General features: G+C 42.1%; 30 protein-coding genes across 30 annotated transcripts in view; 17 read left to right on the forward strand and 13 right to left on the reverse strand.

The window, feature by feature from the left end:
- Window positions 1-2,677, forward strand: part of FOBCDRAFT_277547 (uncharacterized protein) — a gene marked incomplete at both ends in the record, with an annotated part of 2,739 nt that extends 62 nt beyond the window's left edge. Inside the window, one exon of the mRNA XM_054706372.1 lies at window positions 1-2,677. This exon is cut by the window's left edge and continues 62 nt beyond it. Within this exon, the coding sequence (XP_054562347.1) occupies window positions 1-2,677 (2,677 nt within the window).
- Window positions 2,678-11,324: 8,647 nt separating this feature from the next.
- Window positions 11,325-11,528, forward strand: FOBCDRAFT_117929 (ankyrin repeat-containing domain protein; the record flags this gene model as incomplete). The annotated part of the gene is made up of 1 exon (XM_059607734.1): window positions 11,325-11,528. A coding segment is annotated over one exon (204 nt), but the record flags the coding sequence as incomplete, so codon positions are not given.
- Window positions 11,529-14,944: 3,416 nt separating this feature from the next.
- FOBCDRAFT_118144 (uncharacterized protein) lies at window positions 14,945-15,235 on the reverse strand (the record flags this gene model as incomplete). The annotated part of the gene is made up of 1 exon (XM_059607736.1): window positions 14,945-15,235. A coding segment is annotated over one exon (291 nt), but the record flags the coding sequence as incomplete, so codon positions are not given.
- Window positions 15,236-38,549: 23,314 nt separating this feature from the next.
- FOBCDRAFT_141697 (ankyrin repeat-containing domain protein) lies at window positions 38,550-40,340 on the reverse strand (the record flags this gene model as incomplete). The annotated part of the gene is made up of 2 exons (XM_059608130.1): window positions 38,550-39,479; window positions 39,678-40,340. 2 exons carry the CDS (start codon window positions 40,338-40,340, stop codon window positions 38,550-38,552), a joined length of 1,593 nt encoding a protein of 530 aa, XP_059465527.1.
- A 3,299-nt stretch (window positions 40,341-43,639) lies between these two features.
- Window positions 43,640-45,207, reverse strand: FOBCDRAFT_165429 (FAD binding domain protein; the record flags this gene model as incomplete). The annotated part of the gene is made up of 4 exons (XM_031189285.2): window positions 43,640-44,281; window positions 44,341-44,694; window positions 44,748-44,990; window positions 45,040-45,207. 4 exons carry the CDS (start codon window positions 45,205-45,207, stop codon window positions 43,640-43,642), a joined length of 1,407 nt encoding a protein of 468 aa, XP_031036550.2.
- Window positions 45,208-45,567: 360 nt separating this feature from the next.
- Window positions 45,568-47,438, reverse strand: FOBCDRAFT_277553 (cytochrome P450 monooxygenase GliC2; the record flags this gene model as incomplete). Its single annotated transcript, XM_031189284.2, has 6 exons — window positions 45,568-45,804; window positions 45,860-46,032; window positions 46,091-46,310; window positions 46,368-46,992; window positions 47,054-47,238; window positions 47,310-47,438. 6 exons carry the CDS (start codon window positions 47,436-47,438, stop codon window positions 45,568-45,570), a joined length of 1,569 nt encoding a protein of 522 aa, XP_031036549.2.
- A 926-nt stretch (window positions 47,439-48,364) lies between these two features.
- On the reverse strand, window positions 48,365-49,918 carry FOBCDRAFT_251979 (C6 transcription factor GliZ2). Its single transcript, XM_054706374.2, has 2 exons — window positions 49,471-49,918; window positions 48,365-49,419 (listed from the first exon to the last, which is right to left on the reverse strand). Exons 1-2 carry the CDS (start codon window positions 49,825-49,827, stop codon window positions 48,556-48,558), a joined length of 1,221 nt encoding a protein of 406 aa, XP_054562349.2. The 5' UTR covers window positions 49,828-49,918; the 3' UTR covers window positions 48,365-48,555.
- A 1,742-nt stretch (window positions 49,919-51,660) lies between these two features.
- FOBCDRAFT_262881 (major facilitator superfamily domain-containing protein) lies at window positions 51,661-53,599 on the forward strand. Its single transcript, XM_031189281.3, has 3 exons — window positions 51,661-52,114; window positions 52,186-52,544; window positions 52,604-53,599. The coding sequence occupies exons 1-3, from the start codon at window positions 51,966-51,968 to the stop codon at window positions 53,395-53,397; spliced, it is 1,302 nt and encodes a 433-aa protein (XP_031036546.2). The 5' UTR covers window positions 51,661-51,965; the 3' UTR covers window positions 53,398-53,599.
- Window positions 53,600-53,859: 260 nt separating this feature from the next.
- FOBCDRAFT_186986 (putative O-methyltransferase glim-like protein) lies at window positions 53,860-55,285 on the reverse strand (the record flags this gene model as incomplete). Its single annotated transcript, XM_059608645.1, has 2 exons — window positions 53,860-54,997; window positions 55,063-55,285. The coding sequence occupies 2 exons, from the start codon at window positions 55,283-55,285 to the stop codon at window positions 53,913-53,915; spliced, it is 1,308 nt and encodes a 435-aa protein (XP_059465528.1). The 3' UTR covers window positions 53,860-53,912.
- Window positions 55,286-55,675: 390 nt separating this feature from the next.
- On the forward strand, window positions 55,676-62,350 carry FOBCDRAFT_277557 (nonribosomal peptide synthase GliP2; the record flags this gene model as incomplete). The annotated part of the gene is made up of 3 exons (XM_031189279.3): window positions 55,676-56,348; window positions 56,404-59,409; window positions 59,469-62,350. 3 exons carry the CDS (start codon window positions 55,676-55,678, stop codon window positions 62,348-62,350), a joined length of 6,561 nt encoding a protein of 2,186 aa, XP_031036544.3.
- A 618-nt stretch (window positions 62,351-62,968) lies between these two features.
- FOBCDRAFT_242253 (dimethylallyl tryptophan synthase GliD2) lies at window positions 62,969-64,464 on the forward strand (the record flags this gene model as incomplete). Its single annotated transcript, XM_059610464.1, has 2 exons — window positions 62,969-64,260; window positions 64,314-64,464. The coding sequence occupies 2 exons, from the start codon at window positions 62,969-62,971 to the stop codon at window positions 64,462-64,464; spliced, it is 1,443 nt and encodes a 480-aa protein (XP_059467704.1).
- Window positions 64,438-67,201, reverse strand: FOBCDRAFT_165441 (putative C6 transcription factor). Its single transcript, XM_031189277.3, has 5 exons — window positions 66,606-67,201; window positions 66,033-66,551; window positions 65,309-65,979; window positions 64,733-65,225; window positions 64,438-64,679 (listed from the first exon to the last, which is right to left on the reverse strand). Exons 1-5 carry the CDS (start codon window positions 67,140-67,142, stop codon window positions 64,638-64,640), a joined length of 2,262 nt encoding a protein of 753 aa, XP_031036542.2. The 5' UTR covers window positions 67,143-67,201; the 3' UTR covers window positions 64,438-64,637.
- Window positions 67,202-69,047: 1,846 nt separating this feature from the next.
- FOBCDRAFT_262884 (CHAT domain-containing protein) lies at window positions 69,048-72,625 on the reverse strand (the record flags this gene model as incomplete). The annotated part of the gene is made up of 2 exons (XM_031189276.3): window positions 69,048-72,131; window positions 72,191-72,625. 2 exons carry the CDS (start codon window positions 72,623-72,625, stop codon window positions 69,096-69,098), a joined length of 3,471 nt encoding a protein of 1,156 aa, XP_031036541.2. The 3' UTR covers window positions 69,048-69,095.
- Window positions 72,626-73,046: 421 nt separating this feature from the next.
- On the forward strand, window positions 73,047-73,930 carry FOBCDRAFT_228633 (uncharacterized protein). The gene has a single exon (XM_031189275.3). It carries the CDS (start codon window positions 73,056-73,058, stop codon window positions 73,902-73,904), a length of 849 nt encoding a protein of 282 aa, XP_031036540.1. The 5' UTR covers window positions 73,047-73,055; the 3' UTR covers window positions 73,905-73,930.
- Window positions 73,931-75,001: 1,071 nt separating this feature from the next.
- Window positions 75,002-76,023, forward strand: FOBCDRAFT_204743 (uncharacterized protein; the record flags this gene model as incomplete). Its single annotated transcript, XM_059609139.1, has 2 exons — window positions 75,002-75,175; window positions 75,205-76,023. 2 exons carry the CDS (start codon window positions 75,002-75,004, stop codon window positions 76,021-76,023), a joined length of 993 nt encoding a protein of 330 aa, XP_059465529.1.
- Window positions 76,024-76,502: 479 nt separating this feature from the next.
- FOBCDRAFT_242256 (NAD-binding of NADP-dependent 3-hydroxyisobutyrate dehydrogenase-domain-containing protein) lies at window positions 76,503-77,496 on the forward strand (the record flags this gene model as incomplete). Its single annotated transcript, XM_059610465.1, has 4 exons — window positions 76,503-76,667; window positions 76,715-77,035; window positions 77,111-77,460; window positions 77,493-77,496. 4 exons carry the CDS (start codon window positions 76,503-76,505, stop codon window positions 77,494-77,496), a joined length of 840 nt encoding a protein of 279 aa, XP_059465530.1.
- Window positions 77,497-77,589: 93 nt separating this feature from the next.
- On the reverse strand, window positions 77,590-78,300 carry FOBCDRAFT_141046 (mitochondrial carrier domain-containing protein; the record flags this gene model as incomplete). Its single annotated transcript, XM_059608116.1, has 2 exons — window positions 77,590-78,040; window positions 78,107-78,300. Coding segments are annotated over 2 exons (645 nt in total), but the record flags the coding sequence as incomplete, so codon positions are not given.
- Window positions 78,301-80,517: 2,217 nt separating this feature from the next.
- On the reverse strand, window positions 80,518-82,007 carry FOBCDRAFT_262885 (uncharacterized protein; the record flags this gene model as incomplete). Its single annotated transcript, XM_031189272.2, has 7 exons — window positions 80,518-80,842; window positions 80,895-80,921; window positions 80,978-81,046; window positions 81,101-81,218; window positions 81,276-81,416; window positions 81,478-81,715; window positions 81,813-82,007. 7 exons carry the CDS (start codon window positions 82,005-82,007, stop codon window positions 80,518-80,520), a joined length of 1,113 nt encoding a protein of 370 aa, XP_031036537.2.
- Window positions 82,008-82,627: 620 nt separating this feature from the next.
- FOBCDRAFT_186993 (uncharacterized protein) lies at window positions 82,628-84,162 on the forward strand. The gene is made up of 4 exons (XM_031189271.3): window positions 82,628-82,970; window positions 83,032-83,194; window positions 83,245-83,331; window positions 83,390-84,162. Exons 1-4 carry the CDS (start codon window positions 82,765-82,767, stop codon window positions 84,095-84,097), a joined length of 1,164 nt encoding a protein of 387 aa, XP_031036536.2. The 5' UTR covers window positions 82,628-82,764; the 3' UTR covers window positions 84,098-84,162.
- A 127-nt stretch (window positions 84,163-84,289) lies between these two features.
- Window positions 84,290-84,907, reverse strand: FOBCDRAFT_141107 (uncharacterized protein; the record flags this gene model as incomplete). Its single annotated transcript, XM_059608118.1, has 1 exon — window positions 84,290-84,907. One exon carries the CDS (start codon window positions 84,905-84,907, stop codon window positions 84,290-84,292), a length of 618 nt encoding a protein of 205 aa, XP_059467705.1.
- A 65-nt stretch (window positions 84,908-84,972) lies between these two features.
- On the reverse strand, window positions 84,973-86,311 carry FOBCDRAFT_228636 (glutathione-dependent formaldehyde-activating enzyme). The gene is made up of 2 exons (XM_031189270.3): window positions 85,517-86,311; window positions 84,973-85,452 (listed from the first exon to the last, which is right to left on the reverse strand). Exons 1-2 carry the CDS (start codon window positions 86,170-86,172, stop codon window positions 85,065-85,067), a joined length of 1,044 nt encoding a protein of 347 aa, XP_031036535.2. The 5' UTR covers window positions 86,173-86,311; the 3' UTR covers window positions 84,973-85,064.
- A 2,721-nt stretch (window positions 86,312-89,032) lies between these two features.
- On the forward strand, window positions 89,033-89,635 carry FOBCDRAFT_242260 (uncharacterized protein; the record flags this gene model as incomplete). Its single annotated transcript, XM_059610466.1, has 5 exons — window positions 89,033-89,092; window positions 89,145-89,162; window positions 89,243-89,298; window positions 89,329-89,542; window positions 89,591-89,635. 5 exons carry the CDS (start codon window positions 89,033-89,035, stop codon window positions 89,633-89,635), a joined length of 393 nt encoding a protein of 130 aa, XP_059465532.1.
- Window positions 89,636-94,418: 4,783 nt separating this feature from the next.
- Window positions 94,419-95,566, forward strand: FOBCDRAFT_141669 (uncharacterized protein; the record flags this gene model as incomplete). Its single annotated transcript, XM_031189268.2, has 3 exons — window positions 94,419-94,670; window positions 94,745-95,232; window positions 95,299-95,566. The coding sequence occupies 3 exons, from the start codon at window positions 94,419-94,421 to the stop codon at window positions 95,564-95,566; spliced, it is 1,008 nt and encodes a 335-aa protein (XP_031036533.2).
- Window positions 95,567-97,145: 1,579 nt separating this feature from the next.
- Window positions 97,146-98,461, forward strand: FOBCDRAFT_142919 (uncharacterized protein; the record flags this gene model as incomplete). The annotated part of the gene is made up of 4 exons (XM_059608151.1): window positions 97,146-97,238; window positions 97,668-98,119; window positions 98,189-98,351; window positions 98,414-98,461. Coding segments are annotated over 4 exons (756 nt in total), but the record flags the coding sequence as incomplete, so codon positions are not given.
- A 3,280-nt stretch (window positions 98,462-101,741) lies between these two features.
- Window positions 101,742-106,032, forward strand: FOBCDRAFT_228644 (uncharacterized protein). Its single transcript, XM_059609784.1, has 7 exons — window positions 101,742-101,873; window positions 101,983-103,714; window positions 103,767-104,021; window positions 104,087-104,913; window positions 104,963-105,350; window positions 105,404-105,518; window positions 105,572-106,032. Exons 1-7 carry the CDS (start codon window positions 101,818-101,820, stop codon window positions 105,814-105,816), a joined length of 3,618 nt encoding a protein of 1,205 aa, XP_059465534.1. The 5' UTR covers window positions 101,742-101,817; the 3' UTR covers window positions 105,817-106,032.
- A 2,712-nt stretch (window positions 106,033-108,744) lies between these two features.
- On the reverse strand, window positions 108,745-110,178 carry FOBCDRAFT_204754 (uncharacterized protein; the record flags this gene model as incomplete). Its single annotated transcript, XM_054706383.2, has 2 exons — window positions 108,745-109,026; window positions 109,189-110,178. 2 exons carry the CDS (start codon window positions 110,176-110,178, stop codon window positions 108,745-108,747), a joined length of 1,272 nt encoding a protein of 423 aa, XP_054562358.2.
- Window positions 110,179-111,954: 1,776 nt separating this feature from the next.
- Window positions 111,955-112,964, forward strand: FOBCDRAFT_204755 (uncharacterized protein; the record flags this gene model as incomplete). Its single annotated transcript, XM_059609140.1, has 4 exons — window positions 111,955-111,967; window positions 112,415-112,743; window positions 112,774-112,799; window positions 112,892-112,964. The coding sequence occupies 4 exons, from the start codon at window positions 111,955-111,957 to the stop codon at window positions 112,962-112,964; spliced, it is 441 nt and encodes a 146-aa protein (XP_059467706.1).
- Window positions 112,965-113,525: 561 nt separating this feature from the next.
- On the forward strand, window positions 113,526-114,569 carry FOBCDRAFT_242264 (uncharacterized protein; the record flags this gene model as incomplete). The annotated part of the gene is made up of 1 exon (XM_031189260.2): window positions 113,526-114,569. One exon carries the CDS (start codon window positions 113,526-113,528, stop codon window positions 114,567-114,569), a length of 1,044 nt encoding a protein of 347 aa, XP_031036525.2.
- Window positions 114,570-115,538: 969 nt separating this feature from the next.
- On the forward strand, window positions 115,539-116,938 carry FOBCDRAFT_242265 (uncharacterized protein; the record flags this gene model as incomplete). The annotated part of the gene is made up of 4 exons (XM_059610467.1): window positions 115,539-115,733; window positions 115,779-116,160; window positions 116,213-116,754; window positions 116,909-116,938. The coding sequence occupies 4 exons, from the start codon at window positions 115,539-115,541 to the stop codon at window positions 116,936-116,938; spliced, it is 1,149 nt and encodes a 382-aa protein (XP_059467707.1).
- Window positions 116,939-120,060: 3,122 nt separating this feature from the next.
- Window positions 120,061-121,416, forward strand: FOBCDRAFT_141561 (uncharacterized protein; the record flags this gene model as incomplete). Its single annotated transcript, XM_054706385.1, has 2 exons — window positions 120,061-120,653; window positions 120,711-121,416. 2 exons carry the CDS (start codon window positions 120,061-120,063, stop codon window positions 121,414-121,416), a joined length of 1,299 nt encoding a protein of 432 aa, XP_054562360.1.
- Between the last annotated feature and the right edge of the window lie 480 nt (window positions 121,417-121,896).

A 121,896-nucleotide genomic window follows, 5' to 3' on the forward strand; every position in this document is an offset into this window, starting at 1 on the left:
ACATGTCAAAATATCCATGCCAAAGGAATTATTTGTCGGCGCGTACGAGAAGGCGTATCTGAGCCTTGCCGGTGTCACCATGGATGACCTCACTTTCCGGATCCCCGAGGGTGGTAAAGCCGGCGTGGTTTCAGAGTGCAGAGACGCTGAATTTGATCCCAAAAACCCAGATATCATGGTTTGCGTCGGATATGAACCCGGAAAGTACCAGCTGGAGGTGGTTCACCGCGCTACGGACATCGTCCTGGGCGCGCATACATTCTTTGTCTCAACGACGTGGGGTGATCGCAGGCTCGGGCCTGGAATCTCGTTCGCAGGCATCACGGAAGAGTACATTTCTGGACAGACTTTCGGAGGCGGCTCAACTGGTCCTGAAAACTTCAATGTCATCCCGGCTCGCGGCACACGACAAATAGCAATCCTGTTTGTGGACTTCCCCGACGGGCTGTATCCTGCCGACGCAGCAGGCATGCAAGAGATTGAAGACCGCTGGATGAACGAGATCATCAACGGCGTCACCTTTCAGGGCAGGGCCGGCGTAAGCACTCGCGCTTACTACAGGGAAGTCTCGTACGGAGTATTCGACATCGCGGCTCAGGCTTTCGGCCCCTTTCACCTCGCGGATAATTGGGACCACTTCTACGACACGTCGAACGGGTGGCCGCAGACACAGGTTCTTGCACAAGCAGCCGTCACAGCCGCACAGAATGTGGTCGACTTCAGAAACTTCCAGTCGGTTCTTATCATTTCGCAAACAGCCAACGGCCAGTTTGCGTGGCCTGTTGGATACGGCGGCACGTATTCCACTCAGAATGGTAACGTGAACCTAGCCATTATGTCCATGTGCCACGAATGGGGTGCCGGCCAGAGGCCCGATCGCAATGTGCATGCCACCGTTGCTCACGAGCTTGGGCACAACCTCGGGCTTGGCGACCAATACACGCCAGATACCGGTAGAAACACGGGATCTTGGGAGCTGATGAACTGGGAGGACAACCTTCCGCACTTCACAGCCTTCCATCGACTGACCCTTGGCTGGGTCCCAAGCACGGATTGGGTAAAGTGCTATAACTTCCTCCTCGATGGTGGAGTCCCTGTCAACGAAACCGTGACCCTGGTTCCCTTTGAGCTTGGTGCTCCTGCTGCTGGTAGATTCGCGCTGATCGAGATTCGAATTGCCCCTGGCTGGAACTACTACATCGAATACAGAATCGGACAATCGACTCAGGTCGGCGACCGTGTCCTTGACACAAACAATGCCATCTTTGTGACAGACACTGATTCAACACCCGGCGATGCTCCAATCGCTCGACCGAATATCATCCGGGTTCCAAACGACCCAGATGGCGATGGCAGCGTCCTTATTAACGGCAGAGACTATCGGGAGACAGACCAAACGGATCCCACTTTTCCAACGGACTTCCGCATTAGCGTTTCAGGGATCGATGGCACGAAAGCGGACATCAAGATCGAGTACGGCGTCAGCAGCCGCCCTGACCCGCTCATCCGCCCCTGGCCGGCCGGGCCTGGGCGCCAGTGGCAGAGTCCAGACATCGAGGTTCGCAACGTGAGGAACCTGGCGGACCCAGCCTGGTTCAACGTGCCCTGGTCTGGACACGACAACACGGTGGTCGCCAAGATCACCAACAACGGCGACCTGGCGGCGATCGGCGTCGTGGCCAGATTCACCGTCAAGAACATGAATGTCGGTGGAGCGCAGGAAGTTCCCCTCGGCAGCGGCACCGATATGCATGATATTCCCCCTGGAGGCGTCGTCGAGTTTACTGCGCCGTGGACGCTTCCGGACGGCGGTCACTTCTGCGTCACCGTCAGGATCGATCCCTATATCGTCCCTGGGACAGCTCCGCCCGTGTTGGAGAGATCTGTGTACAATAACTGGGCTCAGTCAAACTATGACCGGTTCATTTCGGCATCGTCATCACCGGCGACCAGAGAAATCACATTCCTGGAGGTGCGAAATCCGTTCGAGGAGAGGACTCAAGTCATGGTCCAAGCCAGCCAGACGAACCCTCTATATCGGACCTATGTCGAGCACACAACGGCGTGGCTGGAGCCCTGGGAGTCTGTCAACATCAAGGTCATGCACGAGTTCGACCCGGCCAATCTCCTCAAGTGCCCCGTTTCCCTTGGAAAAGGAAATGGCTCCATCATTCCCGCACATGGAGACCCCTCGAAAAGTAATGAAGTCGGCCGGGTTACTGAGAAATACAGTCGAGTACCAAACCGTGCTTCATTTGTGGGCTACATTATCGATCCCAGAAATAAGAAAGAGAGACCAATCGGCATAAATCTCTTCAGCGGCGTGCAACATGAGGTCGTTACAGGGCGCAAGACCAAGTTCGAGAGTTTTTATGTCAATCAGGAAAGAGGACAGCCAAGTCGCTTTTACGGAAGAGTGGTTGAAGATACGGCTACCCAACCCCAATGTGTTGCGGGGGGTAATGTGATCGTAGAGTTCATGAAAGAAGAGGGAGCCGACATCCGGGCGAGATCATACGCAACCGTCAAAGTCGACTGGGAGGGTAGGTTTGTAGCACAGTACAAGGAGGACGAGTCGAGGATCAAGGCTGAGTCCGCAAGGGCTTACTATGTGCCAACATCCGGATATGGTGACTGCTGGAGTGAGAAGCTGACTTCCAAGGAGGGTTCTTGGTAGCTAGCGACGTTTCTGGCTTCCTGCACGTCCATGTTGCTACACGTGCTTCTGAATGGCTTGTACAGTGACGGTTTTATGGCAGCTGCTAACACAATCCTCGAAAGGAGTGTACCTTTCTTTTCCGACTCCGGGCAGCTGGAATTTAGGTAATCTTCGCTTCCCTGCACTGTTTCATTTCAGGTTACCTGCCTCTGATGGCTGGCGAACTTGGCGAGATTGACAGTGAGGCACAACTGGCGGCGTGTAGTACTTACCGTTTGCATTAGCTTCGCATATTGAGAGTTTGTTTATGTCTCTGTCCCTCAATATTGGTTTTCCCACTGGGTTTTTCCAGTATTATTTCGCAAATGCGGAGGGAACTTTTTCTTTTTAATCGTTTTTCAGGAAAAGAAGTAAAATATAAAAACCTAAATATTTAAGTAGTAATTGCGGACGCGCTGTTGCGATCAGAGCCCCACCATAGCCATCCCCAATGCCAAGAGCCATCAGGCTGCAAGGACGGCATGACGTTCCCTGCCGGACTCGAATGTCACAGAGGGTCAATTGGTCAATGATCAACGCTCGGGCCTCCTTCGAACGTACGGCAGTTGATGAGCTACCCCTGCAAGCTTGCAACTAGTTAACTCAGCTCGACAAAGGCAATGTGCATGACTGCAGGTTTCCGTTTCAGGCAGAAATGGTTTAATGCCCTTTGGACAACATGAGTCGAGAAAATACCGCATCTTGCCGGTTCTATCCACCTTATCTACCGCCGTACGCAAAGCAACCCATCAGTATTTATCATATAAGGCGAGGGAGGAAGCTCGGTTACAGCCAACACCTGTAATACAGCAGGAGGTTTTCTTCTTTAAGGGACATCGATAATACAGATCATCTGGTCAGTACTCAGCAATCTCCGCGGAGCAGGCCAGCCTGCCCAACGACGACTTAATGCTGACATGTTGTGCGGGATAAGCGTGCCACCTTATAACTAAGGAATATACGCAGCCAATAATTGCCCATTCGGTTCCCCTCATATCGAGATTGGTCGCCTGCATTAGTTAGTTCGTCACAAGTATTATTGCACACCTAATGGCCCTGTGCATCAGCTAAGTGGTCAGCTGCTCACCATTAAGGCTTTGTGGACGGACTAGTATGTGTCGAAGTCTGCCTTGCTTACCCTATGAAAAGGGCTGTTGTGGCTGCAGCCAATCAAGCTGGCCACTTTTAAGCCTTCGACAGGGTTTGCATCAAGGCCGAAAACGGCAATGGACCGAGGTTGTTTTCTCTTTCCCCCGGGAGACTTAGAAATTGTCCAAACCGGCCTGTAATGCAGAGAGTTTTAGGCCAGCTAGCTCTATCGCGCTATAGTTGTTTCTGATATCCCTCAGCAGTTTACCATTCAGCTGATGTTGATACCGAAAGTGGGATTCAATACCGGCGCTGGGTCGAATAACTGCCTTATAAAGCCGTCAGAGCGGCATCTGGGATTGCTCGTTAAATTGGATATAGCCCTCCATATTATGAACGATTGGTTTTGTCTCTGGTCATTCTGTGACTAGATATAACAAAGTAGTAGATGTTGTTCTGTTTATATTCCTACTCATAAACTACTCTATGCTGCATACCCCTTGCCCCAGGTTGGCGCTGGCTAATCCCGAGCGCCAATCAGCCACTACGCTTATGCCAACGCTGTGAAACATAAATCTGTTGATCTCGCGACCTAATTTCTTTGCCGATTTAACTTAAATCGCATGCAAGTAACATCTATATAGACTGACATTATTAGTAAAGATTATTATGATCTGCTAGTCAACGAGCTACCTGACTTCCTATGAATTTTGCAGGGGCATAGTCTTTAAAACAAAGCCTAGATCATATGCCGCAAAACATGCCCAGCAGGCATTATCACGTTATTAAAAGATCCAAACGTAGAACCATGAGCAGCAGATGACGAGAAATATGAGGACAACTAAGACACTAACATAGATATGCCAATTAGTATCTCCCTGAAAGTTGAAGAGATTCGTCATCTATAGTATCTGACTTCTTTTAGCATACGCAGTTTCGGGATAATATTTACAATAAAGTGTAGTAGATAGGAATAACCCCGAATTACTTATAGTAACGAGCGAGGAAGGTAAGAATAGCAATGTCAGTATTGTAATGCCTTTGATTGTTCTACTGTTATTTGCTTGTAGCTCTGTAATAGCTAGATTGACTTTGCTATCCTTCTGGGCTATTAAATTGGATGACTGAAGAAAATTAATAATGTCAGGTTAGTAGCCCTTGATTAAAACTAAAGTCTAAGATATAATGTATATCGCATTGATCTGACTGGAGAGTCTTTATTTAAGTTCAGAAACACGATCTGACAAAGGAGTGAATCGTTCCAGGATGTTGCTAAAGCTGCCCTCTAGCTCTGATCTTTGACAGGGGGACAGAGAAGTTAATCCAAGATCTCTTCGCCGTTCTCCTTCCTCATTGATAATCTTCAGGCAGCGATGCCCAAATCTGAATGCATATGATGTGACAGTGCTGCTGTGACATAACTCAAGGTTGGTTGCGTGAAGTTGATTAAGAAGAGTCTCGACAGTCGATAGGGACTGCAGTTGATGCAACTGTAGGTAACCTGCCCTCCACTCTGGATGCACCATATTCGTCGCCGTCTCTATTACTGCAACTTGGTTCCATGTTCTGGCAATCCAGTCGGTCCATCGCTCGTAGCGGTTCCCGTAGACAAGAGAGAGGAAATACACAGGATGGACCCTCAACAGGTCGACATTGGCTATGCATCGCGACCGGATATCTTTCATATCATCAGCTGGGTTGCGCTTATGTATACAAAACAGTTGAGAGACGAAAGTTGAATCCTGATGGAGCAAATAAGGGAGTTGCTATTCTTTGGGCAACGAAACACGATGTCTAGTTAGAGGTCAATGGGTTACTCAGGGGGGCGTGCAGCCTTTATCTTGCGAGCTCTAGTTGATATACTAACTGATATGGGTGGGGTTAATATCGTCTTCCTCATACTGAAGGTAGGTTGAGATGAATGGTAGCCATGTAGTGAACAGCTTTTGCGATTGGGATCGATTGAAGTTGGCTACGTCAACTATGCAATTGAGAGTATCGAGGCGAAGTTGTAAAGCTCGTCGGGCAGTGGTAGGGTCTCCAAGCGAGGTTCTACCTCGATATGAATAAGTTAAGCGGAACTAAAACTTTTAGTGCAAGGAAGTCTTACACAAAAACAAATTTGCGGCATTCACCACCTAATTTGATTTCCTTGCCATGATTACTCTAAAAGGTGTCCTATGTGAGATTTCAGATCTTTAAGCACGCTTTTTTTTTATAGAGCAGGTAGGTAAACGATAAACTAATTTAGCAAGTTCGGCTTTCAGAGTATTATCATCTAGTATTTCGTCCTAATAACCTAAAATGTTTATATCCCATATCTAGGCGATAGTGTTTTCGGTTGTAAAAATACTATTCTGTATCTTTACCTTATTATCAAGGTATGCATTGCTCTGATGCAGTTGGTCTAGTCGAAATAATATCTCAGATATTAATGAGAAGTAAGCTAGTGATTATAATAAGGATATTATTATATATACTAAAGGTGCGATTTCTAATAGTCCTTTACTAAGAGGGAAAAAATTATTTGCACTTAGAGCTGGTTAATCTGAACGTATTTCAGGCTTATAGAAAGCAGAGGCTAAGTTAATACAGTTAATACCTAACGCTTCTGCAGGCAATGCCAACACAGCCCTCTTCGTAAGGCAGCCAAACGCAGGGGTAACTAATCATTAGTCGATTAATTAGTAGCTTGCTACAGCGGCTAATACAGTTAATGCAGTGATTGCATATTAAGCCTAGGGGCTGGCAAGGCATAGTACAGGGCTTTACTTTCATATATAGAAAAAAATAAAAAAAAAATAATAATCGATGAAAGAGGGTTACTAAGTGGTTCCCTTTGAGATCAAGTACTACCGTATTAGCAATTCAGTATTAGGCAGCATATGCCAGCTTGGAAACCACGCGCATAGCAATATCACACCCCCTTCCAACTGAGCTAACCATTTCTCCCAAAGTCTTGGCCTTTTCACGTATAGGCTCATCGGTAATCGCTTTAAGGATAGCCCCACTAAGTCCAGTCGTAGCCCAGTCAGGAATCGTAGCTTTGTAGCCCCAGACTCCAAACCCTTTGGAGTCTTTAAGAGAAGGCAAATTTATACAAATTATGCCAGACCGGAAGGACGACTTGCGGAACACCAGCACTGAAAAGTCAGTTGTCTTGTGGGTATAAGAACGGTAAATATACTTACGCGACGGCCTCAAGGAAGCAATTGATCCTCCATAATGGACAGAGACTGCAATTAACCCAGTCTCGAGCAACGCGAATGGATCAGCAGTAAGCCAATTCGTGATTAGAATTGCGTGGCTGGCTGAAGAGATCCGAATGCTGCCGATTCTTGAATCAATAGTTGCGTGGTGTCACTGTTGGTTCAATAGTGCGATGTTCAGCTCGTAATGATATATGACAGGCTCCACAAGCTCACAGGGGCCTGTGGTCTAGCCTGGCGGCTAATAGGCGGACAGGTACCTGTCCTTCTAAAATTAGATAGGGCCCGTCCTAGATTCCATATGTGGTATAATTCTTTCTGCTATTAGATTACCTTATGCCTTCTTATTCCACTGCCTTAAGTAGTTTAATAAGTCCTATTTACTAGCTATTCTAATAAACCACTGGCTTAAGGTAAAATAGCTATAATATATCTAAGTTCTAAATTTACTCTAAATTCTATTAAAGCTAGAGCTATATTATAATATAGCTTTCTTCCTCTTCTATGGCTAAGTATAAGGCTTCTTATTTATTAATATCCTACTAGGCTATTTTATAAAGCTTACTAATGCCTCTTCTGCTTATAAATAGTTACCTATTCTTAGTCTCTTAAGCTACTTATACTTTAATATAATTAGGCTCTGCTTTATCTTAGTCTAAATAAGCTACTATCTCTTCTTTAGTTTATTCCCTTAGGCTTATTAAGGTTATATAGTACCTCCCTATCTGCTTATAATTAAGATACTAGCTATAAATTGCTTTTAGATATACTAAAGGCAGGCTTATTATTTTTTTATATTAGTAGTTACCTAGTGAGGTTCCTGGTAGCTAGGCCTTATACTAATTATCTCTTGATGTGATGTATCTCTGGTGGATTACTCGTAGATCATTATACCTCAGCCGCGTTGTTGAATCTGGAACTGGATCTTGCAAGTGCAAGGGTGACGATACTAACGGTCCGATAGCGGAGCAAACTATACCACATATGGAAACTGGGACGCCTTGAAAAAGAGGGGTGCACGGGCCGCAAAAACTGGTATTGGATATCAATACCAGTGGTAATTGGTACAGTAGGGTTAATGGCGAAGCCGCATTCGATGCAAATTATTGCTGGCTCTGGCGAATTGTAGTATAAGCCGAGACTCTCGAGCTTTTAGAGCTGACTCGGCCGCAATATGGCAATAGCATCAGTATACGTCGCGAGGCCTATTATATTGATAAAGTTGAGAAGGCAGCAAGAGGATCGGATACCCTCTATGGAGCAACGTTTAGCCAAGAATAAAGAGAGTGCTTGATTGCTGCTTCCCTCCTAATCGACGCAACCGAAATTACTAGACTCTGTAATGTTTAAGAGCGCGGTCGTCTACATGGTTGGCATGGGCCTTCGTGGAAGAAATGCGGCGCATTTCGCGTTCTCGGTTTACAGGCCCCAGATGGAAATGCGGCGCATTTCTGGTCTACATTCTTGAGTAGGCGCTGAGCCATGGATTGCCTCCAGCGTGATTCTGCAAGTACATCTTGTGAGAGTATTCTTTGTCTGACTAGCTCATATACCGCGAAATGCCAGGCTTAAAAGTGCATGAGTCTTGCGGCGTATTTAAGATGGCAGGAGTCGCGATAAATGGCGGTGGCTGATGCGGCTGTGTTGTGCTTTTATCTGCCAAACCTGGGCCAATCTGCCCCTCATGCGCGCAATCCGGCTTCCTGTCTGTTCCCTCTCCTCGCGTCCTCGTCTTTCTTGATTGCTTTGGCAGAATACTGTTAACGGTTGACTAACTCATCAGCGATCCCCGGTGACCAGGCCCCTCAAAGGACCGCTGAACCGCCTACCATGTCTACTCTACTGGGAAGGATTGTGCCGCTAAAGCCTGAGATCTGTCTCGCGAAAGCGATTAAACAGTTCGAAATGGATCTCTCTGATGAGCAAAAGGCCGCCTTCGACTCAAATAAGCGCCAATTATATCACTACCCCCCGAATATCCATGATATTACGCGGCTAACGGCCAAAATCAACCATCGTGTTACAGGAAATGTCGGTAGTGGTTGTTGTTTTGGAACCCGTCTTGTTAACGTCTTAGAGCCTGTCTAGTAATTTGCTGCCCTTAGGGATATCGTGGTAGGCAGATCCTAGAATATAATTATATGCAGCATCTGGTTGTTAGTGCGGATGATATTGCTTATTACTTTTCCACGCTATAGTAGCTATTTTCCTTGCTAATTGCTTACGTAGATACTTATAAACGTCTCTTCTTGGTTTGATAAACTATCAGAGCTCTTTATAACTATCGGCCGATTAGCACCTTACTACCAGGCCATAGCCTTACTCTATCCACGATCCAGGAAGCTGTAATTACACCTCTCTAAATACTTCCTAGTAGTTATCTGTATCTGCTATAATCTCCTAAATATAATACGAAAGTCGATATTTATATAGTTTATCGCTCTTATAATAGAATCCAATATAAGCAGTTATTAGTCGGATTTTAATCTATAGGCCAATGCGATCAAGGAGGAGGTGAACTTTCTAATGGCATAATAACTTCAGAAGTAAAGTTACTACCTTAAATTTATTTCTAAAACCTCTAAATTAGAATTATATTGCAAGAAATATAAGAATTGTTTTTGCATTCTTAATTCTTGCTTAATATATAACTATTAAATGATATGGAAAGAAATCTGCAGATATAGAAATACTAGCTAGTTTACACTCTAGTGCAAATATTAAGATTAGAAGGTTAGAAGTAAGTCTTATATACTCTTATATTCAGGGAAGCTCAGATCTAGAAAGTCTATCTTACTAGCTAACATAGTTAATAACCTAAACCTTAATCGGAAAGATAACTTGCCTATTACTTACTTTTTTTACTAGCATAACGTTTTTAAAAGTCTCTAAGTATATACTATCCTGGGTTCCCTAGCTCGGCAATTACTTTATATAATTAAAGAACTAATTATAATATCAGAAGATCTTGCTGTTATAGGTCTTTTAGTCCTTAATCTAATAGAATACTCTGCTTATTAAATTATACCCTTAACCCTATTTATAGAGCTTATTTTATCTTAGATAGATTAGATAAATATAATAAGAGCTAAAAGGAAGAAGTAATTCTCTGCTTATAGGAAATTTAGATTATATATTTACTACTAATTTATTTATTATTTAGATAAGAGGCTGGCAAGGCATTGGCATTATATATTAAAACTTCTATAAGACTAAATATAATTTCTATTCTGGAGAATAACCCTGATATTACGGAGTTTATATAAATAAAGCTAGAGAGGAGAGTTAAATTAGGGAGGCTAAAGGTAGGGAAACTAACCCTTATTCTAGAGATTTAAGATGCCTTATTAGAGAGGGCTTAAGGCATATTTCTCTAGGTAGTTCTTTAAATTAACTCTCTCTGCCTTATAAAGATAGATAAGTCTATTTGCTATACTTTAACTGACCTCCTAAGAGATCTCCTAGGCACCTTCTCTTATATCTTAGAATAATTAGCAGCATTAAGAGAGGAGGACTAGAGGCGGATTCTTAAACTTATTACTGCGGCTTATTATCCCCTGATAATAGATAAATTATAGGAAGCCTTAAGTGTGGTTCTAGGAGACCCTAATTAGAACCTGGCATAAGTACCTAATAATATCTATATAGTATTAGCTTATTGTAGAAGCCTGGTAATTATAGATAAAGAAACCCTATTGGTAAAACTAATATACTATAGTATTAAGTAATTCTTGCTTAGTAGGCAAGAGAGTATAGCTGGCTAAACGTTTACTATCTATGATGTAAATAAAACTATGGCAGGTATTATCGTAATATACTTAAGCTATGGTATTTTTAATACCTAACTTTCTAATAGGGTAATTCTATAGGTCTGGCATGGAGTAGTCCCGGTGAATATTATTAGCTCCGTTTTAGACTTATAAAGTATCCAGAAGCTTGCACTAAAACTTCTTAAGTCTTAGAAGCCGTTAAGTATTAATATTAATAAGGTAATAGTAAGGGAGGGCTAACATTCCAAGGTATAACCTACTAATTAATTTTACTTTCTCCTTTATGCCAAGTTATATTAGGCATAGCATATTCTGTATGATTCGGAGCAAGATAAGGCAACTTATAGATATCTGTATTAAGTCCTCGGTTAAAATCTTCTCGTCGTAGATGCAATAGACGACAGTGGTCAGATGCCGCTATTATAGGCTGCTAAGGGAGTATATAAGGCTGTGGTATGACTCCTACTCGAGAAGGGTGCTGATATTAAGTCAAAGAATAGTAATGGTTAGATGCCGCTATCTCGGGCTGCTAGGATAGGACATAAGGCTATAGTATAACTCCTACTTGAGAAGGGTGCTGCTGTTAAATCGAATGATAGTATTAGTCGGACGCCGCTATTGTGGGCTGCTGGGAGAGGACATGAGGCTGTGGTACGACTCTTAGTCGATAATGGTGCCGCTATAGAGTCAGAGGATAGTAATGGTCGGACGCCGCTATGGTGGGCTGAACTGGGAGGGCAAGAGGTCGTAGTGCGACTGTTGGAGTCGTATGATGCTCAGTCTACTTAATCATGCTGGCCTACTTACTGTACCAATTACCCACTGGTAATGGCACCCAATACCTAACAACAAGTCAGCTACGACTTGGCCACTTCCTCAAAATTTCTAATATTATACTGCAGCGCGATCTCCTTGGTTTATTTTGTTTTCTTTACTCTTATTCCATCCCTTCCAAAGCTCAATGGAGACAGCCTACTCTTCTATTCCTAATTGTCGTGTACCCTTAATTGTCGCGTACCCCCTGTTTATTTCTCACGTGTTTGTTTATCTCCTGTCTATTCCCATATGCCATACTATGATGACTTATATTTTCTTATTTCGATCGACAGTCTGCGGGCGCATTACTTACGCGTGTAAACACGCGTAAACGCGTACTCAGCTCTCTTACATCATCTGCCCTCTTTTCTGTAGTTTCAATTCGAGGTTTCCTCTAACGATCTTTAAAAGCTCGTACTATCGAAAGGCTAGTGGACTATAAACGACTTTCACTACGGAACTTGACCACGAAATTCATGATTGGCTGAGTGACGGTCCCACATATCCAAAAACGGCCACATCTTGACCACTAAATTCTGATTGGCTGCAAAGCTTGGGGCCGACGACGAGGTCAGCAACTTCCAATACGAATATACCAACAACAAGCTAGAAGGCCTTATAAAAATATAAATAAGTTGAGTCCAAAGCCTATAGTGTATGTATTTATATGATGGTAATAAGTTTTATGCTATATTTAGTGTCCAGTCCGAGTGGGTAAAAAATCGATGTTATAAAGGTCCATTTAAGTACGAGTAACAATATATATTATAACCTATATTTATTAACCACCTACTACTCTATGATCTAATACTAAATACTACTACCCTTTATAAATCTCTGGAGTAATATATATTTCCACCCTTTTTTACTACCCTTTCTATCTTAAGGTTTATATAAGCTATAATAGTGCTTAAGGTTTAACTTATCGATAAATAAGAAGTCATAGTAATTGCAGCTAAACCTACCTAGCTTTAGGAGTTATAGGATAGCCTTATTACTATTTTCTAGAAGTAATACCTTAGTTGAATCTTAAAATGCTTACTTATTATAAAATAATAGTATTCCCTTAAGTTTATTTCCTATATACTTATATATATTTTAAAAGTAGGTTTTAATGCCCCTGCTAGGTTAAATAGCACCTCTATAGAGGAGGCAAAGCAGAATTTAAGGCTTATTAAGCATATAAAGAACTTTATCTATAACTTTAGAGTATTTCCTTTTAGTATATATATCTTAGGGTAAGGCCTTATTATATATTATAGGTAAGATTAAGTTATACTTATCTTATTAACCTTCTACTAGTATAGACTATATATCTTCCTTACTTATAGTTATTAATAGTTTACTACCCTTTTATCTTTTTATTAAATAAGCTTTATTTATTAGAGGTATATAATCTATAGTAACTTCTATAATAATTTACTTCCTATTAGATAGAAATAATATTAGGCTAATAGGTATTCCTTTAGGTTTAAAAGGCAAGCTCTTACTTAATTAGCGCAGAAACTTATATTAATAGATTAAAGCCTACTTATAGCATTATAAAAGTAATAGTTAAAGTCTAGATAGGTATGCTTTATCTAGTCTATATGTAATCCTATGCTAGAGTAGCTAATGCCTACTCTGCTAAGTAAATATAGTATTAATATTAGTATTATTACTATAGTTATTATGCCTATTAAATAGGATATATACCTTGCAAATATGTTTCTCTGTGACTGCTATAGCTAGCTGGTAATATATCTGTATATTAATCCTTTATTGCTATACTTCTTAAGTCGCCTTTGTAATAATATCTATCAGGTGAGATATAGGCCAAGGCTTCCCGTTGTAATAGAATAGTAATTATATCTGCAAGCACTGTTGGGCGCTCCTATTAATACTGAGCTGCTTGCGGCGTAGTAGATCAGTAACCCATCGAATATAGACAAGGTACTTAAATAGAACGTGACCCAGTCTAACCGGAAGGAATTACACCACATAGAATTCGCGGTTTATCAGTCGCTTTGCTTTATAATGGCAGATAATATATGCCATATAGCCACCCTAAATATATATCCTACAGGCTATATTCGGACCGTTCTTATACTCGAGGCTAACGAGTTCCCTAACTCGTGGTGTCTGGCTATATGCAGTGTAAAGACCACCAGCAAGCTGCTCCTCCATCTTCCTGACTTGTTTTAAATACACTGTTACAGCATGCCACTTCTAGATGCCGTCTTTAGCTAGTCTGTCTTTGCCTATAGTATAGGTATAGACTAATAGCTCTAGGTATGCTGACTTAAGATTATTCCCAGGATAGTTAATAAAGCTATAATTACTTTTTAAATTAGATATATTGTCTTTAATCTTTGATAAGTTAATATATGGATATAGACTAAATATTAACTGATTATATAGTGCTTCTGCCTATGTAATAAAATAGTCTGTAAGTTTATAAAAGTTATTTATTATTATTTAAAATATGGTATAAAATACTATCTTACTATTATTACTCTAGTAGAAAAGCATAGATAGTGGTTTAGTGTATGTAATATTATGCCTAAAATCTCTAAGGCTTATTAGCTTTGCTAATAGGTATTATAACCTAGAACTATATACTTGGCTTGGAATTTATTAAAGTACTTAAATTACCTAGCATCCGGCCATTATAGGATACTAATAGACTAATATTTATATAGAGGTAATACTTACTCTAGGAATAATATATGCTTTATATAGATTATTGCTAACAGCTTAGAGTAATATTATTAAGCGAGTTAGAATCTCTGATAATCTGCAGAAAATCTAAGAATACTGCTAAAATATATAAGCAGTGTAGAGCTTGGTTGCTAATTGATATAACTTTCGGTGCTGAGCATAATATATAGCTGAAACAATAGTTCGAGGAATTATCCGCTTGCAGATGCAGCAGAGCCCCCTAATGCCCCTGCGAATAGATTCTGCTGGGTTCTAGCTGTGTTCCCCTCAATATTATCATAATATCCAGAATCGTCGTAGTTGCTCTTATTATCATCGTCATCCTCAAGTTCCCAAGCTTTAACGTTCTGATTATCTGTTTCGGCGTCCTTTATACCTTCTTTCCTATCTGATCCCTAATAAGCTTAAGTGTTAGGATAAATATCAGTAGATTAGCCTTCCATAGGGCCAGAGTGTATTCCTACCAGAAGACTTCCCTGTTTTTTTATGGCCGGCTATATTCCTTTCGATATATTAAGATAGTTCTAAATGTTATGCTCCTAGATCTGATTTAACTATATAGCGATCTCGGGCTTTATCTTTATATTTGTTATTCCTTGTCGAGAGTTATCTGGCATTTGGTATATTTATAGGATAAAAGCTAAGAATTGCTTCTAAGTCCTTTGATATCTAACCTCGCTACTTGTCTCTGCCATGAGATTAAAAGCAAGCTCTCGGCGACTCTGCAGCCTTAAGCTGAGCAGCCAGCAGAGAATATTGTGACTAGTACCGCGAACTGTATCCTTATAACGATCTATCACCGAGTCAAGTGCTCTCACGATGCATAAGATCTTCTGTTTATCCTCTTGTGGGCTAACCAGATTCGGCGCCCCTTCTGAATTACCCTGTCCTAAGGTGTAGTCTACGTGGAGGGAATGGCAATTAGGTAGTCTAATTAGCGCGCGCAGAATATCTTATTAGGACCCTCGGTAGATAGAAGGCTATTATGTTTAGTCTAGCTATAAGCTTATAGCGGCAAATATATCGGTCCCTATGTTATTAATAGTTATCTGCGGTTAACTTAAAGCTTCTTGATACCTGGCTTCCTGATTTATGACTTATTGTAGATAGGTGGATGCCTTAGATGTAAGGATATTAGGCATTCCTTGCGATTTCTTGGCACTTGTCTTTGCTTTTGGCCTATCTGTCTTTATTTTTATCTATATATTAACCTTAAACTATTTGCTGCCTTCTTGGGAAGGGAAGAATGGTTGGCCTGCAACACCTTCTATCTATGGCAGAAGTTCGGCTGCCTGATGTTCTATGGGTGGCCTTCCTTTGCTTCTGGGATTGACCTACTTATAAAGCTTGGTATAATGCTCCTGTATCGCCTGAACCTGGCGAATATTAAAACCATAGTGTTGGCATTTGAGGATATTAAGCTTAGGTGGGGCAAGGCAAGGAATGGGTTTATTTGTTGGTAGTGGATATTATAATTAAGGTAGTTTGGCCTGGGTTTAAAGCATATCTGGTAATACTTTAATAGATTCTACTAGTCTGCGCTGGGTATATAGGTTAATTCTAGGATGCTTTTTGGCAAGATAGGTGGTAACTTCTCTGGCCAAGTATGTATATTAATATTTCTGATAAATAAGAATCTGATATTGAGAAAGAAGTATAAACGGGTATATAGGGTTAGAAGGACCGAGCTCGGTTAAAGGCTTAAGTATTATAGTCTAACGAATTAGTGCTGTAGGCAACTAACATTAGTTGCTGGCTTGATATTATATTTATTGCGATGGATGCTGATGAATCGGAGCCAGAACTTGATGCGCTGCTGTTAAAGTGTTGTCTTGCCTAAACGTGTAACTAAGCACCAATCAGAAATCCAAGTTAACTCCCTGTTAAGGTCTACTCTATCCTAACGCTAGACCATTTTTTTTAAAATTCAAGTCTACCCCTTATTAAAATTCAAGTTAACCCCCTGTAAAGTGGGGTAAACTAAATTAATTATATAATAATTAATTTTGGACTGTAGCACTAGGATATAATTGATGCCCATTGCCGTTGCTTATGTTACTAAGTTATCTATAAATGTAATATATAGCATAACTATAATACTTATGCCTATTAGCTGTATTACTGCCGGCAGTATAAATAGTATGCTTTTTCTAGCCCTTATTGGTAGTATATTAATTGCTATTTAATTTATCTTAAGTAATATAATTACTTATATGCTCTTAGCCTGCTTTTTAGATTACTAAGTCGCTTTCGGTATTAGTAGCATTTATAACCCTTTAGTTATATTATCTTCTATCTTCTAAGCCACTTTCTAAGTAATCTTTCTTTACTTATAGCTCTGCTGCCTTATTACTTAATTATCCTACTTATATTTTAGTATATTCTTCTTACTTTTCTTCTCTTTATTTTTCTCCTTTATACTACTTCTCTTTAAAAACTAATACTAAAGCTTACTAATCTCCCTAAAAGTTATAATTATCTTATAATAGTTAGTTCCTAACTATAGATAAACTAAGTTATACTAGGTTTATTATTAGCAGATTACATAAGGCATAATACTAAGCTTATTAAAGTATTATATCTCTTAATAGTAGATTTAATATATATTAGGCTTAATTAATATAAAAAAGTTTTATTAATAGCTAGTAAGCTAAGTTATATTTAATACTAAATAAATATATATATATACTTAGGGTAGTTATAAAGTAACCTGCTTAGTTATTATATAATTCTAAGAATTACTAGTGTTTTTAAGGTAATTATTATAACTAGGCCTTAGTAGTTATAAATAGAATCTCTTAGTTTATAATAATTATATATAGTTAGTAAAAAATATAGGATATATATAATATAACTGCTAGGTTTATAATATAATTTCTCTCTTTTCTTAGTCTTACCCTTAAGACCTTACTTATTTGTAATATAATAATTCTTTTTTATATATATCTAACTTAATCTTATAAATATTCTTCTTAATATACTAATTATATTTTCTTTAGAAACTAAGTATTATCTTATTAGAGCTAAACTTATTATATTTATTAATTATAAAATTATATCTTACTCTTTTTATATTAAGAATTATATAAAGTATATAATAAAAGAAGGTTAAAAGAATTATTCTAAGTATACCTATTATAGTTATTCTTATAATAGTAAGGATATTACCTTAACTAAGGGTTGGTTTATATTTTTCTTTTATATAGTATTTTTTTATTAATTCTTTAAGTAGTAGATTATTTAGTTTAAGTAAGAAATTAGATTAAAGTAAATAAAGAGGCTATTAAAAAAGAGCTTATTTAGTTATAGTAGTAATTAAATAAGTATTTATTTAAGCTAATATGTTTTTATCTTTAGAAATATCTTATTTAAATTAAAGATTTATAAGTATTAAAAAAGAAATTAGCTATAATAAGTAATAATAAGAAGGTAGATAATTTAATTCCTAAGTCTAATAAGGTAGTTAAGTTAGTTAAGGCTAATATTACTAACCTTATTAACTAGTCTATTATTTTTAATTCTTCCTTTATAGTTAAAAATAAAATTTCTTTAGGAGTTATTAGGTATTAATAAGGTATTTTAATAGTTCTTATATATTTTTACTTTCTAGGTAATCCTTTTATTTTATTAAATATTCCCTTTAATTATTTATTTTATAAATATTTTTAATAGTTTTTACTTTATAAATTTCTAGTCCTAAGATTGCTTATAATTTATTACCTATTTTAACTTATATTATATTTACTATTAATTTAAATAGTAAAATATAAAAAATTAGGTATAGCCTAACTCTTAGTAATAGGTTTAATTTATAATTATTTTCTAAGATTTTTTATAATACTTTATAAGGTCTAATAAATTTATAATTTAACTTATAAGTTAATTAGTTTATTTTAATATTTTTTATAGCTAGGTAAATTATATTTCTTTTTAAAAAGGTTAATTCCTTTAATTATTTTAAGTTATAATAGTGTTTTATATATTTTCTAATAAACTTAAGTTTTATTTTTATTTCTTTATATATATTTTTAAGGTTATTACTTTTAACTATAATAGCTAGGTTAATTAATTTTTCTTATTATATATTATAGTATATATTTAATATAAATCTAAAGTTAGTATAAGCTAATATAGTTTTTATACTTTTATTATATATAATATTATAAGTAAGTTAGGCTATTAATAGCTTCTTAACCTAATTATTTTATTTATAGTTAATATAATACCTTAAGTATTATTTAAGTATTTAATTTATTTATTTAGTTTATTTATTAATTTATAATTAGAATACTATTATAAGTTAGTAATTTAATCCTAGTTATATTATAAGTAATTACTAAAATATTACTATAAATATAAATCTTTTATTAAAAAGTATTTCTATAGGTAACTTATCTATATTAATAATATATTAATAAAGAATATAAGAAAGTTATTTAGTATTTATTACCTCTTTATAAGGTAAATAATATAAGAATTTTATAAGTTAATTAATAAATAACTATAATATTATTATAGAAAATTCTAGTTAAGGGTTTTTCTAATAAGGGTAATTTAATTATAAAGTCTATTATAATTAAGTCTTAAAGTTATTATATTATTAGTAGTAGTTATAATTATTTATAAGATTTATATCTTTATATTTTTATTCTTATATATAAGTTATATTATTTAATAACTTCTTTAATATCTTACTTCTTATACTTATATCCTTATTCTTAGAGTTATTTTGATATCTTCTTAACTCCTTAGTATTTATATAAGGGGTATAAATAAAATTTATAAAAAAAGTTATATTCTTCTTTTAATAGGGTTTTTATCTTTCTTACTATCCTTATAATTATTTTAATAGAGTTATATTTCTTATAGTTTTCTACGAGGTTTTATACTTAATATTCTAGGGTAATACTATTATAAATATCTTTTATTTAATTTTATAGTTCTTTATAGTCTTTATTATAAAGAATTAAATTATAGTAATAATTAAAAATTATTATTATATATTTATTAAGGATTTTAATTCTTCCTTTAAAGTAAGATATATTACTGTTTTAATTATAATATAATCCTTTAAGCTAGTTAATAAAGTCTTATTTACTATTATAATATAGTAAGGCTTAATATTTTAATAGGGGTTTTAGTTCTTTTATTATTCTTATTATTATTTTAACTAATTACGTAAATTAATATTCTCCCTTAGAGTTAATATCTAAGAGTTATTTATTAGTTTTAATAGTTCTTATATTAAACTTAAGTTATTAGCTTATAATATTTATATATCTATTATTTATTCCCTTATAATATATTACATTAAAATTAAAATTATATAAGTATTTAATATAATATAATTATTATTAGTTTAGCTCTTATATTATTATAAAATAAGTTATATTTATATAATTAGTAAATACTTTTATTAGGTATTTACTTCCTCTAAGATAATATTTAAATTCCTTAAAGTAATTAATAATAGCTAGGAATTCTTTATTATAAATAAGATAATTAAGTTCTACTTTATATATCTTATAAAAATAAAAAATACTAAAATATAATATATTATTATTATCTTATTATCTTATTTATCCTCCTAAGGTAAAATTAAAAATATTAGTCTTAAGTTTAACTTATTAATTAGGGTTAAATATAATAAAAATAGGTTTACTTATAATAGCTAATTTAAGCTACTTCAAAGCTAATTATACTTTATTATTCTATTAGAATTATTTATCCTTCTTAATAATCTTAGTAAAAAAGATAATAATTTTATAAAAGTTTTTAATAGATTATTAGTAGTAACTAATAAATCCTAAGAAAGATTATATTTATTTTATTAATATAAATATCTTCTATTTAATAACTATTATAATCTTTTACTTATTTATTTTAATTTTATTATATAAGATTTTATATCTTAAGTATATTATTTAAGACTAATAAAATAACTTTTAGTTAATTTAATAAGTATATTAATATCTTATAATACTTTTAAAACCTTATAGATATATTTTATATATTTTTCTTTTATATTAGAGAAAATAAAAATATTATCTAGGTAGTAAATTATAAAGATATTAAGATACTCTTAAACTATATTTATAATTATATATTAAAATATTACAAGTATATTAATTAATCTAAAAGGCATAAGTAAATATTTAAATAATTTATGTTTTATATAAAAGGCTATTTTCTATTTATTACCTTTTTTAATTTAAATAAGATTATAAGTAAATTTAAAATTAAGGGCTATAAATTCTTTTTTTAAATAAGTAATCCTTAAGTTTAATAATAAGTAATAATAATATCTTATTTTTTTTTATAATCTTATTAAGTTATTAATAATTTACTATAAGTCTTAGCTTATGTAAGTTAAGTTTTAATATAAATATAACTAGGTATCTTACTAAGGATTTTAATAATTTAATATATCTTTTTTATAATATATTATTTATTTATTTTCTAAGTATTTTTAGCTTATTTTAAAATAAATTATAAATAAAAAAGAATTTTAAGTTCTTTCTATTTTTTAATATAATATTAATATTATAATTTATATATTAAAATAACTTTATATTTAATTCCTCTTAAAATAATTTCTTATAAATATAATACTTTAATAATATATTCTTAAGTTATTTATTAAATTCCTTTATAATAACATACTTTATTTATTTAATATCTTAATTTAGTTATTTAAACTATCCTTTAAGAGTTAGTATTATTTATCTAATATATTTAACCTTACTTTTATAATACTTATATTAAGTTCCTTTTAGAATAAATAATACTTTATTATACTTATTTTTATTATTCTCTTTAGTTAAAGTTTAAAATCTTATATTATTATTTAAATTACTTTTATTATCTAAAAAGTAATCTTTATAGTTTACCTAGCTAATTCTCTAGTTAAATTATAAGTTATTTTTTTTAAGTTTATAAGTTAGCCTTAAAAGGTATATTTAAGTATCTCTAAAGTCTAATATAATTTAAATATTTACTACCTCTTAGTAGGCAAAACTTTATTAAGTTAATATTATTATAATTAGCTGCCTTAATTATAGCCTAAACCTAGCTATATATAACCCAGCTAGAGAGCCTTACTTACTTTTTAGCTAGCCTTAATCTTCTTCCTATAACCTACTTTAAAGGCTACTCTTTTGCTGACCCCTGCAGCATGCTTAAATCATCTACTACGCAGTAAGTAATCTAATCCGACTTCCCCTATACCTTCTAATCGCAACTGCTAATAGCATTACAGCTGCCTTATTGCAATACTCTAAAGAAGCCTATGGCCACCTAGGCCTAATAAGCCCTACTTAATAAAAGATTATAATATAATTTAAATAATTAAAAGAGCTCTCTTAAGCGCTAAATAAAGTAATTATAATAAGCTTTATATAATAACTACTAAAATTAAAGTAGCCTAGATAGTTAAAGATAATATTAGCTGCATTAGGCTGGCCCTCTTTAGCTATAAGGTCCTCTGGCTTATATAGCTATATCTTTATATTCCTTAGATTAGTAAGGCCTTCCTTAATACTAAGATAGAAAGCCTTAAGACTCTTAGATAGGCATTAAATAAAGGCTACCTACAGAGGAGGTAAAATAAGTTCCTAAAGAAACTTTATAGCAGCTTATATAATAAGTGGCTTTATAATATTAGGAAGCAGGCAATAAAGGTACTACTTTTATTAAAGGAGATCAGCGACCTATAAAGACTAGGCTAATTATAGTCTTAAACCATAGTGTTATGACCCCTGCGGTTATATTATGTATACCCTATAATTTCATCTAATAACCTACTAATTATGTAGTAAGCTATGCAGGACGACTATTATAAGGATGCTATTATCCTATAGAATAATACATCCTAAGGATAACTATATCCCCCTAAGGCAGCGTCCTAATACCCTGAATAGCAGTATATAAAATATATTTATTAGTACTTTTATAGACTTAGCTTACTAGCTATTAATAAGACTTCTTTATATTAATAAGCCTAATATGTATTACTTAATTATTAAGAGATGTAATAATTAACTTACTTAGTATTAATGCCTTATGCTATCTATAAATATAAACCTAGTATAAATTAGTTTCCCTATTTAAAACCTTATTTATTATATATTAATAGCTCTTATTTAGAATATATTATATTAATAACTAAGTAATATTATATTATTAAAATGTCTAGTAATACTAATACCGGATTAGCACCCCCTTATATTAGAATACTACCTAGTATAGCTAAACTTATGGCTAAGATCTAGTAGATATAGGGCACTATTAATAATCTTTATGCTTATATTAATAAATAACCTGCTATAAATATATAGACTATAAATAGAGAAAGAGACCTTAGAGAAGCATTAAAGCTACCTAAGCTAGAACCCTTTATAGGAAAAGCAGCCGATATGGTCCTATTTATTATATAAATAAAGGTATACTTCTGTTTATTCCTGAATTGCCTAAATACTGCTACTAAGAAAGTACTATATACTTTACTATTAATCTAAGGAGATGCTAAGGAATAGTAGGAACCTATTATAAGGGATTTCCTGGAAAATAAAGAAAACCTCTAGGAATAAAATACCTAAAATATCTTTACTAACTAGGATAACTTTAAATAAGCCCTTAAGGATAATTTCAGAGTAATTAATAAAGAATAATATGCTATAGCTAAACTACTAGTACTTAAATAGTATAAGTCCTGCATAGCCTACTTTACTAAATTCTAATAACTTGCATTTAAGACTAAATAGGATAATAAAGCCTTAATAGAGATATATTATAGAGGACTAAAGGAAGAGGTTAAAGATGAATTATACCTAGCTAATAGGCCAGAAGGAGGTTTAACTAAGTATATTACTATGGCAATTAAGATTAATAAATAATAATATAAACGCAGAAGAGAGAGAGTAAACTATAAATAGGGAAATAATTTTAACCTATATTACCCTAACTAGTAATATAATAATAATAACCAGGGTAACTCTTAAAACCAGGGATAGTAATAAGGTAATTAGTTAAATAATACTATATATAGTATATAACTAGGACCTATAGTACTTAGAGCTATTTAACTAGGTATTAACTACTATTAGTAAGATATATTTAAATGCAAATGTTATAACTATAATTAATTTAGATATATAGTATATAGCTGCCTAGAACCTAGAAGAGCTAGGGACCTAAACTAAGGTAAGTAAACCCTAGGACTAATTAAGCAATAAAACCCCTAAATGGCTATGCATATATAAATACTAGGTATATATAGGTTAGGATATAATATAGAACTCTGCTACTACCTAGGAGAAAGCCTAAAGGAAGTAAAGGAAAGAGAGGCAAAGAAAGATATAGAAGAATAAGTAAAGGCCGAAAAATACTATAAAGACTTATAAAAGGCATAATAAAGATATAATACCAAAGAAGAAATAAAGGAGAAGAGAAAATAATAGAAAAAGGAAAAATAATAAGACCCTAAGTATTATAAGGAAGAAAATAGACGATAATAAGAGAATAAATAGAGAAAATACCTTAGAGAATCTTAGATTCTTAGAGTTATTAAGGAAAGAAAGATAAACCCTCCTAAGAATAAAAAATAAGCCTAGTTATCTAAGATAGTAGATAATATCCCTATAAAAATAATTACCTAGCAAGATAGATTAACTATTACGGTAAATACTAAAAAGGGATATATTAATAGGTATAAAGCACCTAGGTTTACTAGAATAGCACTTTAACAGAAGGAAGAAGCTATTAGATAAGAATAAGAAGCAGAAACTAAGACCTATACCTACTATTACTAATACTCCTAAAGCATAGGATATAGAGGAGGCGCGGTATAATTAACTATATAATACCTCTGCAAGGAAGATAAATAACTTAAGAATAAGTAGAAATAACCCTATGAATTATTATATAATAAAGTTAGAAAAAGAATATACTTATTGCCTAAAGATAGGTATATTTAGGGAGCCAAGGAATATAAAAGTACTAAGAAAATTAAAGAGATATATATTAAAGCCTATTACTAATATAATACTATAAACCTATTATACTAGGAATAAAAATTTAATAAGAATAATAATATTAGAATATTATTAACTAATCTAAGATATAAGGATATCTTATAGGTATTATATAAATACTATTAGTATAAGTACTACTAATAAAGTAAGGAAGATAATAACTACTTCCTAGTAATTATACCTAGTATACCTAATAATTACCTATACTACGAATAGGAAATATATAGATATTTAGTATATTACTGGCATAAAAACCTCAGAGTGGCTATACTATAATTTAACCTGGCATACTATAGATAAATCTATAAGATAAAGGAGCTGCTAGAAGGAATTAAGTACTCCTAATAGCTAATTAAAGAAACTAAAAAAGAGTTTAAAGGGGCAACTTAAGGAAGGTATGCCTATAAGAAAGAAGAAGTTATAGAATAACTCTAAGAATAGGAAAAGGAATACTAAGAACGGCTTGCTAGTAGACAGCATAACCACCTGATAAAGGAACTATTAGTCGATGATATAAGCTTGGATACCACCGAAGAACTATAAGGTTAATAGGAAGCCAATGGACTTTACCTATATAATAACCCTATAAAGCTATAACAAAGCAAGGAGCTTATTAACCTTATAGAAGGATTTAACTAAGCCCTAATTAACAAAGAATAACCTAAATAAGAAACTATGCCAGATAAATAAGACATAAAACTAAAAGAATACTTTTAGTAATAACTATTTAATAAAGAGTTTATTAATAACTGCCTTAACAGAGAAGGGTATAATAACAGTAAATGCAAATAGATATACCAAGATATATTAGGAAAAGTTATATGCTATCTGTAATAGAGCATTAAATAGGCAAAGAGCAGAGATAAGAATAACTTAAATTACTAAATACTCTAGGATTATATAAAGAACCTATATTAAAATATCTAATACTAAAGGTTTAAATTAAGGGGAAGTAGCTAGATGCTTAGATTAATTATAGAGCTAAATAAAATTTTATTAACCTAAAAGTAGTTATATAACTAAAATTACTATAGAGAAAAAAGAAAAATACTTATCTGCTAATTAATATAAAAGGATAACTATTTAATTATAATAATAGAATTATAGACTAAAAGCTTAATTACCTTAAGGTCTTTATCTAAGGAAAAAATTAAGAAATAGATTTTAATATCCTTCCTCTAGATAAGGAAGTAAATATCCTCCTTGGTATAGATTGGCTATAAAAGAAAAACCCTTATATTAACTAGAGGACTGGCCAAGTTACCTTTTCTAGTAATGCTAATAGTAATAATAAAATAATTATAATAAATAATAAGAGATTTTAAACCCTGACTAAAGAGGATAATAAGGGAAAGCATAAAGCAAAGAATTTACTACCTCTAATAAAAGCATAATATAAGTATATAAAAGGCAAGAAATAATAAAATTACTAAATCTTAGGTCTCCTTAGAACCTAACTATATAACCTAGATAAGTAATTTAAGCTATAAAAGAAAATTAAGGAAAAAGAATAATAAGACTAACTTAAGAATATTCCGGAGTAATATTATATCTATAAGAAACTATTTAAAGAAGAACTTAAAATAAAGGTACTATAGTATAGCCGCTAAGACTATAAAATATAGCTTAAAATAAATAACTTATTATTCTAGAAGATTTATAACCTTAATAAAAAAGAACTTACTACCTTAAAGAAATACCTAGAAATAGAATTAGCAAAAGGAAATATTAGGATATTTATATTATTAGTAGGATTCTTAGTAATATTTATTCCTAAGAAAAATAGGAAATTATAACTTATTATAGATTATAGGAAGCTAAATGCCCTTATAATTAAGGATAAGACCCTACTTTTACTTATTATAGAACTTAAGGACTATTTATAAGGCAAATAGATCTTTACTGCCCTAGACCTTAAAGAAGCTTATAACCTAATCTATATTAAACAAGGAGATAAATAAAAGATAGCATTTAAAACTAAGTTTAGACTCTTTAAATACTTAGTAATACTATTTAGACTTACTAATATACTTATAATATTTTAGCAGATAATTAATAATATACTTTAATAATACCTAGATGTTTTTATAGTATACTACCTAGATAATATCTTAATCTTCTTAGATAATAAAGAAGAATATAAAGAATATATTTATAAGGTCTTAAAAGCCTTATAAGATACTAACTTACTAGTTAAACCAGAGAAAAGTTACTTTTATATATAAGAAGTAGACTTCTTAGGATATATTATTACCTTAGGCGAAATTAAAATAAAATAAAAGAAAATCTTAGTAGTAACTAATTAGTTAAAACCTATTATAGTTAAAGAAGTATAAAGCTTCTTAGGTTTTACTAATTACTATTAATAATTTATTAAAGACTTTAGTAAGATTATAAACCCTCTTATAGAGTTAACTAAGAAGGAATATAAATTTATTTAGTTACTAGAAGCTTAAGAAGTATTTAAGTAATTATAATAAGCTATCCTTAGTAAACTTATATTAGTTATATTTAACCCTAATAAGGAAATAAAACTAGAAACTAATTTATTAGACTTTACACTAGGAGGGCAAATAGGTTAATATAATAACTAAGGCAAGCTATATCTTATTGTATTTTACTTACATAAGTTATATAGACTAGAACTTAATTACCTTATATATAATAAAGAATTCCTAGTAATTATTAACTACTTTAAGGAATTTAGATACTACCTTATAGGAAGTATATACTAAATTAAAGTCTATATTAACTATTAAAATATTTTATACTTTACTATAATATAAGAACTTAATTAATAATAATTATATTATGCTAAATACTTATGCGAATTCGACTTTATAATTATTTATAGAAAAAGTTTAAATAATAGAAGAGTAAATATAATTAGTAGATAATTAAACTATAATACTAGCATACCTAGGACTAAGGAATAACTCCTAGAGAAAAATCAGAAAGGATAATACTAATTTATATAATTAATATAAACATTAGGATAGATATAAACAGTACTAATAAGAGAAATCCTAGAAAATAAAATATATAACTTTCTCTGCAAATTCTACTTATATCTATTATATAAATACCAAGGAGTAACTAAAATACTTAAATAACTATTATAATAAGGGTATAAAGTCTAAAGAAAAGAAGTAAAAAAAATAATTAAATAATATAACCTATATATAAGAATAAAGGCATAATAATATAAACTATATAGAGAACTATAATTATTAGAAGTAGCAGAATAACTATAGAGTTTAATTATAATAAATTTTATAACTAAGTTATTATTATTAGAAGAACCCTTAACTAGAATCTTTTATAATAGTATTATAGTTATTATAGATAGACTTATAAAATTCTTTACTTACTTACCCTATAGAGAGGTAATAAATATAGAAACTATAGCCTATATTTTCTATAATAGGGTAGTAAGAGAAAAAGAACTGCCAAGGGAAATCCTATTAGATAGAGGACCTACCTTTATATTAAAATTTTGGCAAGTACTTATATTATACTTAGGACTAAATTACTGATTTTTAATAGTATTTAGACCCTAAATAGATAGGCAAATAGAATAGATAAATTAAGTACTAGAATAATACCTATAGTATTATATTAACTATAAATAGGATAATTAGGTTAAGAAGCTATTATATGCCTAACTAGCTTATAATACTACATATAATAAAAGTATAAAGCTTATACTATTAGATATAAACTTTAGATTTATATTAGATACTTACTATAAAGCATAGGAACCTAAATTAATTAACCTAGCTGCTATAATTAAAAGTAATAAGTTAAAAAACCTATATAAGGAAATAAAAACAGAACTTAAATATATTAGAAAATAGATATAATAATATTATAATACTAAGAGGTTAAAAGGACTAACCTTCTTAGAGGGGGATATAGTTTACCTATCTACTAAAAATATTAAAATAGACTAATTAAGCTATAAGTTAGACTATAAATATCTTAGACCGGTTAAAATTAAATAATAAAAAAAGAAGGATATCTATAAATTAGACTTACCCCTGATAATTTAATGCCACCTAGTATATTATATCTTAATGCTAGAGTTAGCAGTAGATATAATATATATTAAAACCGGTAATAAACCATAATAAATTACAGGACTAGAAGTCTATAAGGTAAAGGCTATTAGAGATATAAATAAAATTAATAAATAAACTATATACTTAATTAAATAGAAAAACTACCTAGAAAATAAAATAAAAACATATAGGAACCTCTAAAATACCTTATAAATACTTAGCAGCTCCTAAAGAACTTTTACTAAAATCTAATAAAGGGGAGGTATTTAAAAAATCATCTCTAAGACCTAAAGATAACTAGTCCACGTCGTTAAGAATATAATCTATCTAAAGCTTATATACTATAGTATCCTTATAAGTATCTAATATAGATAAGATACTATCTTCCTTCTTAACCTCCTAAAGACTATAATGCATGGCTTTAGAATGCTTTTTTTTTACCCTAATATAGATCTTTTAAATATAGGATAAATGCCTAGTAGTAGCTGTAAGATAAGACTATAAAGCTGCTATTTCTTTATAAAGCTTTAGAAGGTTATTACTAACTTTATCTTTATCTACTTCTAATTTCTTCTCTTATTTTATAAGGGTAAATACTAAGGAAGGTTAGAATAGTTAGGAAAAAAAAGATTAAAGAAATAGACTTATACAAAGATATAATTTGCATACTATTATAAGGTTTCTGCTTATAAATATATTTATTATACTAACTAGAGTTAGGAGATATTAAATATTTCTTCTTAATCCCTGCTTAAAAATAATAAGTATATAGCATATCTGCCTACTTATTAGACAAAGTAATAGATTTAGTAAACTTTATAATTTTATAATCCTTTTTAAGTCTTTCTAACTTGTATTCTGTATAAGCTTTATAGGGATACTACTTAGAGATACGGTTAGATATTATGTAATATAATAATAAAAGGTTTAAGTTAGAATGCACTAGATAAAATTCAGGTTAAATAGGGTATACAGGTCTTAAAGATAAGACCTAACAGAGGGGAGAGATTATATTATAACCCCTGCAGTTATATTATATATACCTTATAATTTTATCTAATAACCTACTAATTATATAGCAAGCTATATAGGATAACTATTATAAGGATGCTATTATCCTATAGAATAATATATCCTAAGGATAATTATATCCCCCTGAGGTAGTATCCTACTACCTCGAATAATAGTATATAAAATATATTTATTAGCACTTTTATAGACTTAGCTTACTAGCTATTACTAAGACTTCTTTATATTAATAAGCCTAATATATATTACTTAATTATTAAGAGATATAATAACTAACTTACTTAGTATTAACGCCCTATGCTATCTATAAATATAAACCTAGTATAGATTAGTTTCCCTGTTTAAAACCTTATTTGTTATATATAGCGTAACTGCTAATAACAGAAAGGTTAGTAGTAACTAGGAAGGTTACTAAAACATAAGGCAGGCAAGGGCTTATAGATAAGGGGGATAGTATATTATAATATATATAGAAGAGGGGTAATTATGGGGTTCTGCAGAGAAATAGGAAGAAAATATATTAAGTTTTATATAAGTTTAGTTACTTAGAGTTAAAGACCTAAAGTTATAATATTAGTATCAGCGGCATAAAGAGGGTTAAATAAGTTATAGGACATAGCATATAATAGACTTAACAGATTAGCTAAACATTAGTATACTATTAATATAAATAAGGGAAATTATAAGTTATAATATAATAGCTATAAGTATTTAAGTATTAAATTATATTTTTATATTAAGATAATATTAAAGTTAATACCTTAGTTCTTTCTATTAATAAATACCTTAAAGTAATTAATCTCTTTAATAACTTTTTTATTTTTATAAAGATAAGTTTCTTCTTATTTATTATATATTATATATAATTTATTCTTATCCCTTTATAATAGCCTAAGTTTTTAACTATTATAAGAGAAATAAAGTTTATATTAGCTTTATTATTTATAAGTATACTTAGCTACTTACCCTTAATTTTAACTTTTAACTTAGGCAGGTTTATTAGCTTTTTTTTATTATTATTCTTAGAGCTTTCTTAGGTAATATAGCCTCTAATTTCTTATCTATTTATTACTTTATTATAGATAATATATACCTTTTCCCTAGGGGTAATTTATATTATATTTACTTTTAATATAATTAATATTATTAAGATATTTATATTAAGTAATTAGTTTTTATTAATAAGCAGCTTTTATCTTTCTTATCTTATAATTTAGGATAATATTTACTTTTTCTTTTTTAATAAGAGGTTTTTTTTTTTCTTCTTTAATTTATATTAATTATTCTTATAATTATTATTTATCTAACTATTAAGAAATATCTTATTTATCCTAAGATAATTCTTCTTCTTATTATATAATATCTTAATTAATATAACTAATTTCTTAGTTAAATACTTTATTTTTAATAATCTTAATTTCTTATTATACTTTCTATCTTTATTATATAATATATTAAGAGTTTTAAATATATATTAAAGCTTATTTTTATATCTTAATATAAGCTTTTAGTTTTACTACTTAAAATCCTTTATATCTCTTTATAACTTAATATCTAATTATATTAATAATTAAGTAAGGTTTTTATTTTTAATATTCTAAAACTTATATTAAGAAGTAGTTATTTACTATTTTATCTTATTAGTATTTTAAGTAGTAATATTATATATATAATATCTATAATATTTACTTATAATTTATATAATTAAAATACCTTCTTAAGTCTTTTTTTACTTATATATATTCTCTTAGTATTATAAAATCTTTTAATACTTTCTTTATATAAGCTTAAATATAAATTTTATTATCTTATTTTATAATTACTCTTTCTCTAATAAGCTTTATATACTTCTAATATTTACTAGTCTAAAAGTAGTTATTAAACTTATTATATTATAATATAATAAGAATATTTTAAATTATTTTTTTATTTTTATTTTTAACTTTCTTAGTATTAAATTCTTTTTAGACCTTATAAGATTCTAAGTAATTAGGATTATTAATATATTAATTTAATTCCCTTATTTATATTAATAGTGCATTAATGTTTAGCTAATCCGTTGAGTCTGTTACGTGCTATGTCCTATGACCCATTTGACCCTCCTTACGCCGCCGACGCCGACGTCACGACTTCAGGTCTTTGACTTTAGGCAACTAAACTCGCACAAAACTTAATACATTTTCTTCCCATTTCTCTGGTTCCAGAACCCCGCGATTACCCCTCTTCTATCTCAGTCGCGCTCTCGTGGTCCAAGACTATGACCAGCCTGGTCTTCATCAAGGTTCAGTCTTCTCCAGTACCTTCTTAGCCTGCCACCGGATGGCCTTAAGCCACTTATCATGTAAGCTGCCGCAAAGGGCCTTAATAAATTCCCTTTCCCTCCGGCTTAGATTTACCCCTCTAAGTAACTTCCCTTCTAGCTTATAAAGCAGCTCCATCTTATAATTAAGGAAGCCTTTATTAATTAGCTAATAATAAGGCTATAAGAGCAGGAGGATCTTATAACTAAAGATTGCTAATTTAATATAGCTGGCATTATCCTCTTTTCCCTAGTCTATTCTGATTTCTATTGCTATATTATAAAGCTTATTATAATTATCTTTCTTAATAACTTACTTAATTTTACAGGTTATATTATGACCTTTTATTAGATAATACCTATTAGGATCAGGTGCCTATAGGCTTCTTCTGACAGCAGGCATCATGACAGTGAAGCTATGATGCTGTTAGCGGTTGCAATCAGAAGAGGGGAAGTCGGATTGGATCGCTTACTGTGGAAGCGCGGTGGATGATTTAAGCGTGGTATCCTTTGAAGTGGGTTGCAGGAAGAAGATTAGGGCCAGCTGAAGAGCAAGTAAGGCTCTCCAGCTAGGTTATATGCAGCTAGGTTCAGGCTGCAATTAAGGCAGCTAACTATAATGATATTGACTTAATGAAGCTTTGCCTGCTAAGGGGCAAGAAATATTTAAATTATATTAGACTTTAGAGATGCTTAGATATAGCTTTTAAGGCTAACTTATAAACTTAAAAAAAAAAAAAAAATATTAATTTAGTTATTATAAAGTAACTCTAATAGGGATATTATTAATTTCCTAGTTAGCTATTTTAATATTAAGCTTATTTTCTATATTAAGGGTAATTTCCTTTCCCTTTTTAATTATAAAAATATATTTTCCTTTAGTATATTATTAATTATATTTTAATATTAATATTTATTTTAGTTTAATTATTTTATTTTTTTAATTTATTATTATTATTCTCTTTAGTAATTATTTCTTTTTTTTTTTTTTCTTTTTTAGTTTATATATAAGTAACTTCTATAGTTAATATTATATATCCTAAAATAGGTTATTACTTTAATTTTAATTTAATATAGTATTTTTTAAACGTTTTTTCTTTACTAAGAAATAAGTTATATATATCAAAAGATAAGTTAAAATTATTAATATATTTTATTTATATTATATTATATTTATTTTTTCTTATTATATTAATAGTTTTAATTACTATTTATAGTTAATTCTTCTTAATAATATTAATTTTCTTACCTTTAGGTATTAACCTATACTTTTAATTAGTTTTTATAGGGTTATTATATTCTTTTTTATAATATTCTTTCTTATTATAATTATAATAAGTAATATATAATATATCCCTTTTTATTATTCTAATAGCTATTAATCCTGCTTTAATACTATATAAGGTATTACTTAGCTAGTTTCCTTATTATTATCTTTAATTTTAAGAGTTACCTTGGTTATATTATTAATTAAGGTAATATAAGTTAAAAACTCTTCCTTTTTCTTAATATATAGCTTTTTCTTTCTTATATTTATATTATTTTTTTATTAATTTTAAGTACTTTAGTAATATATATAATAAGATTATTAGGTCTATTAATTAAATATAATTTATCCTTAATATCTTCCTTTAAGCTTTAATAATAAATTTCTATAAGAGATTTATTATCTTATTAGGTTTTAGCAGTAAGTTATTAAAACTTAGTAAAGTATATAATATATAACTTATATTATTTTAATATAAGTAATTCTATAATAGCTTATTATTTCTTATTAATTACTTTAAAGTTATTTTAAAGTACTTATTTAAAGTTTTCTTAATCTCTAAAGATATTTTAAGTATTTTAATCTTAGAGATTTTCTTTATTCTCTAGGTAATCCCTTATAATAAGTTTAAACTAATCTTTAATATCTCCTTAGATTAGAGGTATAATAAACAGTAGTTTCTTTATAATAATATTTAACTTATTTAGGAATAAGTAAAAATATCTTTTTATTTAGGTAAGAAATAAGATTATATTATTTACCTATTTTTTAAAGGGTTTTAATTTAAGTAGCTTAAATACTTCTCTAAGGTTATATCCTTATAGCTTACCTATATTATTACTAATAGATATAATACTTAGTTATTTATTAACTTATATTTATAAATTATAAATAGTATTATATAATTACTAGATTTTAGCTATAGGTTTAATTATATTAAGTAAAGCCCTAATATAAAAAGGTATTAATCTAATATTAGTATTATTAAATATTTTAATAGTATATTATTACTTAGTTATTAATATAATATAATTTAAATAAAAGCTATTAAGATATAATAATTAATTCCTAATTATAAATAAACTAAGCTATACTAAGTTTATTATTAATAAAGTATATAAGATATATAATTAAGCTTATTAAAGTATTATATTTCTTAATAGTAAATTTAATATATATTAGGCTTAATTAATATAAAGAAGTTTTATTAATAGCTAGTAAGCTAAAACCTATAAAAGTATAATACATATATTTTATATATTAGAGATAGTTATAAAGTAACCTATATAGTTACTTTATAATTCTAAGAATTACTAGTATTTTTAAAATAATTATTATAATTAAATCTTAGTAATTATAAATAAAATCTCTTAGTTTATAATAATTATATATAATTAATATAAAATATAAGGTATTTATAATATAACTACTAGGTTTATAATAAAAATACTTTATTTAACTTATTTATTTATTTATTTATTTACTTAAACTATATATTTATATATAATAATTAGAATTACCTTTAAGTTTATATATTTTTTACTTTTTCGTATATAATATTATTAATTTATATAATATACTAAATATATATAGGAAGTTTAAGATTAAAAAGATAAAAACTAATAAGAATATAATATTTAAAAAAATTACTAATAAAAAATTTATAAGATATAAATAAACCTAAAATAAATATAATTATAAATAATTATAAATATCTATAATAAATATAAATAAAAGATTAGTAATAATTATAAGATAAATTAATATAACTACTAATACTTATATACTTTATTTAATATTTTTTCTTACTAAGAGGCTTTTTCTTTTATCCTTATTTAATTTAATAAGCTAAGTAATTTCTTTAACAAAATAATATATTTATTAATATTATTTTTTATATTTTACTATTAAATATTAAAATTATAAAATAAAATACTTAATACTTAATTTATATTAAAACTAAGGGCTAAGAGATATTAAATAATAAATTCTTTAGTCTTATAAATATTATAACTTTCTTATAGAAGTTTTAATTAATTATAAGTTACCTTAAATATTAAGCTAGTAAATAAAGAAAAATAAGAAAAATATCTTAACTTATATATTAAATAAGAAAAGAAGTAATTTTAATAAACCTTAATATATAATTATAATTTCTATATAGTTATTATATATTATATAATATCTATAGACTTATTATTCTTAAATTAATTATAACTTTACTTCTAATCTTAGTATTTTAGTTAATTTATTAATAGGGTTAAGTAAAATAAGATTTATATATTTAATTATTTAATATTCTATTGGTTTAATAAGTTAATTATTTAGTTAAATATAATATTATTAATCTTTAATATTAGCCTTAATATTAACTACTAAAAAATATAAGATAAATATATTAATAAAAAATAATAGAATTTAAATATTATAATATCTAGCTAATATAAGGTATTATAATTTTATTAGGCTATATAAAGTAATATTTATTAGGCCTTTATTTAAACTAATATTATATAATTACTATTAATATAAGAATTAAAAAAAGCTAGATTTTAGCTAATATCTTTTTTATATCTTTTAAGACCTTTATAGATAATAAATCTAATTAAAAAATAATATAATAATTCTTAATACTAATATTATATAAATAATTATTAAAAATAAAAAAATAAAGATTTAAGTATTAAAAAGAGTAATTTTTCAGAGTATTAAGTATTAATATAAGTATTTAAAATAATATTAACTAAAAGTAGATAATAAAAATATATATTTAATTATTCTTAATAGGATTAGCTATAATAATAAGCTACTTATAAGGTTATAATAATATATACTAAGTAATACTTAGATTTAAAGTTAAAAAACCTCTAAGAAAGAAAAAGAAAATATAAAGAAATATATAATATAAATCTAAAATATCTAAAATAAATAATAATAATTTAATTATATTCTAGGCTATTATTAGATATAACTTATATATTATCTTTTATAGTAATAGATTTATTATAGAATTTTATCTATAGTATTAACTTATAACTAAAATCTTACTAAGATATTTATAACTATCTTAACCCTGCCTTTACTTATAATACTAATTATAAAATGCAAGGTCTTAATTATAGTAATTACCAGGACTATTAGTACTAGCCACTAAATATTATAAGCTAGCTGACCGTGGATTTGCTGGCTAATAAAGCTAATACAGCTATTTTGTTTACTCCTAGGCGGTTTGGTGTGAGACTATTATAGGACTTATTGCTGCATATTACTGGCGGGGCGCCGACACCGTTCTACGTAAAGGTGCGCTGTAAGGCGTGCCCGATGTTGATGGCTGCGCTGGAACAGCTTAGTCGTCAGATGAGATTTAGGGCCATGGATAGCACGCCGTTAGTATTAGAAGCGTGGATATTAGACTCAGAGTTATAACCATCAGCGGAGAACAGGGGGGCAGCGGCCTCGAGGTCGGCATTAGACGTAAAAAACCTATTACTGCTATAAATGCCAAGTAAGCGCTCCTCATAAACATTAGAGTAGCACATTATAATAACAACAGGGTATACAGAGATATATATTATAATAACATATAGCACCTAAAGGCTAATATAAACCTAGGAGATAGGCATAACATAGAAACTACTTGACTTAACAGCTATAAGAGGTTATTAGAATATTTGTTAAATCTCAGGAATAGTAGTATAAGCAGCTTACTAAGGGCTTAGAATAGGCCATTAAGGATGCAAAAGCCTATAGAAATACTCTTAATAACTAAATTCCTAATATTTATAATCTTAAATGCAACCTAATTAATAGAATTTAACTAAATAAGCATAAAGAAAAGCCACCAGGTAGGATAAGACGGGAATAGGTTTATATATACTCAGCGAGGATACTTAAGAATAAACTTAAATATGGCCTTAAGGTTATTATAAGCATCACCTTTGGTTATAGCCGTCAAGAGCTTAAGACTAATCCATACAATAAGGCAGAGGAAGAGAGGATATGCAGTATTGCCGGCCAGAATTATAAGCCTTATTATAATAAGGACGAAGTAGGCGTTCTAGAATAGGATTATATTAGCATCCAGGAGCAACATGCCCAAATTATTAAAGGCTGAGATACCGTTAAAGACGCCAAGCTACCACAGGTTAATGCCATTCGCTTTTATAGTATCAGGCATATTATTATTTATCTATGCTCTAAGCGCGACGCATCCCAGGAACTGCCACAGGAAATAGTAAAGAGGCACTAAGACTCCAAGGGCTTTTAGGGCATGGTACTTGCACCTGCTAAGATTCTCTCGCTCCTCGCTGGTAAGGCTATAAAACTGGCCATTACGACTGGAGGAGCGGCTCCTAAGGAAATACTAGATACTAAGTTTAACCCTATCCTATTCCGCTGGTATCTTTACAGCGCCATTTCTCCGCATAGGCTAACGCTTATTAAGATACAAAGCGCCAGTAGAAGTAGCATTACTACCTTCTGCCCTATGCAGACTATCGACAAAGACAATATGTCTGTCAGGAGTATCAGGATTGCGGGGCTCCGGCCCCGCCGACACCCTAGGTGGCTCCATAAGATCTAGATCAGGTAAAGACAATACACGACGAGATCTTGGCATCGCCTTAGTAACCTATAGCCTATCCACCTTAGGGTCCAACTTGATCTTTAACGCTTAATTACCTATCATTAGTAGGTTCTAATTAAATATAGGGATGGTCTATACTTTATAGAATAAGATAGCCTTCTGCAACTTCGGTAAGGTTATTAATATACTGCTACCCTATTGACTAAGCCTGTAGATACACTTAACACAGACAATATTATTAAAGCGCTTCTCGAAGACGTATTTGCGCGCCAAGACGGTCCATATAGAGACCTAGACCGTGCTACCCAGCATGATAAGGAGGAAGAGCATTATCTGCTGCCAGGTTATTAACGCGCTAAGGTTAATTATATTTAACCCGGCCTCGGTTATAGCAGACACCATAAGGAACAGGCTATCGATATAGCTGACAGGGGAGGCAGGGTCTAATAACTGCCAGAAGATAACAGAGCTAATAAGATATATAATAATAAAATATGCATAGTAGATAGTAATGAAGTTTAACGGCAGCAAATACTTATATACTAAGAGGATCCGTGATACCTATAGATAGTTATCGACAAAATCATCCCAGCGCGACATTCTGCCTAAAGCAGGGGGAATATATTGCATCATATTTGCTTAGAAAGGTTTGGCACATTAGAAAGGAATGCAATAGAATTCTTGCAATGGATTTTAGTTTATCCGGGGAGCACTGGTTTAAAGAATGAAATTTATTCCGCCAGGAGGACTAACCCTAATATGGCTAAATGCACTAGTCTATCTACAGTTAAGTTAATTAGCATATGTTTTCAGCAGGCAGATAAGTATTAAGTTAAGCTCTCGGCTATAAGCCTTAACTATAAATAATACATTTAGTTAATAACTTGGACATTACACTATACTAACTAACTAATTACTATAGCCAAAAGCTGATAAATAAAAAACCTAAATAATAACTCTTCAATTATTTCTCTCTAATGTTACTGTATTCCTTCCTACTCTATTTTTACCTCGTAGTCTTTATCTAAATCGTCTGAACTATCCACCGGCTCATTAGAATTGTTGTCAGAAACGTCAGATATAAGCTCGAGGCGCTTAGCAGAATAATAAGGCTCTAGCAGACGTACGACTGTGTGATTGTTTTGCATCTTAGCGTAAATCATTGGCTGATCATCCGGTTCATCCATGCCGTCAAATGGCTTATACTTAAGAAGCAACTTGACCGCTGCGACTTCGTCTTCAACAGAAGCCTCAACGAGTGCTCTCCAGATCTGGTGTATTTTTGTTTTGGGGTTGTCAGAACTCATGTCGAGGAAGACCTTCATAATCTTGGTTTTGCCGTGTGATGCCGCCAGTACCAGAGGTGGGTGTTCACAATCGTTGTAGGAGTCAGAGTAAGACGTGGCCCCATGTTCCACAAGAAATTTGACCATGTCCATGTCGTTGTTGACAACGGCATGCATCAATGCTGAACATCCCAGGCCCTTGTCCGGCAGAGCTCCTTTGTTCACCAAAGCACATACAAAACCCAAGTCGCCGACCTCGCTGGCGAACGACAACGCAGTCTCGGAGTTTATGCTCTCAGCGTTGGGGTCAGCACCCTTCTCGAGCAACATGAGAACAATCTCGCTGCGTTCACAACAAGCTGCCTCCAGCATAGGCGTCATCTCCCAATCGTCTACTGGGTCGATGTCGACACCATGGTCCAGGAGATTCTGCACGATTTCCTTGTGTCCTGCTCCGGCGGCTGAAGCGAGAGGCGTACGGCCGTCTTTATCCGCAACGTTCGGATCGACACCTTCCTCGATCAGCAGCGAGACGACTTTATCATATCCACTCCAGCAGGCCTGAAAAATGACCGAAGTTCCATCTTGCGTCTTCTCGTTCACGTCTGCCCCTTGCTCAATGAGGAATTTGATGTCATCCTCTTCTATTCTGTCCCGACAACCTGTGGCCCAGAGCAAAAGGTCCCCACCTGAGGTCTTCCTCCAGTCAAAGTCGGGTTTTACAGCCTTGTATCTCTGTTGTATTTCCTCTAGTCGAGGAGAAGTAGCTGGGACTGGTCTTGGGATGAGCCCGTACCCAAGCTCAGGAGGAGATTTCTCTTTCAAGATCTCGATGACGGCGGTTTGCTCGTTTTTAATGGACCACAGAAATGGTGTCCGCTCTAAATCATTGTCTTTTATCTTTGGGTTCGCGCCTTTCTGCAACAGAAGATTGACGATATTTGCATGGCCATGCCCGGCTGCCCACGATAGAGAGGTTCGACCGCTCTTGTCCACAGAATCCACCTCTGCACCGGCGTTCAACAGCAACTCCACGCACGTTTCGGACCCGTGCTCTGCCGCGTATATGAGCGCATTCTTCTCGTGGCGCCATTCTTTAGTATCAACGCTTGCTCCCAACCTCAGCAGCCTCTCCACGAGGTTAGAAAACCCAGAGATGGTAGCAAGGATCAGTGCTGTGTAGCCCGGTTCATCAATGGCCTCTATGTTAGCGCCTGCTGTGATCAGGCTCCCGGCAATAGCCTCGTGGCCATTTGCCACGGCGTGTAACAAGGCCGTTCGGTTTCTGAGATCTTGCGAGCGGATATTTACACTTCGGTTGAGGAGAAGATCAACGGCATCGTTGTGTCCTCCCAATGTGGCCCAAATTAGCAGTGTCCGCCCATTTTGTAGGTCTCGAGCATCTACGCTTCTTCCGGTGTCGAGAAGCTCTTCGAGTTCTTTGGTGTTTCCGTTAACTGCGGCGACGATGAGGGGGTCCTCCCAAGCACATAGTTCCATAGGCATGATTGCAAGTGTTTGAACTAAGTATCAACTCTAGCTTGTCAGAGACCTTTGACTCACGCGTTGTTCACTCATTTATTTTCCGAGATGCTCTCTTTTCTACTGCGCCCTTCGTATTCAGCTGAATTGACAAGTGCTAAAGTGGAGCCTAGAGGCTCAAGCGTGCGCCGTATCGGCGCGCTCTGGAAATTTTAGCACATTCTACGGTCCGACTACGCCCCCTTTTGTGGGTTGACTACCCACACGAAAGACCGCTTCACGACGCTACCGAAAACCTAGGCTCTCAATGTGTTCTTTTGTATGATAGTAGATAGCCATGTCTTCACGCTTCTTGCACTGGCGCTCTTTCGCGACAACAGTTTCTCATCCGCGAGCCATTAGAATGCCTTCTCTACCGCGATAGCGATGTCTTCTATCGCACGCACGGATGGAGGGAGGATCAAAATGAGCGCTTGATTTCTATCTAAAGGGGAGACAAGAGTCGGTCTCTTATACTTGCATCCATATTGTCGATGGCTCAGGCAGCAGAATACTGCCTGCTGACCAGAGCTTGTCGTAACCGTGAAGTTATTCACGCTGGTCATCCTTACCCTTGACATCTTCCCCTGCATATGTGAGAACGGGAGGGGCTGCATTACAAACCTTGACTGTCTTCAGCATGTGCTCCTAGTTCGCGACCATCAGTCGCTGTTGAGGAGTGACTGTTACCCGGACTTCAAGCTACGGTCGTTTGCCAAAAGGTCCACTTTCAGAACCTATGGATGAACTATTGTTTTGATCGACATCTGGTGCACCTCGAGCCGGCATGTATGCGATCACATGGGTTTACGACAGACCATATTATACCAAGGTTGAACTAAATCCTGCGCATTGTCTAACTTTTGTTTGTGCCAAGTTAGGCAACTATAGACTTCTCTAGCATAATGATATAGTAATTAAGTTTAATTAAATAACCTGTTGTTTATTTTTATTTTTTTTTATCCGTGCTTTTGACTTCTTACTTTTATTCTACTTTATACCCCCTATTGGAGGCGCTAGTTATTTGGATAGGTAAATTTACATTTTGAAAATCGTAGTCAGAAGTTTCATATTTGCCCGTTTTGAAGCGGCAAGAGTAGGGTCCGAAAATGAACTAGCCAAAGGACACCCTAAATTATCTAAAGCTTTACAGAGCAATTATCTCTACTCAGGGCTGACATTGAACTTTTGATACGTTCTCCAGGGTGGGTTAGGGTGATGGCTTCGATCAACTTGCCATAAACAGCCATCCCTGTACCCTACCCTATAACAACTCAATTTCATTTGAACGCCATCACTTCATTGAATACAATTTAATTAACTAAAAGCTTATGGCAATACACAGTTTTTTTTTTTTTTTTTTTTTTTTCCAAAGCCATGGTTTTTCTCTACAGTGCTTAATATGCTATCCGTTTGTGTTGATAACTTGCTTGGCCGTATACAAGGAATATTTTGCTAATCTTGAGTAAAACAAAACCTACCACAATCTGCAGTGCAGTTTGACCACACAAGACAGAGCCATAGTTGCGTCTGGCATGGGCATTGATTTTATATTATTTCCTCAGACTTATATTATGCATTGCGAATTCTCAGAGGTTGTCATGGACAATGTATTGTGTGACCTCAATGTAAGGTGCCTATACAAACCCAGTAAGGAAGAGTCGAGAAGAACGGAGGTATCGATTGGGAATTTAGCGAGACCACTAAAGCGGCCCAAATTTTAATAGCTCCAGCCAATGCAAGAGGAGGCATTGGTGGTCATGGACACTGAGGGTTGGTTATTTACTCACCGCTTCACGGATTCTACACGCCCCAAGCTCCCCAACGTTTATCTTCTGTCGTGAGTGATATCAAGGCTGGTAAAGATGGAATAAGCATGTCTACCGCGAATAAGCCATCCTTTTGCGCTCTCTGTGAACCTTGGGTTAGACCGTATCTTGTTCCTTAGGTGAAAACTTGACTGACGTTTGATAACCTTGCATGGAGCGCAGCATATATAGGTTCAATATCTGCAAACCCATCTCGACTTTTGAAGGTGTTAGTTTGGCTTTCTTTTGTGCATCTCATGCTGTTGATAGTCCAGACGGGCCTTTTTGGCTCGGACCGTAGGAGCGTGAATTACTGGAAGACATTGTGATGGTGGATCCAGTACTGCTCGTGCGCGATTTCCACCATTACAGGCGCAGGCAAAGATGAAGACACATGGCCAGTTGTTAGTTCCAACATGGACTGGAAAGCATTGCACACCTACTGTCTTGTCTCGTTGTCCAAGGTAAGATACTGCCTCAATTCTTTAGAGTCGCTAATAGTGTTTTCTTCGAGATTACCGAGTAATCCGTTCCCTGTAGACAAAGCGTGCCACAGGTTTGCCATGGGCTTTGATACTTCAATTTTGACCGCAGAGCCTCAGACATGCTGCAATCGTGGAAGCTGCTGGCCCAAGGGAGTCATAGTATCATCATGGCTGTTGTTACCTGAATGAACTTCATCAACTCAAGAACGGGAGTGATTTCATTGCCGTTACCGTCCGCAATCACTTCTGGTGCATCCAGCGTTGTGCCATTGGGAACTGTCGGAGTGTCGAAATCGCCAAAGGAAAGCCACCAATCCTCTTGAGACAGGGTGAAAGGACTCCCCCCATCCAGGACCGTGGGCGTGCCCGCCTCCTCGGCTTGTGAGAAGGGATAGTGCAACTTACCCATAATCTGTGGGACTGTGCTGCCTGTCAACAAAGGTCCTTGCTGGGAATGTATTGTCATCGAAATTAATTTTTAATGGAGCACACACTCAGTTGCTCGCGACGTGTGAGCTAATCATCGCCTGTTCCGGATCTGTTGGGTGAGCCTGCATAGCCATGGCAGGAGGAATGTCTTCAGACTCTGGGCCCGACCGGTGATCCGGCGTGACATGAGCGGGGTTATCTGCCAGAACGACAGCGTTGAACTCATGATGTGACCAAGATCTAGTTGATTTCTTCGACACATCTGGTGATGGCTGCTGAACAGTAGTAGCGACGATGATATTCCACTCGAAGACCCCTTTTGGCAATCCTTGCGATCCATTTGGGCTTCGGTGGGAACTCGAGCTTCCATCCAGGCTAACATTGTTGATCTGCTAATCTTGCAGTGGCCCTTCTGGCGAGCTGATTTGCTTATGTTGCCCCTTCGCCTTGGATTTTTCTGACAACTTCTTCATAGCTTCTAGTGGTAACTAATTATTATATGTTAGATACTTAAGGTAAACTTAAAGTAAATTATTACTTTTACTAAAAATTGTATCTAAAGCTTAACAATCCCTTGCATAATACCAAGCGGGTCCCATTTGCTCTTGAGTCTCCTAAGCCTCTCCAGCCGTTCACCCCAACCAAAAACACTCTTGGTGGAATCATCTTCAAAAGGCATATTAACATAGCCTACCCTCTTTAAACGTTTGCCATCTGGCTGAATTAAGAATGCCTCCTGAATATCCTTGTTGAGGTCCGCACATGCCTTGTCCAGCGCAGGATCTTCATACCAAGCCAGAGGCATGACCCAATACTTTACTTCTTGCCGGAGCTCAACGGGAACCGACGTTATTTGCCCATCTGTGTCTAGCTCCTGGGCAACATCCATGCTGTAGAACTCGGTCAAGATGTGAGTCTGGGCTGCTTCTGGATGTTGAGCTATGAAGTCCATGTAGACCTTGAGTGCAACCTCACAAGACTCGGCTGACATTTTGTTCATGCCAAATGCTGCTAGGTTCTTTCTTCCCTCATAGCCGCATATACGTTCACTGGAGTCATTCAGATGAAGGTAAGGGATTCGACGGCCAACAAAATTCAAGGGATGATCTTTCAGAGATGGTAGATCAAGCAGAGGGTGGAACTTGCTGGCTGCTTCCTCGGGTGGTCCCACATACCATAATTGAAGAAGGACGGCGGGCTGTTTCCCGAAGTCAGTTGATTGATCTTATTAAATTCGAGCTTTGCCAATCCTCTTACCTTCTTGTTTGGAGCACAGAATACAAGACGCCCCTGCATACCTCCCCGATAATGGATTTTGTCCACAGCTTCCGCAACCATTCTTACATTATTAGGCACGAAGACCAGACAACTGTGCCAAGTATCGTAGGACCACGGGAGGGCCCGGAAAGTAGCTTCAACCACCACTCCAAATAGATGACCGCTCCCACGAAGACCCCAGAGAAGGTCGGAGTTGACTTCGTTAGATGCCTCAACTACGCGGGCTACTCCGCTGTTGCCTACCACAACGACTCGCATGGATAAGACGGTGTCTGCTGCGTATCCCAAATGTCCGAGAAAACGCCCTATTCCCCCTCCAAGAGTAGCGCCAACCTGCTTTCCATGCTTAGGTAACTTGGATGAATGGGGGATGTTATTTCTCTTACCAGTCCCACTTCATTGCACGTTCCAGTAGCGACAGCCATTCCCACTGCACCAGCCCCTTTCACCCCGTCACCCATTGTTGCCCCTCCCTGCGCAACAACCACCTGCTTCTCAACATCAACTGTGACGTTCTTCATTCCAGAGAGATCAATGACGATCCCAGGGCTGTCCACAGTCGAAAAGCCATTGCTGTGGCCCCCTCCACGAACCACAAAAGGCCTTTGATTTTTGACCGCATAGGAGACCTGAGTGTATATGAGACAAAGCAGAATGAACTGGGAAGTGGATATTTACCGCTGAAATGACGTCTTCTTCGTTAAGTACTCGAACTACTGCTGCAGGAATTTTGGCCTGATACCCTGTCCAACGCTTGATTGCATCGGGCCACCTCTCGTCGCCTTCGACAATCACATTGGATCCCGAAAGGCAATCCAATAGATCTGATTTGAGACTAGTCGCCATTTTTCCGTTGGGTAAAATTGGTTAATGATACAATGGAAAGATTTTGAACTGTTTTGACCAGAGTTCGTCACGGACTGCTCCATAAATAAGTTCTGGTCAAGCTTCGGCTTCGGCGTTGTGTCTCTGCTTACGCACCTTACCCGCCGAGAGCCCCCACAGTTGCGTCAGGTGCCGTATTTTAATAAGCCGTGATCTTTTATTGAACCGTTTTTTGAAACGAAAACCTTCACGTAACCAATAACGATTAGCGCAATGATAAGGATAGTCCTCATGCGTCCACCAATTGTAGCTATCAAGTAATAACTTCGTCTACGAGTAAACATTGACTCGTTCCTACATAACAAAAGTAACCATCCATGTTCATTCAGTCTTACTGACACCAATTTCCCTTTCTTCCAATTTCAAGTCAACATCATACAATCCCACCCAGCTAGTTTTATCAACTTTGAAGTCTCCTTCCAGACCTTGCATCGGCTGGAGAGAAACCTTGTACTTGCTGAACATGTGATAGACTACCGCCTTAACGATCTTATCAGCGATGTGCTGCCCAAGGCACTTTCGAGGCCCGTAGCCGAAAGTTGAAAGGTTATACCGGAGCTGTAATTCAAATGAGCTTTCCCGTCATCTCCTTCGGACAGCTTGAAATTCTCACCTGGTTCTGTTTGATACCCGCAAAACGACTTGGCCTATAAGATCTGTTGTCAGGACCCCAGAATGGGTTTCTAATATTGATGGCGAAAGCGTCCACAATCACGGTCGTGTCTTTGGGTACCACGAAGTTTCCCAGGATCTTCTCTCTCGGGGGATTCTCAGGGAATGTGAATGCTTTCACCAAGTTAGCCGATGCTCTTGTTTTGTGGATCTTGTAATGATCAAAACATACCGAGGACTGGCCTGAGGCGAAGCGATTCCAGCAAGCAGAAATGAAGGAGGGTGTCCTTGCGAGTGATGTATTTTCCTCTGTTTACCTTGTTTTCTTCCATCTCCTTGAGAAGGTCACCTTGAACCTCGGGGGAGTCGGCCAGAAGAATGACGCAAGACGAGATGACTTGGGTAACGATGTCTAGGTTCGCAAAGGTGGATTCCGCAACAGTGTCTGTCACCTAGGAGCACCATCAGTTGTTTCCCCCATATATTCAATGGTAAATATAGGTAATTACCTCTTGCGATGTTATTTCGCCCCTTTCAGCGGCTCGCATAAGGAGGATAATCGGCGTCTCTGGAGCTGTAATTTCTCGCGCCCTAGCAATGTCCATGTTGAAGTTCTGCCACGCCTTCTGGTAGGTCATCGCGCCCTTGTAGGCTTTGGTGTTCAAATACTTGGTCATTTTAGAGCGATGAATGCCGCCAAACACAATCGCCGAGAAAACTTCTGAATACTGACGCCCGAGCTCCCACAGGCGCTCCTTCTCGACGTCGCTCATTCTTCCATAGAACATTGACGCGACCTCAAAGAAAGGATATCTCTGCAGTGCCTGCGTGGCATTGATGACCATTTCTTTGCCTTTTGCACCCTGCTTGTCTGCTTTAGCAAACTTGTCTATCCCGGCAACATAGTCCTCGGCACTGGCATCGAGGTGATTATGGAGATATTGCATGGCAGCCAGATGCGAGAACATCGGATCCAAGGTCTTCCGAAGTGTAGTCCAGCGAGTCCCGTTGATCAAGCCCAGGCCTGATCCAAGAAGTTGGGTCAAAAGCCAGCCTGCATTTGCCTGGGGTGCCTTACGATGGTCGGTAGACTGATAGTATAGAGCCTCGACGTCTTTGGGATCAGTGATCACCCTAAATTCTCAAGTATCAGCCAGTCTGCGATCATATGAGCAACGGAATACGGCATGCGTACACTTCAGGAATGCTGGCAGCCCAGATACGATACGTCTTCCCGTATTTCTCCTCCCACTCCCAACTCCTGGTCCGCGCAGCCAGGAACTTATCAACCATTTGCCCATTGGGAAATGTATATGCCGGACCCGACATGTACTTCTTCCCATCTACAGCCGGAATTCGGTATGTAAGAGACAAGAAGCCCTGTTGTTATGACATTAAAACATCTCGGAAATGATATATGAGCTGGAAGAAAAAAACCTGCAAGGACTCACATTGAAAATCGTATTAAGTACGGTTTTTGGCCCAACCAAGAGGGCGACAAACACCAGCACAGAAAGCAAAGCGCCAATGCTGGCCAGGACAGGCAACAGGTCCACCTTGGTAGTTTGAGCAGAGTCCATCTCGTTCGCTTACTTGAGGTATCTATCAAGTATCGTCCCCTCTCGAGTTACCTTGGCCATTACCTTAATTATATTTGTAGTCAAAATTTCAGTCGAGTTTTACTTATCGGATGTTGTCTCGGCGTATAAGCATCGGCATCCATCGGCGGGAAACCGTCTTGGGGCTGACGTCGCCGCGGTTGGGCCCACTTTAAAGTTTACTGTTTTACCATTACCACAACAGTTTTCAACGCGTCTCGCTCAGTGTTACATTTGATACAATGCATCATGCTATACATTATACTTTTTCTTAACTTAAATATCTTCAGCTCTACCTTGCGTACTATTAAACAGAATAAAGATTCAATATTACTTAAAATATATTTCTATGAGCACTTTTTTTAATTTTTAAACCTACTAGCTAGTATTTATGTTGTCTTCCATGCTCTTTCCCGGGTAGGCCGCCTTGACCTCGATTAATAACTGTATTTTCATAGTTTGGCGTGCAGCGTTAAGATAATAATGACAAAGAAATAACTTTTTTTATAACTCCCTTTTCATCTAAGACGTAAATTAGAATAGATTAATAAATAGGAGAACCACAACCCGTGCTATTGGATGCAGTTTCACACCATCCAGCTTTACAAGAGTGGTTCAATGACATCGATAGACGGCCAATAATTGATTCATATAAACGATTTGCTAGGGCAAGAGACCAAGGTATGAGAAACAGCTATCAAGAGGAAAGAATACTCCCAATAAATTAGAGAATCTCTACATGCTATTGGACTGGGGTTAGTTGTGACTAACAATTCTGCCATTAAGATTATATCTGGATCTCAAATCACGAGCCTCTTTATTTTCGGATAATTTGAGAAACTTCTGACTCGGTCATGGCGGACACCCAGGACGAAACACGTTGTAGTTTTTAATCGGCCTCACGTTCTATTGGATAAGACTACATTTGGGTATTTAGCCGTTTATGTCAAACTGTCATATGTGTGGCAGAAATACGCGATGGGAAGAGAAGAGACGGGGACTTATCGAAACCATCACCAGTTTCTGACCGCATCTCGGCCGAAGTGTCGTTTGACCTCATAGTTGGTCATTCGATCTCAGTCTGTTGAATTCTCTTTGTTTATACGCCTACCGCGGCTATAAGCGCTTCCAAGACCGTATTTCGGCGTTTGATATATTGGATCATGTACTCTTGATCCGTGGAGCACAAGGATCCCAACTTTGGTTCTAGGTCCCCGGTTGAATCACGCCGCTTAGATTCACTTTCATCCTGCTCATCCGTAATGTCTCTAGGCCCGACAACACTTTGCAAAGCGTCAAGGATTTGCTTCCCCTTTGAGAGCGTCATCTTGATAAGAACGTTCTGAATAGCTTGGCTCTCTTGCCTGGTGACTTTGTAATCGCCAAGAGAGCATGACACAAGGTGCTGCTCTTCCGACGGTAATGAACCCTCGTTGTCCTTGGTAAATTGCTCGAATAGTTTGAAGATCAGCTCGATGGCTGAAAGAGTAAGCAGCATTGATGGGAAGGACTTATCGCAGACGTCGCAGGTGATGAATTTCTCGCAGGTCTCTAGGACTGATGTGATCGAATTCATCGCCAGGTCGAACCGGCTGGGAATTTCACGACATGTAAGCTGATGCAAAGTAGATATGTTGGCCGCCTGTGTCTGAACACAAGCGCAGGGATCACCCGTTGTGTCTTGGCGAGCACGGGAAGGTGGAGACGGGAGCCCCAATGATGAAGGTTTGGTGGAGTCGTTCAATTGCCCCAAATCTGTAGGGCTGCTGTATGACATGGGCGTCATGATGGCTTCAATGCTCTGTGATGTGATATCTCTGGGAGTATGTAAAGTTGGGGCGAGGCCCATTGCCCAGATATCCAAGTCATCCTGCAAGGGAAGTAGTTCATTGTCAGATTCTGTAGAATTGACCCATTGGTTTTCTGGCGTGGATTGAACAGAAGATTGAATAGAGAAATGTGACTGCTCACGTTAGATGCTGCATGTAATTAACCAATCGCTTGACAGACGCACAGTACTAGTTTGTTCCCAGGAGTCTGGCAACAGTGTTGACAGATCCAGCATGTCCAGGTTTGAGTTCTCGAGATCTATATTGCCATTCCGCAATTGGCCTGCGAGTCGTTCCATACGCAGCTGGTGCTCCCTTTCTAACGTTCTTCGATTTTTGCTCCCCTTGGGTTTCCCAGCTCTGTTCTGGTAACTGTAGCGACAGTATAGGCCTTTTGACGTGCAGCGAAAACACGGCGATCCTCCTGAGCATTTCACCTTACACTGATGGCACGAATCACATGCAGAGCGGAGCTTTTTGTGATCAGGGTTGCTCTGCCGAGTTGACGTTGGACACACTAAGTGGGGTGGTGTCGAAGTCATGGTAGTACCAAATCGAGGGGAAAAGCGGCCCGCAGCAAAGGAAAAGCTTGGTGTGACAGAGACCTTTATTAGCAAATCCCGCGACAAGGACCGCAGCAGGCTTTGAAATATGAAAGCAGACGCAAAGAGGGGGCTGGGACTCTGTCAGTTTCACCCACATTCCGGGAGCTGAGTTACTTACTTACTCGTTTTAACCTTACTGTAAGACAGAGTCTCAGCCCTGTCATCCTTCATTCCCCCGCTGCTAGCATAACCCTAAAATAGAAGTTACTGACTTTATATCACGGGCTGCGGGAAATACTCAACCCAACAACAACAAACAATCGTACGGTCCCGACATCAAATTTGAAAAAGCCAGTTCCTTCAACCAGCATTTTCCGCCGGTCCAACATGTCACATCTTTTGAACCCCATGCTCGTGTCGGACGGCGGCTGAAGATCAGTACGCCATTCATAGTGGGTCGTCTGCAGTCAGCCTCCGTGAAGAGACGCCGATTACATTGCGAATGCCGGGGACCGCGGGCGTGTTTGAGCGGCATGCATGTGATTAAACAGTTGAGATGACAGGTATTTTGTGGCAAGCCAATTGAGAGGTTTTTTTCTGGTCAATCTGATCGTATGTTCCACAGTCGCAGTCGCATTCGCACATTATGATTTGATGAGTTGGTTGCCAAGGCGGATCCGAGATTTGATCTCTGTTTCTCCATCGCAGTTTGTACCCACTCGGTTGCCTTTTGAGGGATCTGGACCATGTTCTCTGCTGGTGGGATTGGGAAGGGATTATTGCGTAATTGAATCCTGACAGGCTCCAGATGGCAAGCAAAAACACGCTAGTTAGTGAATGTAGACATTCGGTTGATGGTGGCCGCTGCGGCTGCGGGCGGCCCGAAGCCGAAAATATACGAAAATGCTTCTCCACTTCCAGACACACTGTGTCTGTAGCTCCGTCGCTTTCAGGTACCAAATGGCCAACGGTCTTTGCTTGGCATGCAATAATTCTTGCGGGCTTCTTCAACGTCCAGCGAGTAGTTGGTGCACCTTCATCCTTCGCTACTCTTCGTGTCCTTGGTACTCTTGTTCATCGGCGCGAGGATAACTGTCTTCTGAGCCGGTCTGTAATAGTCATCCACAATAGGCATCAAGTCAGTTCATAGAGCCAGCCAATAGGAAATTAAATATACCGAGGGTGGTCAGATTGAGGTATGCAGTAAGTTGCTGAACTGAGAGCTGATGCTTACATTGCGCGCCATACTCGTACATAAGGTGCGGGTTGCCAATCCCCATGAGTGCGGCTGAGTGCGGTGGCCAATAGCGAGTTAAGATCCATGTTGGCGCATGGTATGGGTCAACCCATGGTGATCGTTGTTTTCTTTCACAGACAGACATAAAATATCGAGGAAGAGAAAAAGAAATAAGAAAACTCGTCTGAGCATCACTAGCGATTGAACGAATCCAGCTTTGTTGATTAGCTCCCCTCACGTCACACATAATTCTCGCGGTTTGAGGTTTACAGGTTATACCGCCGGTGCTGTCAGCAATGCATTGTCTCGGAGGAATTTAGGCACCTCGGCCGAGCCCTCCAACCCGCCTTGGCTGCGTTGGCTCGGATGTGGGGGCTCAGTCTCATCCCCCACATTCCTGCAGGTGATTGAGCGTTTATACGTTAGGCTATCAACAGGCTGACTAGGGCTGGCCTGAGTCTGGTGGCTTGGGCTAATCCCCACATTCGTACGAACAGGGTTCCCCCCTCGGCCGAGCCAATTTCGTACGAGGTCGTTTTCGTACGAAGTTGTGTCGTGCGAGCTCAGCATGGTCCTGCCCATGCGGTACCACAATCAACACTCCCTGTTTTATCCGCTCGCCATTGTTCCGCTTTTCGCTCCTTCGCACGAAATCTATTGCCGTTACTTTTGACCGAACTTCTGTATATCCCCCGAGACCGAGCTGGCTTCCCTATCGCTTGGCGCTTAAAAGACTGCCTGTTTACGTACCATGGATCATCGCCACCATCAGCATCCTCAGCCTACCGCTTCAGCCTCTTGATCATTGTCGCATCGTCCCAACAACGAGTTGTGCGTTTGTTCCATTGTGATCATCGAGATTACAGCATTTGCGCCTCAAATCACACAGCCTCTCACAATGTCGGAGACAGTTGAACTCGAAAACAACCGGGCGAGCAGCCCTATGGAGAACAAAGAACGCATCCCGCCTAATGGCGGCACCAAGGCATGGGCCTGCGTTGCCGGCTCGTTCTTGCTGCAGTTTTGTTCTTTCGGCTATGTCAATGCGTGGGTCTCCCTGCTTGTCCCTATCTCCTCTTTTTACTTTCAAGAACAATGAGCTGATCTCTGGACAACAGATGTGGCATGTTTCAATTATACTACTCGGACGTGATGTTCAAGGACGAGTCATCATCTGCACTAGCATGGATCACCACCCTGCAAATCTTCCTGCTGTTTATGTTCGGTCCAGCTGTAGGAAAATTGATCGATGTCTACGGCTGCCGCAGGATGCTTCCACCATTCAGTATCATGGCTGTGTTCTCTGTGTGCATGTTGAGCCTGTGCACCAAGTATTGGCAGGTCATGCTTGCACAAGGAGTTGCCTTTGGTTTAGCTGCTGCTGGACTCTCTCTCCCTGCTATGGCAACTGCCACCCAATGGTTCTCGACTAAGAAAGGATTGGCTGTTGGTATTGTGTCTTCAGGCAGCAGTCTAGGTAATACTATACCATGAATCTTGTCAACGTACTATACACATGGCTGACATCGACACTAGGCGGAATAATTTACCCATGTATGCTGCCTCGACTAATCGAGGAAGTCGGCTTCGCATCTGCTGTTCGCTGGACTGCCCTTTTACAAGGAATCCTTTTATTTATTGCCAATCTTCTTTGCTCCTCGCCCTTCCCACCGCTTGGCAAATCGTCGCCTGAAGAGAAGGATAAAGTCCCTCCCAGCAGTGGCCTCAATGGGTTCAAGAGTTGGCCTTGGTTCTTTTTCGTCTTAGGTTGTTTCTTCACCATGTGGGGTCTCTTTGCGCCTCTCAACTACCTTCCAGAGATGGCCTCGCTTCATGGATATGAAAGCTTTGCTGTATACACACTGGCTATTGCGAATGCAGGGTCTCTTGTTGGCCGAATTGTTCCTGGCTGGATCAGCGATATCATTGGCCAATTCAATACCATGGTTATGGTGACCAGTCTATCCGGAATCTTGGTATTGGCCTTCTGGCTGCCACTTGAGTTCCATACATCCAAAGCCGGCCTTATCCTCTTTGCTCTGCTTTTTGGCTTTGTTAGCGGTGGCTTCGTGAGTCTTGGCCCTCCCTGTGTTGTTTCTCTTGCCGAAGACCGAGTGGACGAGATTGGTGTAAAGCTTGGTGGTTTCTGCTTGGCTATTGCCCTTGGAGCTTTGACTGGTCTTCCTATCGAAGGGGCTATCAAAGATCGCGAAGGCGATAAATTCACTGGTTTGATGGCCTTTGCAGGAGCGACAATGATTATGGGAAGTTTCTGTACTGCGATCGCTCGAGTTTACAAGGGAGGATCTAAGCTCATGAAGAAGGTTTGAGCAGCAGTCGGAGGGATCATCGATAGAAGGGGATGTAATGGACATCAGCCTGAGGCGACTAAAACAAGTCTGGTTAGGAAATGATAGAAGATGGGCGTAATGTAGAGTAGTCTCAGTTCGTTTGTATCCTGTAATGGGAAAGACAACATTCTAAGTTCTTTTGAGTAAATATTTACATATTAATAGAACATTTGTGTCTCCGTGGTTCCGAATTAAGACAGAGAGATACTTGACAGATTGAGGGAGTCTAAAAGAATAGAAGCTGAACCTGAGCCAACTTGCGTTCCATTCCTTTGCAAACTCGGAGCATTCAATTGTCGGCACAGTGGTGTTCGGAGGCCAACAGGGTTGATTTCAGGTAGCATATGCAGACTTGACAGTTGTCCAGTACCAACAATCAACTTGGCTTCTTTTTCTTCAACTTCGTTGTTGTCTACGCAAGTATAACTGTAGTTCGAGTCTCTTAAATTGTCAAAAAGGCTTCCTTCTATCCTAGAGCTTCCTATGACTGCACTCTACATCAACTCTGACTCCCATTCCGACCCTCCTGTTCCATTACAATGACCATTGCCGTTAGCATATGGTGGCGTCGCACACATTCCGTCTGGGCGCAGCTCAATGATCTGGGTAAGACAACCTCGAGGGGAAACAACCCGGTTCAGCCGAAATCCAGCTTCTTCTGCCAATTTGCGGTATTCCTCCAGAGTACGCTCTTTGTTTCTGCACCTCACCAGCATGCGAATGTCCGCGTATCTAGCCCCGCGTCCCAAGCGCCCATCAAACAAGACTGACTCAACGATCAAAACTCTGCTCACTCCCGATTTGACATCCATAGCCTCCCGGATCCTTCGAAGGAGCTTGACACAGTCCTCATCACCCCAGTTGTGTAAGATCCATCGAAGCAGGTAGGCAGATGATTTGGGAATTTCATCTTGGAAGAAATCTCCTCCAGTGATTGAAGTAATTCTGCTGGTCAGGGGATCATTCGAGGGAAATCGCTGCTTGAGGATCTCTGCGGTAGAAGGAAGCTCGAATGCAGCGGCCGTAGCTTCTGGAAATTTCTCTAAGTAGGACCGGATAAAGTCTCCCGCTCCGGCTCCGATGTCGACCACAGTCTCCGACTTGAGTTCGTCCCATGGATAGTCGGAAAGCAACCCAGGAGCCTCAACTACGCTTCCGGTGCCAGTGACCTTGTGGAAACCAGCAGCCTTGCCTGTCTCGGCTAGATACTGGTAGATGGGCTTGTCGGTGTTATAGAAAAGCTCAGTGGCCGTTTTGGACTGATCTTCTTTCAGCTGGTCAGGCAGACGTGAGATGAGGTCATAGTACTCTCGAGGGAAAAAGTCAACCCAGTTGACCCAGGTGGCCCAGTGGTCTTTGCGAAGGAGATTGGAGAGCCTATTGTTTGACAACAGACCGGTTTTAGGGTCCTGCGAAAAGTATCCCATTTCGCGAAGATAGCGGACCACCTGAAACAGGCCTTGTTCATGCAATCTAGTGGCTTTGGCTAGCGCCGAAATGCTGCAGGGCTGAAGCTTTTGGACGTGATCTGCTAGTGCATATTCAGACGCGCAAAGCAAAACCTTGCTGTTGGTAAAGGCTAATTTCCAATCAGTCGCCTTTCGCTATGCAAATTGTATGGAATGGGAAAAGATCAAGACTTACCAAACACTCCATCTACCAACTGCATATGGGACGGAGTCAGGGTGAGGAGAAGTTTGTCCAGCACCTGCACTGTATCCAAAAGCTTCCGATAAACTGAGCTTGAGGAATTCAGCGCAGTTGGAGATACTTCGAGACAGGAGTTGAGCTCCTGCGACAGAGGACCTTCAAGTTGCGACAATGCATGCTTAATGTTCCAGTTCAAGTGCTCCAGTTCGTTTTCCATTTTGAATGTGCCTTAATCAATGATTATGAGTATACTTTTAATTTCTTATTGAAGCGTTGATGTACATCCTCGTGGCAGAGGCATGTCAAAGGATATGGCTTTTATCATAGTGTTGGTTGTGCCGTCAGCTTACGGATCGCCGTGCTCGGTGGATATCGCATGGGAAGCGAGTTATACTCCCCGACACCATTGGCCGGGCGCCGTTCGGCCCTCATCTCACTCGGCCCGACGACGTAAGCAATAATTCGATTAGTAGTGAATACGAGACAGCGCAGTTATTCCGAAGCTGTGCGGCGTATAAACATTACCAGAGACTGGTATTTCGCTGCAAAAAAAGACATCGCTACCTACCTGTCACCAAAATCATCATCACACGGCCGCAATTCTACGATGGCTCACCGAGCTCCTATCCTCTTGGATCACTTCCGCGATCAATTGCAAAAGCACCCTTCATTAATTGCGGTTGAGGACGGCACAAAATCGCCGGACCAGAAAACCTGGGAGAGAATCACATACGCACAGCTGGATGCTCTGTCTGAGCAATGGAGCAACCGTCTTCGCCTGGCTGGCATTCGCACCGGCTGCGTGGTTCCCCTTTTATCTAACAGATCAATTGCCATGGTAGCCGCTACATTGGCAATCTTGAAACTTCGCGCGGCTTATGTGCCCATGGACACATGCTCGTGGGGACAAGATAGAATAGAAACCGTTCTCAGAACCGTTGGCCCACAGCTGATCGTGTCAACGTCCACATGTCAGCAGGGTCAGTACCCATACCCAGTTTTGGTTCTGGGCCCCTGTGACTCCGGTGACTCCGGTGACTCCGGTGAGATAGCAGCGTATAATGAATCACACTGCGTACTAGAAGATGAGGACTTCGAAGAGAGAGGGAACGATCTGGCATACATCATCTTCACATCCGGCACAACTGGGAAACCGAAAGGAGTGCAGATCGGACAGACATCGATTTCCCGTTATGTGAAAGAGGGAGGTGATTTGCCATTTAATTTCAACACCAAACATGGCACAAGGGTATTGCTTATATGCTCGATTGCTTTTGACGGTGAGTGTACCTAATTCCTCATCATACAAGTGTTCCTCTAACCTTGAGCATACAGTCTGTGCTGGGGTCATGTTCAGTACCCTCTGTAACGGCGGAACCCTGGTTCTAGCTGATCCATCTACATTTGAAGTCGCCGCCAGAACATGTCATATTCTACCATTGACTCCAAGTATTTTAGTTACATTGGATCCTGGAGCTGGCTTCGACACAGTGGAAGCGATTTTCCTCGGTGGCGAAAGTCCAAGCCCATCCCTGATAGAGGCATGGTCCTCTCCCCGCCGGAGGATCTACAATTCTTATGGGCCAACCGAGACAACCTGTACAGCCCTTATGGGGGAACTCAAGCCAGGATCCCCTGTTACCATCGGCTTTCCAGTCTCATATAGCACTGTCATATTGCTTGATTCGGCGGGTATGGAATCCACAGAAGGTGAAATCTGTATTTCTGGCCTAGGTCTGGCGTGGGGATACTTCCGTGACACAGATCGAACCAACAACGCTTTTTTCAGAAGGGGCGAGGCAATGATTTACAAAACTGGTGACTATGGGAAATGGACCGAGAACGGACTACTTTTCTGTGGCCGTAGAGACGGTGTGGTCAAGAATAGAGGGTTCTTGATCAACCTCGAAGCGGACGTCGAGCCTGCTTTGCAGTCCTTTGGCAAAGTCGACAGAGCATCAGCTTTCATGTCACAGGGTCGGCTAGTTGCTTTCGTTACGCCAGTGTCTGCCAAGGAGGGGCTTCGCGATCATCTCGAACGTACCGTATCCTCCTTTCTAGTCCCTGACACGATTTACTCACTGGATGAGTTCCCCACGACAGGCAACGGAAAAGTTGACCGAAAAGGCCTGATGCGTATGCATGAGCTGGAGCAATCATCAGATACAGCCATCGAGAGTGGACTGGGTCCATCTGAAGCAGTTCGTAGAGGGCTTTCATATGTCCTCCAACTTCCAACATCACGTATTCTCCAGACATCGTCTTTCCGCCAGCTTGGAGGCCACTCCCTAGCAGCAGTTATGCTAGTCTCGGTACTCAGGAGAATGGGGTTTGGTATCAATGTCGCCCGAGTGCTTCTATTAGATACAGTTGAGACTATAGCTGCGGCTGTCAAAACGTTGGCCGATGATTCATATGCCCCCTTCGCTCCTGATGATGCGACAGAACGGCTAATGCATGAGATGAGGACCACCTTGCCGCTTGAAGGTGCGACTCTCGCGCCTATGGCCGACATTCAAACCAGGATGCTCAGCGGCAGTGTAGCCAGTCCGGGTCTGTCATTTATCAAGACGTCCTTCACTTTCCATCATCCGGGTAAACAAGACCTTTCATCCATCCTCCGCGATTCTTGGCTTCGTCTTTGTCTACGGCACGAGATCCTGAGGACTTCCTTTGTCCTAAGCGCATCAAATGGAGTCCAAGTGATAGCCAAGGAGCCGGGGTTCTCGTGGGAGGAGGAGATCGCTATAGAATCTGAATGGGAATTAGTGTGTCGACGCAAAGAGCTTCTGGCTGTGGACGACTTTGTAGACTTTGACGTAGAGGATCAAGCGTCACTGTCCAGAGTTGTTCTAGTTGTCGCTCCCAGCAAGCGAACGCGGTTCATTTGGACAGTCCATCACAGCTTGATTGACGGATGGTCGATGGCAACTCTTATGCGAGACTTTGCCGACTGTCTCGAAAATAGACCAATCCCGGCACCACCACAATTTGCTCGAGTTGTCCAAGAGATAGATCGGCTCCGGGTCGAGTCCTCAGATAGGGCTGTCTCATTCTGGAAGGGATACTTGGAAGGATACACACCAGTCCCAAGACTTCGAGTATCACCACCAACTGATGTTAGCGACTACACGCAAGCAACTTTATCACGAAGATTGACCACCAGCGTGTCTGAACTGGAGGCTGTGGCAAAAGATCGATTTCAAGTATCACCGGCCACGTTGCTTTACGCCGCTTGGGGACTTCTCATTTCCAGGTACTCGGGAACAGACCGGGCAGTGCTAGGCGCCGTTCTATCTGGACGGAGCTTACCGATACCTGGCATAGAGAACATTGTTGGCCCATTAATTAATGTATTACCACTGGCCATAGATACTCGAGAGGACCAGCCAACACACAATTTCGTTCAAGCTGCGTTCAGACGGCTATGTGATGTCTTGGAATTTCAGTGGTCTCCTGCTTCATTGATCCAAGATGGCTGTGGATGCAACCCTGCAGAGCTCTTCGAGACACTCTTCGCTTCGCAGTATGGCTTCCCAGAATCTCCTTGGGATTCACTCGCGGTTTCTCAACCCAGCGATATCCGCTATCTTGAGGCGACTCAAGTTCCACTCACTGTTCTGTTGAATGGTGCTGAGGGCCACTTTGACGTCCAATTTATTTATCGCCGGTCACATTTCAGCAATACCGTCATCCAAAGAATGATTTCTCACCTCGATAATCTCCTCACGTCCCTGACTACTGCGGATCCAAACACAGAATTGAGAAACGTGACGAGAAAAATGCTCGAGGCGGATCGACAGTATCGAATATCGAATGAAAAACCTAGTCAGCTGGATAGCTCTCGCGAAGTGCCGCAGAATCTAGTCGAGGCTATCGAAAACTCCATCCAAGCGCATGCTGACATGTATGCAGTCGAAGCACCGACGGGGAGCCTCACATATCGGGAGTTTGGAAGACTGACAGAGCACATCGTCGCGTGTATTCTGCAACACAACGGACGGGGCAATGTTATCTGCGTGGTCAGTGATGGTTCTCTACTTTGGCTTCTTGCCATGATTGCAACAGTCCGAGCAGGCGCTATCTACTGTCCAATTGATGAGAAATTGCCTCGCGTCAGAAAGGATTACATGATTCGAAATAGTGGAGCTACCTTGGTTCTATTTACCAAGTCTAGTCATGAGCCGGTATGCGACGGGATTCCATCTTTAGTCATGGAGTCCATTATAGCGAGCATCTCTTCAAGTTCCGCATTAGCCACTCCAGTCAGTCGTAATCATCCCAGTGGTGATGATGTCGCTTGCTTGATCTTCACTTCAGGAAGTACCGGCCTGCCTAAAGGTATGAGCGACCCATCCAAGGTGCCATTGACCTAGACTTTGTTACTGACTATTTGGAAGCCGTGCAACTGCAGCACAAAGGCATTCTTAATGTTGTTTCCCAGCCAGAGGGGCGACTGTACTCCCGTCCAGGCCAGCGTAATGCACAAATGCTGTCCCTTGGGTTTGATTGCTGCATCAAAGAGGTCTTCTCTACTATCTGCTTTGGCGCAGCCTTGGTTCTGAAAGACCCAGAGAACCCTATTGCCCATCTTACGAGAGTTGATGCAACTATGGCAACCCCATCCCTGCTCGCAACCTTAGAACCTGACGACTATCCTAATCTCAAAGTTATCACCGCGGCTGGAGAAGCCGTGTCTCAGGTTCTTAACGATAAATGGGCTTTCGGAAGAACTTTGATCAATGGGTATGGCCCTGCCGAGTGCACTTTAATATCGACCACAGCAATCCTCCACCCGGGAAGCAAAGTGTCAATCGGTAAGCCACTCTCAGGTTTATCATGCTACTTGCTCGACTCCTATGGACGCCCCGTGCCTATAGGAGTCAGTGGAGAAATATGTATCTCGGGAGTACAGGTTACTCCGGGATATCTTTGCAATGAGCAAGAAACAGCCAGACGCTTCCTTAGTGACCCTCTCAGACCTGGCCAAACGATGTTCCGGACCGGAGACATCGGAAGGAAGCTAGAAGATGGGAACATTGAGTACATTGGACGAGAAGATGATCAAATCAAGCTCCGCGGTTTTCGAATCGACCTCGGCGAGGTTCAAAGTACAATCTCCAAGCTTGCCACTGAGGCCAAAAACGTTGCCCTAGTGGTGTCTAACGGTAATCTGCTTGCTTTTATGACGCCTGAGAACATCGACGTCGAGAGCTTAAGTAAAAGCTTGGAGTTGCACCTCCCGCAGTACGCCGTCCCACATCGAATCATCGCGCTTGCAAAACTCCCTACCTCGGCAAATAACAAGGTTGACTCATTTACATTGCGCACGTATTTGAAAGATCAAGGAACTAGTGGTGTTGCTGTGGAAGAGCCTGAAACGGATACGCAGAGAAATCTTGCAGCTATCTGGGCAGATGTGCTTAGGCGCGATCTGAACCAGATGCCCATCGGTCCCAGTGACCGTTTCTTTGAACTCGGAGGCCACTCCTTACTGCAGATCAAAGTCGCTCAATCCATTTTCAAACACTGGGATATCCGGCCATTGCCACTCAAGCATGTCATTCGCCACCATAGCCTTCGGGATCTGTCGTTTGCCATCGATGAGCTTGTAAGTAATTCGACGAGCAAGGTGTCAACTACACCATTCCTTGAGAGTTCTCCGGTTCCACGAGACGGCCCGCTTCCTCTCTCGTACCTCGAGAAAGAAATGCTTCTCAACCACCTCATATCTGGCGGCTCACCGGCAGGAAACATGAACTTTGTCTGCAGTATTCGAGGTAATATCGACGCCGGGGTCTTGGCAGATGCGTTCCAGAGAGTTACTGCAGATATCGAAGTGTTTCGAACCAGGTACTCTGTTGTAGCCGGGACTCTCTTCCGACAACAGGCTCCAGCAACTGCTCATATTCCTTGTGTGGTCCAAACTGGCAACCTCAACTCATTTGTCCACCAGAAAATCACCAGATCCTTTGATCTTAGCATAGAACCGCCGTTGGACGTCTCAATCATCATAGGGGACCCAGTACAAATAATGCTGGTGGTTGTTATGTCACACGTCGTCGGTGACGCAGCCACAATGGCAACTTATCTCAACCGAGTCTCTCAGACATATAATCTCTTAACTTCGAACGTCTCAAAGGCCAAGCTGACTACCACACCAGATGCTTTGACCTATATCGACTGGGCGCAATGGGCTTCAGCACTCGAACACAATCCCCGTACCCTCGCATTCTGGTCATCGTATCTTTCCAACCCCCCCTCCCCGCTTACATTCGGAAATCTTTCCCCTGGAGCAGTAACTTACATGGGCTTTACTCGCTCCTGGACGCTCCCTTCCTCAATGCAACGCAATCTATCCAAGCTTGCAGAGAAATCTACTGTAACGATGCATCAGCTCATCTTAGGAGCCGTATTCATTACTCTGCAGTGCGTTGATCGCCGAGACGACATCCTGCTCGCAGCTCCTTTCATGCACCGTTCAGAACCCGGAACTGAGTCGATCCCAGGCCTCTTCCTCGACAGGCTCGTCCTCAGGATTCAGCGGCTTTCTGGCCAGATCTCCCTCTTCAGTTTCCTCTCTTCCATACGCGAAACTAGTCAGCAAGCTCTCGCACACATCGTTCCCTACCAATCCCTCCGCTCTCATCTCGCCCACAAGCCAAGCCTCATCAATCCACTCTTCCAAGTTATGGTAGCCTACCACATTGCCGCTGAACAGCAACCACTGCTTGAGCTTCACGGCGCAGAAGTACAGCCCATCCCATGCCGTGAAACAGGTGGCTCCAAGTTCCCTTTAAAGATTGAGTTCACCGAGACAGCAATTGAGGATCTCCGGGTTGATATAGAATATGACATGGGATGCATCAGCGAAGATATTGCCATGAGGCTTGAATTTGCGCTTTCTTTTACGTTACAGCTTATGGTTACTGAGAAGGATGTTGGGGATATTATTCAGCTGGTTGAGATGTCGTTTCGTCCTGGCACAGAACATGGACAAGTGGAATCGGTCTCAAGGCAGACTAACGGAGAAAACAAGACAGATTCTCTCATGGGAGAAACAAGGATCGAAATGAGCCTCAAGAATGCAGTTTCCGAGTGTCTGGGACTTGAAACCGAGACAATAGACCCTGAGCAGTCATTTTGGGATCTCAGTGGTCATAGTATGGATGCTCTGAAACTTCAACACCTATGTGAGAAGCGAGGAGTGCGGGTGGGACTACGGGATATCTTCATTTCCCGGAGTATTTTAGAGCTATCAGCTTGCGCCGGGACGATTTAATGTAGGATTCAGATCTCAATTACATATTTAAATGCTTTTTCCACGTATCAATTGTTAATAGTCATTCATAATCGCCCTGATTTCACTAGCAGGGAACAGGAAGATTTACAAGCAACGAGAGATCTCTGAGCGGCAAAGACTCTGTGTGATCCTCTGTTACGGCAGGTAAATGGTGTGTCATAAAGGTCATACGACACCAGACCAGGCTTCCATAACGATCAAGTTTCAAGAGAATGACATCCTGTTGGCTAGCGCTCAAGTCCCTATTCGTCTGAGACATGGATATAGAGGTAGGGATCTACAATCTATTCTTGGCTAGGCCCGCTTCTTCGGAGGAAGTCCAGCCCAATTCGGAGGCCGAAAAACGCATGGATAGACCTCCGAAACATTGGGGCACGGCGGAAACGGAGGGTTGCATCTTGCCACACTTGCTCAGCCGAGCTTATTCTGTGTCATATCAGGGGAGCTGAAAGTGCCTAATGGAGAGTTGCAATGCAATACCATGCTTTCACACTATATATAGGCTTCGTACGAGCTCAAGCCGAACGGAGTTTAGGTTCGCCGCAGAAGCAATTACACGCTACAAGTTATTCAGTCTTCGCTACACACGCATTCAGAATGTCCCCCAGTGCCGAGGTGATAGTTTCTGTTCCGACAAGCCTCAGTGGCATCAACGGTGACTATCCAGTCAAGACGCACAAGAAGTTACCCAACGGGCATTTCGATGCAGAGAGTCTTGCTCTTGGACGTCTTACCCCTTATGACGTCCTGACGGCTGCCCTTCCTCTACCGGCTCCAATTTCGGCTACAGACTTCTGGTGGCGAGAGACTGGACCTCTTATGAGCAAGCTTTTCTCCAAAGCCAACTGCTCCCTTTACACACATTACCAAAATCTAATTCTATATCATACCCATATTGTTCCGTTACTGGGACCTCGGCCCCCCATTGAGAATTCGGTGCAGCCCTCTACGAGATATGCACCATGGAGGTCCTTCCTGACGGATGACTTCTCTCCTCTGGAGCCGAGTTGGAACATGAGTGGCAACTCCAACTCACAAAGCACAATTCGTCTTGGAATTGAACCGGTGGGCTTTGAAGCCGGAACGGCTGCGGACCCCTTCAACCAAGCTGCCGTGACGCAGTTCATGCACTCACGCGAGGCCACTGAATTGGGCGCCAACCTCTCTTTGTTCGAACACTTTCGCCACGATCTTTTCGTCGGTCCAGAATCTTATGCCGAGTTGAGAGCCAAGGTCCCGGAAGGAGAGCATACCACGCAGAGCTTCATGGCGTTTGATTTCGACGCAGGTCGAGTCACCACCAAAGCCTACTTCTTTCCCATTCTTGTATCGCTGAAAACTGGACTGAGCACGACACAGGTGGTGTCAAATTCCATCATACGTCTGGCGCACAAGAGCGATGTATGGGGTGTGCAAGCCATCGCCGCCTTGTCGGTCATAGAGGCATGGATGGCTGGCTACGGCGGCGCGGCAAAGACCGAGATGATCAGCGTTGACTGTGTGAATGAGGCACGATCGCGCATCAAGATCTATGTGCGCATGCCATACACTTCTCTGCGGAAGGTGAAGGAAGCATACTGTCTGGGTGGGCGTTTGACGGATGACAACACAGCCGAGGGCCTGCAACTGCTGGAAAAGCTATGGAGGACTGTCTTCGGAGTAGTTGATGAGGAGTTCGAGCTGCCACAGAACACTCATCGTACAGCAGGTACAATCTTCAATTTCGAGCTACGGCCGGGAAAATGGTTCCCCGAGGCTAAGGTATACTTGCCAGTCCGACATTACTGCGAAAGCGATTTGCAGATCGCCAGTCGGTTGCAAGCCTTCTTTGGAAAGCTCGGATGGCACGATGCGGAGCGAGAGTATTCCAAGGATCTCCAGGACTTGTTGTAAGTCATTCATTATCTCCAACATAGACCTATACAGAAGCTAACCGTACCAGTCCTCAACACCCATTGTCCTCATCAACAGGGACACATACATATCTCTCATTTTCATACAAGAAGCACAAAGGGGTCTATATGACAATGTACTACAGTCCCAGGGTATATAGCACGGATCGCAATGATCTGATTCAATGTGAAGAGTCATAAATGTACTATTTTGTGAGGAGGGGCGTGTTTGTTCAATTTGCTATTGAGCATTATCATATCAATCCGGCTGATCTTCACAAATACACTACATTTTCTTGTGAAAAGTGCCGTGCATCTGCAGAGCATGAGGTAAATATCTGGAAAATATAAAGAGCTCGTTGCAACTGTGACATTTAATAGGAGCTAGGATCCGTAGGGTCAAGATTCCAAAATCCCTAGCCAATACCGTCAGCAAGATGCTTCTTACCAGATGATTCAATCTACTCACCCAGTCAAACGACGTGACAGGGTCCTGCATGTCTATACTCCCTATTTCCGATAGATCAAGCAATGGGGTTTGTCTTGCGGATTCTGCCGATGCCGATAAACTTGGCGGAACTGCTGAAGGCGAGGCAGTAGTTGATGACCATATTCCGGGAATCACACCATTCCGAGGGAGGACAGTCTGGAATGGCGTCAAAGGGAGGTTTGCCGGCGCGTTTTTGGCAAGACAATTGGATATGATACGATTAATGACTTTCCACATCGGCGTAGCTTCTCGTCCTCTCGTATCCATTGTCTTCTTCAAGACCTCTACTGCGCGAGCCCGGAGTAAACTGTGATTCGGCGCTTTGAATTCAGGTGTTTCAAGTTCCGAGACAATGTGCATGATAGATTGAAAACAGGCATGGCCACCAATATGCCATTGAAACTTCTGGGCATCTTGGTCATCCGGCATGGAGTTCAAACTCTCAATAAGGCTGACTGACTTTGCCAATACTCTAAACACCTTCGTTAGACTTCGTTGCAATACGCGAATGGGAAATGAGAGTTTCTGCATCGATGTTAATGGTGTCATACGCACGTTTGTCTGATTTCAGGGGACACTGCGGCCTCCCTATATTGTTTTGGTGTTCGCAGCCAGAAGATGGACCAGCATCGCCATTCAATAACTGCAGCAAGGCCAAGGGCCATGCGCTGCTGAGGAACCTGCGGATCGCAGTATCGTAGGTACTGGGTTTGGAGATGAGAGACCATTTCATCCACCATGCTTCGAACCTCTTCAAATAAAGACTGAAGCTCTGCGATTGGATACAAATTACCGTTGCCGTTAAGAGCCGATGACTTGATTCTCCGCTCCAGCCTGTAAGTGCTTCGAACTATTCTTCGGAAGCATTGGATGCCATTCAGGCGAATCAAGTGGCCTGTCATGTCGGTAAATCCGGGAGGCGAGTATGTCTCCGCACCGAGATGTGCTCCTTCCACAAGGTCGTCATCACAGACGTTTCTTGGCAGTAATGTGGTGTAATCCTCGTCTGATATCGTGGGCTCCTGGCCTCGACCTTCTGCGGAGCGGAAGTCGAGGTGGCATATCTGATGCCACAGTCTACGGCGTGTCTCAACCTGTACAACGTCCATATTGCTTGACGGGAATAATGATGGCTCTCTGTGAAGGCCTTGTGAGAGAGCCATTTTGACAGCGAGACCAAGGAGGGTCCAGGTTCTTGCCATGCCATCTTCACGTGATTGGCAAGTCTGAGGCCAGTTAGACGCATCAGAGAATCACGACACGGGTACCTTCAACTTACCAGAAGTAGTACAAATGCCTGGAGAACTTCGATACTTGGCGTTACTAAGAAGTTTTCTCTCCCTAGTCCAAGTTCCACACCTCTTTGGAACTGGGCGAGGAGTGCCTCCTTCTCTGCACCAAATTGCAGCATGACATTTTCCGCTGAGAGACTATTGATGGCTGAGTAGAATATAGCCAGCGCTAAGGGTTCAAAAGTATGGAGGGCTTGGTCAGGCCTTGGGGCTTCAGCCTCCTGGTGCCCTGTAGTTGGAGTGGCCGTACCATATGTATAGTTGATATACTGGGTGAACCGTCGCTGAAGCGTCGGCTTGTGGACCAGTCTTGTCATCGGATCGACGTTGGAATAGAATATGTTAAGCAATGCCAAGCAGTCGTCTGCGGAATTGGGTGCCGAAGCCGTGAGGCTGTCCACAGTGGTAGCAGAAAACGGGAATGGGGGAGTTGCCTGGTCTGTTGGTGAGCTTTCCACTGGCTCGCCGCCAGATTCATCCCCAAGCAGCATTTTAACATCATGGATCTAGTTTCTTTAGTGTCAAAAAAAACATGAAATCATGAGCGCAGACAGACATACCTGATCAGCTAAGAGAGCGTAATGTAGGGATGAGACCCAGCGAGACTGGCCTTCCTCGGCCTCCAAGAGCAAAGCACCATCAAAACCATCGGTCGACAAAGTTTCGGCTCGCGGATTTGGCGATGCGCCTTTCACCTGATCAACGTCACGGGGGTTTTCGGAGCTATATACTCTCACGTCAGGCGATTGCGAGATGCTGCCACCACTGACGATTGCCCGCTCCAAAAGTCGTTCCAGCCGTTCGAGGCGATTGCGTATCTCTTCTTGGCCAGTTCGCAGGTTGCTCCTCGAAACACGATTGCCTTCACGGGCGTGAGAAGGATTATGTGAGGCTGGCTGTGGACTAGCATAGATACAAGCACGATTTCCCTTCTTACATGGCGTACAGGTGGGCTGCGTATGATCACACTTGACCTTTCGACGGCGACATGTCAGGCACGCGGTGATTGTGCGCTGCCGGGCCTTTTGTATGCCATCGGAGTTGCTTGAACGAGGACTGCTCACCGAGAGCCGCGAAAAAGGAGTCGTAGAATCCATAATACGGGGTTGCAACCTCGGATTAAGAAAACAATGGGGGATCACAAGGAATGTGATGGAGGAAATGGTGCGTCTGTGGCCTGAGCGTTCGGGTTGCAACTTTCAGCTACGTATTACCATTGGGGACATGCGTCACGTGCACTCCATTTTATTTCACCAATCATACAAATCTTAGCAAAATTAAAATGAAACGACTATATAGGTATTTACAACAAAAGAAAAGAGGATATAGACTGGAGCCGCGAGTATACTGTCCCTCCGTATCGCCGTTCCCCTTTGATTTTTTCTAGCGTGGCCAATACCTCTTCCAGGATTCCGAAAGACGCTTCTTCCATTTAGTAGACTGTTTTGGCAGCAATTGGGACAAAGTTTTCAGTTAACTAAAGCTTCTGCATTGAATGAGTTACAAATAGTTTGAACACAAAGTCTCGATTCCATATATTATCTCCTGGTACATGGCGGGGTGGGTGAGTTTCCCGGCTTCTAGCAAACATTATCATGTGACTGGAGATTCTCATTGTAGCAGCTCCGTACGAGCGGAGCTTTTGAAGCGATGTCGCCAGGGAAAGTTTTAATACGAACGATTCGAACAGCGCAAAGACGCATATTCGGATTGAACGGGTTTTCCGTTCCTTTAAGAGTTTGGTCCCAGACACCTGGCGAACCCAGGAACTCTTTTACAGTTCGGTAAAGAAACCGTACATGCGAGATAGCTAGACTCGTGCCACTCTTCTGCTCAGCTTCTAGCAGGTACTTATAATAAGACGTTACTCGCCACCTGGTGAGTTCAGCCCTTAGTTCCTCTTTCTCTGTTGTTGTTGGAGCTATTGTTAGCTTGAGAGCGAAATCAGGATCTTCCCCCTTCAGCAAACGCCAGTCTCAGGAGTCTCAATGGCCCGGTTAATGCTCTAGGTATCTGGAACAGTTCAGACACGCCTGAAATGCGATGGATTCAAAGGGTCCAGAGTTTTGTGGAAGATAGCGGTGATATCCGATGGCAGACTTTGCAGCCGAAGTTTTAGGTCGGATAGACGGACGTCATCTGCAAGGCCCTCTATCAGAGACTGCTTGATGAGATGGACCCCCAGGAGTACAAAGTAGAGGAGCTGACAGGGGCGTGTATCTTACTTTTAAAAAGAGCTATATAGTAATTCTTCTAGCCTGCCCAAGGATATTTCTCCACTAAAAAACTTACATTAAATGAGATAGTAAGTCTTAACTGAGTATTACTGTCTTATTAATTTAAACTTTATATATATAAACTTCCATTGTCTTTTGAATATAATGTAGTCAATAAGCAAGCGTAACAGAGAAATAAGCATTGCACTTTTCCCTCTTATATTTAATATTTTATTTAACTAAACAATTCTTAATAACTAAAAATACTAGTGTAGTTAATAAGTAAGTGAGTCATTATTATGACCTCAGCAACTCCATCACGTATACCCCACATTTTCCATCACACAACCTGCAGGTAGATCAGTGCCAAGACCTCACAATTACAGGTGATCCATCACGATCAGTACTGATCCAGCAGGATTACCACTGATCCTACAACAAACCTCACTGATCACCAATATCATCTATCAGTACATAGATTACATTTATTAGCACTTTTATAGACTTAGCTTACTAGCTATTAATAAGACTTCTTTATATTCATAAGCCTAGCTTACATTACAGGATTATTAAGAGACATAATGACCTATTGCTCAGTACAATGCCCTATATATTCTCTAAATATAAACCTAGTACGGACTAGTTTCCCTGTTTACAACCCCAACTGTCACATACCGCCTACAAGATCGTTGTCAAAAGCAACTATCCAACAGACCCCAATTTCGCTTCAAATCGCCCAGGGGCCGACGAAAGTCCTTACCGGTGTCGGCCATGCTTCTCGTTGTTGGAAGTGGCATTTTAGACATATACTCCGATTAATAGGTACTTGAGCTCTTATTTGTCACTCCTCCCTAAAACATTTCGAAGATTAATCCGTGTATTTTCTGGCTTGTTGCAGCAGAACCAGGCGCCGTATAATATAAATGGTGCCCAATGGTAAGGTGTAGCTGTTTCTTTCTTCGCTCGAATGCTTTTGCATGTGTACTGGAGAGCATCAGCTAGATTGACAACTGGTCCTAGGTTCCGCGTATCAAGAGGGCTTAGGAAGTACTCAAAGAAGGTTTCCGTGAAGATCCTGCCTGTCGTGGACTGAATCGGCCACAAAGCAGCTATAATGGATGCGGCGCCCCCGGCGAGAAATGCCGACAACAGTCCTAGCGGCTCATCCCCTCCGAGTGAGAAGTCCTGGACGCCGCTCTCGCAGGCTATGATGTTTATGTGAGGCGACCGTAGTGCAAGAGCCGCAACGTGATGCAGCGTCAATTGCTCGTGTTGCCATCCCAGGACAAGGCCCTGCCGCAAGATATCGTGCCCATCACGCCATCCGTGTCCGTGAAAGTGAACTAGGTTAGCGTTCTCGGCACCTCTTGCAAACGACTTGGTATCGAGGGCGGATCCTAGTACCGGAGCGCTGTCGAGCCGTGTGCCGAGCCTGGTTAGGGAATCGTATATCTGGATTTGCTCCGTTTGCAGCTCATTATTCCCATTATCATTTTCGTACGCCCCGAAAACGGCTGCACGCCATTCGCTCTGCCGATCGGCCCCTACAGAAGGAGCCTCGAGTCGTTTAAGGCAACTGACCAAGACATGCAGTGACGGGACGTAGGCAACCGCATTGCGGTCGATCAAAGGCTCGCCGTTCAAATCGAGGGCGTGCAGCGGAAGGTTGTGCATACAGCCCGTGGGCGAAAGGACAAGGACATCACCCTCCTCGCACAGTTCTTTCAACGGATGAATTAAAGGAGTGAAGCCGGATAGAGTTCGCCGCCAGTCGGCACTGTCGAGCCTTGCCGTGCTTAGGTGTTGGGCCTTCTCCTCTATATAATCGACGGATGTGTCAAGTTCGACAAGGCTAAGCCTCCGAGATATTCCATCATCGTCCCTTGAGAACTGTAATGCGAGAAGCAGCAGTCGGGGTTCTGGGTCAAGGTGCACGGTGATCCAGTCTACAAAGACCAGTCTCCTCGCTGATGCACTGGATACCCAGAGCATATCCTGGAAGCTCACATCTGCCTTTGGAGATGTTTCCACTTGCCTTGTGCTTGGTTCATCTCCACCTGTACAGTTTCGGAGCCATGTTGAGTAGGCGTACGCCTTGCTCTTCTGGACCCATGCCCACGTCAGATCATTATCATCCAACTCGTAACAGATGGCCAAGGCTGTGTCATAGAGTAGCGTTTGTAGAGATCCCGTATTAAAGGCCTGGGCTGCAATCAGTGACTCCAGGCTGTCACCGCCGCTGTGAATCTTCTGCTTAATCTGTGATCTCAAGGTCAAACAATCTTCAAAGCACTTCAAGGCCTCAAAGAGTCCATCGGTTTTCGTTTCGAAGCCGGCGCCTGCGGCCCCCAGTTGTTCCTCATCCATGTAGCTCCCTGCCGCCAAGATGTAACAGAGAATGCCCCGACAGAGGAGGTACCGAGCTTCTTCTTGGGGATGGCCTTCTTTCCGAAGACGCTGCGCTTCGCTGTTCATATTTTTCATGACAGACCTGAACGAGAGGACAGACCCGCTCTGCACCGCAAGGTAGAGATCGTACAGGAACTTAGTCGGCTCAAAGACTTTGCGCGTTTCAATTCCTGTGCGGGACAACGGTCTATGCAAGGGTTGCAGACAGCTTCTGTCTGTATTTTCGGCGGATGTTCGAGAAAAAGCTTCCGTTTCGTCGCTAGATGTGGCCATGAACGTAAACATTGTTTTGAGATATGAGACCTCTAGCATCAGAGGCAGCAAGCCATCTGGCTTGGGGCGCAAACTCGAGCAGGTTGTCTCCACATCCTGAAGCATATCAGCGATGGCTGGCCATGAATCTTCACGCTCCTCTCCTGAAATGGCCCGCAACTCCTCCAAGACCTCGGCGAGAAGTAGCACCTTCTCGACGTAGGGGCCATGTCGTCCTGCAGCCTTGTCTCGGGCCACACCAGGCTCCAAATCTGCAGCTACCCGGTCCAAGACCGCGATCCGCGCCTCGTGCGACGCTCTAGTCGGCTCAACCTTCGCCCTCCAGAGCAGGATCTCTGCCTCGGATACTAGCTCGTCGTCTTTAAGCCGGCAGCAGTATGAAAAGTATTTTTCTGCGTGCACCGTGGCGAGTTCACCGCGGTGAGCGATTAGGTACTCCAAGCACTGCTTCTTATGCATCCGCTCGAAGAACGGCAGTCTCGAGCATATGGGCAACTCCAACAGTTCGTCACGGCGGGCCAATGCCGATACCAGATCTTCTGTAGTCGAGCATATCATGTCACAGCGCCGGAACTCGAACTGGACGCCGCTCAGGAGATCGCCTGCCCGCTCGCAGAGGGCCCGCAGGGCGTCATGGATAGCGAATCCGAGCTGCGACATCTCTTCACTCAAGCCAAGTCCCGAGTGGATCTCTGCGGCATACTCCGCTGTTTCCCTTGCACCTTCAAAGTCTCCAGCAGCCTGAAACTTCTCTACAAGATGGAGAAGAAGTCGAATGGTGATGGTTTTATCGGGCTCTGAGTCTAGGTAACGTAGCCTGAGAACATGGCACTTTTCCGTCGCCTTCGAGCATCCACCTTCTGTTTCATGCAGCACTTCCAGAGTGCCTTTTGCACTTTCCGAGTCCCCGTCCTGAAGTTGGATTTTTGCAAGGCGGAGCAGGACGTCTTTGGTGAATGGACTACCCTGCTGTGGTTGAGCCACGGCCAAGCGCCCGAAATGATCAATCGGCTTGTTTATGAAATATTCGATGATCTCGAGAGCCTCAAAACCTAGGTGCGCAGATATGAGTCCGTTGATGATGGACTGGATGATCTCACTCGACGGCTGAAATGAGGGACTCTCTGTTCCTTCGCCATATCGACGGTGCAAATCATATATCTCGAGGGCATAGTATCCGACGCGGATCTACAGAATGTCAGCTGCACACGGCGAGCATTCACGCCCGCTGCCTAGATGTCACGTACGTTGGCTTCAATTCCCTCGTCAAGATATGACTCCGAGTCTATGCTATGCTTCTTCCACATAGTCTCCGCAACTTGAAGGGCCGCGAACAAATGTCCCTGCATCGACACGCCCAGATAAGCGGCCTGAAGGGCCAGTACGTCATCGAGAATGTCCCCGGAACCGGTACCGTCTGGAGAAGTAGTAGCCTTGCAGTCATGGATTTGCTTGGATGCCGAGGCTTGATCCCCACTGACGATGTAAACACGAACCACCTCGGATGTAAGTGCGGCGGTAGAGGCTGATGTGCTCGACCCTTCTACGAAAATCTCCGACAGCGCACCGACAAAGTCTCCGAGTTCGCATTTCTGCCTGCTAGCCTGGATGCGGGCTGTGTCTGTTTTTAGAGCAGGTTCGTTTACCAGTTCCTGAGGTATCAGCACAGGTGAGGATGACATGATATTGGAGGTAGTGGACGCAGTCACGATCAGTACCCTGGATCGAGACTAGTTTCTCCGTGGAGAGGTTTTATCCTTGAGACTATAAATCTCGAAGCGGAAGATATTCAGTACAGCAAAGCGTGCAGGCAGGCCTGGCGTGACGTTATCAGCAAGTTCGCTAACTTTAGCTTTAGAGCTCTTAAGATGTCAGACTGATGGGATAGGAACGTTAAGATGAAGTAGGCATATAGTGCAAACAGCCCGAAATGGTGAGTTGATGTCAGCTGATGTATCTGTCTTACTTGACTAGCCTCATTCAGGCGTTGATGGCTGTGCAATTAAGAAGTTGGCCGGTCGGATTTACTTTCTTCCTCCAACAACGAAGAGCATCACGTTGGAGGACTGTGTTGCTTTTCAGCGCTTCACCAGTTGCGGGGGACAAGCAAGCATGGAACTCTCCATTCCACTCCATCCCAAGAGCGGCGAGCTCCGACCACAGCACAACCAATCCAACTCGGCCTTCACACGCGACAATGTTCTCGAGCACAATCCAGACGACTACACTCTTGTAAACATCCGAACCGAGACGGTCCAGTACGGGCAACACTATGGACGGCCGGCCGCACTGATCATATTACGGTTTATCGTCAAATTTCGTCCGGGGAACAAACGCCTGCGATCCTTCAATATTAAGATCGAGTTTCAGAGATATAGCAACCCAGGTGGTGACAGCACCAACAGAACCGATCGAGTGGGAATACCGACAGTAGCTGTGCTTGCCCCGGAAGAGCGCAGGGGCAAGATATATACCGAAGAGCAGAGCACCACGATATCCACTAGCATAGACGTGCCGCTCGGCCCGTCCGGTCCAACCAGCCATGTTGGAGGCGAGCGTGCCAGCACGGTTGGCAAGGAGCACGTCATGCAACTCAGCGGGTGGAAGATGAGTTCCGAGAGTGGCGTGGATAACGTCGTGGTCTGGGACTGCGTCGAGGCCAAGAAGGCTGCAAAGGGGGTTATACCTGGCTATCGCGGGGCCATCGTTGTGGAGCATCAGGAGGCTACCAAGTTCCAGGCTGTCATTACACTGGATGCCCAGCGAGGCATTTGGGATGCTGCCTCAGGATTGTTTGAGTGGTCAAACCTGTTTGGGAAAAAGGATACAGATGATCCTCTTCTATTTGATTCCACGATGCCAGTGGGCGCACAGATTGATGCTGTTGACTTCAAAGATTTAAATCTTGATGATTTAGTCGAGTTAAAGCCGATCAAGGCTCTTCCAAGTGGATATAACTAAAACTTTAGTTTTAAGGTTGAATTAGCTTAAAAATCACAATTGATTATAAATGTGATAAATAATCTATGATAGGTAACTGAATTAGCGAGATATACTATTTTACTATCAGCAACAGTTACGAGAGTATAAAATGATTGAATTGACCTATGTTTGGCGTGCAATATCGTCGTCCTGTCTGGTTCAACTTACAGAGCTTGACTTTAGTGACGATCCACTAACGTAAGCCCTGGAACATTTGACAGGTATCAATTTACACGTACCAGGATCTCAGCAATCAAGCCATAAAAGGTCAGTTTGGAATACGGTAGATTGGTCAAAATATGCTGGCGACGCAGGGATCAATTGAAAACACGATATTATGGAAAGACTGAGTCAACAGCGTGGACTTGGCTTGGTGACAGTTGACCTTGGCGCCACTGCAAGACTGGCACATTTGTCACCAAGAGTCAATTGACTGACTTATCACTAGGAGCGCAGCCATAATGAGATTTAAAAATGAGAAAGATTTCACGCCAACACGAAGTGAGACGGCCGGGTTTACCGATGCTACTACTATGCCTGCAAATTCACGACAACCAATATGTGGAAATGATGGCGGATTGGATGCTATCTTGCCTGCAGCAAGAACAGCATCTGTATGGCAGTAGTAAGCGGCTTCAACCTTGATCAAGTCATTATGGGTTCCTCCATAGAAGTTAAAGGTATGTTACAATACTCTTATGGATGATTGTAAGCCATAAGCAACTGTGCCTTCATGGTTGAAGGTAACGCTGTTAGATTGACCATTATTGCTGTTGCCGATGAAGCTAGAGCAATTGCTGAGAATAGACTGGCCCTTGAAGCAGGAGTCAGAAAAGAACTTGCGTTAAAATAAGCAATCTAATGTTATGAGGAAACTATTCTAGCTGTTCTTCATTTTAGGATGCCTTTTAAGAAGTGAATTATCTGGCCCTGGTCTGTCTGTGGAGGCAATCTCTCGCCTCCACATGGGCCACATACCTTATACGGGGATGCAGCTTGACTTACACCATGCAGCCGATCAAAATAGACAACAGCGTTTTTGATAAATCTGACGAAGTTCATCTTAGAGTCTTATCATGGCTGGCCTGAACAAGTCCCCACCGGTCTACGTGACCGTATCCGCACTCGACGCTGGACACCTCACTCTGCCCGAGAACTTATTTGTCACAGAAGCCGGCTGCAACAAGAGAGCAACTGTACCCTCACCCGTGTTCTTCGTAAAACACCCGGCCCATGGCGGTAGCGGAGAAGTAAATCTTGTCTTTGACTAAATTTGAAGCGCAACTTGACTGGCTACCCTTCCAAGCAACAAGACCATATCGCCAATCGTCACCCCATCATCAGCCGACCAGATTGCGCTGACATTCTACGCTATGGGGTTGACTGGGAACCGAATAGAGAGACTTTGCTCGATCCCGCAGGGGATGTTGATATGGTGATACTCAGCCACGTCCACTGGGACCATGTTGGTACGCCGTCTGACTTTGCCAATGCTTCCTTTGTTGTTGGCTCCGGGACGTTACATCTACTCGAGCATGGCGCTGGGCCTCTCTACCCAACAGAAATATTCAATGATGACGAACTCCCTGCTGTTCCTTATGCTACCAAGGAAGAAAGTTATGACGCTGCCCCGCACGCCCCCAAGCACACGTACGCACCCTCTGAGGCGGTAGCTACACTTCCCAGCTCCATTCCCGTGGATTCATGGGCGTGGGAGTCTTTGGCAAATTTTCCCTACTTTCTAGATTTGTTCGATGATGGAAGCGTTTTTGTTATAGACAGCTTGGGTCATCTCTACAGCTACGTCAACTTATTACTTGGCGTTGCCGGGCGCCGATTCATTTATCTGGGCGGTGACTGCTGCCACGATCCGAGGATTCTGAGTGGACAGAAAGGCATCGCTCTGTATGATGATGGGAAGGGTAGAATGAGGAGCGTAGACAGGAATATGGGTGTAGCTAAGAAGAAACTAGGTCAGATCAACAATTTCATGGAAGAAGTGAAGGTTAACGAGGATATTGAAGTAGAGTTGATTGTTGCTAACGATAAGACATGGAGGGAGAAGAACAGACATGGGTTCTGGCCGGGCAAGCTTTAGGTCAAATCAATATTAACTGACACCTTCGACTTTGACATGCTATACTTTCTAAATAGTATGCCGCCTTGATGATAAGAACCGGAGACTTTCTTTAGTAAGTACTGACTTCATAACTTGTGTGCATGTACGACAATACCGCTCCCCCACATAGGCCCGTACCTTGAACAACAGACGAGGCACTACAATTACAAATAAGACTAATGTGGGGAAGCTCGTCGCACTTTGGAACGTATCGCAGTGTGGAGGTCGACTTTGGAGCACAAAACGGTAGTATTGCATAAAAGACAAGGCCAGTTTGGATTTCGGTAGTTGATGGGCTTAGACGATGTCTGCGAGTCTCGGCAAGGTATCTTCCTTGGCTTTATATCCATTCAATATTTCTCAAGCAATCTGAATCAATATTTCTATACCATTGTAGGTGAGAGGGCCTACCACCCAAGGCTCGATGTAGTAGTATGTGATAGTCATGCCTAGGCGTCATGGGATACCCTATGGCTGTCAATCTAGTTAAGGGACTTGGGTCATCCAAGTCTTTTCTGACAGTGAATGTGAACCAAGAAGCCCTGAATGAGTTTCAGGATGAGGTCAAGGGTTTCGGCAAAGTGTCGGTCGTCCAGAACGTCTACGAGGCAACTAAGGCAGCGGTACGTTTCCGTGCTCAGTTTGCGTACAGAGAAGCTAATAGATTTAGTACATTGTTATCACTATTCTGCCAACAGTTACCGCAGTTGAGGCCGTCTACTTAGACCCCAACACGGGCATCCTAGCCGGTGCTATAGCAGCTACTACATATAGCAGCCCAACAAATAAGCTTCTCATAGAATGCGGTACCATTGAGACTGCCATAATCAAAAAGCTTGCTGAAGCTGTGGAAGAAGCTTCATTAAAGATGTCTAACACACTATCTTTCGTTGATGCTCCTGTCTCCAGTAGTCCTATGGGTGCTATTGCTGGCTCACTTACATTCATAGTTGGCGTTCATCAAGCTAAGTCTGCAAAAGTCTTCCCCCAGGTAGAAGCACTGTTGAAACATATGGGCAAAAGCATCTTCTAATGTGGCGACGTTGGCGGAGGCACTGCATTCAAGATCATTAACAACTACCTCAGCGTTATCACCTCAGTAGCTGCAGCCGAAGCGCTCAACATTGGCGTCAAGGCTGGCTTAGATCTGAAGCTTCTATTGGATGTCATCAATGTTAGCGGCGGTCAGTGCTGGGTGACTTCCAAGGCTAAACCTGTGCCCAGGGTGATGCCGAATTTGCTGAGTTTGAATAGATATGTTGGTGGCTTTCGCATAGAACCGTGTGAGAAGGTATTGCAGATGGGTTCGATGTTGACTGAGGATGTTGGCATAAAGACGGTTCTGGATAGGCCGGCTAAAGCGGCTTTTCAGGAGGCCATGAGGGATGAACGATATAAAGGTAAGGATGCGCAGTTGTCTATAAGTGGCGAAATGAGAGTAGCAGAAGTTAAAGGTTTAATATTGAAAAGTAAGTATTAAAGTATGCTACGCAGCCGCTTGTTGCAGTTCCTCTGAATAAGAGTCAACGGCAACGTAGCGTTCGCTCAACTCCACTCCATCGGTTGCCCCAAAGATCTGAAACAGGGCAAAATCAGCAAAAGTCTCAACCAACGGTCACAACAAAACAATAGATCATGATTCAGACGCACCTTTTTTATATCTCCATAGATGCCAAACTGCACTGCTGTCATGCCACTAACCATAACTGTATGTGCTTGCATGCCAGTGTAGACACCGCGCAGTCTAAGCTCAGAAGCTATGCGAACTAAGCGGCGGGATGTACTTTCGCCTGTGACTGCTCTTTCCTTGTTGATTCTACTCAACATCGTATCGGCCGGCTGAGAGACGACGGCAGCGGCCAATCCAGCGACAAGCCCAGCACCAAGATTAATACCAGTAACCCCGATCGACGAGAGCTCTCTCTTGTCTACAACGCTATATGCTATCTGGATAGCTTTCTCGTAGACTAAAAATGTTGCCATTGTATAGGGGATTCTGCGACAGTCGCCTAGGTTAGCAACCAAGCATCATAGCGACAGGGGTTGGTCTGGCCGGACGTACTGTTTGAGGAGAATAGGACCCAGGCCGGAGTAGAGGCCACTAATACCCTCTTCTCTTGCTAGTTTAGCTAGACCGCTCACGCAGCCGGCGGCATAGCTAGGCTGAGACACCAGCCGTATTCGAACAGATTCGAATGGGCAAAGTGCGATATCACCAAGGAACTCGGCCGCAGCAGCTAAGCCTAGGTAAACGGCATTTATACAGCATGTAATAGATTTAACAGATCAGCTAAACATCAGTGCACTATTAATATAAACAAGGGCTAGATTTAATTATATTACTAACGTGGTTGATAAGCGAGCGCTCCAGATAAGCGAGTATACCAGCTTTACCTATACCTTAAAAGCTAACTTTTAAAAGCTGATATAAAATCCAAGCTAAGCCTAAAATGGCTAGGATTTTAAAGTTATATATTTAACTATAGGAAAAAGCTATATTATTAATAAAATAATTCTAGCTAATTTATTATAATAATAATATTAAAAAAGGGTTATGTATACTCTTTACCCTATATAAATAAGCTTTACTATATAAGATAAAATAGCTAGGTATTATAAGATAGGCTATTTTTAGCTATACAGTGCGCTAATATATTCGCTTATCTGGAGCGCTCGCTTATTAACCATGTTATATATTAAGAGAGTCTTAGTTTTATTTATATTATATTAAGTATTACTTAACTATTAAATATATTACTATTAGTAAAGTACTAAGAGATAATAAGCTATTTAATATAATAGTTAGTATTTCTAACTTATAAATTAAAAGATCTAAGTTTAATTCCTAGGGCAGCCTTACTTTTTTATTCTTTTAAGAATATTTTCTTATACCTAATACATTATCTAATTAGATAATCTTAATTAGAAGAAATAAGTATATTATATTAATTAAAAATATTAAAGTCTAATTAGCTTAAGTTAAAATAGCAGCTAGATTTAATATAATAAGCTTAGGTTAGGGGTTTATTATATTAAAATCTAAATTAATATTAGGGTTATATTAATATCTTGGTAATAATATAAGGGTTAAAAGAAAAGAAATCTTTTACTAGGCTATTTTAAAAGGCATATAATATAAGAAGAATCCTAGCCTTAATATTTAAGTCTAATATATTTAGTAATTAAAAATTAATTAATTAAGTTAAGAATATATAAATTATAAGATTTTCTACTATACTTACTTATTTATTATACCTACTTATTATATATATTAAAGGTTTAAAGAAAAAAAACTTTTAACTATCTAATTAAATAAATATATAATATATATTTTATTTTTAAATTAATTTAACTATAAGATATAAAATCTTTTTCTAATCTAATAAAAAAATAAATTATAAGGTTTAAAATAGGTAAATTAACCTATAATATAATAATATTATTTTAAATTCTTATATAAAGAAAAGGTAAATTAACTAACTTACTATTATAATAAGTAGTAGGGCTATCTTAATAGCTTTTATAGCTAGAGATATTTTTACTAGAAGGTCTTTTTAGACCTCTTATATATTACTTTAGCCTTATATCCCCCTTTTTTTACCTTTTTTCTTATCTTTCCCTTTAGCTCCTTTTAGTTATATTTCTTTTTTTAGCTTTTCTAGCTACATTTCTTCCCTAGCGTATTTTAGCTATATGCCTTTTTATTACCTACTTAGGCTATATCTCTTATTTTAGCTTATTTCCCTATTTATCTCTTTTTATCTCTTATTTTATGTTTCTTTTTATCTCCTTATTTCCTATTTTAACTTATATTTTTATTTCCTTATTATCTTCTTCTAAAAAAATCTCCACTCCTTCTTATTAGCCATATCTTAGTTAAAAAGAAAACATAAAGGCAAAGATATCTTTTATAGTTAATACTAACCCTATCCTAACCCTGGATACTCGGATTTGCAGGAGTCTGAAAGATTAATAGGCTCTACCTTGGTCGGGACGTATGGGGGTGATTACATAGATGACGTGTCCGATATGATGACTTTCTCGAAGCATAATCATCCTGCAAGTCACCATCCATCAGATCATCCAGTACATCGCCACTTGGATACCTCCGGCAAGGCAACCCTATTAGAGCTTATGTCTGCAGGCATCTCCCTTAGAAATATTTATACACTTTTTCGGCAGCAGGATCCAGATTCGTTAGGAACTCGAAAGGCCATTTACAATCGGATTGCTGAGCTAAAGGACGGTATGCATGAGGGCCAAAGCTCTATTCATGTTCCCATCAACCAATTAGATCGTAAAGATTTTTTAGAGCCGAGTGCAAATTGATGAGAATCAGGGGGTAACGGCAATCTTGTTTGCCCATCTTGGTTCTATTCAGTACCTACTTAGCATAGCTTCCCTCACCGTGCCAAGCATCAATAGTTGCGCAGGCGATCTTCGAATGCATGAGATCTTTGATTCTGTATTACCTTATCTTCTTTCTGTGCTGTCTGTGTCCAGAATTGCGACCTGGCTGCTGTTCTTGAGCTCGAAAACCGTATCGCCGTAACCCGCATTGCTGCTTAGGCCGTTCTTTCGATCATGCGGATCATTCGGCTCAAATGCTGGCTGTCCCCGTCTTGAAGTAGATTTAGCACCGCCCACGCCGATTGTAGAAAGAGGCATGCTGCGTTGGCGCTGTCCGGAGTTTGTGTAGCCATACACGGGAGTCAACGACTTCAGTCGCAGAATATTCTTCACCAACGGCCTAAGAGAGGGTACGCAAGCGGCGATGGTACCAACGTTAAGCTGGAGACTATAAAGTTGTAAGTTTGCGAGCTAGAGCAAGATGATTGTGATGTACTCACAGGCCCCAGAATTGAACATCGTAAAGGCTGTAGGAGATTCCAGAGTTAGTTTCGGCTTAACTTTGATGGCTGTATTGACCTACTACGTGGTATCACCCGCAGGATCATACTTGATCTGTGAAACAGCCTTTACTAAACCCATTACGGCGGCACTTTAGAGTGGTCAGCTTGGTAGCGCTAGAATGGTCGACCAAATATCTGCATACACATATCCCAGGCTCAATACAACGACGAGATAGATGCGCGTCTTGAGCGGCATCTTCAAGGACCAGACAATCGGTATCGGCAAGGTAGCGAATGCGACGTCAGTAAAAATATTGAAGGCTATTCACAACTTTTAGAATTCTTTCATAAACATCGGAAGATTGACTGTTTGCTTACCAGAATTGGCGAGACCGAATGCAACGAACATCGACACAGGGTAGCAAGACCCTTCGAGCGACCCATCCCATTGCTTTGCGACGGGTTTGCAGAAGAGAATGAATGACATCCATGCCTCAAACGTATATGCGATCACAAAAGCTGCACAGACCTGGTTAGTCCACTACTTCATTATGGCGGCAGGTCGGAGAGAAGGGCTGACCAATCAGACACCACAGAGTAATATTGTACCACCGCCATGAATTGCCATTATACTTGATAAGTTCGAGGGCGATTGCGATCTTGAGAAGGCCGATGCCTCCGAGAAGGGAGACTACCGTGTGGATGAAACTGTATTTGCCGAAGGTGGCATAATCGGGTCGCTCGATCGTATCGGCGTGCTTACCCAGACCGTATGGTATCTGCATGAAGAGGATGATTGTGCCTACAAGTCCTGTGCACTGTATTTGGCGGTTAGAAATTACTAGGTTGAGAGCTTCTGACAGCCGCCCGACGATTGGAGACAACAAGCTGCCGAGGACCATTGCGAAAACTTACAGCACTTAGGACCATGAGCACATCTTGCGCGCCGGGGGACTTGGAGATAGCCAGGCGGGTATACGTCCTTGCGGCGACGACAACCAGTGCCAGCAGGTTCACCGCGGCGATGACTCCTATGATCAATGCCGTCTGTGATTCTGCCACCCGCTCAGGGTTTGTGTTTACCACAAATGATAGAGGAGGAGTCGGCATCTTCTCAGCATTGTGAGGTGTATCGTACAAGAATCGTAAACAAAACGCTGTTGGAAAGTCAAGAGCAGAGGCTAGTTGGATTCGAGTTACGAATTAGGAGCAGTCGGTCTCGTCGAGCCGGTCGCTACGTCTATCACATGGGTGGTTTCAGTCACATCAGGGGTGTATACTGCCACCGCAGAAAACGCATTAGCCGGCATCCATTAAAGTACAGTTGGTTGTTGGCTGTTTGTTCTTGGTTGCTGCTAAAGTCTTAGGTGCATATGCTCAGAATGTGCGGCATGTTGGTTGGGCCCGATGGGCGGTTCGAATGCGCTGCGGAGTGCGTCCGGTTAAATTTTAATTTGACACATACCGAGCAATAGTTATCCCATCCACCTATTCCCCAGTTGAGTGGATTGTGCCTGGCTAAGGTGACTGATTATTTCGGTCCGGCGTGCCGGATCTACACCCCGGGGAGGCAGACCCTGGGTCCCGTCGAATTCCGGTAATAATGAACAAAAGGCCGCGGCGCAACGCTCCTAACAGAGCTGGCTCCGGCTTGGCGGTAGCAGGGGTCATGAGGTTCGTGCCCATCTCCTGCCACGGAGGATGTGCTATTCCAAACTTTGCCGGATCTTTGTGCCGATTGATTATCCGTTGTTCCCCTGCATTCGATCTCAACTCATCGCAATCTTTCCTTTTCGTTTTTGCTCATTCTCCCTTCTTGTCCATCATAAAATCGCTGAGACCAGGCGCGAAAGCGAGCTAGTAAACCATGCAGATCTCTTTTGGAATACTCGCTGCCTTGCTAGGCGCCTCGTGGCTTGTCGCTGCCGCACCCGCTGAGCCGTCCGCCAGCGATCTCGTGCTGGATCTCAACGGCCAGGCGACGTTTGCGCTGGAGAATGCTGAGGCGCAGCCCAGCAAACGATCCGGCCGCAAGATATGCACAATCGCCAACGCCGCTGTGCGCCGTGATTGGTGAGCTTACCTCCTGGCTGCCTTGCACCGCTGCTTAACCCTAACATAACGACCATTGCAGGAAAACCCTATCCAAGAAGGAGAAGAAGGCTTACATCAATGCCGTGCTATGCCTCCGTAAGAAGCCCTCCAAGGCTGACCCGGCTTTCGCACCTGGTGCCCGAACCAGATATGATGACTTTGTTGCCGTTCACATCAACCAGACCCTGAGCATCCATGGAACAGTAAGAGTCGTGTTTCGTGAGCTTTCAATTGCATCTAACGAATATTCCAGGGCAACTTCTTCACCTGGCATCGATACTTCACTTGGGCCTACGAGAAGGCTCTCCAGGATGAGTGCGGTTACAAGGGCACCCAGCCGGTGAGTAGATCTCCCTAATTATCTGCGATAGGAATCGCAAGCTTATAATTAACTATAGTACTGGAATTGGTTTGAGACTGGCGACTTTGCCACCAACCCTGTCTTTGACGGCTCTGAGACTAGTATGAGCGGCGATGGCAAGTACGTCAAGCATAACGGCGCTCTCTCCGGCATGCAGAACATCTATATCCCCAGTGGTAGCGGTGGCGGTTGTATTAAGACCGGCCCCTTCGTCGGTGCGGTCGCCAACCTAGGTCCCCCTTCTCCTGGTATGGATGGAATGGAAGCCACTACGACTCCTCTTGAGTATAATCCCCGCTGTCTCCGTCGCGATCTGAGCCACTATGCCATCGATCGGTGGATGACCCTGCCTAACCTATATAATATTACCCTCGGCGATGCTTCGCATAGCATTAAGGCCATGCAGGACGAGTTTCAAGGCCGATTTGCCGACGAATTTTTAGGCATTCACGCCGCTGGTCACTTCGTCATGGGCGGCGACTCATCTGATCTCTTCTCTTCACCTAATGATCCCATCTTCTTCCTGCACCACTCCATGGTCGACCGCATCTACTGGATCTGGCAGGCCCTACACCCTAAGCAGGCTAAGGATATTGCTGGTACTATCACTATCCTCAACATGCCTCCCAGCAGAGACGCCGTCAAATCTGATCCCCTCAACATGGGAGTTAACGCACGCCAGATCACTATCGGTCACGCGCTTGACACTCTTGGCGGCTCGCCCTTTTGCTACATCTATTCGTAGGATACGACGGAACATAGCTGCAGTATTTGAGCGTATTTATATAGGGCGTCAATCGGCCACTCATAATCAATTATCTTCAATCAATTATCTTCGTTTCTTATAGCCTTTCATCGTACCATCCTCAAGACTTATACGCAGCTGAGAGTCCCATTTCGAACGCTCATCTGGACGGATCTTCTGCTTTTGTTTACCTCACCGATGACCAGAACGTCGTAAATCTCCCCACATTTTCTCGCCAGTAGCCCTTATCCATCGACTCAGTTCTAGGAGGGGCGCACGGGAACAGATCGATGCTTGTTCGTTGAGGTGTGGTGAACTCTCGGGGGGCGGTTCCTTCATACTGCATGAGCCTCTCACTAGCGCCAACTCGATCTCTGAGCCACTTGTCGGAGAAGTGTTGTGGTCGGTGCTCTCCAGAATCCGGTGTGCTACCGTTGTGATTATCATAAAGAGCATCCATTGGAGAGTCGTCCACCTTGGAAATCGTCCGACAAGTGACAGCGGAAGTAAGATTGCTAAGACTAGCCAGGGAACCAAGCCCAAACCCAACAGATGATCAGCCGTATGCTTCTGGATCCTGTTTCGGAATATGCCTCGAGAAGATGCCCATATTACACCTATGGCCGCAGCTTGTGAAGTGAAGGCTAAGATATATGCCATCTCGATGGGTGACGGAACTTGTAGAATCAATACAGATATCGAGACTAAAGTAACTTCAACACACTCGAGTACTGCGGCTAATTTCCACCATATCTTATTCCCTAACACCGCGAATATGTAGATGATCGTGAGAATCTGTGTTGTGATCATAATGTATGATGGTTGGACGGGATCCATGAACGGCCCGTGCCTGAGAGCCAGCGGACCAATCACATCACCGCACTTCTAAATTGAAGCCGCTTCTGGGCTTTTTATTCCTATAAACTCGATGCTTAAAGTATGTATCCATGTTTTGTAGCTCCATGGTTCACGTAGACAATCCGTCCACTAGCGAGCGAGCAAGTTCCTCATCAGCCACAAGGCCATCCTGTAACCCCTCGACCAGGTCAAAGTTCCAAGTGAGCCAATCCTCTGCCAGTACCCCTCCAGGAGCGCGCAGTATGCCTACGGACACGTCGACGACGTCCTGCGAGCCATCCAAGAGCTTTTGCCGATACATACGGAAAACAGTCGCGCCGCACGTCCCACAGAAGGACCGTACTTCGGCGGGTGATGATGAGGTGTAGGTCTTGCTCGCTCCGACTGACAAACCGGGTCCGATTGCCGGCTCGTAGAGAGCGAGGGGTACCGCCACCCACGCGGAGACAAAGGCACCGCTTGTGAGGCGGGATTCATGGCTCAGATCGAGGCGAGCGCTTGAAATAAAAGTCAGTGCGACGGTCCGGAAGAATAGGAGTAAAGAGACACATATATGCATACATCCACTTGGTACTATCCACCGGCGAGACAAGCTTCTTCATGACATCATTATTGAGGGTTTCCTCGGTAGGGCGAGGTAGAGTGAATGATACGCCTCCGCAGTGGCATCGAGCACCAAGTCTCTCCCGGCCATCCGGCCCTGGCTCGACAGGCATTGGCTTCGCGAGCAGCTCGGAGCTGTCCGAGGGGTTCCAGGTTCCGAGCTCGTTGTCACCGATGCGGGGGATGTACTTGAACAGGCCACCCGCGCCCGAGCCGGGGGCAGCAGACTTGGTGTAGACGTGCGTCCTGCTGGCAAAGACGGCCTGGCCCCCAGGGAAGAGCGACGTCGCCAGGCACCACTTGCCGTCATGGGGTCCTACGTCCCCCATGTGGCACCCGCATCTCGAGCAGAAGTAGCGGACGCAGTTGCTCCCGGGGAAGGTGTAGGGCGTCAGCTTTTCGAGCCTCGAGGGCGGCACGAACTGAGGGGCAATGCCCGCGGGTATCGGGGCGTTGAAGATGCACGGCGTCCCGTGCGTCCAGCGACAGACGCTACAGTGGCAGATGTGGCCGCGCAGAGGAAGCAGAGACGAGGGCACGGTCAAGGTGAAGTGGAGGTCCTTGCATTGGCATTGCGCTGTCAGGACGGCATTCTCTCCACTCGGCTCCGTCATTGTTTCGTTGTTCCGAAGTTACGCTCTTTGCGCTTTGGGCGGCGGGGGTGGCGTGGGGAAAGCAATGCTATATAACACACTGTGCATGCTTTAAGGGTTAAGTAAATGTGTTGAGCAGTAGCAAATGTGTTGATTGATTATTCTTTTGTTTCTCTTGTGCGGGGCATTCCATCCCGCAGAGTTACTTAAAGCATGTAGCTAGATTACTAATACAGTTGTTTCCTGAGGGGCCCAATGCCTTGAGGAACGTGCCATGAGGAACGAAAGGCTCCTAGAGGACGGACGAAAAGGCAGGGCCAGGCCAGATCCCTCCCAAAAATTCACTTGAATTTGAACATGTTATTGCATCAGGTCTATATCGAACCCTACTCGCGTAGCTCATACTGTCTTAAAATTCCTTAACATTCCTCTGCAACATCTGCCCTATACTAGTCCCTAGTGTTATCTTCTAACCAAATTATTAACTCTACTTGCCTTACTGTCTATTTACTTAGCTCCTCTAATCTTAGCTTAGCCTATAATATCTTAATTAGTATTATATTTCCTATAAAGTCTCTCTTATACCTTAGAGAGTAATATAATACTATTAAGTAATTTATACCTTAATAGCTAAATATATAAACTATATAAGTTATACTAGCTTAGAACTAGTAGGCTATTAATATTTATAATTCTTATCCCCTAGAGCTTTGGTATAACTTAGTCTAATATTTTAACTTATATCTTATAATCTATATATAAAAGCTAAGGCATATAATAAGCCCTTATCGGAAATATTATATTACTATTATAGCCGCTTTCTTATATACTTAGTTTTAATACTTACAGGCATTAAGAGTATAATACCTATAGGCATTCTAATAAAGTAGAGATTGCTTATTATCTCTAAAGCTAGCAGGAGCCCCATAGGGCGGCCTAAAGTAAAGGACTATTAGTATTAATCCAATGGCCTAGATAGGCCTTATTAAGGATAACCCCTACTGCCTTATATCTAGCGCTATTAATAAGTTTTAGGCCTTAATATATATTCTAGTTTATAATAACTTATATACCAGGGATAGATATAAACACGGCAGGCACCGATATAGTATTATTATCGCCTTAACTTAGTATTATAACTGCTTCCTCCTCTATCAGCTTACCGTCTTTACACTTATGCTTAGAAACTAAGATATAGAGAAGGGCGCATTGCTGCCTCTGGAATGCGAGTGTTACCTCTATATTTAGGTTTTATTGGTTCCTGTTAAGTGGCATTACTACTGTGATACCTGACTCCTATGGAATGTATCTCCCCTCGTGATAGCAGTTGCTGTTTAGAAACTCGATATCTGACTGATCCTGGGCTCCTGGCTGAATATGCATTAAGATTCTGCGTAGTCGTGGGTCTTACGCGGCATGAACTTGTTCCTTGAGTATTACCACGGTGAACTTCCTCCACAGGGCGTGGGTAATATCGTGTTGCCTTTGCTGCTTGGGACCGAAGCCGTGGCCTTGCCCCCATGGGAACCTTGATCTTAGGAGTAGTATTAACCTCTCTTTTATATTCCTCTTTATTAGCTTTTCTAGCTATATCTCTTTCTTATCTTTTCTTAGCTATATCTTTCTTTATTACCTTTTTTAGGCTATATCTCTTACTTTAGCCTATTTCCCTACTTATCTCTTTTATTATCTCTTTTTATCTCTTTTATCTCTTATTTTTACCTCTATCTCTCTCTTTTAACTTTTTCTATCTCCTTTTATTCTTCTTCTTTAGAGCTATATCTTAGTTAAAGAAAAATACACCAGAGCAAAGATAGCTTAGATAGTTAATACTAACCCTATCCTAACCCTAAAAGTGAGACCACTCTGCTCTAGCCGTGATGGCGTTACGGCAGCCCAGCAGCATCCCACCATTGACCACCAAGAAAAAGCTAGGCAAGTTCGATGATTATGGTGATGATTATTACGGGAAAGATAACGTGAATATGAGTTGATTTTTACAGCTGACATATCGGATATTTAGGGGATGGAAGAAACTATAACACAAGCTCAAGCTCAAGCTCAAGAAATAGCAGGTTTTAAAGAAACAAAAATTAAAGGTAGACTCATTAAGGCTACGTCAAGTACCGTACACCTAAAATAGTTAACAAGGATACCCGCTGAAGTATTAGGACATGTTCGCGCACTTGCGACGGCGCACATGCTAATGTTAGCAGGAGCTGCCAAAGTAACGTAGTTAGCAATAACGAAAAAGCTGCGACTACTTGGATGTCGATATTGATGACAAGGCCCTAAAGGATAGGTTACTTTGCGGGTTTGTGAGGTACGTTTACCCCTACCTAACACGTTTTAAACTCTTAGGTAACTTTACAGAGGATTATATGATATATAAATGACCAAGTACGGACGACTTCTTAATTACTACCGACGCCCGCCCGTCGACTTGGTCTGCTAGTGGGGTCACACCTCCTCCTCCTCCTCCTCTTCTTCTTCTTCTTCTTCATACCACTCACCGACACACTCACAATGCTTCCCTAATCCCACTCACAGCTGCCTTATCTCCCCAACTGTCTCTTTTTTAACCTCTGCAGGGTCCCTTCGATTGCTACTATCCCAGTTTCTTCCTTCTTCTCGTCCTCCCATTTCTGTCACTACCACCACTGTTTACTTCTACTCTAGACTGTCTCACCTCGAGGTTCATTTTGCGATTTTCTCGTACCTGACTTCGAATCCAACCTTACCTGCTCGTCATTCAGTCGTCATCTCAACTAAACACCTGACGCGACTTAACCGACTTAGCCATTAAGCTTATCTCTAACGCTACCGCCTCATATCATTCGCACTTACACCGGCTCTTGGTCGATCATCTACAACCATCACCATGTCTTCTCCTCAGGTCAATAGCGAAATAAGCGCTGCTCAATACCCTGCTTTTATACAGGTATTTAAAACCTTACGCTTTCTTTCTACAACATGAACTGATCCCCTCATAGCATCTACTCAACTACCCAGTTTCAACGACGGCATCCATGCCTTCAAGTCCAATAAATACGGCCGGCGCTCCATCAAGCTCGGCGACGCCGCTTATTAGACTTTCGCCGCTCCCATTATTCCCTACTTCTTTAAGCCATACCAGTACGTCTCGCCGTACGTCTAAAAGGTCGACTCGCTAGGTAGCAATGCCCTCGACCGGATCGATAAACGATTTCCCGTCGTTAAGAAACCCACTGAGGAGCTTTACAGAGATACGAGGGCTCTTATTCTCCTCCTATACCACAAGGGCCTCGAGGGCAAGGATCACGTCTTCCAGGACTACAGCTCGGAAGCTAACAAGAACGAGCAAGCAGGCCTTGTCGCCCACGGAAAGGCTGCAGCTACCACCGTCCTTGTCGTTAGCAACGAGATCCTCTCGTGAATCAGCTCCTTCTTGCACCAAAAGAAGGCCGAGACTACCAACACGGTCAATGAGAAGATCAACCAGTAAAAAGGTTGCTATTGCATCCATGGCACCACGTGGTGACCACTCTTAGCTAAATCACAGCTAAATCATCCCTCTACCTTCCTCCTTCCTTGTTGTCAGGAAATTACCTTATAAATATAGGCCTTTCAGCATTTATGGCTTAGGCAGTCCTTAAATAGTTTAAGTGGTTGGCATGATCCGTGATATACATGTAGGACAGGTGTCGTGGCGCCTGAAGAACCATTCACCAAAGCAACGTGAGTGAAAGACATGGCCGCATTGTAAATGACGGATTATGTCCTCGTCCAACATTGGCCCCAAGCAAATTGCACTGAGAAGTAGTCAGAAAATGGAGTCGACGGGGTAATAGACTCGTATGCTTACCAGGCATTAAAACCGGGTTCAATGTCCGCCACATAATTCGTTTCGGCCTTCCACTGCCTGTACGCTCGTGCAGGGGCAGTTTCATCCAGTGTCGCTGGATTAAAAATATCGTCGCAAATCAACTCTGGCCTATTGTCGGGTCTTAAGGGACTATCATCAGGTCTTAAGAGATAAGAGCTTGATGTACTTCAGTACATTACCATAGAGACTATGAGGTCGGAGTACAAACAGTGAATAAAATGCTGCTGCTAGGATGAAGATAGCGACCATGATGACTGCGAATGGCAAGTCCGTGTCTAGAGGCAAGTGATCACTAGCCGGGTCGGATGTGACTGTAGGATTAACGACAATCATGGTAAAGATGGCTGGGTCTATTTTCCGGGATAATTAAACTCTGAATGCAATAAATCTAATGGCAGGTTCACTTAGTCTGATTATATACAGCATAAAGCAGAGATATCCCTCATCTCGTCCTCCCAAACAAGAAATGCCTCATCAATCCCTCCAGCTTATCCTTAGGGCCTCTTCCGCTGCACCACTTCCGCCGCACCCTCGGTCACGCTTTCGAGCCTGTCTATTGTCTCGAATGCCTGTTTCGGGGCTGCGCAGCGCGCCATCGACCTGCAGCCCCGTCGAGCCCTTCGGGTCAGTGACTGTACTGCATATTGATACGTTGCACGCCGCTACTCCTGTCACATTTACGACTGTGCTCGTGACAAACTCAACAACGGGCGTGGTCTGGTCGGAAGTGGTGTTTCTGTGGATTTAGATGGGTGGTTTGTTGGTCTGAGAGTTGGGGTCTTGCACATACTCTTGGTTGGATTATTGGGTTTATCTGGCACAATGAAACAAGTTCCACCCACCAAAAGACGCTAAGTAACACAAACCTGTCACCTACACACCTCCATTGGATTGATTTTCCCACGACATTCGCCTCCTTCGCCCATGATGACGTCTCTGGGTAGTACTCCTCAGCAGCGTGGTGTTCATTTTTGAGAATATCTCCAGCCAGCCTCTCATCCCTGGAGTGCTTCTTGCTATTGAGTATTGACTACGCCCTTGGGCCACCTACCCGTTTTCCCCACACCCGAGCCCATACCGCCGAGCAGCTTGCTCCATCTGTAGCTCATTAACTTGTGCCTCAAATAAACTCTGAGATGCTTGAGGTGCGACTGATTCCATCGGGACGGAGCTGATTGAGAGTGTAAGAAGCTGTAATGGAGGGGGAACCTTCACATGATAATGGACGCCAGGCACCATGACGGAGGTCATGGGGTAAGCTTGACCCTGCGCAAACAGGAGCTGCGCTGTACTGTCAGGAACAGACGAGGCTGGCTCTGCCGCAACAGTATCGGCGCCTCTAGGCAGGCTGGTAAACCTATTTACTAATAACCTGCATGATAAGTGTGTGTCGCAAAATTCTCTCACCTTACACCCCCACTATCTGAACACAAAATTATCAACCACCAGGCATGCCAAAGCCTGATACTGAAGGTAGAGTCCTTCTTGCACTTGACGCCCTTCAAGAGGACCCAGAGCTATGTGCCCGACGCGCCGCAGAAATGTCTCAGGTTCATTCTCGTACCTTGGAACGCTGTCGAAAAGTCACTTGATCCCAACGTATTTGGACCCCAAAACAGCGGAAGCTGTCTGATCTAGAAGAAGATATATTAGTTTGGTTTATTCTTACGCCAGATTCGTAATGGTTTCCCTTGCGACTGTCTTATGTTGAAGCAATGGCCAATCGTTTCCTCGCTGACCACAAGGCGTTACCTATTGGCATGCGCTAGGCCTCTAACCTCGTCAAGCCATACCCAGAGCTCACAGCGAGTCTCTTTCGGGGATAATTACAGAAGAGCTAAATGCAAAGATTCAGAAGTTGTTTAGGGCTAGTTTATGCTTATACAAAATATTACCACTGAGTGTATCTATTACCTCAAAGTTAGATATTTATAACTTTAATAAGACTGGCTTAATAACAAAGGTTATCTCAATAGGTATAGTTATTATAAGTATAGAAAGATGTTCTACGGCAGAACATAGTTAGCATGGAAACCGAGAATAGATCACAGTAATATAAGGCGTAAGTTCTAAGTGTTAGTGCATGCCACCATTTATCATTATAGCAGGTAAGAATTACCTGTCGATGTAGTATAAAAATAGTCCTCTACTGCAGGACTAGGTTACTGGTACTATGACCAAAACCGGTGGATTATATATAAAAAATGGCTGGAATAGATATAATAATTCGATAAGCTAACTATACTGTGCACAACTGGCAAATATCGCCTCCTTATCCTAGATAATTATAACAGTTACTACTTAGCTGGTGTCAAACTATACCAGCTTATCTATCTTATATACCCTAGTATGTTAACATTAGGAGTTTTAGCCTGCTTGAGTAGGCATATAGTTAATATGTTAAAGGTATAAGTTGTTGGATAAGCGAGTGTCACAATCCATTTCTTACCTTAAAAGCTATTTTTTAAATAATTCTTAAAATTTTAAATTAAGCTTATAATAGCTAGGATTTAAATAGCTTATATATAAGTCCTAAAGTAAGCTATATTAGCTTTCCCAGATATTTTAAAAAAAAAATCCTATATCACGTTAAGTTATATTAGCAAAAAGAGCTTCTTTTTTGCTTTTTATATACCTTTCTAAGACTCTCTAATAGAGAAGAATATTTAAGAAGGCTTCTAAGTGGCATTCCAGCGCCTTTAAGCCCTAAGAGTAAGATTCTGAAGCTTAAGGTAAAGCTGCAGACGCCGATACTAGTCCTGGGGGTCAATTAGTTATTAGTACATTAAGTGTCAAAGACGCCAAGCAAGCCGATTAAGGCGACTCTATAATCGGATTTCATTTAGAATTGAATCTGTAGACATTAAGGAAGCTCTCTAATATCTAATTTACATGATATAAATCAGTTTGCTAAAGGAACACAGGGCATCATGCATCAGATTGCTTTATCGAAGTCAGAGGTGCAGATCCTTTGGGAGGAACATGAGACAGTTAGTTGGCGTTGACAGGCTACAAAGAAACATCTGAGATAAGGAGTAAGCCATACAATAGGCCAAGAGCAAGACTTTCATGGCCAGAATAAGGTCAGCGCGCAGCTATAGGTTGAAAGTCAAGGAAATGGTTGACAGAAATGGACAATAGAAACGAAGCAACGGCGGTGCTACCTCTGTAGCAGGACAGGGCGTAACGCGCGAAAGTGTCAGATAGAAGTAAACCTGTCTGGAGAAGACGGGAGCGACTCATCCGATGCCATTACATGCATTATGGTGGATATCACAGGGATGTAAAGACATCTGGGTATGGTGAAGTGAGCAACTCGCTTGTCCGGGCCGCTCGCTTATTATGTACGTAATTAAGTATTAGTAGTCTCTTACCTCTATTTCTATTAGCATAGTTATGCTGGATTTTAATAAAAGACGTTAATAGATACTAATAAACACTATCGTCAGATAAGTGTGAAAAGCTAATATTCCACTTCTCCAGCTTTTAGCTTCCTAAAGGCTAACTTACAACTCTATCTCCCTCTGTGTTCCCACCTAAGATTGTGTTCTTGTGTTGACAACTATCTCGCTTGTATATCCAAGTACGTCTGGCCGATAATGAACAAGCCTGACTTCAGACGGCTGCACCAGAATTCCCCTTATGTGTTATACGCATGCTTCCCGCGATTCAGGCTCGATTTGTTACCTTCCCCTTGGATCCCTCCTATACTAGGCCGTCTCGCCCCATAACACGTCGTTGAATTGGGCTGTGCTTGGGTGAATTTGACTAGCAGCCCACTGTTTATAAGGATCATTGAGGCTTTGCAAAGGACGCGTCCAACCACAGGTTGTGGCTGCCTTGGCGCGAATCTTAAGGTACGTTGGGCTACGCGAGTGATGAAGTACGTGGTTAGTCCGTTTGGCTGCAATCCAAAACACCCTGGCCTGAGTGATTCCTAATGAAATCAAGGCTCCGATTGCTGGCGGAAGAGATATGGCATCGTCAAGGACTAGATTCTAATGTCCAGCCAGACCGTCAAGCGGGCCTGTCTAGCGTTGAATAATCGTTGCGGAAAATTCCGGGGCTGGTACAAAGCCTGGCTAATGGATAGCGATGAACTGAACGAGTCAGGAATCGCGGTTCTACGGAGTAGGCCGTGAGCAACGTTCTAGCTTCGGCATTTGCCGCACACCATTTGCGCGCTCGTTGCATAACTGCTTGGGCACCATTGGCGAGGCTGGTGGGAACATTGAATCTAGATGGACTGTGCGGGCGCCGGATGTCACTAACACGTGTTGAGTAAAAACAAACATAACTGCCATACATTAACATAGTACTTAATATTCTCATCTTGCCCTTTGCTCTTGAACCGCCTCATTATTTTTCCGTGTGGCTTGCTCCGGCTCCATCATTCGCCGCCATGTCGATCTCATCCGATCCTGTGTACTTTGAGCTCAGTTGGTCTATCCTGAGCACCATTGGAATCGGAAACTTCCTCTTTGGGCTTCTTGTTTGCAGCATCACCAGCTTTTCACAAATATCCGCCATTCCACTAATAACGTCTGCCGCCGGGGCCACGGCGAACGGGCTGTGCTACTATGCATTCTATGCCCAAGGGTACCCCGTTAAAGGCAAGGCAGTAGCATCGGCATTTGCAGACATGTTTTGGTTGGTAAGGGTCTTCTTGATCTGGACAAAGATTCAGAATGCTGCCGTCTCTGGCTGACGCTGGATTGTATATAAAAGGTCCAGGAAGCGGGGCTCTCATTCTACAGCTACGTGATATTGAGCCATGTACTACGAAACCGCCGCTGGCACGTCTTTGCCGGTTTATTTTGGACTATTATGGTTATAATTTCAGCCCTTAGAATAACAATCACCATCACGAGGGTCAGATCGATCCTAGACGGAGGTAGTTCATATCAGGAAGTCATCGACAATCTTCATATCGGCTACTTTGTATCGATCGCCACTGTGGAGTGCATCAACGCATACTTCCTGCTAACCGTCTTCGCCTCCGCAAAAACCTCGTCCCTAAAAGCAGCCATTAAGGCGGGCCCCTTTCGATATTTAATGCGAAGCGCTGAGGTTCGTCTGGCTCTGCTCGCCGTCATTGGCGTCATGAGGGCCATCACATACTCCTTCCAGACTACCGCGCAGAGCGCGACGAACGTAGCAAGCCAACTAGACCGGTTCGCCTACACCATGGAATGCCTCTTCCCTGTCGTCATGCTGTTAGTTGAACCCATCACTTCCATACAGGTACTCTTGCCATACGCTTACTAACTTTTATCTCGTAGCATTGACATGCTCGCGTCTAGATTGGTGTTCACAGATCAGGCGTATATATCCTCTTCTCGAAGTCAGACACCCAGAATTTGCCCCAAACAACTCGCCTCAAATAATAATAAGGGGTTGTATTCTGTACCGCCAAACGATCAAATAGTTGAGATCCACAGAAGTGAAAATATTATTGACCAGACAAGCTCACAGGAGCGTATCCTTGAGTCTGGAGTATCTCAAAGGACGGTCGCAGAGGTCGAGCTTGGAGGCATAAATGGAAGGTGAGGTATTAGCAAGAGGGGTATTTTTGAGGTGTACAGACCCTATGATTTACCTGGATGAGAAGGAAGTAACTAGGAATTATATGACGTCCAGGCGTCCAGCTTCTCGTCGCGAAATTAAGACGGTGTAATGATAATTAATAAGATAGTTAGTTTCCCTAGCAACAAACCTAACTATATGACTACCTACATCACGAAATCTTTATATATAACGAAGTATATGCAACATAGGTTATGTGGCGAGAGAAAGCTTCCATAAAAGTAACCACTATTCCTAAAATATTATGAGCTATTTAATAAGTCTCTATGAACTGTGGTGCTTGCGACCTCAATAAGACAAAAACCTTGAGCCGCTCTGCGTGAGTGGCAGGTTAGTGTGAAGCCCATTATTGACGCTTGTACAGAGTATCAGGCACACATGTCCATATGCTAAGTAGTCCCTTTACGCTTAGTGGATAGGCAGCCTCGAGCTAGGAATGAAAGGCTGCCGTTGGAGGCCATCACGGGCAAGGCAACAGGGGGAAAAGACACGCGGAAGAGAGAGGGTTTCGGGGAGGGAGATACTGGCGCAGAGTCTGTAAGGTTGCAATTTAAAACACGACAGCCTGTTGGTACTTCTATCACAGCCAAGTTTAAATGGGGGGGCGCCTCCTAATTGGTCTATTGACTTATCGTGGCCCCCCTATAGGGGACCAGCGTTAGCCTACATGTGCCATCGTGCCAAACACAAAAAAAAGCATCAATGGAGGCTTACCCCGCATCCAACATCCAGCCTCAACGAACTGCAGCATACACAGACAATCAAGCAATGACATGTCTCATCCCCCCTTTTTCATTTTCTTATGACGTATAGTATGTTGATATGTCATTTTACTGATCGCGCCACACCATCTTACCGCCAGAGCTGCCATTATGACGCTGGCTGTTGCAAGACTTATTGGGTAACAAGTGCGGCGCGGCATCATTGCCGATAAGCGTTGATGTTCACATTTATGTCGTGACACCGATTGATGTTATAGGAAGATTGCAACAAACTTATTTTAGAGGTGCCATACTTAGTATAAAGTAGCAAACCAGATCGTAGTAGCTGTGGTTTAGACCCAAGTATCAATCCATGCTATTCCTAGCCAACGTTCGCAGCAGTAAGGGAGGCAGTAGCAACGGTACCCTGGTCCTAAAGCAACTGAAATAATGTCGAAAACCAAGGACTCTACCGCTATCCCCGAAGGACAGATCGAAGACATGAAAGAGGGCACTGCTTTCAGGGAGCAGCAGAATCCTGGTGCGTTCACTATCCTACAGCCGAGTTCGTGCTTATCATCCTCATTGGAATTAATGTTGAGTCAGTTCCCCGGAGCGCTGCTGGCTCCGTTAATAATGCCGGAGATGTCTCAGACAACGCCGGCAATATTATCGGCACGGCCTTGCCATTGGGACAGGACGAGACAGACAAAGAAAAGCAAGAGGAACAACAGGAGGAATATGGCGAATACACAACTCAGGAAGCTGAGAAGAAATATGGCCGCCTAGGCCTTAACAACCCAAAGGATACCGTTGATCGCCTTGCTGGTGCTGTCAGCAGCACAGGCAAGCCTGCTGTTGGCGGCGTAACCGGCGCACTGGGTCTCGGAGGCATGTCGGATGAGACGCCCGAAGCTCCTAAGCAGGCCGAGGACGTCATAGGCCAGATCCTCGAGGCCAAGACCAAGGATCAGAAGGATAATAGTATCACCTTCGAGGACTGCGATATGCCCACAGGCGACAAGGAGGTGCTCGAGATGGAGGGTAGGCTCAAAGAAGTCACCTCTGAAGAGGTAAAGGACAAGATCTCCAAAGTCGAAGAAAGGGTGGGCGAGAAAGACATACCAAGAGTGCCCGAGGACGCTATTCAGGATGAAGCCCCTAAGTCGGAGATTCCCGAGGGCAAGGCCCGCAGGCCTGAGGCTCCTGACGTGGAGGTAACTGAGGGAAAGTTTCCTGGTAAGGAAGCCGCTCTCGAGTTGGCTGGTGTTACCATCGAGGCTGTCGGTCAAGCCCCCTTTGGGAGCCGACAAGTTGGTGCCGAAGGTGGCCTCATGCAACTCAAGTGCAGCAAGGTCGATGAGGGTGGAGCCATCCTTGACCGTCGCGGGAACGTTATCATTAATACCAAGGCCTGGGATGCGCCTTATCCCGGTGCCGAGCAGACTGCTGAAGAAAGGCTGCAACGTGAGCAGGCTGAGCAGGTGAAGGCGAAGAGGAAGGAGGAGACCAAGAAGGACAAGGAGCTTGCCGGCGCGCTAGCCTACAACATTGATCAGACCCAAGACAAAATCCGACCCATTTGCAAAATGATCAACAACGAGATTAGCATTGCCGAGGCCCAGCTCGGGAACGAGTATAGTGAGGAGCACCTCGTCAGGCAAGTCCGGCCTCTGATTGAGGAGGCCGCTAAGATTCTAAGCGATGTCAATGGTGTCATCCAAGGTCTTAATCCCGACAGCCGCCTCCAGAGGAACGCACAGCAGAAGGCGGCGATCGCCGAGGCTACTCCTGAGGAGTACCATCTCGCCGAGTTGTTGAAGGAGGCGAGTATCGAAGGTTCTTTTTCCATAAGCCTTTGCTAAAACCAACAGCTTACTGGTAGTGTCACTACTACCATCGATCGCGCCAGGCACAAGCTCGAGAGCATGCCTCATGCCAAGAAGGAGCTCAACCCTCTCTGGGCCCTTCTCGCAGTACCTCTGTTCCAGATCATCGCTGCCATCGAACTCTTGCTCGATGGTATGCTTGGCCTGGTTGGCAGATTGGTAGGCCATCTTCCTTGCCCCCTTTTGCGTTGTTCATGGATTAACAATCTAATGCAGTATAGCTGCACGGAGATGTCATTAGCTCCTTGACTGGTAGAAAGAAGGAATAAATGTGTCCGATATTGGGGTCCATTGTGTGTATTGCTCTCTCTCCGATAGTTGGGTTGGAACCCTATTTCTATCTGTTCAGTAATGACCTATCTAAGAGGTTGTTACAATGCCGAGACAGCTCTCTGACCGGTAGTTCGGTCATCTGGTTAGCCGGTCTCATTTTCACCAGTATTCAACAAAATGACACGAGTGATTGAAAGGATATTTGCCGATTTGATGATATATGTAAATAAGAGTTAATTCGTTAGTTCATTGCAATGCTACTAGGTTGTTCGGCCCTTAAGGAAATGAGTCGTAGCTTGATAGTCACTACGATACTGGTGACTAGTGTCTTCTAGAGCTCAGTTCCTAGGAATTGCTTTGGGAGACTTCAGGTCAAGTGCATTCAATGTATCACGCCTAGGGACCTAAAGCTTCACCATACCACCTCACTCTTTAGCCTAATTACGTGTCCTAACATTTTGACCACAAGCATATCCTTTAGCTAAGAACAGGGAAGACAGACAATCCCCGTAGGTCATATCTTGATTGGGTTGTTATGCCTGATGCGTCCCATGTGTGTAAAATGGCTCTCACTTTTATCTGACGATGATGTCTAGTAGACTTACACTAGGTAGCCAGATTCGTAAAACGCCATCCAGCTACCAAGGCTAAGAGAGGAAAGCGCCAGGAGGCATCGAGGTTCAATTCCTTTACTCCAGTGGCCGTCAATTGGTACTTCGATATCTGCGAAAGAGAGTATAGATAGATCAAGCCCGAGAACATAGTTACTATCGACGAAAGCGGTATCCTGGCGGGATTTGGTAAGGACTTGCCTTTTTTACTATTAACTTACTATAAATTTACTGAAAAACTGTAAATATAGGCTTAGACTCCTTGGTTATTGGCAGCAGCGATTTGAACAAGAAGGCCTTTCTCAAAGACTCTCAGTCCCGAATTGGGACTAGCTTTATCGAAGCCGTGACTGCAGATGGCTGTCTTTTGCATACTTGGGCATTATAAGGAGAGCTCTACCCACTCCCGATTGCTCAATTAGATCTTATCATCTGATAAGATTAAGATTATGGATGTTGAATTCCTTGACAAGTCGTCTAATTTCATTCTTTCTGCTTAATATATTATGACGTCTCGCGTGAGTTCATATGCTACCAAACATGCTGCCTGCTACTCTCTACTACTGCCTGCCTGCAGCGTACTTGGCACTGCATTGAATAGGTAGTTTGCTTCTTTTTATATATATGTACCTATAAACCTTTACAAGGAATTAACTTACTCCTCATCTCCTTCCCTGCCTATTACTACCGGCATCATCCACAGCAAGATAATATTTTGCAGTCCACCTTTATTATATATACCTTTAACCAGGTCTTTCTCACAGCATTCTTTATCTCCCACCGTCCCTGCAACGCCTTCCATGTTGAACCTCTCCTTGCCGACGCCGAGTGTTGCTTCTAGTGTTCTTCCAAGTACTGCCTCGATCACCTCCGAGAAACCTTCATTCTGGACCTCTTTTTGATATGCAAGAGGTTCGGAGCCTGAATTCAGACCAAAGGAGAGATCTGATCGAAGTAAGAAGTCCTCAAATAAAAGCCTGCATTACTGTATCGCCTGTTGGGAACTTAAGTGTACGGAGAGGTTTCTCTCTGTATTTGCTAGTGGTACACTATAGGTTAAAGGCAGTAAGGCTTCATTATCCCAATGCCTTACCCTGATGGATGCTATCCTCACCTATTTTAAGGATCAGAAGGTTTATCCTACTTTGTTAAGATAATGCTTAAAGCTAATAATTTATATTTATTAATACTTTTATAAGACTTAGCTTACTAGCTATTAATAAGACTTCTTTATATTAGTAAGCCTAATATATATTACTTAATTATTATAAGATATATTAACTAACCTACTTAGTTTAAATGCCTTATATAATCTGTAAACATATACCTAGTACAGACTAGTTTCCCTGTTTAAAACCCATGACTATTATATATTAAGTCTTAGATATAAGGTCATGAGGCAAGCTTAACCGCTAAGAGCTTCCTGCGATGTTAATATCATCGGCGGGGAAAGCTGATAGACGGGAGAGTGGAATAATTAAACACTCTACAGGATTAACATCTAATCGAGGGTGATAGTGGGTTGTTGCCCATATTGACATCGGCGTGATAAGAGTCCCCGTGCTACCCATTTCCATGCCTACCGGTATTAAAAGAGCAAGAGAAGAAGCAAGTGATTATTAGTGCGGCCATTCTAGGACGTTAATTATATTATTACTTAAATAGTAAAGGGCCTATTATTAGGTTTTATACTACTGCATATTATATAGGTAAATAGACATCTTACCCTTGCGCTGCATTACTGACTTTGCTTGCCGATGGTACTTAACGGGTTTAGCATTGTGGAGGCTAATTAACACTAATTAGGAATGGTCTGTTAGCGCTCCAGGAGGCTCCAGACCTCTCGATCCAGTCTAGTCTAAATTTCTGAAACTGTGAATCCAGTCTATCCAAATCTACTCTAATGCTAGTCTAGTCTAACTAGATCACTGGTTTGAGAGATTGGGTGACAGTTGGGCATGAGTCGATTTGGGGCCGGACACACTTGGCGGGCGTTAGCCCACACTTTTGTACGTGCGTGGGACCCTTCATCTCACTCGGTTACTTCGGATGGTGTCGGACTCACCGTGGGTCACGTGTGGTCCTTAGCGGCCCGAGTTGGTATTATTAGATTGATTGTGTATTCAATCTTTTTTCCATCTTCTAAGACCATTGTTAGTCCTTTTATAGATAATTCTCTATTTATCGAAGATTCATCTCTTTTGGTCGTTTTAGGTAGCAAGACCTTTATGATCCTGCCCCTGGTTTTAGTCAGCTCAGCTGGACCTTCCTCATTCGTCTACCAGGTGGGGATGCCAGATGCTCCGTGTTTCGATATGCCCGCTCTGGCTGCTGGGATTCGTGGAACACTTGGAGCAAATGTCTCGGGACCCGCGGCCGGTAGTTCAGCTTCCCTTGGGTTTCCGGAACGTGCGGCAAATGCATCAGACGAGAGTTAAGATAAACTTTAATCTGGCCTGGAGGTAGCTTCTTTCTTGGGGCTTGACTACATGAAGCCGTAGTGGCGAACAATGGTGCTGGTGCTAACAAGGGTCTTGGACGCCCGTTTGGAAGGGCCTAGACAGTACACGCAACAGGCAAATCCTTGGCAATTTAACCCACGATAGAGTTTCTGACATCCTTGACCAAACTTTAATTACCTATCGCTTTTCCTCAACAACCATTCAATCATCTCCCCATCCCCATTTTGATCCATTTCCAATCGAAACCACTTGGGTTGTTTCCATTGCCGTTGATGAATCATGGCCAAGGCAGAACCAATCGCTTCTGAAGGCCCGCGTGAGTGGGAGATGCTTAAGTACATACCAAACTGCTGCTTTTGTCCGCGGTCTGCTTGGGTTAACTTTAATTCCCAGACGCGATGCGTAGACTGGCTCCTGTGGACAAGCGCTGACGTCCCAACACAGATATGCCTCTTCCTTCACCACGAGCACGATCACTGGAGATGCTCCTTGTTTCGACGCCATCTTGAATGCTCTCTCACAGCTGGCCGCATTCCGTCTCCAGGCTCGCCGCGCCATCATCTCATTCTTTGACCGCAAGTATCAGCACATTGTCGCTGAGGCCACTCAGTCCTCTCCCATTGGCCCCTGCCCAGACCGCATCAGGGACCGGCTCTGGCCCTCTGGGATTCACCCTCGTGGCGATAACATGTGCGAGCATGTCCTTCAGTTCCGGAGCACGAAACCTGCCTCTTTGGATCACGATGTGGGACTGGAGGTCTTGGTCATTCCTGACCTTGCCGAAGATGCCCACTCACCCAGTGGCTCATGTGTCCAAGGGCTTCCTCATCATCGATTCTATTGCGGTATACCTATCCAAACCCCCAGAGGATTCAACATCGGTGTTTTGAGCGTTTTCGATGACAGTCCCAGGCCTGGTGGTCTAGACCAGGCTTCCATCCAGCTCCTGAGGGATCTCTCCAAGACCATCATGTCCTATCTAGAGACGCGTCGCGCCACAGAAAATTTCATTCGCAGTGAGCGCATGGTGAATGGCCTTAGCCACCTGATCCGTGGCAATGACAATGCTGCCAACGACGTTCCTAGCTCTAGACAGTGCGACAGCCGGACTCGGAGGTTTCAGCAAAACGACCCATCTAGCAACCATGTCTCTGGAAGTCACATGATGAAGACCAGCGCAAGCTTACAGGATAGCCCCGAGTGCTCCAACGGGGCTACAAATAAACTTCCCTCACCTTTCAGCAAGCCAGCAGCTCTGGCTTCACTAAGTCCAGCCACCCATCTTCAGACCGACACATCGCATTTTGTTGACCCCCAGAAAGTTGAGTTTGCAAGCATGCTTAGCAAAGCCGCGGATATCGTCTGTAATTCACTGAAGGTTGACGGCGCACTCTTTCTCGATGCAGGTGTCAACTCCATTGGGGCTCCCATGGAACATGAGGATAAGTCGTTACACTCTGTGAACGATTCCGCATCGAGCAGCGAGGACAGCTCGGCGGACCATGTCAGCGATCCCCAGAACAAGAGGCCTTGTACCATACTCGCCCTCTCCACCATTGATCAGGCTATACTGGACCTAGTCCAACCAGGGTTGCAAATATCGCTCAATCAGAAGACCCTTAAAAGACTAATTTCCCGCTATCCAAATGGGAAGATTTTCAGTTTCGAGGAGTCGGGCTCGTTGTACTCAGGGGAATCATCATCCGGAGAGGAAACAGACCCTCGTTTTCCCGATACCCGAACTGCAAAGACGGCCGCAGATACCAAACCCACCTCCTCACGTAAGGATGAAGCCAGGCCCGTTGCCGAGCTATTTGCCGGGGCGAGGAGTGTCGCATTAGTCCCCTTATGGGATCCCTCCCGAAACCGCTTCTACGCTTGCGGCCTCGTCTGGAGCAAGACAGCCGCTCGCATTCTCACACCAGAAGCAGACCTGCCGTACCTGAAGGCCCTTGGGATTGTCACCATGGCTGAGATCAACCGGATCGACATGACACTCGCCAACAAGGCCAAGGCGGATCTGCTAGGCACGTTAAGCCACGAGCTCCGTTCGCCGCTCCATGGAATCTTAGCCGGTGCGGAGCTTTTGGCCGGTACTTCACTCGACCTGTTCCAGCAAGAAGTTGTGCACGCGTTGGAAATATCCGGCAAGACACTGCTTGACACCATCGATCACGTACGATATGTTCGGCCGAGCCAAAATGGTCATGTCGCTAATCCCTGTGTAGCTATTGATATTCAGTAAAGTGAACACTCTCTCGCGAGTGTTCAAGTCGCAAAAGGAGCACAGGAGACACCGTAGCCCTTTCGGATCCGATAAACACGATGAGAAGAGCAGAGCAAATACTAGGCCCGAGATGCAGTCTCTGTGCTCGGATGTTGCATTGGACAGACTCGCCGAAGAAGTTATCGAAACCGTCACCATCGGCCACAGTTTCCACTACGCAGTCATGCCACAAGGGCCAAGATGGCTCACGCCAGATGTAAGTTTTGAAAATGAATCCACAATCGATAATCGAGCGCCTTACCAACCATGTCGAGTTCATAGGCGGATCTGGTCGGCAAGGTACAAATCACAGTTGATATAGACCATCGCAAGCCGTGGCTGTTTCGTACTGCACCTGGTGCTATCCGCCGAATTCTCATGAACATCCTCGGCAACGCCCTGAAGTACACGTCTCAAGGCCACGTGAAAATCAGCCTTAAGCAGGAAAAGGGCACCTCACACAAAGGGCCGCGAAAGTCAACCACCGTAGTCCTTACCGTTTCGGACACGGGCAAGGGCATTGGCGATGATTTTCTGCACAACAAACTCTTCGTTCCATTCTCCCAGGAAGACTCGCTTACTGTGGGCACCGGTCTAGGGCTCAGTATTGTGAAGCAGATTGTCACATCACTCGACGGCTCCATTGGAGTTCGAAGCCATGTCGGCAAGGGCACGACCGTGTCAGTCTCCTTGCCACTAGCTTACGCCGACCCTGGAACTGACAACATGGGTAAGACAGAGCGGGAAGAAGAGCCATTGGGTTTCGATCGCAGCATTCTTGACTCTATCCGGGTGGCAGCTGTGGGGTTCACCCGCGTCCCGTGTGCTGCTGCCGAGGTCAACAGCGCGGCACAACTCCCACTGGAAAGTCTACCTCTGAAGTGGTTCAATATCAACCTCTGGGAAGCTGAGAAGGATGATCCTACCGCCCCTGGCCCCGATATCATCATCTATAGTGAGGCTGCCTTTAGCAAACTTGATGAAAATTCCATCAACGGCCACCTCCTACCTGGGGTCGTGATATGTCACAACGCCGGAACTACTGTAAAGCTAGATACACTGTACAGGGAGTCTGGCACAAAATCTGTATTCGAGTTCATTCACCAGCCGTGAGTCGAGCCGCGACCATCATCTAATCATCTACTCACCGACTGATAGGAATACACCCCGAAAGTTCGGCAGAATCCTGGGCTATGCTCTCAATCGCTGGAAGCAGCTGCAAACAACACATACTCTGAGTGGCACAGAGGGTTCTGGCAACAATACTGACGAGTCTCCTTTTCCCGTATCGAGCGTAGATAGTAATCGGTCGTGGAACTGGACGAACCGAGAACAGTCTAGTGAGAGTGCATCATCCGCGGATAGCCAGCCCGACCAGCAGACGAAGTCGAGTTCGAACCCCAATGGACCGATCAAATCTGAGGATCAAGGGCCTCAATCCAAACAGACACGCGGAAGCAGCCCAGACAACTCAGCAACCGAAGAAGGGTCTGTCCAGCCGCATTCCGAGTTTCTTCTTGTAGATGATAACTCGATTAATCTGAAGGCGAGTTCACACTGTTGATGTCTGGCAAGCTTCAAACACTGACCCATGTCCAGATTCTCTCCGCCTATATGAAGAGATTGCACAGAAATTATCGCACGGCTGTGAACGGCTTCGAGGCTCTGAAAACGTTCCAGCTGAACCCAGAGAGGTTTTGCTGCGTCCTAATGGGTAATCCCAACCCCCAGACCCTACTACGAAACCGAGACTAATAAGCATGCCAGATATCAATATGCCAATAATGGACGGTCTTGAAGCGACGCGACTCATCCGCAAATTTGAGAGGGAATATCACCTTAAGCCTGTCACCATCATCGCTATTACTGGTCTCGCAACAGATGGCGCTAGAGATGAGGCGTTTGCCAGCGGCCTTGATGTCTTCCTGACACGACCAGTCAGTTTGGGTCAACTTATACCAGTACTTGAAGAGAGGGGTGTTAATGAGGCGAAGGCCAGAATAAAGGTGTGAAAATAAGATATTTACGGGAGGAGTGAATTTTCTATCCATACTCCATACCGGTGTTCCATACGGGGCCTCATGGAATATGGAATATGGAATTGTCGCAGGGTAGGCATGGTCTTCACGACCTCAGAAAACAACTGTATTAGTAATCTAGCTATATGCTTCAAGTAACTCTACGAAATAGAATACCCCGCACAAGAAACAACTTAAGAACAATAAAAAAAAAAACACATTTTGCTGCTGCTTAACACATTTTACTTTAACCCTTTAAGCACGATCAGTGCGACAGGAATGCAACCCATCTCCTAAGTGGGCAACCCTCCATTCCGGTCACGATGCGGGGTTGTAGCCAATTAAAATGCATCAAATTAACGGTACATAATTCGTCCGCTAAATTAGGTGGTGATAGAAGTCCCAACACGGCTTTTACAAATTGGTTCATCACAAATACAGCATCCCCAAGTGGTCTGACTACGCACCTTTGGCCTCTTGTTGCTCTTCCTCTTGGTGTTGTTCCCGCTAACCTCCTTAAGAGGGCACCAATGCTGAGATTTTGCTCGTAATGCCCCTGCCGACACCCCTGACAGGCTAGGCAATCTGATTTAATATGACGGTTGACAAAGTTGATCTCGCGATTGACGTGTTCACGCTGTAATTCGGCGTCCTGTAGATCGCGCTCGTCTCTTGCTCGGTAATGTTTTCTTGCCTGACTGTCGTGGCCGTAGGCGTTAAATAATTCGTTATAAATGCACTCTCGCCACTCCGTATGATTCGTGGATCTCTTCCAATTTGGCTGCCCGTGAAGTTAAACAACATAGCTATTAATAAGAGCCACATCAAGGAGGAAGGTCCAAGCTAGTGCCTGCTACGGGTCCCGGCGTAGGGCATGTTCATACTTGTAATATGACCTCAATTGGTCACCACGGTCAACATGGTTCATCTCTTCATTATAAGCAGCAGCCACTGTCGGTATATTGATCATTTTGACAGCTTCGTCACCAAAAAAAACGGCGTATTGGCTTGGCTTCTGATTTCTTGGATGACGGCTTCTTCCTCTGTCGGATGACACGCTCATCGTCGGCACCGGTGAACACGGCAGATAAGAATAACACAAGTTTATTGTTCTTCTAAGCCATTTGGTTGACCTATGGTTACGCACGAAGACGAATTAGTAGGGCATTCTCAGCCAAAAGTATCTAAAGCCAGTACCTGGTTATCACGGGTTGGTATCACCTTGACGGCATTAAATTCATACATTTTTTTGGCCTTGCCGTCATCATTCTTGTCCCTGACTAATTCCTTGTGGATGCCGCTATTGGTACGAGCTGTGTCAGTGGCCTCGTAGCCCTGCTTACGGAGGTTGCGGAAGAGAGGTGTGGACGAGAAGAGGTTATCCACAAAGACGTGATATGTCGATTGTGGCAGTGTTTTTGTAAGGCCAACAACGACGGCTTGGGTTGAATTCAATGCATCATTGTTGTCTCCTGTATCAGGAGATTTCTTTGCGGCCTTAGCTAAGACCTGCCTTCTTTTTCTAGGCCGGGCTTGTGAGGGTTGTGGTGATAACTCCTGTGTTGAAATTTCAACGCCAACCGCACCGTATTCGTCCTCTCTGATATGCCATAGCCACTCGATATAGAAGCCCATTTGGGCTACGACCTAAATCTTGAAGCCAACGGGGTCGGGCTTACCTTTGATAGTCGTGATAGAGTCACTTTTGCCCATATATCGGATTATGCACTCATCAACAGCTAAGTGAGGTCCAAGCCGGAATAGCTACATAGATTCGGCTTGTATATGGTCAGACCACTCTTCGACGCCTTGGAATACCCTTGGAAGTAGTGCAGTCTCATCGCTTTAGGTGTGGTCAAAGGGGCGAAGGTGCCTGTGGATAAGTGGAAATGTATTGTATGAAATGAACTTGAAGGCGGACCTAGTAAAGGTGGATTACGCAGTGCTAGACGATATCCTACCAACGAGGATAAAAACACTAAGTGAGTGGATGAAGTTGGTAGGGTACACAGGAGAGAGACACCCAGTGTTGAAAGATTATCGGGATCACGCCAAACAACGTCAGCAAGGATTCGCAGATATAAAATTGAACTCTTCATAATTTACGGGTTGTATCTCTAATGGCAGCGCAGGGGATGGCCCGAATAGAGACTACTGAGAAGACCTCTTCAGACCATATCACCCTGGTTGGCCCGGGAACAGGTAAACTAATCAGGAATTTTGTATATTAACAGCTGGCGGCAGACAACTGGCAAGGAGAAATGGGACGGTATTATTCGAATTCTTAATCAGGTGTAGCGTACTGCTGAGAAGCTTAGTATTAATCGGAGCCATCTTGCTCTAGATTGGATTCCTAGCCACCGCAGAGATTTAAGTTGTGATCACAGGCTCGAGAAGCCTTAGGCAGGGGTGTGATAAAATAAAAGCCGATGCACTTGTAGGAAATTTGGCTTTTGAGGCTCCCGAGAAGATTAACAAAATTCTCAACAACTAGCCCCACCTGGAATTTTCTAAGCAATTCCGCCCTTCTTCACTCGACCTTCACCACATTGATTTGAGGCCACACTGTCATGTCAAACGTATATCGCGCGGTGTTATTGCTCTTCTCTAAAAGATTGTGGATGACTTGGAACCTGTGTCTACATAGTAATAACAACCGCCTGTGGAACCAGCACATTGTTTTCGGCCTCGTTGAAATAACGCCTCGGTATGAATACGTCAACCCGAAAAATGCGTTATCTGATAGTTGTATACATATTATAAGCTTAATTCAAACGCCGCCTTGAGTGATCTATAATGCAAAGTATTAATTGTCCGCATTACTTCGGAATAGAAGTACCTAGTAATACGGCACACAACCCGAGTCCGGTCTTCATCATTTTCCGGTCCACAATCTCTTCAACAATTTTCTTTAGGTCATCATTACAGAGTCTCAAGCATTATAATGTTACTCGTCTCACCGACTGCCCGCTTCAAAATCAGCACCAGCTCATCCAAGGCCGCCAGCAATTGCACCAAAGAATTTATAATAACCATGAAATTCCTCATTACTCCGCTGTCAACATTTTCTTTGTTCGGCAAGCTGCACGGCAGGTCGCCCGAGCGGCGGATTCCCTCGGCGACCTGTTCTCGCGCATGGGCAACGGCCTTGGTAAATAATGGCGTGGGTAATACTGCTGGTAGAGGGTCGCCGCTCTTGAGTGCCTGTTGGGCGATAGAGAGCACACCCATTAGCTCGGTGATGAGTCCCTCGTTCATGGCGCCCGTGGCTGGGATGATTCTCGTTCATTCGCCCTGGGAGAACCGGGACGTATATTGCAGCCGCAGTGTGATATTGTGGTTAAGGATCATGCATTGGTTGCAAACCAAGGCTAGCGTTCTTGTGTCGAAATTAGAGGATGAGAATTCAAATACTATTAGCTTTATAGGTCCTGAGATTGTTAGGAGGATCTCGCCAATCGCTAAAGCCTCTTCTTCAGCTACTTGGCGCAGATCAGGAGCAGGATCTTTCCAACTCGACGCGAAGAGAGCATATCGGTCCCCAATGTTAACCAAAATATCGGAGAGCAGGTGTCGGTAATGACAATTCGCAGACGGTGGTTTTGGTATGAAAATAACAATAAGAGCACCTGCAATGCCGACAAGTACGGTGACAACACGCCGCCAGAAGACTGCGTAGCCCACGCCGGGAGTGCCATATTGCGGGATCTGCGTATCGCTCCAACTGTAGCCAGCGAGAAGGAACGCCGTCGCACCCATCATAATTCCTGCAGGCATTACAGCAGGAGAAGTAAAAAGATGACACCATATCATTAGGACAATAGCAGGCGCGAAGATGGCGGCGAGGCTATATAGATTCCCAGGGCCGTTGCCAGCGCCTATATACCATACCACCATCCCAATGACACCGCCAACAATGGTGCCAAAGACTCGTATGAGACTTCCAAAGAGTAGTTCGGCTGTGTATGGAACCAAAGTCAACTGAGCCATGATGACCGCCCACAAGCCTCTATTGCGGTAGAAGAAGCCTGCGGAAGACATAAAAACAGCAGGGACCGAAAGGCCAATAGTGACCACAACCATGCGCAAAGCAAACATGCTTTCTTCATTTCCAAGCCAATTAGTGATAGCCAGAACAGCTCTACCCCCGGGGCTTCTCTTGCGGCCATTGGGTGCCCGTATACTAACCAATTCAGCGCGTGCTGATTTTGGTTTAGGATTCGTGGTTCCAGATCTAGCCTGAAAATTGGGGCGTAGTGAAGTAACCGTCGAGATACGCGTAAGACTGTCGCCGAGGTCTGCAGCCGTCACTCCGTCCTCTGGAGAGCACACAATATGAAAATGATTGATAGACATCCTGTCATGGGAAGGCCAACTAAGATGTTCAAAGATTGGCCCAAAAACCAGATTTTCACATGGATGAGCCTTTCAAGTCTTGGAGAGAAAGAAGAGCTGCAAGCTCATCAAGCGTGGCTACAATTAAAGAGACTGCAAGATCATGAGGGGTTGTCTGAAGATGAGGATTAGCCACTGTGGTTGCTATCATTTGTTTGTCAGATGCCTATGTGTTCAAGTACTGTGCGGTTCCCTGTATCTTTATAACCTTTAAAACTCGTAATGAGTAACCATGTACGGTTTTCGGTCATTTTAAAAAACCGATGGCGGTTTCCCAGAGGCAGCTAATTTATTCGTAAGCTGAGATACAGTCTATTTTACATATGTTGTAATCGCGCCAGACGGTCCGCTGGGTGTGATCCTACAGCCTCTTTGAGAGCTTCGTCGAAGCTGTAAGCGTAACTAGACGAGTTTAGCTATATTACTTGCGATCAAGTAATTTCAATCACGACATAGTACTTCGATTTGCCCTCATCGCTCGGAAGTCGTGTAGATTGTGGACAGCTATTCGTGCGCCAATAATAAGGACCCCTTCGTCTCGAAGACTGGCAAGGGCTTACCCTACGCGGTAATCCTGGTTTCAATCTTCATTGTCAAAGATTGAAACATGGACAATAGGTACATCCAACGGGTTGGACTTGGGATTACATGCTGTTTGACGTTCCCTCATTAGTATTCAAGGATAGGCATAACCATAGATCGCCCACCAGCCATGAACCGGGCCATACACTGCTTGTATACAGGATAACCGACGGGGGAGTGATTCGCAGACATAGAGTGAGAAGGACAAAGTACAATGGAAGTTGTCAACGGATATGGAACATAGAAGCGGTGGTGATAACTTTGATATGGTGCTTGAAGCCTAATATCTCTAGTACCTCTGACTCACTATCAGAGAGTGAACGCACTAGAGGGGGATTTTCCGCCTCACAACAAGCTGAAAATTCATAATCTTTACAAGCATTCAGATGAATTCTAGGCTGTCATCTTTATGCTCTGAACGTGCTATACCCGCGCGCTGACCCCAGCAACACTAAATCATCATGTTTGTAGAGCATGTAATCAGTTCCTGACTGGACGCATTTACTTACTCCTGATTATTCCGTCCATGTTGTATAATCCCGAAGGCTCTATATATTATACCAGAGAGGCCCACGGCTGTAATAAATCGACCTTTGACCATTGTAGGAATTCTCGCTTGGCTCAGCAAGGCAGGCTATCATATCAATAGACCATATCATTGCCCGAAGTAGGTTGGCCAGAATGTCTCCTGATTTGATAAACCCAGAATTCTACCAAATTGGCATTCAACTTTCGCGCTGGAAGGCTACCAATCGGACACAACGACAAATAGGCAGATGGACCCAGTACAAGAGTCAAAACTTACGTCAGTACCAATCCGGAAGTGTCAGCACCCGAAATTGGACAACCATCGAGCTGAGCCTCAGCTTTAAGAAAGCTGCATCTTCGCTAATTTCAAAAACATATAAAGGCTTATAATCCATACCCACAGATTTGGCATCCTGTCATGAATCCGACACCACTTATAATGCCCGCTATTTGGAATAAGTCGACTAAAAATCTTTTGTCTCTGAAATAATAGATGGGTTATGAATTCAAATGCGAAAATGGAAGCTCTTCCACATAACGTTATATTTATACGTGCCCCCTCAAATGCATATCCAAGGGATAAATATAGCCGCTGTGTCATTTGATAGTATAAATCCAGACCAAGACATGGACAGCGGTGGTAAGAAATAAACTTATCAAATATGTTCCAACCCAGCCTCAGCTGATATGTTTTATTAGATAACACGATAATAAGCTTACTCCAAACTAACCTTGCTTCTATTTATACAGGTTTCTAAATAGTACTAGTACAGCATTCGACTTAAAATGAGATAGCTCTGGAGTTAAACTAAAGACGGCCAGGGAAGCTTCACAAAAGTATAAGTAGCCAATTAGTGCCTTATATATCAATTCCTCGTCTTCATATCAAAGTCCTGTTCCCTGTTCTTTTAGTTTCCCCTGCGTTAACACCAGTGTTTCAAAATGTTGCATTAGGCAATTCTTGGTCTTGTCGCCAGTACCGTAGCAATCGACATTGCGTTCTATAGCAACAAGCAAGGTGCTTGCTATCAGGGCCCTTCTGTACATTGAACAAACAAAAATCTACATTCCTGCTGTCGCGTTACAGAAGGCGATAGCGGCACATTCTGGGCTACTGTAGGTTTCCACGCTGTCCCGCTCGGGTGGAATATTCAGGGCCTGGCATACAAACATAGAGGTTCCGAAGCCTGTCAGGGTCTGCCTATTCAGGCGGACCACAGCCGCGGCAATGAGGACTTTTTTCTTCGTCACACTGGAACGAGCTTTTTGAGCGCAGAATACTACTTCACCGATAATATCGACAAGAGGGCTGCAGGACAACAGTGTGTGGGATCGGAGCGAGTGTCTCGATTGAGTCTTGAGGACGGAAGCATGTATGATATCGCTGACATGTCTGACGATGACCTCAAAGAGCTGGTATGTTCAAATATCACTTCAACTTTTCAGAAGACAAGATTCTCTAACAAGCAGTAGTAAGAACCCTGATGTTAACCCTGCTGAGAATGTCAGCAGATGAGCTATAGCAATACTAATTGTTAAAGAACTAATACTAACTCTTGTATAGCTTATATGCCGTAATAAACGGAACAGCTGCAGCAGATTTGCCTCAACATCCTCATCTACATCGATTGAAGTAATTGATATCTGCAGTAGCAGGATTGGATTATGCGATGCCCGAGTTTATGGCGTTCCTAGATCGAAGTGCAGGGATTAAACTTCATGCGTTGGTTAGAATTTCTCAAATGATCAAGATACAAAGGTTAGATTTACTTACCGCAACCGGTGAATTTTCTTCTCAAGTGCTTTCACTTACCTATCAGCCCTAAAAAACCCATTTGCATCAGTTAAAGGAGATAGGAAGCTATGTTAAAAAAACAGGGCCCCTGATTCATTTGTCCACATTAATATCTGCCAGGGGCCTAAGCCTATAGGACCCACTTCCACAGTTAATACTCGATCACAATTGGTTATACTTCACTCTCGGTGAGGTCTAGAACACTTCTGCCCAAGCCATAGGGTACTAAGGTCCAAATCTAAAATATATTATCGCTTACTAAACCCGATAGCTTCCAATAGTCAATTCCACTATTGTTTGGCAATTTAAAGTCACTCAGTACAATAGCGGTGGCAGTCTCTTCTATCTTTTTTCAACCTCTCTCACTTCTTGCTCGTTCCAAACTTCCTCGCACGTTCTCAGGATGATTGCCCCAAATCGTTTGGTTGCGGCATCCTTGATGCTGGTCTTTGGACAAACCAATGCTGGACCATGTCGCCCATCTTTAAACAGCATCGTGTTATCATCTAACGTCGACATTCATGAGTCATCAACACTCACCATAGCCCAATCCGCAACCTCTGGTGCCTCACTGTCTGATGCATTGACTATCAGTCACATCTACACTGAAACTACCTCCGATGCCACTGCGATGAGTTTGTCTACAAGCATCACAATCTCGCTCCAGTCCACTACCACAACGTTCTCGACCGCGACAGAGTCTCAGAACACCATTGTTGATACAACTTCTGGTGCAACCAAGGAGACCCAAAGTACCTCCGAAGCTCCTTCAACTGAAGCAGCCACACCTACAACTGAGCAAACAACAACTACAGTACTTGGGAGCACGACTGAAACTACTACGGAAGCAGCCACCACCTTGGCCCAGGAAATTACCACTACAACTGCTGAAAGCACAACCGAACCATTGGCCAGTTCTATCGAAACCACAACTATAACCACTGCTGCGCTAGCAGCCCCTACTTTCAATCTGATTGCGCAAGGAGGACTTTCCGATGGAGTTGTTCTCCATTCCAGTGGCCAATACTTCCAGATCCGAACTTCACAGTACACCACCCCATACCCTGCAACATTTCCAGAAGCCGCTCTGAGCTACGACCAGGAGACACAGCATCTCCTTATTAACGGAGTGCCTCTCTGCGTGTATTATGACACACAGGGCATTATTGGCGGTTTATATGCGTGCCAAGGTGTCCCAACTGGTCAATATGGCTATCTGACTTGTGACCCACCATCAAATGGTGGTCTGGCATGCAATGTCCCAGGTCTTCAATACGATCAGCCTTCTTCTAGCTTGATTGATTTGGGACAGACATGGAGTCAGTTTTATTATCTCGAACAAATGACTGGGTTGGGTACTCTCCTGATTGGCCGGGCAGGCCTGACGAAGAACGAGATCAAGTATAACAGGTTCGACCCTATTAATATCTTAGTAAGGGAAGTGTAAATATAGTACAGTGTTGCTGGAAATCCTATTCTGTACTGCGCGGGTATTTTTTCAAGTTTAGTATTTTTAATTAATTTTCAAAGCTTAAATTTTATACTTAATTAAAGCTGATAGAATTCTTATTCCATCTCTGTTAAAAGGAAACTCACTGCTAAAGGTTCAGCTAAGTAGATAACACATAAGAAACAACATTCCCTTCTTGGCATTCCTACTTGTAATTATTAGTCCACATCAGTCTGACTATGTCCAGCATTTATGGTTTTTGTTCTTGGCAACTTATTACCAACAGCATGTTATATTAAAGAGGGCCTCCCTCATTGTATGGATCGCTGGCCTTGAATCACTAACAGCACCAATCAGATAGGATATTCAGTGGTTTTACTTTTTCTTAAATTATAGTCAATCTCTATCTCTTAAATTATAGAATGTAGATCGGTATCGGTTGGACGAGGTGATCTCTCAATAATCAATAAGGCATAATTTTACCCGGTATCCCTGCTGGTCCCAGCCCGGGTATCGACAGACTAAGACCCAAAGCATCCTGATTTCAGCCAGGTGTGGTTTCGCCTGGGTCAACGTTGGGACATTGCGAACATCTGACTATTTAAATCATGGAAGTGTAATGGGGTTCAATAGCTCAAGATAGTGATTAGGCTTTATTTGTACCATGTGTCTAGCTGCTAAGAACTCAAAGTATAATTAGCAATACTTTATTTTTTAACCGTCCCTTCAACTAGCGCCTTTCTCACAAATCACTTCAGATCATGCTGGAATGGTTCTATTCTGGGCTATGAGGTAGGATATTAACAGAACTTAACGTATAACCTAATGATATATCTCTCAGCAGATAAGTACATCCAGACACGTGATTTATCTTACATGATGACGATATAGTCTATTGAGGGGTAGTCCAAGGTCAGAGAAACTTGATTTCAACATTACCATGTCTATACTGATCATTCAGGTACAATGGACGTTTTCAAAAGGCTTTCACCGGAGCTTATAGCCCCGATCTTAAACAGCTTGCCAGACCTCAAAAGTCTCTATAATATCGTCAAGGCGTCGCCATATGTCTTTCACTTTTTCAACAGCCCCCACGGCGCTGCAATTCTCGATGATCTTCTTGGATCTTGGGGGCAGGCGATCAAGGACAAAGATCTTTATGTGAGAGATATGGAGGGTGAGGAGGGCACAATAAAACGTCGAGAGCATGGTGCACTGCCATGGGTACCACTTATCCTACGCCTTGTAGCTCTCATTAGACACTGCACTAGCACAAATCAACCAGCAGATAGTTTTGAATGCCTGTTCCTTAAGTACTTCATGCCAAAAAACAACGATCAAGGACACGAGGTTGTGCACGATCTTCAACTCCCACCAGACAATATCCCGCGCATTCGGCTGGAGGATGTGATAGACGGACCCCAATCCTATTTACCGCGGGAGATGCTTATTCTCATAAGAAAGATTAAAGTACTCTCAGAAGAGTGTTTTCAATTCTTTTACGAGCGCATGCAAGCCACCAAGCCTCAACATCTTGTCGACAAGTCCTTTGACCTTGGTCCACTACCGTGGAACTACCGACCTGACGGTCAACCCTGGGGCGAGCCGTATGAGCTTGATGTCGTGGTGGGAGATGCAAGGACTTGTCTTTGGGTTTTGTAATCTCCAACTGCGCTACGAGTTGAGCACCGCCATTCACGAAGGACGGTTAGATTGGTCAGCATCTGATGCCGAGGCGATACGCGACCTGGGAAGTGCAGAGAAGTGCTCGCCTGAGCTTGGAGCGTGGACTTTGCTAAACTCGTGGGAGTCAGTTTGGTCAGCGGTACTTTACGTCCGATATTTGGAAGGAGTCCCAGATGAGAGTTCTTTTGTGGGCAATACAGATGGCGAGAACAGGCGGATTCTGTTCAACGACACCGGTTTCAGGCCTTTGACAGGCGGTCGATTGCGACTACCGCAGCCAAAATACGAAACCTCTGATTTCGAATGGCCGACCACGACGTCACGTCAACCTCTACTCCCTCCCTTTGACAATTTCTTCGCGATCAATTGCAGATTCGTGATAGGTGTAAATGGTGGCTTGTGTGCCCAAGATATATTCTCCTTCGAAAGCACTTCCGAGCTAACTGCAGGTCTGTTATTCCGCCCCTTTAGGCGTCTTGGGTTTGGCATTTGGGATGTAGAGAGGCTTCATGGCCGATCCATCGGAGGAGTGCTATCAATCGACTTGGGAACCAGACTCGAATCTTGATTCTCATCCCCTCAAGTTGCACAATTCGTGTAAGAACCTGAGCTATGGCGTCTGGCAGCCGGGATAAATGCTCCTGGAGCAGAATCCCCGGCATGAGCCCGGTAAAAGATGAGATAATTCCAGTTTCTCCCCTTAAAAGTCCATCCTCGTCAAAAACCTTCCGAGAAATCTCAGGGAGGGATCGCGAAGTGGAGGTCATGAAGATGTCGCGCTGCTCGTAGAGCTTGGAGCGCACAGCAGCGTGCCTCTGCTGCATGTCTAAGCGGCCAGGGTTCTTTCGAAGGGCATGAGCCTGGTTCAATGTCTCGCTGATGGCTTGGAGAGATTCTTTGCATGCCTCAATCAGGTGCTCACCTGGATTCACCAATGACTGGATACATTCTTTGATCAGAATGTTTCTGCTAGGGTAGTTCGACCTAACGTGGAAATCAACCGCTCGATCAATATGATGTTGCCCAAGCTCGACCGTCCGCTGGTCGCTATTACTCTCGCCATTGCCAGCTCGTGTGCGGTTCAATGCATCGATGCTCGTTTCCTTTCGCACCTGGTTTTGTCTGTAGAGATCTGTTAGGGCGATAAAATTCATAGTGAGCCGACGAAAGGGTTCGTTTAATGTCGATAGGTCATCTGAGCCCCATCTTCCGACAGACAAATCAATCGGCAGCAATCTAAAAAGAGGACCCAAGAGTTTGTAGGTCGAAAGCACTTTGGTTTGCAGTCCGGTTAACTTTGCCTCGCTCATATCTAGTGCTGGATGCTTTAGGCCGAGAACACAGGCATCTAAGAATTCAGGCATCAGAGCGAGAATATCCCGCATACCATCGAGTGCTTCCGACGTAGAGGACGTAGGGAAAACGAGGATATTGCAGACGAGGCCAATGCCGGCAGCGACGGAGCAGGGAATGACGATAACCTTTGCAACAGTTCCATCGAAGGTTGGCAATAGTGGTGCGGCATTGAGATAAATGACAGTAACAATTGAAGCCACCACTTGCACGAGTATGAGTTTGGGGAATGCAACGCGAAGCCGGGCCTGGAATTGTTCTTCTATTCGATGACTTCACTTAATATGAAGACGGGTCATGCAACTTACCATAAAGTAGACGAACAATCCCATTATGCAAAAATACGTGATGGTCACATTCGTATCCAACATGTATCCATTGAGAATCTGGACCTTGGCATATTGTAGCGGATTTGTGGTGTTTGCCGCCTCTTGCTGAAGCGTGGCGAATCGCGCCTGCTTGTCAGCTTGTGGCCAAGTCGCAACCGCAGCTTTCATGGTGATGACACCCCAGGCCCAGGAAAGCGCGCAGCCAAGCAAGACGGTAATAGTGATTATCAGCTCAGTAAATACTATGCCAGCCGGAGGAGCAATAAATAAGATGATGCTGGATGAAGTGAGTAAAATCCATAACGAGAAGCATTGGGAGCCTACCCTCCAAGAAATGTTGCTCGACCTATCGCTATTAGAGTTGGTTTAATGAGCATTAGAAGAGTCATAAGCCAGACAGCTAGAGAGCATTTGAATAGCCTCTTTATGTCCTTCGCATTGAAATGGTCGAGCCATGATGGGAGCTTTTTGCCCGCCGACGAAGGCTTTGTTGCGTCGACGAAGTACGGATTGTGAATGCCATCCGGAGTGCCACCTTCGGTATCGGTCTGCGGCGGTTGCACCATCCTTTCATCGAGTCTCAACCCAGGCAACACTTCTCAGTCGGAGCCGAAGATGTTTGAAGACGATGGATGACCTTTTGATCTTGGATCCTGCACGCAGGCGTAATTTCTTTAAATAAAGATTCCAAAGGATTGGAGACTCATTTCGTAATACTATTGTCGGGATTGGGGTTTCTTAAACGCAAGGAGCGCTGAAAGTAGCAAACGAAGGGGCAGGGAGCATGCGCCATTCCAAGTGTTGATTGGATGCGTTACACGTCCCTTGCCTCCCCCACGACAGCGCCGGGATGCGAAGTCTATCTTTTTCCCATTGAACTGCAAAATAGGATCCCTTGTTGCATCAGAAATTTCGTATTAATTGGCCTTCTTCAGCCCTATTGCATCAAAGCTGCCACTCTAACCGACCCAATGCTACACTGAACATACACGTACAGTCCCCTTGGACTTCTTGCTGCTAAAATGAACTTGTATATAACTGATTGATGATGGGGATATATGCCCTGTCAAGCATAAGTGATCTGCGTTCGTACAAGGCCTGGACCACCGAGCAATTCCTATCACTGGATGTACTGTACGCAGGCAGTACTGAATGCGCTACCTGTAGCATGCGTGCCCCTCCATAAGCCGAAACGACAGACTCGCGGCATATGTATGGCAGCTTTATCTCCGGCATGGCACCTTTTAAGTTTTGGAGAGGCATTGCAAAAATGAGGGGTACAACGCCGTGACGAAGTGCTGGTTATTCCATACGGCATTCCCCGGCTCCTTGCTAATTACAGTACTGTACACTGAGATTTCTATGCATCTAGGGGGGAGTTGCAGTACAAAGACCGCAGCTAGGCCTCCTCGCTAGAAGCCGTCCTCAGTAGCTTAATTCAATTATCTTCTTCTGGCCACACCTACGGTTGCACCCACCATCTTCTAAGAAGAATCCTTCCAGCACCCCTCATCTTACGCCCATTTTACTGTAACAAGCAGCACTTTCTACCGAGCTTGCTACAGTAGTAACAATCAGTACGGAGGTACTAAGGTCTCCTCACCGACAGAAGATTTGCCAAAGCTCCTAAATAATATCTAAGGTTTAATTAACGACTGGCCTCTCTCCTTCGATGACGAACTTCTTACATCACCGTTTCTGCCTTAGTTATAGACGAACAAAAGCACAACTACCGGTATCACCATAGTGCAAAAATCCAGTAAACCCTGGAACCTGGATGATAACCAAGTCGATCACTTGAGCAGAAATTGAAGTCATTACAATTCCGTAGCGACACGTTCAGTGCACAGGAACCGTCGCCTTCAATGCAGAAACTCATTCGACGTCCACGTATTGTATGCAAGTAGTGGCTGTCAGACTTTGAGCTTCGCTTGTTAACACTTCCCCTATTTGCCCCTCGCCCCCCGTTGCTAGGCGTTGTGTACCTAGCCCATCATATCATATCACATTCCCATACCGATCAATTAACATTTGCTCATCAGCGCCCACCATCCTAGGTATATTACCTGCCCAATTCTAGGCGGTAGGTCGTAGGTAGCATCAGAGAAAGCACCGCCACGATGCGCTCCCGACAATCTTCCAATTACGGAACCGAGATCGAAACCGAACCGTTTCCACCCATCGAAGATGCGTCACCGCGCACTAACAATACAGCCTCTTCATCGCGCGCTGAGAATCGTCCAGCCGCCTCATCATCGCTGAGCGGTCGACTTCGTCGCGTCTCCGCAAGCTTCGAAGTGTCTAACCCCCCCGAGGGCTTCATGGCCGCAACAGGAACCATCTGTTCATCCATTTTCACACGTCAAGCAGTGCCGCCTACTTCCTCGAACCTTCCAGTACTGATGCAACAAAGCCCCGATGCTGGAGGTCCTTCGAGACAGAGCACATTTCCTGCCATTAATGATGAGGTGCCTCCTGAAGAAAAGGATCGCCCGAGCGCGGCATTGGCGAGCCGGGCTCTCACGGGAGAACCAGCTACTGCTGCCCCTTTCGCTAATGGATACCATTTCCCTCCTAAGCACTCCGCTTGGCAATCGACAATGTCTGGCTGTATCGCCTTCTGGAACTATTTCTTGACGCCTCTGGGCTTCTGCGTTACGATCTATGGTCTGAATGTTGTTGCTTGGGGAGGCATGCTCTTCCTGCTCCTCTGGTAAGGCGACGCCTCTTTAGCCATCATCGTACAAGAATTTTGCTGACTCTATCGCAGCAATGCCTCCCCTGCCATGTGCCACCCGTCTTGCAATGATATCAACTCGCCCAGGCGAAAATGGATTGAATGGGACTCGCAGATCCTCAACGCTCTCTTCTGCGTTACAGGTTTTGGGCTTGCTCCCTGGCGATTCCGCGACCTTTGGTTCTTATATCAATACCAAGTGCAAGGGAAGGAGATATTCCTCCGGCGGCTGGGTGGAATTCACCGAGGCTGGTTCCGACTCCCCGGCTCCGCAGAGCTCCACCCTAAGATAGGGCCGGAAAATGTGTCAAGCTCACCTCACCTTGTCTCGTCTATCGCCTGTCCATATCCCAAGGATAAGATTCCCGACGCCCCCCTGACCGGTCAACGCGCACCGGCCACGCCAATTTGGAAGCTGGGCGCCGTAATCTGGCTGATGGTCTGGAATACCTTCTTTCAGTGTTGTCTCGCCGGCTTCATGTGGGGAATGAACAGATATAACCGGCCTAGCTGGGCGACCGGGCTCTTTGTCGGCCTCGGGTGTATGGTTGCCGCTGTCGGGGGAATCGTTATATTCATTGAAGGAAAGAAGGTCAAGGGCATCGAGGGAGTTCCCATCAGCGACAAGGATATCCAGCAGCTTCAAGAGGACCGAGAGAAGGGCATTTGGCATTATAATAACATCAAAGACAAGGACTTAACAGAAGATGTAAAAAAGAAGAAGGTAGCCAAAAAATGAGGGTTGTTTTAGGAGACGGAATTTTGGAACCACTTTGGCGCAAGAATGAATGTCTTCTTGAGCTAGATGACTTACACACATCCTCTCAATTCAATCTTTACAAGTTAGGCAAACATTGGAGCCATTCATTTAGTTTGTTTGATAAGAGTCGCTCTTATCACCTACCCTCTTCGTAGTTACTTAACCTTGCACATTTGTTCGTGGTGCTTTACTGCGGCTCCTCATGGCGTTTCCAACACCACTTGAGTGCCCGATGTACAGGGTAAAGAGTTTCGCCTACAGAATGGATAGAAGATAACTATAGATTAAGGGAGGGAAGTAATTAATCAGAAGGATATGAATATGCAGATAAGTGGCTAAATCGTCGAGGAATCGTGGTCGCGGAGAGTCGTCGCTACTAAGTGACAGGCACTATAGAAAGTCTTTTTCTCCTCAAATTTGCTATGGTCAAAAGGGTCAAAGTGACGATAAAGGAGCTAA

Source organism: Fusarium oxysporum, chromosome VIII (genome assembly GCF_013085055.1).
Source record: "Fusarium oxysporum Fo47 chromosome VIII, complete sequence".
NCBI classification, from domain to species: Eukaryota; Fungi; Ascomycota; class Sordariomycetes; order Hypocreales; family Nectriaceae; genus Fusarium; species Fusarium oxysporum.

What these genes read in the sequence shown, in the direction of transcription:
- FOBCDRAFT_262881 (XM_031189281.3), top strand. Translation starts at nt 51,966, where the DNA reads ATGTCGGAGACAGTTGAACTCGAAAACAACCGGGCGAGCAGCCCTATG. An exon ending in TCTTTCGGCTATGTCAATGC is followed by an intron (nt 52,115 to 52,185) that starts GTGGGTCTCCCT and finishes TCTGGACAACAG; the next exon opens with ATGTGGCATGTTTCAATTAT. An exon ending in GTCTTCAGGCAGCAGTCTAG is followed by an intron (nt 52,545 to 52,603) that starts GTAATACTATAC and finishes CATCGACACTAG; the next exon opens with GCGGAATAATTTACCCATGT.
- FOBCDRAFT_228636 (XM_031189270.3), bottom strand. Translation starts at nt 86,172, where the DNA reads ATGACGGAGCCGAGTGGAGAGAATGCCGTCCTGACAGCGCAATGCCAA. An exon ending in GTGGATAGTACCAAGTGGAT is followed by an intron (nt 85,453 to 85,516) that starts GTATGCATATAT and finishes TTTTATTTCAAG; the next exon opens with CGCTCGCCTCGATCTGAGCC.
- FOBCDRAFT_251979 (XM_054706374.2), bottom strand. Translation starts at nt 49,827, where the DNA reads ATGACTTCGACACCACCCCACTTAGTGTGTCCAACGTCAACTCGGCAG. An exon ending in CCTGGGAACAAACTAGTACT is followed by an intron (nt 49,420 to 49,470) that starts GTGCGTCTGTCA and finishes TAACGTGAGCAG; the next exon opens with TCACATTTCTCTATTCAATC.
- FOBCDRAFT_186993 (XM_031189271.3), top strand. Translation starts at nt 82,765, where the DNA reads ATGCAGATCTCTTTTGGAATACTCGCTGCCTTGCTAGGCGCCTCGTGG. An exon ending in CCCTGAGCATCCATGGAACA is followed by an intron (nt 83,195 to 83,244) that starts GTAAGAGTCGTG and finishes CGAATATTCCAG; the next exon opens with GGCAACTTCTTCACCTGGCA. An exon ending in GTTACAAGGGCACCCAGCCG is followed by an intron (nt 83,332 to 83,389) that starts GTGAGTAGATCT and finishes AATTAACTATAG; the next exon opens with TACTGGAATTGGTTTGAGAC.
- FOBCDRAFT_228633 (XM_031189275.3), top strand. Translation starts at nt 73,056, where the DNA reads ATGGAACTCTCCATTCCACTCCATCCCAAGAGCGGCGAGCTCCGACCA.
- FOBCDRAFT_228644 (XM_059609784.1), top strand. Translation starts at nt 101,818, where the DNA reads ATGGCCAAGGCAGAACCAATCGCTTCTGAAGGCCCGCGTGAGTGGGAG. An exon ending in TGCTTGACACCATCGATCAC is followed by an intron (nt 103,715 to 103,766) that starts GTACGATATGTT and finishes ATCCCTGTGTAG; the next exon opens with CTATTGATATTCAGTAAAGT. An exon ending in ATAACTCGATTAATCTGAAG is followed by an intron (nt 105,351 to 105,403) that starts GCGAGTTCACAC and finishes ACCCATGTCCAG; the next exon opens with ATTCTCTCCGCCTATATGAA.
- FOBCDRAFT_165441 (XM_031189277.3), bottom strand. Translation starts at nt 67,142, where the DNA reads ATGGATTCTACGACTCCTTTTTCGCGGCTCTCGGTGAGCAGTCCTCGT. An exon ending in ACGCTCTCTTAGCTGATCAG is followed by an intron (nt 66,552 to 66,605) that starts GTATGTCTGTCT and finishes TAAAGAAACTAG; the next exon opens with ATCCATGATGTTAAAATGCT. An exon ending in TCCCCTGAAATCAGACAAAC is followed by an intron (nt 65,226 to 65,308) that starts GTGCGTATGACA and finishes GAAGGTGTTTAG; the next exon opens with AGTATTGGCAAAGTCAGTCA.